At 43.5% G+C, this 108943-nt stretch overlaps 1 protein-coding gene across 1 annotated transcript; it reads right to left on the minus strand.

The window, feature by feature from the left end:
* Window positions 1–4500: 4500 nt before the first annotated feature.
* Window positions 4501–72790, minus strand: CIITA (class II major histocompatibility complex transactivator). Its single transcript, XM_065412448.1, has 21 exons — window positions 72490–72790; window positions 40283–40429; window positions 38563–38688; window positions 35780–35839; window positions 34601–34681; window positions 33440–33499; window positions 29686–29769; window positions 27173–27319; window positions 25887–26027; window positions 25687–25746; window positions 22429–22536; window positions 21728–21799; window positions 19690–21400; window positions 19412–19585; window positions 18007–18078; window positions 16246–16326; window positions 11947–12039; window positions 10460–10543; window positions 8841–8924; window positions 7667–7750; window positions 4501–4576 (listed from the first exon to the last, which is right to left on the minus strand). Exons 1-21 carry the CDS (start codon window positions 72788–72790, stop codon window positions 4501–4503), a joined length of 3846 nt encoding a protein of 1281 aa, XP_065268520.1.
* Window positions 72791–108943: the final 36153 nt, after the last annotated feature.

The raw sequence follows: 108943 nt of genomic DNA on the forward strand, positions 1-108943 counted from the left end.
ATTGGCTGAGGCGATGGAAGTCCTGAGCCTGACATTGCAACTGGGAACCAACAGATAATTGAGTAACTTTTAAACTGAACATTAAAACTATTTAGCAAATGAAATAGTTACTGTAAAAAGAATGTGCAATTTTATTAAATTTTAAAAAGTTTACAAACAAAATACACAAATAAATTGCATCTGAGTTTATACAAACTATACGTTATCTTTACATGACTCAGACTCATTAAAGAAACATACCAGTGCAGCTAAGAAACGTTTTATACAATCCAGTGTAAAAGCTCTGTAACATTCAGTTATCTCACTAACCGTTTAGTAAGATCTTTCCATAACTTGATGTGAGAAGGGGTTGCAAAATATGGCCCTAAAATAGTATCCATTGTCCCGTGCCACAACTTTGTTAAGAAAAGACAACTTATAGGGCTGCCACCAATGTGCACTCCAGAACATCTGCGGATATTGGTGGGAATTTAACATGCAGGAGTTGGCCCAAGACTATAAAACCATTCATGAAGATTAAATGGGGAAGGGCAGCAGGGACAGGTTGTTTTTTTTTTTTCTTCCAGAGAGTTTTTCCCCTGTCCTGCCAGGTGTTAAAATAAAGAAAATGGCTCCTTTTCCAACTACAAACATGATCACCTGGATTCCGTCTCCCCCCGCCCCCAGCCCTGTCTCCCTCCATTTAGCTGGTCTTCTCCCACCCTCCATCCCCTTTTTTTAAGCTGGTTCAATCCTCCCTTACCCCTTTTCTTTATTTGGTCCTCTCTTTGTCCCCTCTGAAGAGATTCTGGAAACAGAAAAATGTCAGCAGAAAGGCATAAGTTGTTGGAAAGAACTTGAAAGCTCATCTCAAGGTGGGTTGCCTTTAGACAAAGGAATGAGAACATATGAGTGTGTTTCAGAAGTCAGCAGAGACCAGAGTTCTGTGGCTGCTCCTGAGCAGATGACCGTCTCACTAACCTTTCAAGTTCAACAGGAAGATGCATTGCCTCAAGTGATTTGCACATGGCTGGTATCAGCCAACCAATGTGTGACAGTGTGGGAAAGCTATTCCAATGAGAAACATTAGCCCAGATGGGTAATTATGTGCAGCCACCGTGACCTGTCCTAGAATTTGGAGTCTGCAAAGGACTGGTCATCAGATTAAATAAGAGTAGCCTACACCTGGCTGCCTTTGACCTCCAGGGGCTGTTCCAGCAGCCAGGAATAGCTGGAATGCAGCTGTACTTTGGTCCCTACACCCAAGGGAGATGATGGAGTCTCTATGCCATTCTGGGTTTCCTCTTACCAAGGGGAAATGTTCAAGTAGCTGATTGAGCTAGTTTTCAGCAGCTGGTTGAGCTAGCTTTGAGCTACTTTGCAACACCAGAATGAGGTGCAAGAATCTAGCCTTACAATTTTTGGAGTATGTAAAGTCATCTCCAGCTTCTCCCATTTAATCTCATTTTTCCCATTTCCAGTCCTTTGCATGGGAAATCATTATGCTTGTTCTGACACTTGTCTCTAGAAAACCATAAAATCCCTCCAATATCATAGGGGCAAACTGAAATAAACGGGAAATCAACGTCTCGCCACTCAATTCAGTAGGATCCGAATTTGGATCATTATATACAGAGGGTAGCAGCTAAATGTGCTGATATACTGAAATTGGCTTGTCTAGCATGCCTTGTTCTTTGAAACTCTGTAAATGTGGTCTATGAAACAATGTGAAGTTGTGATTTCATGTTGAAGTTGTGATTGTTGAACAGTCTGTGTCAACTATCATGTTGGGAAGGGTAAGTGAGAGATCGCAGAACCCTGAATCCAGTTCCTGAACATGAATAGGAGAGAGAATACATATTCATTTTCAAAATCAAAACTTTCAATTTCAAATCTTTTGCTTCACAAAAGCATTGTGTGTAATTTGACATGTATTTTGTGTTAATGGCCCTCAGGTTCTTCTATAACTTCCCCACAGTCAGCTCAAACAAACTTTCCATTCATTCAGATACGTCAGTTTTCAGATCTCATTTAAGACCAGTTAAAAATCTGATTGCATATTTCCACAGTCATTTTTCAGGATTTCTGTGCAGCAGATTGAACCCTTTTAAATGTATGTGGATTTCTGTGAAGCTCTTTTGTTAAAAACCATTCACATTTTCTATCTTTAATTTCACCTTTCCCTGTAATTTTTTCCTTTGTCAGCTTATTTAAAGGGCTCTACATCAACAATAAGTGAACAACAGATTTGGGTGAAACACCATAAGAAAGCAACATTATCACTGCAGATGTGATTAGTGTAACATTTGACAAAAACGCTGATAAGTACCACCTGTAAATTCATAGGATTGGGTAAATATGCCGGGATTTTCATGCCCCTATGTCAGTATGCTCCCAGCTTTAGGCTGAGCAATCTTGCTAATGTTCTAAACCCTAGTGCATACAATGGAGATTTGCATGTGAAAAACTCCACAAGACTTTGATAGTTCAAACTCACCAAGCCATTTGCAGTTTCAGATACAGTGGGCATCACAAAAAGAATCACCTTATCCACAGCTATATGCCACCGTTCCCATAGACTTAATTTCTTCACGCTGTGTGGGAAGTGTGGTTATTATACAGTTTTATATAATGGAAGCACCCCCTGTTTATTTTTAATGGTGACCTCTGTAGCGTGATCTTCTTTATACCTGTGAAGCTTCATCCTACAAAACTCTTAATGGCTTGTTCAAGGGGAGCAGAATCGATCCATTTGAATAGCATTTGAATGGACCTGCTTAACTACAGTACGAGCATTTGGACTTCTGCTGGTTTCAACTGTCCTCAGAAGCTCCAATGTAATTTTCCATTCTGTAGCTCTCAGGAAAGCTAGTGTAGTTGCTAGGTTTTTTCCTCATTCATAAAGCAGCAAACAAGATGGGAACATTCAGTAATAATTTCACCTCTTCTTAACATTACCTGTGAAAATGATGAAAGCACAATATTAGTTCTGTGCCCTTCAGCTTCATCACCAAGGTTCATCTCCATGAAATCAAAAGTATCTTGCTCACACTGGTGTTAGTGACACTGACATCAGTAGGGTTGTAATTCTGATTTAATTCAGTGTATGCGAGATCAGAATCAGGCTCTAAAATGGCTTGCAAATTTATTGCCAGGGAACTGGGCAAACAAACTGTGGAATCAGAGTCTGCAAACTGCTTACACTTCAGAGTCTTGATTTACAGTCTCTGAAAAAACTAAAAGACACAGTGTCTAATAATAGCATGCAGTGGAGAGCAAAGAGGGTCATTCAATGACCAGAATGCATAAAGATTTTGTGCTCTGAGCAGGTCTGGGAACTCAGGAGGATGCGTGGAAGATGCTGAATATACCATGCTTGGCTAAAAGCATATATGCTTCCTGCAGCATAATGTCGAGTAAAGCGTTAACTGTATGGAATAGTAGTAGCACAGTATCAGAGATGCCGGCTGGATACTTTCATAGAAACCACCTAGGATTAAGATTTACAGCCTGAATCCACATTGCCTCCCAGCCACAAACTAGATTGAGAAGGGAAAAAGGGACTGACTAGATATGATCAAGTCGTCTCTTGTCAAATCACTCCCCCCTCACTTTCCAAACCACTGTGCCTTCCCACTCCAGATCCTCTGCTTTTTATCCAAGCACAAAAGGAAACAGTAGAAAATACTGTGAACGTTTTTTCTAAACATGTTTGTAGAACTGGAAAATGTAGGCTGTCAATCGGTGGCGAAGCTCCCACTTTGTAAGGCAACATTTTGAAAGAATACAAACTACACAGTGGGCCTAATCCTGAAATTCTCACCTCAAACCAAATGGGAGGAATCAGTGACGACATTGCCTAAGAAGCAACTTTGCCTGTGTAAGGATTTTGGGAATACCCGTTCTGTTTCTGGAGCAATCCTGGGAGCATGTGGGTTGGTGAAAACCTCTGGGTGGATCAGAGCAGCGGGACAGTGCATGTGTTGCATGGTGTTCAGAAGATCTTCCAGAATCTCTAACTAGACACCAACATGGAGGAGGGGTTTGGCAACCATGTGAGTGCTGATTTCAAATGCAGACAAGTTTTTTCCAAGGCATAACAGGAAATAGCTCAAATCTTTACATGTTGACAGACTCTTCTCTCAAACTTTGTATGTTCCATAGTGACTACCAGCCACTTACTGGCTTTCCTATCATATGTTCTTTGTTTTTTTCCCCCACAGCAGGGCTTCCCTTCGGTTCACTGGGGAGAACAAGGATCTTGGCAATAAAGCGGATCCCTTTCTCCATATCTCTAGGACTCCATGAAAACCAACAGTACTCCCTTAAAACATTGCCTTTCTCCACCCTCATCAAAAAGGACTCTTGCCTCTCAGGGCACTAATTGTTGCAACCCTGCTCCACCAATGTCCCTATCCCAACCCTATGAGCCTCTTAATAACCAACTCCTCAGACAAAGTGTCCAGATTACAGGGTTAAAAGAATAAAATAGTTCAGCTACCTTCATAGGATCAGCTGATTCTACAGCAAACTGATTCTAGAATCTAGCTGTTGAAGGTGCTCAAGAACTCCATAGGGAATAGTAGGGTTCCACATCCTAAGAGACAGTGAATTGAAAAGGAAAACAAAAGATTAGCAGAATTTTTAACTTGCAAACTTCCATCACTATTTCTCTGCAACAGCTGCCTTTCGTTTTCAAATATATTTAAAGTTGTTACATTTCGTCCCGCCCTCCTTTTACTCTAAGGACCACAGACCTATATTCTTTTCAGTGGAAGAAAGAGAGGAAGGGAAAACCATTCAATCAGAGAGTCCTCTGTGGCTCAGGTCATAGAATGAGTTACGTTCACCTCTTTGGGAGCAGTGTTGAGTTCCCACCAAAAACCCTGACCCTGAGTGTTTGTCAGAACTGACAGCTCCACTCCCCCAGAGCATTGGCCACCAATCAAAAGGGTTGTCCATCTGCCTGCCTTTCAGAACTGGCAGCCTCACATGCCACAAAAAATTGATGTAATGTGAAGTATTAACATATGCAAAGTCAGCTAGAACACAATGCAATGGGCAAGCTGCAGCCGGCTTACTCTCTAATTCCGCCCCTTAGTTAACAGCCCCCCCTATTGTTACGGGAGAGGTGGGGGGCCGCAGTTAGTGAGAAGGAGCATACAGCGTGCCATAAAAGCACAGAAGAAGGTGAAAGGAAAGGGCTAGAGTACATCTGAAAATGGTAACTTTTCAATTGTTTGTTTGGAGTGTCCTGTTTATAGAATTGACTGGACAACTACATCCCTGCTATAGAATTCTACTGAATGGTTTAGCGGAAAGTGCTTTCTATATTTGTAAAGGATTTTAGCACAATTTCTATAGAATCCCACTGATTTCATCCCAAGTAAGAATTTTATAAATCCCCATTACATTCAATAGCACTGGTCCAGAGAAGTTAATTGCTCCCTGTTCTGGTGAGCCGGTGGAGATCCTGAGCGGAGATAGGACATAGGGAGGAGGACACTAGAAACCCATCATAAAAAGGGCAGTGACAAGGCTACCGGGTCTTATAATTAACAGTCTTGAGAGTTGTCCTATATTGTAGCTCTTACATTAGAAAGCATGTATTTTTAGTGTGAACAAACCTTAGCTTGAATGCTGTTATCAGAAATGGACCTGAGCCGCAAAGTTTGGTTTCAGATATGCATTTCCCCAGATAGGAGTGTTTGGATCCAGGTTAATATCCCTTCTCTAGCTATTATAAGGGCAGATTTGTTTAAGATTCCAGTTCCAGTAAGTCCATTTGTTAGTGCTGTAGCAAAGGCCAGTTTAAAGATAGTTATGTGGCTACAATCCCTGATGTAAGAGCTGCCCTTCAGGATAGCTGCCCAGGTAAGTTAATGCCATTGTCCAACACCCTTGGCAGTGCCTTTTAAAATGCAGGCTTCGACTAGGCATTTCAGCATCAGACATTGCACTTTTAAAAAAAGTTTCATTGCTTTGTTTTGTTGGCAGCTCCTAGATTAGGGGCGGGCAAACTTTTTGGCCTGAGGGCTGCATCAGGTTTTGGAAATTGTATGGAGGGCTGGTTAGGGGAGGGGGTCGTGGCCTGCCCTCCCCCCGCTATCCCCCCTTCCCCGGGATTCCTGCCCCATCCAACCCCCCCCCCCCCCCGTGTTCCCTGATCTCCCCCCCCCCCCCCGGGACCCCTGCCCCATCCACCCCCCCGCTCCCTGTCCCCTGACTGCCCCCCGCCACGCCATCCAACCCCTCCTCTCATTCCTGACGGCCCTCCCGGGACCTCTGCCCCATCCAACCACCCCTTCCTCCCTGTCCCCTGACTGCCCACGGAACCCCTGCCCCTGACTGCCCTCCACCGGCCCATCTAACCCCTCCTCTCATTCCTGACTGCCCCCCCAGGACTCCTGCCCCCATTCAACCCCCCTGTTCCCCGCCCTCTGACCGCCCAGACTCCTATCCACACCCCTGCCCCCTGACCACCACCCCAAACTCCCCTGCCCTCTATCCACCACCACCCCCCCCCCGCTCCCCACCCCCTTACCACGCTGCCTGGAGCACCGGTGGCTGGCGGCGCTACAGCCGCGCTGCCTGGCTGGAGCCAGCCATGCCATCACCCCTGCGCAGCACAGAGCACCGGGTCAGGCCAGGTCCTGCAGCTGCGCTGCCCCAGACGCTCGCAGCCCCGCCGCCCAGAGCATTGCGCCAGTGGCAGGGCGAGCTGAGGCTGCAGGGGAGGGGGGACAGCAGGGGAGGGGCTGGGAGCTAGCCTCCCGGGCCAGGAGCTCAGGGGCTGGGCAGGAGGGTCCCGCGGGCCATATGTGGCCTGTGGGCTGTAATTTGCCCACCTCTGTCCTAGATGAAGCCTGTGTCAGACTGGCATTAGCACAGTTTTCTTGGGGCCTGTGAACTAAATGCTATTTGCAATGTTTTTTAAGCCTGGTATTTAAGCTCTGGAAGCGAGTATAGAAATGTAAATCCAGTCAGTGCCACATGAAGGAAAATGAAGCTAAATGCCATTGTCTGACTTAACAGCAGAGTTCAAATAAAACATTTTAATAGTGATGATTTCATATGAAGTGTAACAGGCTGTCGAGGGGAAGTCTGTGAGGACAGTAAACCTTTACTTTCCAACACCAGTGGCATGCAATTCCCAAATGGAAGAGTAAAGGTTTACAGTCCTCACACACTTCCCCTTGACAGCCTGTTACACTTCATATGAAATCATCAGATTATAGAGCTTATGCTCCCTGTTGGCTTTTTGAGGTACGTTCTCAAGTACAGACACTTGGGGCCAGGCTGTGACTGTGGAACATCTGCCTCCCCTTGTGTCTCTTTGGTTGGGAAGAACCCTAGAATGCAAAGTGGCCCTGTTAGGCAGGAGGTAGGGTCACAGCTCCCCCATCCCAGCCCACAGAGCAGGTCAGGTACATTGTGGGGAGCAAGCTGCATGGTGGGAAGCTCTATGCAGGCTATGTAAATGGCACAGACTAGCCCTTGTTGTCACAGAAGGGGTTAGAACCAACAGAGTGCAGTGACAGACATTTCTGTCAAGTCAGTTGCTACTTTTGGACTAGTGATATTTTTGGTTCCTGTTGCAAATCTGGCGAATCCATTGATCAGCATCAGAACAAATCCCAACCCAGTTTATAGATCTAAGCTATAACGACATAGTCCAGAGACTTACGCCACACTCTTGATGTGGGGGCATTTTCTGAGGCTATCAGTCAGCTTCTGGGCTCCGGCATCAGTTATCTTGTTACACTGAACACTGAAGGCAAAAACACATTTGCTGGCTGTTAGTCCAGGACACACTAACCATCACAGTAATCAAAAATCATCCTTGAGATAAAAGGAGATATGGGGATTAATTTAAAAAAACAAAAACAATTAGTCCTCAAAGGAAAACCCAGGTTGCCATCTGGTCCTTGATTAAGACAGTCAATCTCCTGAGCCATCATCCCTTCAATCCACACAAGTTCTCCATCCTCCTAATGTTCCACCATCTCCTACCACTTTTCTCCCATCCCAAACTCAATCTTCTACTCTGCTAAATGTTCTCCCATCCAAAGTTGGCTTGTGGGGCCTGGAATGTCCCACCCCCAACCCCAACCCACCAGCTTCCTTTCCTCCTGATTTTAGGAATCTAGTACTGGCAGGACTAATTGTGACATACTACACGATTAATTATAAAGCATCTGAAGTGCTATGAAGTGCTAGAAGTCACCGCAAATCCCTTCAGACTGTTTGTGGTTTAGTGGCTCCTGGACATACAGTTATATCTGGAACGGTCCCTTAAATCTTTCTAATTGTTGGTAACTACATCTGGACCCAGCACACACACATTTCTCCTGTCCAAGGAAACTGGGGAAGGTATATAGCTTTCCTGCTCTTTTTTTTTAAATGAAACAAATGAGTCAGATAAGCCTGTAGTGCCCTTAAGAATCTCCCTGGCCTTCTCAAAATCCTGTGGCTATCACTGTTTGTAGTGGGTAAGAATTGTTTATGTTTTGAAAGGGGGAGCAGAATTGTCTTTCAGGCTTAACCATAAATATTAATGCTTTATTAGGCTCCATCTTGTAACCAACCCCCAAGCTTATGTCCTATTCATTGCCCCCTGGGTTTCCTCTTCCTATCCCAACCTGCCACCACAAAGCTTTCCCAGTTATTCCCCCTCAATTCTCTCCTTCCCCTCTTCTCTCCGTTCCCATGAACACAGGGGTGCAAATACCCAGTTTCCAAGCATTTGAAACTCCTCAGCTGATGGTAACAGCAATAAAATATTAATCTGCAAGATCAGAATTTATAGTATCTAAGCAAGCTTTTTTCCCCTTTAGCCTCTCTGAAGATTTGATACTTACTGTAGCACCCTTAAAGATGCCATTGCAGGAAGTATTTTTGCAATATTTTCCGCTCCAGCATCACAAATGTAGTTATTGTACAAACTGCAGAAAACACAGACAGCAGGATCACCATTAAATAAAGCAAAATGTTCACTAGTAAGTTAAAGAAAAGAATTCCAGACATGGCTGGTACATATTAGGGTATGATTAATTCTTATTAATTTGCAACCATTCTGTAGATTATGGTTTCAAGATATTTTAAATATGAAATTACAGTCCTGTTGAGAGCCAGGTATTCCCCTTGTTCAGTTTACAAACATAAATCAAAAATAGGATTAGACATTTAAACAGGTAATGAGAACATCTTTGGTTATATTAGATATGATTTAAAAACCTGCAGAGGCTAAAACAGAATGCTTCAGGGCACAAGGGTTAGGAAGAAGCTTCCCTTAGGCAAATTATTCCATAATTGAACTGTAGGGTTTATTGTGCCTTCCTCTGAAGCACAGGTGGGCAAACTATGGCCTGTGGGCCACATCCCGCGTGCTCTGTGCTGACCCGGTGCTCTGTGCTGCGCGGTGGCGACGGCATGGCTGGCTCCAGCGGGGCAGCGCGGCTGTAGCACCACCAGGCACCAGTGCTCCAGGCAGCGCGGTAAGGGGGCAGGGAGCAGGGGGAGTTGGATAGAGGGGAGGGGAGTTTGGGGGGGTGGGCAGGGGGCGGGGGTGTGGATAGGGGTTGGGGCGGTCAGAGGGCGGGGAACAGGGGGGGTTGAATGGGGGCAGGGGTCCCGGGGAGGCAGTCAGGAAGGAGGGGGGGGGGCTGGATGGGCCAGCAGGGGGCAGTCAGGGGCAGGGTTTCCCGGGGCAGTCAGGGGACAGGGAGCGGGGTGTGTGTGGATGGGGCAGGGGTCCCGGGGGGGGCCATCAGGGAACGGGGGGGTTGGACGGGGCAGAAGTCCCGGGGTGTGTGTGTGTGTGTGTGTGTGTGTGTGTGTGTGGCTAGGAGGATGGGGGCCGAGCCACGACCCCCTCCCCTAACCAGCCCTCCATACAATTTCTGAAACCCGATGCGGCCCTCAGGCCAAAAAATTTGCCCACCCCTGCTTTGAAGCATTTAATTCTGGCCCACGTCAGGCAGGATACTGGGCTAGATGAACCACATACCCTGAGTCAAGTCCCAGCCTGTTGGGTGTAGTTTAGTGATCTAGACCTTGATTCTGCTGAGTAGACCCCTGCAAAGCTTGTCACAGGATTGGAGCCCTGGATAGCAGTTCCATGTGTGGAACTATTGATCAGTGGGGAGCTCTGTGTACAGTTTAAAAGCAATGTAGCTCTTGGTACATATTGCTAAGTTATGGACTTGTATTTCCATATCAGATTAAATTTTACATTTATCTTCTCCCAAATAAATAAGATCCGGTGCTGCTGGTGTATAGGAACTATCAAGACAGAGGCCTCAATCCTGGAGCCCTTGCTCAAAGGAGCAGTCCCACCATTTTCAGTGGGACTAACCATATGAATAAGGCCTGAAGCACCAAGCCCATAGTGAACTCATTCCAAGTATAGTCATTATCTTCTGAACTAAGGCACAGGGACACTTTATACAAAGCAATAGAATAGAATACAAACACTCACCTAAGTGTCTTTAATGAGGATAAGGAAGGAAGAGCAGTAGCTAGTTGCTCTGCACCCAAATCTGTTATCTTGTTCTGTGATAAGCTATTACAAATAAGATGTTCTTGTTAATAGAGCTTAATTAAACCAGGTTATCACAATGTTGGGTAATTTTTTTCCATGTTGCTCTAAAAATTTGACACTGAGATGTAACATGAGAATGTAACCCTATAACCACCAATACTCTGACATTTTCCCATCCCAGAATCATTTAAGATGGTGTTGTCCTTCCAGATTATCTCAGAGAAGACTGGGTCAATGTGGAGCAGTTCTGAGGGCCGTAACCAATATTTTTTTTTGGAAAGCAGATAAACCAGATAGAGGATTTAACCCTAAATGAGTTAGTGAGAAGGAGCATACAGCGTGCCATAAAAGCACAGAAGAAGGTGAAAGGAAAAGGCTAGAGTACATCTGAAAATGGTAACTTTTCAATTGTTTGTTTGGAGTGTCCTGTTTATAGAATTGACTGGACAACTACATCCCTGCTATAGAATTCTACTGAATGGTTTAGCGGAAAGTGCTTTCTATATTTGTACAGGATTTTAGCACAATTTCTATAGAATCCCACTGATTTCATCCCAAGTAAGAATTTTATAAATCCCCATTACATTCAATAGCACTGGTCCAGAGAAGTTAATTGCTCCCTGTTCTGGTGAGCCGGTGGAGATCCTGAGCGGAGATAGGACATAGGGAGGAGGACACTAGAAACCCATCATAAAAAGGGCAGTGACAAGGCTAGCGGGTCTTATAATTAACAGTCTTGAGAGTTGTCCTATATTGTAGGACATTTAACCCTATTTGAAAAACTTAGGGTACGTCTATACTTACTTCCTGGTCCGGATGTAAGCGATCGATCTTCTGGGATCGATTTATCGCGTCTTGTCTAGATGCGATAAATCGATCCCGGAAGTGCTTGCCGTCGACGCCGGTACTCCAGCTCAGCGAGACGGGGAGCCTGCCTGCAGCGTCTGGACCCGTGGTAAGTTCGAACTAAGGTACTTCGACGTAGCTGAATTTGCGTACCTTAGTTCGAAGTGGGGGGTTAGTGTGGACCAGGCCAAAAGCCTGAAATCTCCTCTTGGTGATTTTCAGTGTCTAATGTATCTAAATGAACAAACTATATATTTTGCTAATTAGGCCAGACCCTGCCATCCATCCACACTCAAAGTCACCACTGCCTCCAATGGGTATTTCACACCTGGAGCAATGGCAGGAACAGACATTAAGAAATTTCTCTTAATATTTACTGTGCATTTTATATATTTCTCTGTAGTTCTTGTAAAATAATTGATGTACTATGAATAAGGCAAACTTGGGAAAAATTAACTGCTTGCCTTGAAGCGGAATTAGGAAGCCTCAAAGCACAATCCCAACTCTGAGTGCCATAGGATTAACCTATTTCTCTTTCCTGGCTCCCAGAAGTTGGCACTGTTAACCTTGCAACTTACTTCAGCGTTTCCAGTGATGTCAGCTCCGACAATACTTCACAGAGACTTTTTGTTCCTTCATCTCCTATTTCATTTTCACTCAGAGCATCCAAGCTGCAGGACCACAAAGCAAGCCGTTACTAGGTTTCCTTTTAACTATTTTCTGTCCATTGACCATCTAAGATATCTGCTCATAAATTTGAGAGGCTACTGCACTTACCAGGCAATCAGGTAAGTGCAGGGCTTAAATTCAGCCGGAGCTGTCTGGAATGGAGGCCTGGTAAATATTTTCAAACCCTCTGGAGTTTTTATAGCATGTTGGGGGGTGAGGGGGGCATGCTACGGGAAATACTCTATAAGAATTTAAGCCCTGGGTAAGAGCAATCTTGCATATTCGAGCTCTTCTAATAAGCAGCTCTCGTTGCTTTCCAAACTCAGAGCCTAAGAAGATTTTAAAGAAGAATAGAACTATATGACCCACTTCCTTTGATATGCAAATGGTAGCACTTAATGCCCCACTTACACTACAAAATGAACATTGTTAAAACAGTTATGAAATAGTTGTGTCCCAACTGCATTTCCTCCCTACATGTACAGAAAAAGAACGATGCTATAACAATCATCTTCACTGCTTCCTCTCCTGGATTAGGGAGGAGAAAAACGGAACATCTTCTCACTGCACTTCCCTCTGGTGGAAGGGATTTTAGATAGGGGACCATATGGCCTGTTTTGGCTGGGACAGTCCCTTTTTTAAGTCCTGTCCCGGCCGTCCCGACTTTTTTTGGCAAATGGGACAAATGCAAAGTTCTGCCAAAAAAGTGGGGTACGACTCCTAGCGGAATTTGGAGGAACTTGGGGGGGGGGGGGGTGAGCGACAATGCTAGGCCAGCCCCACACAGAAGGGAGGGCTCAAGAGCAGCTCTGGCCTGGCCAGCCCCACATAGGTGGGTAGCAGGGGGTATTGGGTTGGCCCCATGCACCAGGGCGGAGAAGGGGGCCTTGGGCTGGCCCCACACGGGTGGGTGGCAGGGTAGCCTCAAGCTGGCCCCGCGTGCCAGGGGATGGGGGGGACCTTGGGCTGGCCCTATGTGGGTGGGAAGCTCAGGGAGGGCTCAGACTGACCCCATGAGTGGAGGGGAGCCGCGGGCTGGCCCCGTGCAGGTAGACAGCTGGGGGGCTCAGACCACCCCATATGCAGGGAGGAGAGGGGGGCCTTGGGCTGGCCCTGTGGGGTGTCCCATTTTCCCTTTGGGAAAATATGGCCACCCTAATTTTAGGAGTCTGGATTTGAGGCCATACCCCCCCCTCCTAATCTTATAGACCACACTGGGAGCCATGGAGCAGGAACCCATTTGAATTGTGCTTGCCTTTCCTGAAACATCAGAGAATGGTCACTGATAAAGCAGGATCTGGGTCATAATGGGATAATGAGCTGAGCCAGTAAGGCAGGATCCTGTGGGCTATTATGTTGCCATCCATCATCTCATGGAATGCCCCATAAAAAGCAGTGGACAGTTCAGGGTGGTAATCTATGGTAGAATATTGCCCTTTGTCTCTATGTTATTTTGTTTCCTGTTCAAAGGAACTTAAATATCTGGAGATAGTTGACTTGACCTCAATGTGAGAGGGAACTATTGAAGGTTCAGTTATAAACAGCTATTTTTTTGTTCATGATAAAGGAATGGGTAAAAACACAGGGCAAAAATGTGTTGTCATAGTATAATTAAGAAATAGCTAACAGTATATACCCATACATAGATCATCTCTTCCAGAAAAGGAAAAGAAAAGCATTACCAGTGGCTTCAGCACAAAGCATGTAATTGCTCCCTTAATGCTAAAGCAGTCATGATCCTCTCCCAAGCAGAACTTAAAACTAAAAGAAATTATGGAGATCACAGCCATCAATCTGAAAGCAGCTTAAGAGGCTCTTGGTACCAACAATGAGGAGGTTTTGTCAGGGCTCCTCTACAAGGCAGAGATTCAACAGCAAAGTTAGCTGTGGCCACAAAACAAAACAAAAAACACCCTACCAACCTGAAGCCCCAGTCCTGCTTCTGCTGCCGAATGGCTAGAACTACAGTATTTCCAAGAGTCATTACAGTGATCAGCCACGCTCTTCGCTACAATGGTGCAACCCCACTGATTTAATTGGAACGGCATGTGATTAATAATCATTCCCACAAGCAGTGTTTACAGGCTCAGGCTCAGAGTGATTTTCCTCAAACCCACAGAGAAAGTCAGCGTCAGAGCTGGGATTAGAATGAGAGCTGGGCAGAACATGCAGTTCTTTTGCAATCTAAACACTTCATGAAATCGGGTTGTGTCATAAACAGATAGTTAAGGGTTAATGCCTCTTTTACCTGTAAAGGGTTAAGAAGTTCGCCTAGCTTAGCTGACACCTGACCAGAGGAACAAATGGGGGGACAAAATGTTTCAAAAGGAAGGAGGGAAGTTCCCTTTGTCTGGGTCAGTTTTCAGTTTTGACTGGAGTGGGAAAGCTCCAAAAATCAGCCTCTTATCAAGTAGTGAGTATTAGTGAAGGGAATAAATAGGTTTATGTTTATTTTCTTTGTAACTTGTCTTGGGCATTAGGGAATAATCAAATTGGGTAATTTTTGTGTAACTAAGGGCAGGTCTTCACTACGGGGGGGTGTCGATTTAAGATACGCAAATTCAGCTACGCGAATAGCATAGCTGAATTCGACGTATCGCAGCCGACTTACCCCACTGTAAGGACGGTGGCAAAATCGACCTCCGCGGCTTCCCGTCGACGGCGCTTACTCCCACCTCTGCTGGTGGAGTAAGAGCGTCGATTCGGGGATCGATTGTCGCGTCCCGACGAGACGCGATAATTCGATCCCCGAGAGGTCAATTTCTACCCGCCGATTCAGGCGGGTAGTGTAGACCTAGCCTAAGTTTTTGCCCAGGGGAACATCCTCTGTGTTTTGAATCTGTTGTCTGGAGATCAGCTTGTATGCTATCGCCCAGAGGGTTTTCTTTTACCTTTCTTTTCTTTAATTAAAAGTCTTATTTTTAAGAACCTGATTGATTTTTCCTTGTTTTTAGATCCAAGGGGATTGGATCTGGACTCACCAGGGATTGGTGGGGGGGGAAAAAAGAGGGGGGGGGGAAATGAGTAATTCTTCCTTGTTTTAAGATCCAAGGGGTTTGGATTGGTGTTCACCAGGGAATTGGTGGAGGAGTCTCTCAAGGCTACCCAGGGAGGGAAAGGTTTTGGGGGGAAGACAGAGTTTCCCAAATGACTCAAACTATTTGGGTGGTGGCAGCCAGACCAGATCTAAGCTGATAATTGAGCTTAGAGGTTCACATGCAGGTCCCCATATCTGTACTCTAAAGTCCAGAATTTGGGTGAAACCTATGACAGGTTGATTTTTCCAGAATTTTGTTTTAGAAGAAAACCAGAAAAATTTCGAAGAATGTCAAAATATCCCATTTTAATATTTTTGGAATGAAACCTTTCAATTTTTCATTTTAAAATGACTGTTTCAAATAGTTTTATTTTTAATTGAATTATATAACAACATAATATACTGCACAAAAGTCTAAATTTAGACATCTGGATTTTGTCAAAATGAAATGTTTCAATTGACTCAAAATAATTTTTTTTCTGCATTTTCTTTCAGAGAACTTTGAAATCCTTAGTTTTCATTATGATTTGTAACAAAGCCAAATTTTGAAATCTCAAAATCCTTCGCTGAATGGAATTTCATCCTCTGTACTGCTTTAGTTAGAATGAAAGGGTTCCTGATTCTGTTTGGAACTCAGTATATGGTCACTTAGGCAGTGTAGTCTGTTATTATTTTTACATTTTAAGATAATATTTTGCTGTTTTTCAGATACGCTAAAATGGTGGCAATACAGGATGTTTTTATGTTTCTTTAATAATAATTTATTTGGATCTGGTAATCATTCAATACACACAAATTCTTATTAATTTACAATTTATATAGCATTTTCAACCAAGGATCTCATTCAGTGTATGCATGGTAATTAATTACACCTCACAACCACCCAGCAAGATAGGTAGATTATATCCACTTTGCAGAGAGGAACACTGAGGGTCAGATAGGTTATGGGATCTGTCCAAAGACACAGTGGATCTGTTTGGCAGTGCCAGTAGGAGAACTGAGAAGCCTTGATGTCCAGGCTGCTACTCTATCCAAACAAACCATACCTCAGTTTGTAAGGTTACCTATTTTAGAGCGGAAAAAAACCCACAATGTTTTGCCTGGAGGCTGTTTACAGTTAAGTTCCACCCACCACTATCCATGGACAGTTGGAGAAAAAAATATCACTCACTCTAAGTGCTGAAGAGATGGAAATGCTGCAAGAATTTCAACAAGCTTTAAGAATCCCTGAAGGCCGCAGGCTGGACCCAGCCTGCAAGGAAAAAAACTATGGTCATTTCACAGTACACAAACAGCACAACACGTGGTTTTGGTTTTGTTACCAGCATTCATTTTTCCATACCACAGATAAGATTATGCCATTCATATTTAAGCAAAACTCTTTACTGCCTCATTAACTCTGCTTAAGAGTTAATGCACAATATGGCCCTACAACATTAGATCAAATATAGCAGAGGTTCACACAGGCGAAGTGTTGGACACATTTTCCTCTCCCTCGTTTTTCTTTGCAACTCACTTTTCATTCATATCTGATCTCACCTTACTGTGTATTTCTTGCTATTTCAGATTTCATTTTCAGTATTTTAAATCTGATCAAGGTTATTTTTGTCTCCCCTCTTCTTAAAAGAAAATTCTACCACTGGCTGCACGCAACTTCCATTTCAATCAATGGGTCACATTCCGGTTCATATTACACCAGTGTAAACTGAGTAAATCCATTGACTTTAAATGTTCTTACTCCAGATTTACACCAGCTTAACAACAGAATTGACCCTTGGTTTTTAATCAGTCCTTGTTCACACCAAACTCATTGATTTCAGTGGGAATTCAGCCTGAGTAAAGAGATTTGGATTTGGACCCAGAATACAGACAAGTTTGGGGAAAGCAAAGGAGAGGAAATGGGGAGAGAAAATACTGAGAATTCAGAGGTGGGGCCAAGCAAACGGAAAACTGCTAGACTTAACTTTAAATTGTATGTAGGCAGCAGGGAGTGGAGAAGGGGGGGTCACATGTTCTCCATTACACTGGTACAACTCCCACTGAAGTAGCTTTTCTGAACTGGAGGCTATATTAACTAGTACAGTAGTGTCACACTGGTGCAACTGAGAGGAGAAATCGGCCCCCAACAACATTAAAAACATTTAAGCGCCAACTGCATTTGGCAGCTGCATGGAGCGAATGCCACAAGAGTGATTCCCACTGGATGTTTAAGTGTACATAAGTTAATCATTCCTTCCAATTCAACATTATTTCTTCCTATTCCTTTCTCAGAAAGAGGGAAGCAAATAGTTTTTAGTCAGCAGATATACACTGACACGCACCCAGTATTTGCTGTCACCATGACCTACATGACATAATCAGCTATAACAGAGGGCTTAGCACAGACACACATTCATGTCAAGAGACTTAGATGGGAAAGTAGAGCAGTTTTGTGCAGGAATCTTTTCCCAAGTGGTTGGATCATGGCCAAAACATGGTACAACACTAACGTAGACACTGAGTAATGATGCACCTCAGCTGGCTTAACATGAATGGAAAGTGACCTCATTTGTTTGTCAGTCATTGGATTACATCATCAAAATTTAGCATGAATGAGAAATGGAAAATGACATTGCTAATAATGAGGGAAATAGCTTCAGTGTATTTTACAGCTGAAGGAACAAGATCCTCAACTGGTGTATAACAGCATAGCTCTGTTAAAGTCAATGGAGATATGTTGATTTACAGCAGTTGAGGATATGGCACTAGAGTTTCTGTTTTTTGCCCATAAATTAATAATCCTAGTTTAGATCAGCAAAATACAGATAAAATGGGGTTTACTTCATATTTTTACCATAAACTTACTGTAACAAACTGTAGATAACAAATGATTATTTTAACAGTCTTAAAAACTTCAGAAGTATTTCAGCAAATGGAGAGGGGTGTTACTTACGCAAATTCTAGTTTTCTGAGGTTTTTGATAGCAGGAATTTCATTAATATTGCAGCCAAATGCCTCTTCCATGCTAAATAAACCATAATAGAATAATTGTAGCTATTAGAAACAGTTTTTAATAGCTGTAAAAAACCCCATTGTTTCACAAAGAATACTAATTTGTGCACAGCCAGGTTATTTGCTCTAAAGGTTTATTAGAAATAACATTTTCAAAACAAAGTATTGTTTGATCTTAACAGGGGAAGAAAGTATAATATACCAGAAAAAGTATTTTTAAAACTACAGTATAGACAGTCTACATGCATAAAGGCTTAGATAGGCCTATCTTACCCCAGACTGCATTGCTGCTAGGGTCTGGGGCAGGGCCGGCTCCAGGGTTTTAAAAAAAAAGCCGCGATCACAATCGCGATCTGCAGCGGCAATTCGGCGGGAGGTCCTTCGCTCCAAGGCGGAGTGAGGGACCGTCCGCCAAATAGCTGGACGTGCCGCCCCTCTCCGGAGCGGCCGCCCCAAGCACCTGCTTGACAAGCTGGTGCCTGGAGCCGGCCCTGGACTGGGGGCCCAGTGTGCTCTGCAGCAGTCTCTGCCTCACTCTCTCCTGTCCTGTCTTTTTTGTCCACCCAAAGTTCTTAGTTCCAGTTTTTCTCACTTGGATCACTCTGGGGTTACAAAATAGGACACCAATCCCCCCCACTCCTCCAGGGCCAAGCCAGATGGTTGAGCTCAGCACAGCCAGAGGTAAAACTTCAAAGTGAATCACATCTGCCAGTGCCAGTAAGTTGGGGGCTATCTGGAGCTAATGTCCTCTTTCCTGCCTACGTGCAATAATCTCTGCTTGAATTAATCCCTGTAATCATATAACAAACAACAAACAGATGGAACATACAACATTCACAGAATACAAGATCAGAACAGTGACTTCCAGTAACTGCTTTGATTGTGCATGCTTGAAATTGTAATTAGCCCTCTGGCTGGATCGTCGGTAGGAGATCCAGCCTTTATTGCCGGAGATAAAAGACTGGCTCTCTTAGCTCACAGCCAATAGCCGACTCTAGCCACTACAGGGCAGAGCCGCATTGACAATGTGGGATATATAATTGAAAGGGATTAGAAAATAAGGGATTTAAAAATTATAGGTAAAAGGCCTGAACTAAAAAAAAAACCAAGCTGCCAATTGTCTTCTTTGTGGGCATTTCACTACAGAGATTGAGTGGGACCCTCACACTCCCCAAAATTATCACTACGTATTACAGCAGAAAAACATGGGTGGGACAACAGAGCATTTTCTGCATTTACTTGCTCTGTGGACAAACGGAGAACTTCACTCTCCTGGACTGTTACTAAACCAGGGCCTTTCAAAGCACTGAAGTGTAAATAGGTCATTAATTCTGACAGGATCTTACCAGTGGATCATTTTCTCTTGTATCCGTACAAGGTCAGAAAGGTCACGGATGTCCTTCATAGTTTCTGCCTTAAAGGGATCAATATCAAATTTCTCAACTGAAATCTTCAGCAGCTCATATTCCTTTGTTTGCTCTAAGGACTCCCACAGCCTGACTGTATCACTAAGGGAGGCCCTGTAAAGTGTCAAAACACAAGTTTATTGAGTCCCTGCCCTTGCATGAAAAGGTCTGTCCCACTATAATGCTCATGATACAATTACCAACAAGAAATAACTAACCTGAATGATGTCACATTCTTTAGTCCAACCAGGTGTTTCAGCCCTTGTAGGTTAATGCCGCTGTTCCGCAAATCCAAGGAAAACTCCTTTGGGGATCTTTTTAAAATAAAATGCAGCACATAGACATCAGGGGGTGTAAGAAGAGTGCCCAGAAAAGAAAGTTCAGCCTTCAGCCTTAAAGCCACGTGCTGCAAAAGATAGCTGTCCTGTGTTTCATAAACACAGTGGAGCAGCTCAAGCAGTTTTTCTGGATAGAGATCACTTATCTGTATTTTTTTAATATATTTTAAGAGCGTTTTCTGCTTCTTGGTTATGATTTTCATTACATGCTCATCTGAAAGAGAGCAGAGGTACGGATCATGCTGGAGGTACAATAACCCAGGCAAGAATCGAGGCACCAGGTCTAACCAATTATGAGGCTTTTTCTTCCTGGCTGGTAGGGAAAGATACTTTGTGAGGCTTTTATCCTTGATGTCTTCTGCGAGCAACAGATGAAGTGCACTCAAAAAATTTTGGATAACGAAGTCTGAGAACGCACTCCCAAATTCTTCCTCCCCATTTCCCGAATGTTTTGGGAACGTAAATGGCAGTACTAAGCCATATTTCAGAGCAAACTCCTTAACTTCTTTAGAGGGAAAAAGACTGCTCTTCAGGGCATTTTGATTCTTTTCTCCAAGATACCAGGCTAGCTCAGCTAGCCTGGTAATGTGCTGTTGATTTCCTACGGCTGTTGCATCTGTTTGTGTAGGTATCAGCTTTTGCTGAAGGTATTTTACAAAGAGGCTGGTAAGTGTTGGAGGCAGGTCTTTGTCTCCCATTTCAAACATCATTTCACAGAGAAAACAAATGAATCTACACATGACAGGGCTGTAGCAGTGACTGAACAGATATTGACAATCTGTGATTAATTTCACTGCGTCATCACTGTATGGTAGCCCTTCAAAATATCTGGCTATGTATAATTCTACCTGCTGTGGAGAGAACCCTATCATTTCGATAATCTTGTCCACTTTGGATAAATACTGATTAAATTTGTCCTTGGGTCTTGCTGTTAGCAATACAGTACAGCCACTGAGTATCTTCTTCTGGAAGAGCCCTGCAAATAGCTCCCTGATGCTGTACAGCTCCTTGTAAGACTGGCAGTCTGAGTAATGTGTAAAGCCATCATGATCCTGCAACTCTTCGAAACCATCGAAGATGAGGAGGACTTTATTGGGATTTTGCAGTATGTACTCGAAGACTTTGTCGCTTCCCTCTCGAGGTTTGACAAACAGCTCAAGAAGCAGGTCCTTCAAGCTGTATTGCTTCTCAGGCAGGCTCAGTCGTCTACACTCAAACCAAAAGACAAATTCAAACTGAGAAAACTTTCCATTGGACCAGTCTTGGCAGATCTTTTGAACAAGAATGCTTTTACCCATTCCTGCCTTTCCCAACACCACAATGACTTTGGTCTCTAGTTCTTTCCCTCCTAGGACTTGAAATATTTGGCTTCTTTCTATAGCTGCTTTTTCCTTCTCTTCTAAATTGTTTATTACCAGCTCCTTCTCCATCACCTTGATGACATTTTTCCCACTCTTTGTTTCAGTTTGACCTTGCATGAGAGCCCCATCAATGTAAAAGTGATCAAGGGTTACTTCACGGTCCATGGCCATGAACTTGCACACATCTTGGAAATAATCCTTAAGTGACGTGCAGAAAGCTTCCACTGGCTCTAGAAAAACAAAAGCACAAGTGAGCTAAAGAATCAAGTATTTGAAAGGAAATATGGACTCAACATAGCTTTTAGATGTTTTAAATATGTAAGTTATAATGCTCTTTAAATGCACCAACATTCTGGCCCCTGGCAGTTTTCAGAAAACATTTAGTTTCTAAAATATAGCAATGACTGAATTCCACTCAGAAAGTTTTGAACAGCTCCACAACTGTTGTACAAGACATTTTCCCCACAACAGACAACTTATTCGAGAGCAAAAACTGATGTTTTGGTTTTCCACAGAGTTTGCAAAGCAATTTAAGGTTAAAGGGGATTGAAACTCACTTGGTCTTTTGAGAATTTGTTCAGAAGGAACAACAGGAATTTGTGATATCTCATTGGACATTTCTTCTTCATCTGAAGGAAAACAAGTAATCAATTTGAGAAACAGACTCTTAAACATTCACTGATTTAACTTTTCCAATTTCAGCAATGTGACTAGTTAAATGGGGTAGAACCCTGCTACATAACAATTGATGTCCTAACTTAAGGTGGAAATATTTGTCTATTTCAGTGATAAAAATGCACGCAAATCATGTTAAGGTATGACAGACAAAAGACAAGGAAATCCTGCAGATAAAGCAGACACTTCAGTCAGTATTCATCATTTGGTGAGGTTAATTATTGTAGCTATTACAATGTTACAGAAGAGCATGACTGTTCTACTACCCTACATGGAGCAAGGCCGTGGAGAAACATTACAGCTCTGTTCATGAGACCCATCACCATCCCTTTCAAATATCAGCATTTTGGCTGGATTCATGTTCACACTTAAGACTTATTTATGTAATCAAAAGGAATAGTTTCAGAGTAATCACACAATTGTAGTTAGAATTGAGTAGGTAGGTATTTAGGGTGAGCATTATATACAGGTAACATCCTTGTGAAAATTCAGTTGGGGGATTCACTCTGCATTATGTCATACATACAAAGTATTATAATAATAAAGTAGGGATATAGGGGTTTTTAAATAGGGTAGTATCTACCTGTAAGATCAGTCACAGCTGCAGTCTCTGGCATATAAGCAAATGGGCCAATGGAGGTGTTTTTGTCAGGAGACCCCAAAATGCTTTGGACAGCCAAGTCCACTTGAGCTGAAATAATGCATTTGACAAATTATTTATACAGTTAATGAAATTGTTATCAGTATCATCTCTAAATGAAAGCAAAGAGTTAGCTGACAAAATACTAAGGAGGACTCTATGTCCACAGTATAGTTTTAGTTAAGTCAAAAATTCTGAGAAAGTTTTTCAACATGATCAAACAAACTATCCATTCAGGGAGTCAAATGCCTCTAAAGGCACACTGGAGCCTCCATTAAAACAGATGGAAATTCCAGGAGTACATCCAAGAACCCCAATACTTTCTTACAGTGTTTTCTGAGTTGTGATGTCACATTGAACACAGCTGAGTGGGACAGAAATTCCTGTCAAATGAGTCAATGCCTAGAAATAGCTTACATTTGTGAAAAGACAATCCCTAATAAAGACACGTAAAGGGTACATTTTAAAATGATTTAAGAATATTCTGTATTTTCCTGTTAGATTGGACAGCTAGAGGGACCTTTTCCCACTGATCCCTTTTCAGTAGAGGTGTTATACAATATTGTAAGAAACATCTTCTCTGGAATACACATTAACCATGGGCTTTGGTAAAGGCTCAGAAGGCCTTTTAATCTCAGGGTATGTCTACACTACCCGCTGGATCGGCGGGCAGTGATCGATCCAGCGGGGATTGATTTATCGCATCTAGTCTAGACGCGATAAATCGACCCCCGAGCGCTCTCCCGTTGACTCCTGTACTCCAGCTCAGCAAGAGGCGCAAGCAGAGTCGACGGGGGAGCAGCAGCAGTTGACTCACCACAGTGAAGACACCGTGGTAAGTCGATCTAAGTACGTTGACTTCAGCTACAGTTGCGTAACTTAGATCGATTTCCCCCTCGCCCCCAGTGTAGACCAGGCCTCAGTGTCAGAAGTTCTACCCAGAGGTCATGAATAGACACCTAGGACAAACTCAGACCCAACGGGAAGTGGTGTCTTCCTACAGGAGCCAACAGAGCTGTACCCCTCATATCAGTCTGAGTTTGCCAGTTACCAACTCAACTGCCAGATTCTTTCCTTTGACATCACCTGTAGGGCTTGTCTACACAAACATGTAGTTTGTTGCATACTGGGGTATGACTCTAACCTGCAGAAGCCTGCTGTGCACTAACTATCTGTTTGGGCCCTGCTGACATGCACAAACAGTTCGTTAATGTGAGTCATGTTAGTAATGTTAGTGTGAGTCCTACCATCGCTTCAGAGGGGTAACTTCAATCTAATTACCTTAACAAAGAGACAGATAAGGGGTTATTTGATCACAGTCTATAAGTACCTTCATGGAGAGCAGACATTTCATAACAGAGGGTTCTTCAATGTGGCAGACAAAGGTATAAAAAGACCCAATGGCTGGCAATTGAAGCTAGACAAATTCAGACTTGAAATAAGGCACAAATTAACAGTGAAGGTAATTAACCATTGGAACCACTTCTCTGTCACTGGCCATTTAAAAATTGAAACTGGATGTTTTTCTAAAAGATCTGCCCCAGTTCAAACAGGAATTAATTTAGGGAAGTCCTCTGGCCTGTATTATACAAGATGTCAGACTAAATGACCACAATGGTCACTTCTGGCCCTATCATCTATCAGTCTATGGAAAACTATACGAGGCTGCAGATCTTCTGTTGGGAGGCAGGAACTCTAGCTGCATCATCTGGACAGTGGGGTAAACTAGCGACTGCTCCTTGGGACTCTACAGAGTAGAAAGCCCACCAGCACTTCCTGGTGTAGCCTATTAATGGGCTTTGCTTTCCAGGAGACAAGGAACTATGACAGCAGCACAAGGAAACACCTTAACTGAGAACCAACCTCAGTTAGCTCAATTTTCTGCAAGGGAATGGAGTTCACTGTTGAAGGGAGGTGTGGTGGCTGACTAGGAAAGGGTAAAGCAGAAGATTAGGTAGTGAGTAGGAACTGAATGCAGGAATGGTTTAAACACAATTATGGGGAAGGTTGGAAGGAAACAGTGAGTGAATGGGAGGGGTTAAAGGACTGATCAGGAGCAAATAAATAAAAATAAGAGAATGGAAAACCTAAGGGAGTCTATAGCCAGGCATATAGAGAAGCATTAAGTAGTAATAAGGCAAATAAGGCAAAAGTTAATAGCAAAATTGAGGGAAAGCAAATAAATAGTTGTCATGCTGCCTCCTTCTCTGCTCCTGGGTCAGCATGTTTTCCAGTTGGACTGTAAGCTCAAGGCAAGGACTCATCTTAGGATGGAAAATGCCTGATTTATTTTGATGTGCTGCGTAAATTAACAAAAATGAGTGGGTGCAATTGGTGAGCCCACAAAAATTTGTGTGTAACCTTTACAATTACTCCACAGAAACCTGAAGGTATTTATGGATCCATCCACTGGGTCACCTTCAAAAATTTCACCTTCCTCTTAGGTGCTTTTAGCTGTATAAACAGCCACTAGGGGGCAACCACACCTACTGTAACTAAGCAGCAATAGCAGCAGTCAACAATGGAGATACCCTCTAGGCACCAAAGCCTGGAAGTAAACACACAACCAAAAACTTACAGCAGAGCTCCCTGGACTAACTCACAATGAGGGGAAAAGTTTCTGAGAGCAGACTGCTACTGCAGCTGGGAACTATTTACAGACTTTCTTTTGTTTATTATGAACCAATTTCTGTATCTGTTGTTTGACTTTTCAATCAGACTTTGGAGAAAAACCTTTTAGTAAAAGAGGGCTGGCTTTTCTGTGTTGTTGCTGTTGTTTTTGTTGGACCATACAGTTAACATACAGCCCAGTAAAGCAGTTAGTGTATAAAGCACCAACACAGTTTCTGATCTTGATGGTGATGGGATACGCATTAAAGCATGATTCTATAACCATTTTGGAAAGGTTAAAGTGCAGGACTTCGGGGGGTAATGCAAAGGATATGGCCACTTCCGGACACACACGACTCCATAGCTCTAACGCTTGACTAAACAGACAGTTCTGCCTAGTGCCCTGGATTAGACTGAGCTGTTAGGGAAAGGACTGTCAGCAACATTAGCAAATGCAGGTAATTTGTTATAAGAAAAACGTGAGCAAAGTGTGCAGGAAAAACTGGTGTCTGTGTACAGAGAAACAATCTACTGTCTATGTTGTTACCCTTTCAGAGATACTGGACAGAAGAAAAGCCATCCTGCACTTACCAGCCAGGGTTGTGGGGAAAACTGGTGATATCTGTAATGTTTCAGTGGGGGAGGAGGACACTAGAAATAAAAAAAGCAAGTTAATAGCTTTCTCTGTACAGCTACAAACAAATGTGATGAAGATCTATGGTGCTTTATTGGTAGAAATGATTTTACTTTCTGTCTCTGAAAAATGGCTGAAACACTACTGCATAACTCACCTGGATATATTATAATATTGGATGCACCATTCCCTACAGGCAAATTAATTATCTGCTGAGGAAGAACTGCAAAGCTGGATATCACTTGGATCCCTTTAGCACCAACAAGCAGACAGTCTGGGTTGGAATTTCCAGAAGACACTGGAATTAAGAGTAATAGAGTTACTCAATTTTTAAGCACCTCGATTCCTAATAGTGGGCTACAGCCCTTCCTGCTCTCAGTGGTGTTCTTTATGCACATTCTCAGCTAGAGCATTCAGAATGGCAAAAACCTATTGAAAATTCATAGGGTACTATAAAGATTAAAGAGTTCATTGCCAAAGGCCTCCCATAGAGAGACAGACTATTTACAGTTTACATAAAATATTAAGGCTGATGGCGCTCTTGGTGTGGTTTGTAGCACTGCAGGTTAATGTGCATGAGGCTACTGTATGTAAATGAATACATTATGGAGTCTGAGACGCTGTGTTGCCCTCAAAGTGATTAGGAGACTCATGCATTATCACAGCCTTTCCATGTGATTACGCTCACACTGTTGCATGCAGCGGCAGCCAGGAAGCATTATTCCTCCAGACAGAATCATCCCAAGAGTGTGTTCTGTTGATGCACTGCTTGTAACTTGATCACCTGTCACAGCTCTGCAGCAGGTAGGGCTTCTGTAGAGCTGGTGCTGTGTTAACTAATATCAGCTACCTAAAGTCAGGTTCTCAGTTGCCTCCAGACTCAAAGCTGTAACTCCAAACATTCCCTGGCTCATTAGATTTTGACAAATACAGCAGTTGTACAAATCACAGCAAAACTAACTGAGTCTACAAAGCCTTTCCCAGGGACGCTGGCAGAAAAACCAAAGTCAAAATGAATGATAGAAACCTGTTGAAGCACTGCTCGTACAGTGACCTTTAATTTTACTGACCACCATGGAATGAATTAACCAACCAGTTTCGGAGTGCTGCATTCAAGGGGATTTTCACACTCACTTTCCCTTTGACTGAGCAGAGGAAGAGTAGTTTCTAACTGAGGAGGAGGGTAAGGAGGAATCCCTGCCTCTCCATCCTGTGGCACATACTATCAGCAAGGAATGAAGAGGAGCCAGTTTTACTGCCCCACACTGAGAGGAAACAGCCTCCCAGCAGCCCCTTGCAACTGTATGGGGTACAGAGAAGCCCCACCACCATGTCCTGATGTGAAGGAGATGGATGCATGCTACAGTGAAGGGTTTGGGTGAAGAGTTTCACGCGTTCTCTCTATTGTGTAGGGGTAGAAAGCTGTAGCTATACTGTACATACCGGGCATCACAACATTTTTTCCAGTCGGATGTATACTGGTAACAGAAAACTGCATGTGCAGGTGAGACAAAGAGGTGGAGTTAGCTGGAGAGCTGTTCAGAGGCACCGCTACAAAACTGCCATTCACTGTAGACCCGGGGGACTCCACTTTAAAAAGCAAACAGCGTTAAAGGATGTTAGTTTCTTACAAAAGTCAGACAGATCACAGAAGATCTTGCAGCATAAGACACAAGTCATCTGGTGTCATCAAATCAGCAAAGTGTTTTGAGCTGCCAAAAAACTGGTATCCAAACTCTGAAGTGTACCGACGTGTTTAGCAGAACTTCCTGTAGCAGCCAGCTACTATGGCCGTAGGAATACAGTGTGTGTGTCGAAGATTCTGCAGCATCTTCACTAGTTTAAAAGAACACGTTCAGTGTTCCTGGCCTGTCCTCCTCCTAAATAGCTTCAGGCATGTAAATATTCAGACTCAGTGTAAATTATTACCAAATATGAGGTAATGAGCCAATACGAGAGCTTGTTGTGCTCAGTTTCCCAGACATGGTCCACTGCCTTATACGGTGCAGTACAAGACTGAGGAAGCTGCATACAATAAGGCCCCTCATCTTGGGTCTCTGCCTAGGTCTTACTGGGGAAGTAAGGATGGCCGAACTTCCTTAGAAAAGTTTCACATAAACAATGACAAACTTTCTTTAGACAAATGAAACCACCTCTTATGCCTGCCTGATTATACAAACTTGATAACTTATAAGGGTTTGAAAAGGTGCTCTGTCCTGCATGCAGTATTTGGATCAGGACCTTTCTGTGCATGGTACATAGTAAACAGTTTGATAGTCTGTATTGCTATGTGCACCACTGACTCATTAAAGCAATCAGAGAAAGAGTTTTAAATGTAAGAAATATTTGTCCTTGTTTATTTTGAAATAATCTGCTAATGATACAGATACAATACAATAACTCCTCACTTAAAATCGTCAGGATTAAGGTTGTTTCGTTGTTACATTGCTGGGAACATGCTCATTTAAGGTTATGCAATGCTCCCTTAACATTGTTTGGCAGCCGCCTGCTTTGTCCACTGCTTACAGGAAGAGCAGCCCCTTGGAGCTAGCTGGGGGGAGGGAGGGCTTGGAACCAGGGTGGACCGGCAGCCCCCCCACCCAGCTCCTCGCTCCCCTAAGTTCCCTGTGCGGCAGCCGCCAAGCAGGCTATCATTTGCCGGGCAGTTCAGCTGTCCCTCCCCTCACTGCCATGTGCTGCTCCTGCCTTCTGCATTGGAGCTGCTCCTGGGAGCCTTCTGCTTGCTGAGCGGGAGGGGGAGGGGGGGCGAGATGGGGGCTAATGTCAGGGTGTCCCCCTCCCCCCTGCTCCTGCCCCCCGCTTACCCCATCCATAGAGCAGGGGGAGAGACAACAGAGCTTAGGAGGGAGAGAGCTTGCTGGCCGCAGCTGCTCTCTCAACTTCCTGATATATTTAAAAAGGCAATGTACTCAAAGTGGGGTCAGCGTACTTAAAGGGACAATGCATCTCTCTCTCTCTCTCTCTCTCTCTCTCTCTCTCTCTCTCTCTCTCTCACACACACACACACAGGGTGTGTGTCTCTGTCTCTGTCTGCCATGCTGTCTCCCCTCCGTGCTGCCTTGTAGAGTGTGAGGCTTCATTAACAATGTGTTAACCCTTGAGGGCTCAGCTGAGTGCTAGTTCATTATTTAGCAGTAAGGCATTCCCTGGGAAATATCCCTCCCTCTTCGAACTCTGACTCCACCACCTCAACCAAGCTTCACAATCATCATTGATGCATACAGTATTAAATTGTTTGTTTAAAACATATACTGTGTCTATATAAAAATAAAACATAGTTTTTTGTCTGGTGAAAAAAATTTCCCTGGAACCTAACTCCCCCTATTTACATTAATTCTTATGAGAAAATTAGATTCACTTAACATTATTTCGCTTAAAGTTGCATTTTTCAGGAACATAACTACAACGTTAAGCGAGCAGTTACTGTACTGTACATTTTGGTTTTGCTGATCCCAACACTTCCAGTATGTTTGGGCAAGTCTTTAGTTCATGGTGAGGGTACCAATACAGTAGGATTTCCTTTGTAGTAATCTCAGCTGTAAATACACCTCTACCTCAATAAAACGCTGTCCTCGGGAGCCAAAAAATCTTACTGTGTTATAGGTGAAACCGCGTTATATCGAACTTGCTTTGATCCGCTGGAGTGCGCAGCCCCCCCTCCCCCGGAGCACTACTTTACCGCGTTATATCAGAATTCGTGTTATATCGGGTCGCGTTATATCGGGGTAGAGGTGTAATAAATATATAAATAATAAGTTATAGCAATAGGTGTTCCTATTTTATTTAGAACTTGGGTAAATATAACCCTCTCGTTCATTGCTGGCATATATATTGAATTTTCAAAGGACTGGTATGTTTGGCTTTCCAGGGTTACTCAGTTGCTCTCACTTTATCAAATGCAAAATGAAGTTACGAGGCATTTTCAAAGTGCTCACCTCTTTTCTGGCAACTAGCTCTTACATCCCCAACAGCTCTGCTGCCTTCTGAACATACTCGTTCCTTCACCCTCGTTGCTGCATCTGTTAAGATGGAGACAGTGACACTATCTGAGCAACCTCCATAAATGCCATAAAACTATGTCCTACTTTGCAAAATGTAAGTATTAGCTCTACAACTGTGCCTCAGATTGCACACTACTGCACAGGCTGTGAGCTCTCTGGACCCAGGGCCATCTTTTCATTATGTGCATCTATAACGTTTAGCACCCCCATCCTCGACGGAGATTGATTGTGAGCATTACTGAAATACAAATACATCCTTAGAAATGCATGATATAAAAAAGAAATTGCGTGGGTGGTTTAAAGTCAATACTGTGGGTTAATCCGCAGGCAATTTTAACATGATCTTGGAGCTTCAGTACAGATAGGGAATGTGCTACCTGAATAAACCACAAATAGCAGGTAGCAAGTCACCAAGGGCTTTATTTAGTTTTTCAAGTCTATCAAGTGCATTTTCCACATTAGGGGTGGCACAATACCCTAGCTTTGTTCACAAAACTCCAATTGACACTGTGATGGGCTACCTTGTGTGTGGCTGGCCCTTCTGAGACCCTTTCCCAGTCTGAGTGCACCCCTTTCAAGTGACAGAGGGGTAGCCGTGTTAGTCTGAATCTGTAAAAAGCAACAGAGGGTCCTGTGGCACCTTTAAGACTAACAGAAGTATTGGGAGCATAAGCGTTCGTGGGTAAGAACCTCACTTCTTCAGATGCAAGTCTGAAGAAGTGAGGTTCTTACCCACGAACGCTTATGCTCCCAATACTTCTGTTAGTCTTAAAGGTGCCACAGGACCCTCTGTTGCCTTTCAAGTGACAGGCCCATGCTTCCTGGGGTGGGGATCCTGCAATCCTACCACTCTCTGACTGGGCTTCTGGGTTGCACCCCCATGCCTGCTGTGATATTTAGCAAACCCTGGAGGCTTGGTACCTGCAAGAGTTTCCCTTTGGGAGTCTGTGGGCATTGACAGTTTGCAGTGACACAGAAGCAGCTTCTTCAAAACAAGGTATAGTTTATTTGCAAAAGGGCTCACAGCAATGGATTTTAAACCAAGTGACTTACCTACACCTGGCCATCCACACAAGCTCCCAGATAGACAGGTCTTAGCCTTGGTGTCTCCCATTCTCTTGGGGACCAAGTTACAACCTGCTTTCTGTAGATCCTGCCTTGGATCAGTCTGTGTTAGCCTAAAGCAACCAGTAACTCCACCCACCACTCCACAGCTGCAGGGCTGATCTTTTAAGTAATCTGTGTCTTCTGACCTCCAGGTTCTCTGCCTTGGCAGAAGAGCTGAGTAACCAGGATTGAGTGAGGAGTTGCCTCTTCGCAGCTAATAACCTGACTATTTTTGTGTTTGTTAGGATGTTCCTTATCTGAATGGCCCTTTCTGCTTGGTTCCTCCCCTTCTGATCCAAGTCCAGAACAAGTAATACATCAAACACACATATGCACAATACTCATAAGAAATAACACAGATATTTCACAGTTTTCCACAGTACCACAGTACTTCCCTCTGCTAGATGGAATCAGAAATGCTTGACTGTGCCTCGTAGGCTTTCTATTGCTAATTGCTAATGGAGTTGTCCTTTCACTCAAACAGTGGAGGCCTGTGCTTTTGGAACAGCAGGATCCAAGTTTTGCCCTGCCATGAGGCATTTCCAAGGTGTGCAGTATTATGACCACTGATATATCTAGGTGGCCATAGGTTTGTTACAATAACAATTAGATTTGGGTGTATGGATTAAGGGCAGAATATGACCATAACCCAACCTGTGCTATTCTTTAGCATTAAGCCAGAGAAACCCACTGTAATGATATGTCACCTTATTAGTGTATCCAACCTTTCCCAAGTATGCAGGAGTTACAGTACTTTTGTTTAATACCTCAATAGTGTTATAGACTCATAGACTTTAAGGTCAGAAGGGACCATTATGATCATCTAGTCTGACCTCCCGCATGATGCAGGCCACAAAAGCTGACCCACCCACTCCTGGAATAATTCTCTCCCTTGACTCAGCTGTTGAAGTCCCCAAATCGTGATTTAAAGACTTCAAGTCGCAGAGAATCCTCCAGCAAGCGACCCCTGCCCCATGCTGCGGAGGAAGGCGAAAAACCTCCAAGGCCTCTGCCAATCTACCCTGGAGGAAAATTCCTTCCCGACCCCAAATATGGCGATTAGCTGAACTCCGAGCATGCGGGCAAGATTCTCCAGCCAGACCCTCTGGAAAAAGTTCTCTGTAGTAACTTTTAATATCCCATCATTGACCATTGTTACTAATGACCAGCGATGGTACGTTATTGACCTATTGACTAAAATCACGTTATCCCATCAAACCATCCCCTCCATAAACTTATCAAGCTTAATCTTAAAGCCAGAGAGGTCTTTCGCCCCCACTGTTTCCCTCGGAAGGCTGTTCCAGAACTTCACCCCTCTGATGGTTAGAAACCTTCGTCTAATTTCAAGCCTAAACTTCCCGACGGCCAGTTTATATCCATTTGTTCTCGTGTCCACATTAGTACTGAGCTGAAATAGTTCCTCTCCCTCCCTGGTATTTATCCCTCTGATATACTTAAAGAGAGCAATCATATCACCCCTCAGCCTTCTTTTGGTTAAGGTAAACAAACCGAGCTCCTCGAGTCTCCTTTCATACGACAGGTTTTCCATTCCTCGGATCATCCTAGTGGCCCTTCTCTGTACCCGTTCCAGTTTGAGTTCATCCTTTTTAAACATGGGAGACCAGAACTGCACGCAGTACTCCAAATGAGGTCTCACCAGTGCCTTGTACAATGGAACCAGCACCTCCTTATCCCTACTAGAAATACCTCGCCTAATGCATCCCAAGACCGCATTAGCTTTTTTCACGGCCACGTCACATTGCCGACTCATAGTCATCCTGCGATCAACCAGGACTCCGAAGTCCTTCTCCTCTTCCGTTACTTCCAACCGATGCGTCCCCAGCTTATAACTAAAATTCTTGTTAGTCATCCCTAAATGCATAACCTTACACTTCTCACTATTAAATTTCATCCTATTACTATTACTCCAGTTTACAAGGTCATCCAAATCTCCCTGCAGGATATCTCGATCCTTTTCCGAATTGGCAACTTTATGTCATCCTCCCAACTTTATGTCATCCGCAAACTTTATCAGCCCACTCTTACATTTGGTTCCGAGGTCAGTGACAAATAGATTAAATAAAATCGGACCCAAAACCGAACCTTGAGGAACTCCACTGGTAACCCCCCTCCAACCTGACAGTTCACCTTTCAGTACGACCCGCTGCAGTCTCCCCTTTAACCAGTTCTTTATCCACCTCTGGATTTTCATATCGATCCCCATCTTTTCCAATTTAACCAATAATTCCTCATGCGGTACTGTATCAAACGCTTTACTGAAATCGAGCTATATTAGATCCACCGCATTTCCTTTATCTAAAAAATCTGTTACTTTCTCAAAGAAGGAGATCAGGTTGGTTTGGCACGATCTACCTTTCGTAAAACCATGTTGTAATTTGTCCCAATTGCCATTGACCTCAAGGTCCTTAACTACTTTCTCCTTCAAATTTTTTTCCAAGACCTTGCATATTACAGATGTTAAACTAACAGGCCTGTAGTTAACCAGGTCACTTTTTTTCCCCTTCTTGAACATCAGAACAACAGAGAAGGTACACTCAAAATCCTTCAGCCAATAACTCACCCGTTCTCCTGCTTTTGGGCTTGGAAGCATCAGAGTAACTCTCTGCAGGGCTCACGAATGCTAAAAATAAGAAAGTTTATAGTCTGTGATGTAGGTTGAATCTAGTTTGATAATTCAAGGTTTCTGTTAGTGGAGCCTAATTTATGCATGTTAAATAAGATGGGAAGTTAGCAGAGGCATAACCAGAATTATGTGCATGCTATAGCCAACCACCTGTGGCAGACTAGAAATTCTGGTCCCTTAGAATATGGGCTATCTACTTACGCTTAACAATCTTTTCCACCTTGCATTTAGCTGGGATGCTCAGAGTACCTTCCCCAGACCTGAAGAGGAGGAGCTCTGTGTGGCTCGAACGCTTGTCTCTCTCACCAACAGAAGCTGATCCAATAAAAGATATTACCTCACTTGCCTTGTCTCCCTTGAAATTCTGAGGCAGCTTCAAATTACCTCAGAAGTGGAGGTTTTTAGCATATTAAATATGAAAGTGAGTAGCCTGGGTTATTTTACTCTGACCCTACATTTTTGAATAGGGCGCAGATTTTTGTATCAATAACCCTGAGTGATTGGTTGATTGGTTTGTTTGTTTTTTAGTAAAAAAGGAATAATGCAGTTGATACTTACTAAGCTAGAATTAATCGAAAGCAAAATTAAAACATTGCCACATTGCTGCAAAGCAAAGCTAGGGGTTATAAAAGCTAAAAACATGCTCACAGTGCCACGTTACATGCCAACAAATCATTGAAAATATCAGAGTAAAATAAGGAGCATCTTTTAATTGATTCTAATGCACATCAGAGGAAGACTGGACATAGGGTGACCAGACAGCAAGGGTGAAAAGTCGGGACAGGGGGTGGAGAGTAATAGGAGCCTATATAAGAAAAAGACCCAAAAACCGGGACAGTCCCTATAAAATCAGGACATCTGGTCACCCTAAGTGGACAAGTCACCACTGGTTTAAGTGGGCACGGCTCCACTGGATTCAGAAGAGTTGCAGCTACTTATGCTAATGAAGAATTTGGCATGAGAGGGGCACCAGTGTTCCTTTAAAAACAAATGTCCCTGACATGCAGGTAGTTTATGGTTGCATGGAAGGAGCTTTAAATCACTCCAGGTCCCTAGGTGAATTGCTCCTGGCAATGCCACAAATGCTGTTTCACTTACATCGTTTCTGACATTTTTGCTTCTTCATCTCTGTAAAACCCTCTGTAGTTTCATTGGACATTTCATCCAAAATGAGTTTTCCTGTTAAACAAAAACAACTTACTGCCAAATCTGAATTAATAGGATCCCAAAGGATACTGCAAAGTTAAAAACTAATTTCAAGCACCAAATGCATAGTGTCCTGAAATCAGGATAAATTCTGTAAATAAGAGATTGGGAGTGTATGTGTACAGTAAAGCGTACTCCAAATCTGCAAAGGATGCAACATCCACAGAAATCGGATTTGGTCACCTTGGTGAACTTCCACAGTGCAGAAGATCATCACACACCAAGGAATCTAGTTGTTAAATTTAAGTGCTTCAGAATGGTCTAGTGACTAACAGAGGAGACTAGAAATCACAACTATTGGGTTCTCCCTTCAGCTGAACCACAGACTTGCCATGTGACCATAGGCCAGTCATTTAATCTGTGCCTCAGTTTTATATCCCAAAGAATTAGTTCCATTTTAAAACACATCAAGGAGTCATAAAGATCTTTTCAGTGAAATCATTTGTGTTATCAGAACTGACATGTTGCCAGGTTCATTCTTTAATTTAAACTACAAATACTTCAGTCCAACCATTGGCCCAATCTTGTTTCCACCGATGTCAACAAGAATTTTGCCATTAACTAATAAGAGCAAAATCCAAGCCAAAAATGCACCAAAGCGGGATAAAAATAAGTCATGCAACTTTTTAAAAGTGTTAATAGGAAGCAAGTAAATATTGTCCCAATCATTTGGCTGCTGCTCCACACTACCATGGATGGACCAAAAGTCTGATAACCAGGATTCTACTCTTGGCTCTGCCACTGATTTAGACTCATAGACTTAACGACCAGAAGGGACTATCATAATCATCTCATGATACCTCCATAAACTTATCAAGCTCAATCTTGAAGCCAGATAGGTTTTTTGCCCCCACTGCTCCACTTGGAAGGCTGTTCTATAACTTTACTCCTCTGATGGTTAGAAATCTTTGTCTAATTTCAAGCCGAAACTTATTGATGGCCAGTTTATATCCATTTGTTCTGTGTCAACATTGGCACTTAACTTAAATAACTCTCCCTCCGTGGTATCTCTCTGATGTATTTATAGACAGCAATCATACCTAAACTTTGCCCCATGTGTTAAAACCTTACCAAAAATGTCTTCCATCTGTCTCTCCTGCTGATCTTTGAGCACATATTCTGCTAATCCAGCTAACAAGGGAAAAAAAGAGCACAATGGTATGGTAAATGACACAATTAAGAACAAATTATTGTAGATTATTCTCATGTACAAAAGTCCAAGGTCTGAAAGGAGAGTAAGAAATGTACATTAGTTTTATTTATTAAATAAATGTAGTGTTTGGGAAGTGCAGGGCGCTAGAAATAGGAAGTTAACACAGGAAGTGTTGATCAGGAAAGTATCATGAATGGAGTTTTTTTTCCTCCTTGCCAACCAAAACATATCCAGCAGTTAAGGGTGACCATTTCACTCATGAGATGTACAAACTGATTAAAATAACACTAGCTAGTATATTGTGTGTGCGCATGTGTGTGGGGTGTATAGACACCTCTTTTATTTCATAGAAGGACTGTTATTTAGTGTTGCTTAAAGCAATTTTCACTCCTGTGATTGGGAAGAAGTCACCTAAGAGTCAAGCAAAAGGATTTCACATGTACGTGTTAATAAAACTCAAACTGGAAAGACCCATTACTACTTTAGAAAAGCAGTAAGTTAGGGTTCCCAGCCATACACTCTATGGGTCTGGTCCTACAGCTCTTATTCATACCAGTAAGCTTCACTCATATGAGTGACTACTCACTTCAGTGGTTCAGGTCCTATGGGATCAATTCTGCTCTTAGCAAGTCAATGGAAAACTCTTATTGCTTTCATTGAGAGCAGGAAATGGTCCTAATTACTTATATTTATTGAGACAGTTAATAATCATACATATATTCACATTACAATATATGTATCTAGCATCATTAATTCAAAAAGCATGGGACACAGAATTGCCACTTTGATGTGGCACATCTTATGAACAGTGACGGTTAAACTAATTTATACTTTTTATATTTAAGAAATATAGCAATTTTAGGTGACCTAGGTGTTTTGAATATTTTTAGGGGGGTATCAGGGTGGGCTTTATTGAAAAACATTAGATCTTAATCATGTAATTGTTAAAATACTAACTATATTGGACAAAATGAGATTGAAGTTAGGCATTACTAATTTACTGTGATCAAATTATAACTTGTAAGGAACCAGTATAGAGAGCAAGGAAAAAGTAACAGTATTCATAGCTGATGTGCCACTTCCCCCCTATGATAATCAGGGTCCAGACACCCCAAACACAGAACAGAAAGTTTAACTCCCCCCCCACCCCAAAAGAGAGGTTAAATCAATGGATTGCATGCTGTATTATTGTACTATATACATATATTAAGTAAAGTCTTTTGTGAAAACTTGTAATGTTCTGAATTTGATGGTCAAGATATGTATACAGACTGTGGTTATGAATCTGCTCAACCTCACCTCACAGCAGGTTGGTGAAGCAGTCAAGCAGGGTCACCTTCCAAGCCAGTTGTTTACAATGAAACCAGCTTCAAGTACTCACCCCATTTTCCAGCCCAAGAAAAGACTGTGGTGGACCATTAAAGTTAATGGGAAGACAATGAGACTTCCCAGCTATCAAGTGAAGAGGGAATTGCTCCCTTTCTGAATGATCATTACTCACCATGCTAGGGGATGGGGGGAGGAAAAGAAGCCATTTAAAAAGGAGGCTTGAAACTGAATTTTTCACCTGGAATCTGAGGGGGAGTCTCTAAGCAGGAAACTGTCTGCAAAATGCTGGATCCCTGCTTAGCTAGGGGGTTTGCTAGGAAACTGTTCAAAGTCAGGGTGGCTTGTCAGCCTAGGCAAGTGAGGCACAGCCAATCAAGAATTCCCACAAGCTACAGAATACATTTTGTATAGTCTTTTTTATTTAATAAATAAATAAATAAATAAATATATACAGATTTAAGGATAAATTGTGGCTGATTTAAACCTCAAAATTCCCTCTCTCTGGTAGTGAAGCCAGAGAGTTTGCAGAACATGGTGCTGCGTGAGGCTCAAATCCTGGTATAGCTAATTGTGCCTCATTAAACTGACTTGTTGCTGGGGCAATTTACCACGCTCAGGTGTTACTTTATAAGGGTGTTGCTGTGGAAACTACTGCTTGGTGAGGCCACAGCAAGATTCTAGCAGCTAAATCCTGGCTGCAGGGGTTTTGCAGGGAGCAGAGATGGGACCTGCACCCTGTGCCTCCCAGCCCTCTCCCATATGGGGCAGGCCCTATACGTGTGCACAAGGAGCCAACAGGGACAGCCCCAGCTCCATCTGCTGCTCCTTCACTGTAAATAAGATAAGCTGATTTAATGGCAATAGGGTAACTGGTATTAGAAAAGGGATTTTTATCTAATATGGAAGTGTAAAGCCTGAGGTTGCGTCTTTGTGTTTATTTTCTGTGGCCTATATGCATTCGCTCTCTCTTACTAGCTCATCTTTGAGTCTGTGGTTTTTCTATTAAATAAACTGCCTGTTTATTTTTACCCCAAGCAGATCTCTGTTGCTCAACCCGTGTGGAGCATGGGTGCCAGAGTGAGCTGATCACTGGGGGGGTGGGGGTGGGGCTGGTTTCATGTGTCTGGTAGGTAAGAACTTAGGAAGGATGGATTTGGGGTGACTTGGGACTGGAAGGGCTGTTGGTGTCCCCCTGCAAGGAGTAACTAGGCTGACGGAAACCAAGATTTTTTGCTTATGGCCAGGTTGCTGGTGTCAGGGGTCTGAAATAAAGTGGCACAGCATAAAGGCACTCAAGATTCTACAGGGCAGAACCCCTTACTGGACTAATTATCTCCAAAACAACCCACACACCCCCAAAAAAATCTCATACCTATTCTAGAATAAGCTTCCCCTGTATTTGAAAAGAGAGATTCTTCCACACTTTCATTGCTTTCCATTGTATAAAAGACATCCAAATTGCTGAACTGATCATGGTTGATAGTATCAATTTCAGGGTCTAGAATAAAAAAAAGTTATAATTAGGTCAGTGAATGCCTTGGCCAGGATAAAGAAACTCAGGGGGCAGGACAAGTCAAAAAGTCAGAATGATTAATTCTCTCTCAAGCATTCATTCTGTGGTGGTTGTGTGATAGATGCTGGTTCACTAGGAACTGACTCAAGGCCAACTCCTTGCACAGGAACGGAAACCACCTCGGGCTAACAAATCTAAGTAAATTGCTTAAAATTTGGGCCTGATTTTCTGCTCACACTGGTGACAATCAGGAGTAAAGTAATTGATCAAGTCAGTGATGCTGATCAAGACAACCAAATCTTTAACTCATCCTGCTTTCAGACTTTGCTTGCATAAGCAAGGCCCCATCTGCACAGACAAATTCCTGCAGGTGTCAGTCATAGTTGGGAGTTCAGAGGGCAAATGTGGGCCCCTGATCTCAGACCAGCAATAATTAAGCATGAGATGACTCAGATTCTGAAGTCTGATTCTCCACTGCTTTGTACCATTCTGACTTGGTAACATGCTACACTCACATAAAGTGACTACAAAGGTGAAGGCAGGGTAGAATCATGCTCCCCTCTGCTAAGAGCTGGGACTTTCTGTCCATTTTTTAAAAAGCTATTTAGCTACTGTCTAAGTACAAGGCACTGAATCAATTTATAGTAAATGGTGTTTAAAAGAACACCCATGGGGTCTGAAGGCCTTTGTCCGGTCTCAACATTCAACATACATTGGGTCTCATAAAAATACTAAGACACCAAATTAACAGAGCTACAGATGATCCGATCCCCTCCCCTCGCAGAGAAACCCAGAGGAGGAGTACAGTGAGGGCAGGAAACTACATGAGGTCAACAAGTATGTAGCCCACCAGCCTACAACTGCAGATTTACCACTGCAATCACAATGACATCCGCAGGTAGGATTGGGTTTGAGGGAATGGACAGGAAACAGCCTCCAACCCAGTTGTCCTGGGAATTGGGAAGGGAACCCCCAGATGCATAGAGAGATGGCCTCCTCCCAACCTTGTTTAAGAAATCATGCTGCAACTGGCCAAATCCCCCACAGCTGCTAGTACATTGGTCATCTACCTCAAGATTTAAGGTCAAATCCTGGATCACCAGAGGAAATTAATTTGCTGGTTTCGTTTGTGGCGGTCTGTCCTCACTCAGTCTGGCTCAGCTAAAGTCTCTGTTTAGTAAAGACACCAGCCTGAAATTGCAGAGGGGTTGCCAGTTGCCAGCTTGACCAGGACAGGGCATAGGGAAGCTTTTACTTAACATTTAATTATGCTGTATGAGATGAATGCCAAAGGTATTAGGTGCTCATTATGAGCAACATGTAAAGAAGTGTGTTATAAACTACAAGGTGAACAGACAGAGTTGTAACTCAGGTACACAAATTTAACCCAGGATAGTATCTGGAACCAACTACTGTATCTGGATGTGGATACCCCATTATTTAGAGTCATCACATCAGAATTCCATATCTACATTTAGATTAGCTCCATCACAATAAAGTGCCCTTGTCAAGTAATGGCATCTTCTACTTTCATCCAACGACCTGGCTAACCAGCAGGACAATTCATTGCATTACTAACCTGTTGAAAGTTCACTTTCTTCATCTTCATCAGATAACCTTGTATCCAAGAGGCTGTACAGATGCAATGGATCAATATTGCTGTGCAGCAAATCAAGAAAGCTATTTTCAGTCAAAACTGCTGAATCCATGGTTTGTCTTTTGCTAGCTGTAATCAAAGCACAAAATGATGAACAGAATAAAGTAAAGGATGTTTATCAATAGTTTATAACTTTTATAATTTGTCATGGCATCTACCATCAAATCTACTCTAAAGCAGGCAGTGCTGAAATCTGTCAAACAGAATGCTGCTTATTCAAACAAGGATATTGTAGCAGTCTGTTTATATTTCACTTTCAAAAGCCAAATCCTAAAGGCACTGAACGTCTGCTACTTCTTCTGACTTCAAACATTGAGATATTAAGATGGAAGGCACTATAGAACTGCTGCTCTGCTCCAGCCATGTGGGTATTGTGGGACTACAGGTTAACTCTTCAAGAGCATACGATAGGTGTAACACATAAAACACATTAAGATAGATTTTGCACAGGGTTCTAAAACACCATTGCTTTTTCTTTAAAAGAACGAGAAATGCAGACCTCTGCAACAACAATAAACCCAGCACAAATTTCTCTGCCTCAGATTACCACCACTCTGGAGCATTCTTTGGGCTGGAGTCTGGGTCCTGTGGGGGTGTTGTCCGGGATGTTTCTGCTGCAGCTCATGACTTGACTTCTGAAACATGGAGCTTCTCCTCCTTCTCCTCCTCTAAGTCAGCTTATTTTCTCTGACCCTGGATGGTCTTCTAGCTAAATCCCTGCTACAAAACTATGCCCGACTGTCCCCCTCTCCTTCTATCCAAAGCTTCCTGAGTTTCTCTGTGAGGCCCTGGAGTTCATACATCCCACCACCACCACCTAGTTCCTTTGTGCTGCTGCTGCTAATTTTCCCACTCTCCAAACCCAAGAAGCTAGAAATGGCTTCTCCCAGCTCCAGCCAATCTCCTTAGCATATCTATTGACTGGTCAGAGTACAGTTGTTAAGGTTAACTAGTCTCCATGGCCGCTAGTCAGACAGAGACCAGCTTACAGGCTTGTCAGCAATAATGGATACACAGAGGCATTCCATGACACAGCAGATTTCCTAAGAATAACTTCCCAAATACCAACAAGAATTCATATGCTGTACAGACATAGTCCCCAAATTGTCATAGTAGGACGTCCACCACCATTGTGCCCGTCCATCCTCCTATGGACTGAAAGCGCTGTGTAGACTGCTATGTCCTCAGGTCTGCCATGTTGCCCTCTATGCATATGTTACAGGCAGCGGGTACAGAGCACTGACCAGAGAAAACAGGTGTATAAGTTTTATTAGCAGTGCTCACACATCTTTGATTTAAATGACTGCATGGCGGGACAGACCACACTGCCGCTGAGAAGGGAGGAGTTTGGGTGAGAGGAAAGAACAGAGGTCATGAGTAAGAAGGGAACAGAGTAGGGAATACACAGAAAAGACCTAGAGGTTCAGTGATGAGGGACACAGTTGTGGAAGGAAGTTCACTTCATATGACAGTGTCACATTTCAGAGAACCCGTGTTTCCCCAATGCAGCATGAGGGGGCTAAGACAATGATGAGAGATCTGGTATTTGAGTATCGGGGAGGTTGGAGGGAGGAGTAGGGACTTCTCTAAGCACAGGATCTGCCTGGGTGGCTGGTTTTCAAGTAGGAGGTTTGAAGTGTCGGGAGGTAGGAGCGGAGAGAAATTCTGTGCACCCTCCTGTCTCACTAAAACCTATGCACAGGCCAATCACAAGTGTTAAGTATAAAAATTTCTTTGCAAAACTGCTCTAAAATGTAGGATTTGCTGTTCAGCAACTTTAAATCCAAACATTAAGTGCTAGTCTCATCACTACATTTTTTCTTTGAAAAAGAATCAACTGGAAACCTTAATTGCCATAAAAAAAGTAATCCCAATTTACTTCACAGGCTAGCGTAAAATAGAGGAATTGGGTAGTATCCCTTTAAATCATTTGGGAGCCCACTAGTTAGCCTGCCTGCCTTGTATTGCAGAAGCCAACAAAACCTAACAGAGCAGCAGTGTATATATATAGCTAGGCTTTGTGTGTTTATAAACACATAGTTAGCAAATGTGGTCTTCTGGGGCCCAACTGCAGCTGCAAGGTTCTTGCATCCTTAATGTTGTAGAGAGATCAAACACAGATAGTGATGAATGTGGCTCTTTAGACACTGTACAGACCTTTGAAACCAGTGCCTGACCTAACAAAGTGAAAGCAGAGCAGTTAACTCAATTTTCATTGAAAACAAGAATGAAGTTAAGAAAATAAAATGTAGATTATAATTTGTTGTGACAGTAAAACAAAAAAAAGAGAGCGAGAGGAAAACAAAAGAAGATGCATGCTATACAATTTCCTTTACTGAATTCATCTAGTGCTAAACACACTCTCCTGGAACCTCGTAAGGGGATGTGGTAGAACAGGTCGCATCAAAGAAAGGTGAAACATTCTCCTCTGCATTAGAGAGAGTGGATTGCACCCAAGAAAAAGGATATAAAGGGTGCATGTTTGATTCCCAGGATCACATGGCCAGATTGTGATTCTACACAGAGACACACACCAAGGGACCAGGAAACTTTTGTGAGAAGGAGGTTGCCTCACGGAAGGGACCGGGACTCTAGCCTACAAAAGGCAGCTTCCCCTTCCTTCAAATCCACGTGGATTCACAGAGTGTGAAGAACATGGAAGATAGCTGTATTTTGTTTTATGACTATTGTGTACCTCTATTTGAGTGTTACACTGTTTGGTAGACGGTTCAAAGGATTAATTCCTGCACAAGATTGCTGCAGGTCTGTAGGAAGGCAGACTAGTGGCTTTATATAACCCAGTCACTGGAACTTAACTGACAATACAGGTGCCAACGCTTTTGAACTATTCCCTTTGACCAATCTGCCTCAAACTCCCTGACTGGGGTAGGAGGGACCTGCACATCTGAAACAAAGAATTCTAGATAAAAATCCAGAGTCTGGGGGAGAGACTAGGTTGTTAGGAAACTGTTCAAGGAGAACTGACTGACACATGGAAACAGACTCTGCAGAATGGGTCTTAAAGAGCTGGGCCTCCCGAGGCTCTGAGGGAAATGCTAAGCTTTAGGTAAGCCATTTGCATGTAGGCCTTTTGTTGTTCGAACTCTATTCTCTGAATGCTATAAATAAATAATAAATACTTTTTTTTTGAAGAAGCTGCTCTGGGTCACTGCATTTATCTACTGGTGACAGCTTCTGAAGGGAAGTCTCTTAACACATGCCAAACCCAGCTGGAGCTGCTGAGGAATCACGGTTGATGAACAAGGATGTTTATAGCTCAGGGACCTGGGTCTGTGAGGGGGAGAATCGAGGGCTTCCACACTGAGAAGAGTTAAGGCTTAGGCCCCAGCACTTAAAGGGGTGCACTTGAGAGAGACCAGAAGAGGGGTCACAGGTGCAGTTAATGCTGTAACCATGACACAGAGCAATTAATGTGAGGTCCTGTGCCTTTACAACTCTGGGGCCCTCTGCATCTCTACCTCTGCTTGCTGACAGTACAGTCTCACTGGGACCGCATTGCAAAGAATGCTCTAGCTGGCACCTGTCTGTCCTATGGGGTTTCCCAACATGGAGAGGACTCTCCAGCAAAGATAATGCAGCCTCTCTTAACTTTCCTCAGGTATAACTGCTGGTATGGAGGGGAGGTGTGTTGGGTGTAGGGGAAACAAATGTTTATTCAGTTTAGACCCACACCTGCTTGTCTTTACACATCACCTCTGAATTTAGCTCCAAGTTGAAGGTAGTATAACACACTGAGGGTCCAGAAAAAGGAAGGCAGCAATGCACACAGGAGGAATAGGTTACACCTTGTCAGGTAGCTGAAAATGTGAGGTAATGTAGCACATATCGGGGGGCTGGAAGAAGGTGTTACTGCTGGTTTATGTCATATTGTGACCCAAGGACCTGTTGGTGCCAACTGGCAGAGGACATGGGGTGCATAATGGTTACAGGGTGCAGGCCTTGCTGGAGCTCTAGGCATAACTAACAGTGTGAACCAAAGGCTGTGAACCACAGTAGGCCTGGTCTTGGCAAAATAACAACACACTAAGTATTGACTAACCAAGTAAGCACATTCCTGACAGGAGAGGATGGTACAAGAACATCAAGAGTTCTCAAGTAACTGCATAAACCGATTCTTAACAGATGATACAGGAACTCACTGACCCCTTGTAAGATAAGCTGGTTTGACAGAATAATGAATAGGGATGTTTTGTCTGAGACATCAGGAGCAGGATACAAGGGGAAGTAACAAACAGATATCAGGAAACACATAATGTGGTATGTAGGTTGTTTATCCCAGTTGCTTGTCTCAGTCTATAAATGGTGGGGTACCTCGCCTTAACCCTCTGTGTGGCTGAGGGACAGCAAAGATTCCTGCTGCTGACGGAACTGCTCCTTGCCACGGGACAATCGTGTTAATGTACTTGTGCAAGTTGTGCGAGTCATTAGGACTGTGCCTTAAGGGCATTAAACCGGGCCGAATGCCTTTGTCGCTGAACTATACCTGTGGTCTATCATTATGAGTAACATCGAGGTTTGCTGAATTAGCAGACTGCTCTCTCTGCTCGTGCAACTAACATCGGAACTCCAAGCAGGGCCGGCTCCAGGCACCAGCCTACCAAGCATGTGCTTGGGGCGGCACCTGGAGGGGGGCGGCGCTCAGGCCCGAGAGTGGGGCCGCAACTGGGCTTGCCGCCCTCCCCCGGCGCTCCGGCCGGTCGGGGAGAGCGGGGCCCTGGCCGGGCTCGCCACCCTCCCTGCAGCGCTCCCCGCCGGGGGGCGGCGGGAGGCTTTTTTGCCTGGGGCAGCAAAAAAGCCAGAGCCGGCCCTGACTCCAAGAATGGAAGCACTGAGCAGCTGCAATATCTTAGCAGCACTGACAATGCTGCAGCAACAACATTCCTCAGCACTTAACAACACAGGGATCCTCTCAGTCTGGTATTTACATCACCAAAGAGTGTCATGTAAGGTTTTTTCTGAAAGCCTGTGTCACACTGGGCATCGCAATCTTTGCAAATGTATGAGCGGATAATATGTAAGAAGATGTGTGTGTGTGTGTATCCATCTATCTATTGGAAAAATATGTTCTTAAGGCCTTGTAGTTAAAAGGTAGGCCATTCAGAGGTAGCTAGCATGCCTTGAGACAAACTTTTCTAGACAGAGGATGGGAGACACTTATCTCCCTAGCTGACCATTATGTAGTCTATTAGCACACTGAGTCAAATGCTAATGAGGAGCTTGCAAGGACTTCAGAAGGAAATTAACAGGAAGAGGTAAACAGGGGAGGGGGAGAGGACCCTGTTTTCAGATCAGGGTGGATAAAAATCAATTATTTTTTTTAAAAAAAATCAAAATCGGATTTTTTTCATTTAAATCGGATTTTTTTTGATAAAATGCTTTTTGAGGAAAAAACCTATTTAAAGATAGTTTTAATTAAGATCCATTATAGCTCAAAGATATCTCACCATGGAATAGGGATTATAAATTCTAATTCTATAGTACGAGACAATATAGTCATGTAATGTTTAAGAAAAGTTTTGTAAATGAGTTCCAATTGTTCATGGATTAGGGACCCAATCTTATGGGGTTCAAGGGACTTCTGTATAGATTATTTAGGTTACGCTTTCTATCTACCCAATGGGACTCAGTACTCAGTCTAGAAGATACCATCAGAGATGCTTAGTTTTGCAGTTCTCAAACTGTGAATTTGTGTCTCCAGAGATAACATACTTGTTAACAGCAAAAATGGTTTTAAATAAATAAATAATATATAGAGGTGAGAAATAACAGACCTCAACCCTATTGTCCCTCTGCAAATTTGTGTACACAGAGTCAATCCCTTACCTCTCTCTAAAAGTGCAAAGTTTCAAAAAGTTCAATGAATAGAAGATTCTTGGGGGTGGAATAGATCTGGACAAGGAGGAGAAATCTGGAGATGAATGTGAGAAGGGAGGGACAGGCAGTAGAAACAAAAGTGAAACTGTTTGAGCAGCATATTCCAGAAGTCTTGAGGTCTTTCTGAATGTAGCCTTCATTGATTTGAGATCTACCATACCATTCTCTCACTAGAAGGGAAAACCTATAATGGCAGCAGGCCATAAAAGAGACCCAATTTGGGAATATTTTAATGAAGTTCCTCTACCTGTGGGTAAGACAGACATGCGTGCAAAATGGAAACAGTGCAACAAAGAAATGCAAAGCCTGGTTGTCCGAATGAAATAACATCATGAGAAGTGTTCCTTCTCAGGAGGAAGCTGTGTTGAAGATGATGAAAGGAACATGTCTGAACATGCAGGATCTTCAGGTTGGTAAACTTTTTCATTTCATACTTCTTTCTTAAGGACTGCCTGTCTTCCTTCTAGACTATTCTTGAATTCTCATGTTTGAGCAAAAGATATAGTTGTTACTCTATGGTACTATCATTTTAGATGCAGTTGTGATAAAAAATAAATAGCTGAAATAGGCAGATCTTCCTTTTACAATTTCACCTTTAAAGTAGTACTGAGTGTCAGTGAATGAAATGAGTAATATTAAATGAGCAGTATGATAATAATAATTAAATAACTACATTGACTTATTTTGTTTAGGAGAATCCATCCTCAACATACAGGATTCTGAAGACTATCCACCTTCAAGATCACCATCGTCTTCTATAGTTTCAGAGTTATCTGCCAATGATAGTGTTTCAGTCACATCATGTATGTCACATAGCCACAGTATATCACCTGTAGCAAAAAGAAAAGAAAAAATCTCCATCATCCAGAAACAACCATAGATAAGTTTGTGATGAGAACCAGCAGATTACAAAAAGAGGTAATTGATGAAAAAATTGCCCGGTTTGTTTATGCAACAAACTCTCCTTTCCCTATGATTTAGAACCCACACTTCATTAACATGGTTCAGTCATTAAGACCAGGATACAGTCCACCCAACATAGCAGATGTCGCAGGCAAATTGCTGGATAAAGGGTATGAAAGAGAAATTGAGCAGTGTGCAAAAGGTCTAGAGGGTAAAATTGTTAATCTGAGTCTTGATGGGTGGAGCAATGTCCACAATGATCCTGTTGTATGTGCTTATGTGACAACAGAAGAAGGGAATGTCTTCCTTACAGAAACAATCGATACATCAGGAAATGCACACACAGCAGAATACTTACAAGAAGTAACAATAAAAGCTATAACAAACTGTGAAAAAAAATTCAAATGTCTAGTACACAGCTTGGTCACAGACAATGCTGCAAATGTATCCAAGATGAGACGAAATTTAGAAGAGAGTGAAGAGAGCCCCAAGCTAATAACATACGGCTGCAGTGCTCATTTGATGCACCTCCTAGCCAAAGACTTCAGTGTTCCAGAAATAAAGGCTAATGTTGTTGACATTGCAAAATACTTCTGTAACAACCACTTTGCAGCAGCTGGTCTGAAAAAAGTGGGAGGAAACAAGCTAACTTCCACAAGACATGTGATGGAACTCAGTAGTGGACTGTTTTGAGCACTATATCAAGAACTGGCCTAATCTGATGACAGTGTGTGAACAAAATTGTGAAAAAAATAGATGGCATGGTCACAGCCAAAGTTCTCAACATTGGGCTTAAGAGAAATGTTGAACACATGCTGAATACCCTGAAGCCTATTTCTGCAGCGTTGAACAAAATGCAGGGAGATAGCTGTTTTATTGCTGACGCTGTTGAAATTTGGAAGGAACTGAGTGAGATCTTAAAAACAGAAATATGCAATGACAGAGTTAAATTACAAGCATTAAAGAAACTAATGGGACAAGCACTATCTCCAGCTCATTTTCTTGCAGATATTCTCAATACTCGGTACCAGGGTCAAAACTTAACTGCTGAAGAAGACGAGTTGGCTATGACATGGACATCCAGCAATCATTCCTCCATAATGCCAACTATAATAAATTTCAGAGTTAAGGTTGAACCATTCAAGAAATATATGTTTGCTGATGATGTTTTAAAGAAAGTCACACCAGTGAACAGGTGGAAGTCACTTAAGCACTTGGCTTCAGAGACTGTTGAAGTGATAATCTCACTTTTAACAGCAGTAGCTTCTTCTGCGGTGTAAAAAGAATATTTTCTTCCTTTGAACTAATTCATTCCAAACTGAGAAATCGTTTGGGACCTGAAAAGGCAGGAAAGCTTGTTTTTCTTTTCCAGACTATGAACAAACAGGAAAATGAAGGTGAAGACGACTGAGTTAGCTGCAGAAGCCAATATTTTAAGTTTCTCATGTTGACCTGGCTGACATAGTCGAGTTAATTTACCTCCCAATGACTTCTGCTTCAGTTACCTTTGGTAAATGAAATAACCAAACAATCATTCGTTTTCTGATATAGCTGTAAAACTAATCTGAAAAGTTTTCAAAATAAATCACTTAAAAATGTTTAATGTGTACCTTCTAAAATTGAAACCTACATCTAACTCTGAGTTGTGAAGAATATGTATTAAGGTTATAACAACCAACAAGAATGCACTTTTATGTAGAAATCCATGATTAAATTGAGTCTTCCTGACTAGTGATTTAAATCAAATCCAAATGAAGATGAAGATCAAAGGTCTGATATATTTGGGGGGTACAGAAAGACACCCTGCCATCCTTCATCAAGGGGAGACAAGTTGCCAGTGGGTTGGGGCTCATGAAAGAAGGGTCTCATTCAGCCTGGTTGAAAAATGCTGTGAGAAGGCCTTTGGGTAAGCAATACCATATCAGTAAGGTTAGGGTTCTGTCACGGGTATCTTTAGTAAAAGTCAGGTACAAGCCCTGGACAATAACAATTCACGGAAGCATGCAACCTGGCCCTAACTTTTACTACAAATACTCGGGTGATGGAGGAAGGGAATGAACAGTGGGAGCACTGCCGGGGGAGGGGGCATTGCTCCAGCCGCTGTTCCAGCGGCCCAGGGACCACTGCTCCGGCGGCCCCGGGGCGGACCGCCGGTCAGCTGCTCTGGCAGCACCAGTGGGTCGCTGCTCTGCCAGCCCTAGGACTGACAGCTACTCCAGCCCTGCTGCTGCAGAAGTCATGGAGGTCCCAGAAAGTCACTGACTCTGTGACCTGTGTGACAGAATCACACCCTTACTTATCAGACTGGAAGGCATCTTGTGAGTTGAGTTCAGGCTCTAGAATATGTGGCAGGATTTATTTTATATGTAACTGTTTGTTTCCAGTATTTCTGTTTGCTGTCCCATGAATCTCTATTCTTTGTTAAATAAATGTATACTTGCTTTCTCTAAAAACAAATCTACGTGCTGGGTTAAGTGGAGCGGTCTTCTGATGCATAACTAGTAAGCTGTGTGAACAGCAGGCCTGGTAATGCTGTAAGGGTCCAGTGGCAAAGGGGCTAGACACTGCAGGGGGACGCTTGGAGAACTCGGGGTTGGAGTGTGTCTATCCCTAACCTGCACGAGGGAGAGCAGAGCCTGTGTGGGCTGAGGGGAGTGTTTGTGGTGCCTGTGGCTGGGAGAGTCAGGGAGCTGAGCCCTGGCAGGTTCAGACAAGGCTCCACTAAGGGTAGGTGGTAGCAAGGTGCCTCTGGGTACCCTTGGAAAGTGTAGAAGGGACTGTGACATTCCCCTCTGGTGTTATCTGGACCGGTGATCTGCTAGGTCACTCCAATTCTTGACTCTGGGAGCCAGCCTTACCCTGCTCTGCTGTGAGAACCCCCACTCCTGGGCTGTTCACGCACAGCCTCTGGCATGTAAGCTGATCCTTGGACTGTGCAACCGAATGACACTAGCCAATATCTCTGGTCCCAGACACAACCCTAGGAACCTCAGTCTTGCAGTGTCCAGTTATGCCCATGGGACGCTGCAAGCTTATACGAGTTCGTCAATTTAACAAAGAAATTGATATGTACCAGGCTTGTTATCCCAAGGGGAGTTTCTGACACGCTTCAAACCAAACACACTGCTTCAGGTAGAATAAACAAACAGATTTATTAACTCCAACGATAGATTTTAAGTGATTATAAGTCAAAGCATAACAAGTCGGATTTGGTCAAATGAAATAAAAACAGGTTTCAGAGTAACAGCCGTGTTAGTCTGTATCTGCAAAAAGAACAGGAGTACTTGTGGCACCTTAGAGACTAACAAATTTATTTGGGAATAAGCTATTGCGGGTTAGAGCCCACTTCATCGGATCATCTTAATTAATTAGCCTCTTAGAGTTGGTAGGACAACTCCCACCTTTTCATGTTCTCTGTATGTATATATATCTCCTCACTATATGTTCCATTCTATACATCCGATGAAGTAGGCTGTAGCCCATGAAAGCTTATGCTCAAATAAATTTGTTAGTCTCTAAGGTGCCACAAGTACTCCTATTCTTTTTTTGAAATAAAAACAAAATGCATTCTAAGCTGATCTTAACACTTTCAGTGCCCTTACAAACTTAGATGCTTCTCACCACAGGCTGGCTGGTTGCTCTTCAGCCAGGCTCTCCCCTTTGATCAGCGCTTCAGTTGCATGGTGGTGATGTCTGCAGATGGAGGTGGAAGAGAGAGGAAGAGCATGCCAAACGTCTCTTCCTTTTATCATGTCCTTTCCTCCCTCTTGGCTGTGCCCCCCCACCTTCAGAGTCAGGTGAGCATTACTGAGTCTCTCCAAGCAAGGTTGAGCAATTCCCCTGGTGTGGCCTCATGCAGGTGAGTCATTGCATTGTAGCTCCCTTGCTGGACAATGGCTGTTGATGGATTGTTTGACACCCCGCCCCGGCGTTGGTTACTTTCCTTGCTGTTGCCTCTGGGGAGCTAATATCTGACTGATTCCCCTAACTTACAGCATGTTTAGTGACAACCATACTACACAATTCTCATTACTTCATATGCATTAATGATATACATATATGGATAGAGAAATGACTTTCAGCAGATCAGGACCTTTCCCTTGATACCTTACAAGGCATGCTTTATACGCAAGATCATGATTACATGAAAATGAGGAATATGGGGGTTACAGCATGCTCCCCCAAGGTATAGAATGTCACAGGGACTATCAGGATCATCTAGTCTGACCTCCTGCATATTGCAGGCTACAGAACCTCACCCACTCACTACCCTGGCTGAGTTACTGAAGTCCGCAAATCAAGTTACAGAGACTCCACCATTTACACTAGTTTAAAGCTGCAAGTGACCCATGCTCCATGCTGCAAAGGAAGGCGTAAAGCCCCCAGCATCTCTGCCAATCTTACTAGGAGGAAAATTCCTTCCTGATCCCACATATGGTGACCAGTTAGACCCTGATCAAATGGGCAAGACACACAAGCCAGACACCGGGGAAAGATTTATCTGTAGTAACTCAGAGCCCTCCCTATCTAGTGTCCCATCACCGGCCACTGGAGATATTTGCTGCTATCAGCTGCAGATCGCTTGCCATTGTGGGCAACATGATCATATCATCCCCTCCATAAACTTATCAAGATCAGACTTGAAGCCAGTTTTTGCCCCCACTCCTTCCTTTGGAAGGCTGTTCCAGAGCTTCACTCCTCTGATGGTTAGAAACCTTTGCCTAATTTCAAGCCTAAACTTGTTGATGGCCAGTTTATAGCCATTTGTTCTTGTGTCCACATTGGTGCATAACTCCTCTCCTGCCCTGGTATTCAGGGGCAGCTCCAGGCACCAGTGCAGCAAGCACGTGCCTGGGGCGGCAAGCTGCGGGGGGTGGCCTGCCGGTCCCTGTGAGGGCAGCAGTCAGGCTGCCTTTGGCGGCATGCCTGCGGGAGGTCCGCCGGTCCTGCGAATTCGGTGGCAATTCGGCGGCGGGTACGCGGAAGCTGCGGGACTGGCGTGACCAGCGGACCGCCCGCAGGCGTGCCGCCGAAAGCTGCCTGACTGCCGTGCTTGGGGAGGCAAAACACATAGAGGCGCCCCTGCTGGTATTTATCCCTGTGATGCATTTATAGAGAGCAATCATATCTCCCCTCAGCCTTCTTTTGTTAGGCTAAACAAGCCAAGCCCTTTTAGTCTCCTCTCATACGGTAGGTTTCCATCTCTTGGATCATTCTAATAGCCCTTCTCTGCACCTGTTGCAATCTGAATTAATCTTTCTTAAACAAGGAAGACCAGTATTGCACATAGTATTCCAGATGAAGTCTACCCAGTGCCTTGTATAATGGTATTAACACTTCCCTGTCTCTACTGGAAATATCTCACTTAATGCATCCTAGGACTGGATTAGCCTTTTTCACAGCCACATCACATTGGCAGGTCATAGTCATCCTGTGATCAACCAATACACTCAGGTCTTCTCCTCTGTCTCTTCCAACTGTTAAATCCACAGTTTACAGCAAAAATTCTTGTTGTTAGTCCATAAGGTCATCCCATTCATAGGCACCGACTCAGTGGGTGCTCCAGTAGCCAGCTTCCCCCATCCCCAGCGCTTCCCACCTGTCATGGATCAGCTGCTCCCTGGCGTGCAGGAGGCGCTGTGAGAGGGAGGAGCGGGGATGGGGCACGCTCAGGGGAGGGGTGGAACTGGGCAGCAAGAGGCAGGGTGGGGGGTGGAGCAGGGTCGAGAAAAAGCAGGGCATGGGCTTGGGGGAAGGGGTCGGGTGGGGTTGGGGCCTGGGATGAAGCAGGGGGTTGAGGAAGCCAGCACCTGTGCTCCCATTTCTATTACTCCAGTTTTCAAGGTCATCCCGATCTTCTTGTATGATATTCCAGTCCTGCTCTGTATTGGCAATACCTCCCAACTTTATCTCATCCGCAAATTTTATTATCAGACTCCCACTTTTTGTGCCAAGGTCATTAATAAAATTGTTAAATAAGATTGGTTCCAAGACGGATCCCTGAGGAACTCCACTAGTAACTTCCCTCCAGCCTTTCAGCATGACCCATTGTAGTCTCCCCTTTAACCAGCTCCTTATCATCTTTCAATTCTCATATTAATCCCCATCTTCTCCAACTGAACTAATAATTTCCCACGTGGAACTGTATCCAATGCCTTACTGAAATCCAAGTAGATTAGATCTACTGCATTTCCTTTGTCTAAAAAATCAGTTATCTTCTCAAGAAGATCAGGTGGGCCTGGCACAGTCTACCTTTTGTAAAACCATGTTGTATTTTATCCCAATTACCGTTTACCTCTATGTCCTTAACTATTTTCTCTTTCAAAATTTGTTCCAAGACCTTGCATACAATTGGGGTCAAACTACCAGGCCTGTAGTTTCTTGGATTACTTCCCCCCACTGTTCTTAAAAATAGGTCCTATATTAGCAATTCTACAGTCAAAAGATACAACCCCTGAGTTTACAGATTCATTAAAATTCCTTGCTATTGAGCTTAAATAAATAGAGATATCCTATCTCCTAGAACTGGAAGGGAAAGGTCATTGAGTCCAGCCCTCTGCCTTTACTAGCAGGACCAAGTACTGATTTTGCCCCAGATCCCTAAGTGGCCCCCTCAAGGATTGAACTCACAACCCTGGGTTTAGCAGGCCAATGCTCAAACCACTGAGCTATCCTTCCCCTGATGCAGTTCATGTGCCAGTTCCATTAATATTCTTGGATGGAGATTACCCAGGGCCCCCCAATTTAGTCCCATTAAACTTTTTGAGTTTGACTTCCACCTTGGATGTGGTAATGTCTACTTCCATATCCTCATTCCCATTAGCCACTCTGCCACTACCTCTAAGCTCTTTATTAGTCTTATTAGAAACTGAGGCAAAGTATTTGTTAAAGTGTTGGGCCATGCCTAGATTATCTTTAATCTCCACTGCAAAAGACTGCAAAAAAGTAAGTGTAAAGCCTAATGCACTAGTTTTCATTGATTATATTCCTAAAGCTCATGCTTCAGACAGTCTCGTGGAATGGTCAGGAAGGGGTTTTACCCCCACCCCCTCAAAAGTATTTTGGGGTATTTTTAGTCTCCTTCCTCTGTAGTATCAGTGATGGATAGGGTTGGAGATGGGTAGGAGCTCAAATATAGCCAAGGAAAGGGTAGACCCAGTGTTGGGTCTCCAACATAAAATTCACAATGGTGCCTGCATATATAATATTGGAATCATCCCTTTAAAGCTGCTATTAATTAGTAAAGCCAAGTATTTGCAAGATATAAGCAATAAGGTACAGTAATATAGATTAACAGATCAAAATACCTGGCTGGTGCTAGGACATTAAAGCCAGAGGTAAAGATGAGTTTATGGAATATGTCCTATCCAAAATGCTGAATATATTTGATTACTTCCAGAAATAAGCTGACATGCTAGAAGTCTTGTAGATGTTAACATTTAAAATGCATGAACTCTCACTAAAGTAAAAGACTGCAAAAAAGTAAATGTAAAGGCTAGTCCACTATTTTCATTGAGTTAAAAATCTGAGGTTTAAGTTTGGACAATGATCAATTTTTCTAGAGAGTAGTATTTTCAAAAGTATATGATTACCCTATGGTTGTGCCAGAGAGTTACACTCAAATGGCGCTACGGTGTGCAATGTTAATTTCCATATCGAATCATTTTATATTTTTTTTCCCTATCAGCCCAGCAAACTTGCCATGGAATCTGAAAACTAAGCTTTTCTGGCTCATTAATCCGCACCAGTCAAAGTCCTGTAGTCAAAACATAGTTAATAATTGTTTATGATGTGCTAGCCAGAATAGAATACTTCATTCCTCCAGAACCAACTGGCAATGCAGTGTTCACAGAAGAGGTAAACTCACTTTATTAAAAAAAGCAAGAATGACTCAGGGAGCAAATCAAGGTAAACAGATGAGTTGATATTTAATCACTCTTCTGTTCGTACCCACACTAACCTGAAACTTTCCAAAAACCATCCTCTGGTTTACAACTAAGCATATGAAATTTTAGATTAAAGCTTTTTTTTTTTATTATTTTATTTTTACTTCCTCTGAGCAGTTTCTGTGTAAAAAGACTTGATTATATTGGAAATTGTCAAAACTGTTATTGCAGATTTGTAATGTGTGTCAACTTCACTCCAGTAGGACTAATGAGGAATGAACATTTCACACTTCCTGATTTTAACAGCAATTTAATATGGGGAAATGTAGGGCGTTTGAGCTATATAATCACTGCCAGGATTATCTGGGAAGACCTGTGACATTAATTAAATGGACCGGAAAGGCAAGTGACTGTTACTCTCTGCTGTGGTAAGAAGCAAGGAGAGGTCTGTGGTAAGTAGCAAGCAGAGCCTCACATACAATGTGCATTGTGCTGATAAAGATTAGTGATGGAGCAAAACCAGGCAGACAAGTGGGGGGTAAGGGCTGCCAGAATAGACCAGTTTATGAAATGTATTAGCTGTACTAATGTTGAGGGACATTAGAGTGTTAATAATGCTACCAGACTTAGATAGGTGTTCACTGGAAGAAGCATCCTTTGAGGCAGCAGGGATGACCACGGCTGGAGATCGGACAGGGAGGGACAGGGCTCTAAGGTGACATCAGGCATTCTCTCTCTCAGGTGCTTTGCTGGCTGGTTCTTGCTCACATGCTCAGAGTCTAACTGATCACCATATGTGGGATTGGGAAGGAATTTTCCTGCAGGTCAGACTGGCAGTGACCGTGGGGGATTTTTGCCTTTCTTTGCAGCCTATGGGTACGGGTTACTTGCCAGGATTATCTGGGTATATATCACAATCATTCCCCTGCCACCGTGGAGGCCTCGAGCAGTGGGGCACATAGCAAGAGAGCACTTTAACAGAACGTTCCCAAGCGGATAAGAGTTATATAAGAGTTCCTTCTGACCTGCAACTCTATGACTCTATCCTGACTCATGCCCCTTGCCTTAATCCCTTTGACCACAATCCCTTCTTGACCGCAATTTAGAACATCTACAGGAGTTATAAAACAATTGTTTGGTGGAAGAGAGCAACATCGGACACCAGTAATGCCGCCTGACTGCCCCTTTTGTCTACTTCTCCCACTGTCTTTGCACTTTCTTCCATGCCATTCTGCACACATGTACTCCCCGTCCTGAGCTGAGCCACAAGGCCACTACCCTCAACCTCATAACACTTTTCAAAGTCTTCCAGAGTTAGCTAAATAAATTATAGCATTTTTTAAAAAGAAACAACAGCTTCTCCACACCAGACTGTGATATGATGAGTTAGGGCACTAGCTTATTAACATTACCGGGTCCTCACCCTTTCTTGTTAGGTCAAGTCTGACACTAGTTGGGGGGCTCTGCAAGGGAGGGATTGTGTTTTACCTGTATTGGAAAGTGCCTAGCATCAGTAGAAAAGAATACTACTACTAATGGATGACTTGATCAGTTATTCAGTCCAAAAAAAGGACCACAGTTTCAGGAATTCAAAAATCTGACCACCATCCTTTTCACTTCACCAGTCTGAAATGCCCTCACCCTGCTTTGCTACATAGATACAAAACCCACTGATGGCTGCCTTTCCATTGACTTCATTGGGCATTGGATTAAGCGTATCATTTCTTTTATAACTGAACCAAGAACTTGTTTGCAGGACCCCTGTTCTGTGGGACATTATGGACAACACTCCATATACAGGAGGATACAGGATGGCAATAGGGGGACTATAAGGGAAAATAGAGACAGACAGGAGTTACGGCCACAGGGAACAGGGGATAGATTGGTAGATTGCGCTGCCCCCAGGCAAAGGCAGGTTTATGTGATTGGGGACTCCTTACTGAGGAGGTTAGACAGGCCTGTGACCAGGGCGGACCCAGAAAACAGAAGGGTGTGCTGTTTGCCGGGCGCTAAGATACGGGATGTGGACCTGCGGTTGAAAAGGATCCTAAAAGGAGCAGGTAAGAACCCCTTGATTGTCCTTCACGTAGGAACAAATGACACGGCTAGGTTCTCGCTAGAGAGAATCAAGGGAGATTATGCCAGGCTGGGGAAGACGCTTAAGGAAGTCGAGGCTCAGATTATCTTCAGTGGGATTCTGCCTGTTCCTAGAGAAGGACAGCAAAGGGCAGACAGGATTGTGAGGATAAATAGCTGGCTAAGGGAGTGGTGCTATAAGGAGGGCTTTGGGATGTATGGCCACTGGGAGGCTTTCGGGGACAGACAGCTGTTCTCGCGGGATGGACTTCACCTGAGTAGGGAAGGAAATAGACTTCTGGGAGGAAGGCTGGCTCATCTCATCAAAAGGGCTTTAAACTAGGAACTTGGGGGAGACGGTTGGGAGATGTCCAGTTGATCTCCACGCCAGATTCCAACACTGAAAAAGAGGGCGAGGAGATAAGCACAGATATAGGTAGGGGTAGGGAATTGGACATAAGAAGGAGGGGGCAGATGGACACTACGGGGTCCGTACCAAAGTGCATAACTAATGGGAGAAAGGATAGACAGCATACGGTAAGATGTTTATACACAAATGCGAGAAGCCTAGGTAACAAAATGGAGGAATTGGAGCTCCTGGTCCAAGAAATGAAACCTGATATCGTAGGAATAACAGAAACGTGGTGGAATGGTAGTCATGACTGGAGTACAGGTATGGAAGGGTATGTGCTGTTTAGGAATGACCGGAAAAAAGGTAAAGGTGGGGGTGTGGCGTTGTATGTCAATAATGAGCTAAAATGTAAAGAAATAATAAGTGATGGAATGGATAAGACGGAGTCTGTCTGGGCAATAATTACACTGGGTAAAAGAACTACTAGAGCCTCCCCTGAGATACTGCTTGGGGTGTGCTATAGACCTCCGGGATCTAGCCTGGATGCGGACAGAGAACTATTTAATGTTTTTAAGGAAGTAAAAACTAATAAGAGCTGTGTGATCATGGGGGACTTTAACTTCCCAGACATAGATTGGGGAACAAATGCTAGTAACAATAATAGGGCTCAGATGTTTCTAGACGTGCTAGCAGATGAATTCCTTCATCAAGTAGTAGCGGAACCGACGAGGGGGGATGCCATTTTAGATTTGGTGCTGGTGAGTAGTGAGGACCTCGTTGAGGAAATGGTTGTAGGGGACAACCTTGGCTCGAGTGACCATGAGCTAATTCGGTTTAAACTAAATGGAAGGATTAACAGAAATAAAACTGTGACTAAGGTTTACGATTTCAAAAAGGCCAACTTTAATAAATTAAGGCAACTACTTAGGGAAGTGGATTGGGCTAACATACTTAGAGAGCTAAAGGCAGATGAGGCCTGGGATTATTTCAAGTTGAAGTTGCACGAGCTGTCCGAGGCCTGTATCCCGAGAAAGGGGAAACGGTCAGTAGGCAGGAGAATTAGACCCAGCTGGATGAGCGGGCGTCTCAAAGGGGCGATTAAGAAAAAACAGAAAGCGTACAAAGAATGGAAGAGAGGAGAGATCGGCAAAGAAACCTACCTTATTGAGGTCAGAGCATGTAGGGATGCGGTGAGAAAGGCCAAAAGCCGTGTAGAGTTGGACCTCGCGAGGGGAATTAAATCCAATAGTAAGAGGTTTTATAGCCATATAAATAGGAAGAAAACAAAGAAAGAGGAAGTGGGGCCACTGAAGCTTGCAGATAGAGTGGAGATTAAGGACAATCTAAGCATGGCACAATATCTAAATGAATATTTTGCATCGGTCTTTAATAAGGCTAATGAAGGGCTTAGGAATAGAGGGAGCGGGACAGAGGGGAATAAAGGAGTGGCAATTGACATTAAAGTATCAGAGGTGGAAGCCAAACTTGACCAGCTAAATGGGACTAAATCGGGCGGACCGGATGATCTTCATCCTAGAATATTGAAGGAGCTGGCGCGAGAAATTGCAAGCCCCTTGGCGATAATTTTTAATAAATCTGTAAATTCGGGGGTGGTACCGATGGACTGGAAAATAGCTAATGTGATTCCTATTTTCAAGAAGGGGATAAAAAGTGACCCGGGTAACTACAGGCCTGTTAGTTTAACTTCTGTAGTATGCAAGGTCTTGGAAAACATTTTGAAGGGAAAAGTAGTTAAGGACCTTGAGGTGAATGGCAATTGGGACAAATTACAACATGGGTTTACGAAAGGAAGATCGTGCCAAACCAACTTGATCTCCTTCTTTGAGAAAGTAACAGACCTTCTTGATAAAGGAAATGCGGTGGATCTAATTTACCTAGATTTTAGTAAAGCGTTTGATACTGTGCCGCACGAGGAATTATTGGTTAAATTAGAAAAGATGGGGATCGATATGAAAATCCAGAGGTGGATAAAGAACTGGTTAAAGGGGAGACTGCAGCGGGTAGTACTGAAAGGAGAACTGTCGGGTTGGAGGGAGGTCACCAGTGGGGTTCCTCAAGGTTCGGTTTTGGGTCCGATTTTATTTAATCTATTCGTTACTGACCTCGGAACCGAATGTAGGAGTGGGCTGATAAAGTTTGCGGATGACACAAAGTTGGGAGGTATTGCCAATTCGGAGAAGGATCGGGATATTCTGCAGGGAGACTTGGATGACCTTGTAAATTGGAGAAACAATAATAGGCTCATTCACCTGCACGTCCACCAATGTTATATATGCCACCATGTGCCAGCAATGCCCCTCTGCTATGTACATTGGCCAAACTGGACAGTCACTACGCAAGAGGATAAATGGACACAAGTCAGATATCAGGAATGGCAATATACAAAAACCTGTAGGAGAACACTTTAACCTCCCTGGCCACACAATAGCAGATGTTAAGGTAGCCATCTTACAGCAAAAAAACTTCAGGACCAGACTCCAAAGAGAAACTGCTGAGCTCCAGTTCATTTGCAAATTTGACACCATCAGATCAGGATTAAACAAAGACTGTGAATGGCTATCCAACTACAGAAGCAGTTTCTCCTCCCTTGGTGTTCACACGTCTACTGCTAGCAGAGCACCTCACCCTCCCTGATTGAACTAACCTCGTTATCTCCACACTGATTTATACCTGCCTCTGGAGATTTCCATTACTTGCATCTGAAGAAGTGAGGTTCTTACCCACGAAAGCTTATGCTCCCAATACTTCTGTTAGTCTTAAAGGTGCCACAGGACCCTCTGTTGCTTTTTACAGATTCAGACTAACACGGCTACCCCTCTAATAATAGGATGAGATTTAATAGTGAGAAGTGTAAGGTGATGCATTTAGGGATGACTAACAAGAATTTTAGTTATAAGTTAGGGACGCATAGGTTGGAAGTGACGGAGGAGGAGAAGGACCTCGGAGTCCTGGTTGATCGCAGGATGACTATGAGTCGGCAATGTGACGTGGCTGTGAAAAAAGCTAATGCGATCTTGGGATGCGTTAGGCGAGGTATTTCTAGTAGGGACAGGGAGGTGCTGGTTCCGTTATACAAGGCGCTGGTGAGACCTCATTTGGAGTACTGTGTGCAGTTCTGGTCTCCTATGTTTAAAAAGGATGAACTCAAACTGGAACGGGTACAGAGAAGGGCCACTAGGATGATCCGAGGAATGGAAAACCTTTCCTATGAAAGGAGACTCGAGGAGCTCGGTTTGTTTAGCCTAACCAAAAGAAGGCTGAGGGGGGATATGATTGCTCTCTTTAAATATATCAAAGGGATTAATACCAAGGAGGGAGAGGAATTATTTCAGCTTAGTAGTAATGTGGACACGAGAACGAATGGATATAAACTGGCCGTGGGGAAGTTTAGGCTTGAAATTAGACGAAGGTTTCTAACCGTCAGAGGGGTGAAATTTTGGAACAGCCTTCCGAGGGATACGGTGGGGGCGAAGGACCTCTCTGGCTTCAAGATTAGGCTTGATAAGTTTATGGAGGGAATGGTTTGATGGGATAACGTGATTTTAGTCAATTAGGCATTAACGTGCCATCGCGGGTAAAATGAGGGTCCGGCTGTAGAATCTTGCCTGTATGCTCGGGGTTCTGCTGATCGCCATATTTGGGGTCGGGAAGGAATTTTCCTCCAGGGTAGATTGGCAGAGGCCCTGGAGGTTTTTCGCCTTCCTCCGCAGCATAGGGCAGGGGTCGCAGGCTGGAAGATTCTGTTGTGGGTGGGTCAGCTTTTGTGGCCTGCATCATGCGGGAGGTCAGACTAGATGACCATATTGGTCCCTTCTGACCTTAAAGTCTATGAGTCTATGAGTCTATCTTGTCAGGATGGATGATAAAAGAAAGGGTTAAAAAAAGGGCCATTTAATTTCAGAAAGGAAAATCAGCAAAAAACCACAGGTAAAAGTTTTTCATGCCACAAGCAGAAATTATTGGTCAGAGACTCTGAAGGTTGGGATTGGATTTTGTTGAGTGGATTTATGTGACAGTCTGAAAATGAAAACAGAAGCTGCTAATTAAAGATATTCCCAGAACAACACAGGCCAAGTGTATTTAGAGGGGCAGGTTGGCTTCTCCCCACCTGCTCCCATAGTTTTAGCTAATTTGGGTGCCTAATTCAATCTAGCAGACTCAGCAGGAATTACATGCAGTCACACAAAGCCAGCAGTCACAGATGTGCTCAGTGTTGGCGCTGTGCCCCCCTGTGGTTTCATGCAACATTTTGATTTAGTTGATCCAATCTCCATGCCTTGGGGTGTTCATTGCAGAGTGCTAAAAGGTGCCAGTGGAAGTTACACAATGGCTCAAAATGCTACAGCTCACAAGCCTAGGTGAGTGGTCTGGGTGAGGTGGATGGACCACACATGGCACTTGGAACGCCAAGGGTTAAAGTCTGCCTCGGACAGTGTCAAAATCTGTCAAAATAAAGCCAGAGTGCAGCATAAACACAGCTGGGAGTTAGTATGTTGGGAGACCGAGGCGGATGCTCTTCCTTGTGTGCGCACATAAATTGCAGGAAGTTCAATTATTCATTATTTTGACACTGTCTGAGGCAGACTTACATAGGCGTTTTCTGCCGCCTCCTCACACCTAACTGCAGCCAGGATTTACACACTCAGGGTATGTCTACACTGCGGCCGGTGGGGGAGGGGGAAGAGGGAAGGGATCATTTCTGGCTCAGGTAGATGTACCCGCACAAACTTTAATCCTACACTGCTATTTTTAGCTCACTAACTCAATCAAAGCTAGAGAAGGCATGTCTGCCTGAGCCAGAAATTACACCCCTGGCTGCAGTGTAGACGTAATCTCAGACGGGAGTCTTTTTAACAACACTGGAGACAAAGGCAGTTTGCGCAATTCCTATTTCCTCCCACACAAACCTCCTAGGCAACCACAACCGTGGAGTCAAGATGCCTCTGAGTAGTCAAACAACGGCTCGTAAGGAACTGGAAAATTGGCTCGTTTCCGATTTAAAAGATTTGCATAAATTTAAATTAAAGAAGGCTCAAGGGGATTTCCTTGCAGCTGCAGTGCATCCTACTGTACAGCAGAAAACTTGGGGTCGGGGGGGGAGGGGAGCTTGATACTTCATCCCAGTAGCACTATAATAGCATGGCAGCAACAAGCCCCCCACCAAATAAGTTCTCTGCTTGGGTGATGGTGGGGAGCTCCGCCAGAGCAGAGGATTCAGAGTTAAAATGAACGGGGAAAGTTAATGTTTGACTGTATCTGCAGACAGTCTGTCTGGGACACTGATTACTACATCCTCAAGATCAAGCTTTTTCTAGTCCCCACAGCAACAAAAAGAGTTCACTCAAATGAAAGCTGGGATTTTGATCTCTTTGTGCTCCAGAAGCTGGGTCCCTAGGCAGGTGCTCTAGGCCCACATCCCCGTCTATGACCTAAGGTTTCCTTGCACCCAATCCTTCATGCCCTGCCTCCAAGCACCCTCTCCATTTGCCTCTGCCCGAGCCCAACTTCATGCCCCCCATCTGTGTCCTGCCCCTTACAATGCTATAACCCCCCAAGAATACACCACTTTAGACTCCTGTTCTGCCACATTTCCCTTCAGTTTCCTGCCTCCCAATCCCTGCCCCCAGTGCATGGCTCAGTCTAGTACCTGCTGCAGCAAAGCCTGAAGTCAGAATGAGATCATTTTATTTTACATAGAAGTTTCTTATTTCAATTACACAGAGCAACACTGACAACTGAACAGGCCTGACAGAGTGCTGGGTAACAGCAACCCTACCAGCTCTCCAAGAAGAACTGGGTAATGATCCTTGCAACTGATTTTAATCATCATGCTAGAGAGACATTAACAGGACTAGTGCTAAAAAAAGAGCTACCAGAAAAGGACAATAAAGCCACCTAAAGAACCACTGGCAAGACTGGGGAAAAAAGATAAATTCATTAATTGAACAAGTTAAAAGTTTTAAGAGTCTGAGTGAACCCATTTAATATATTGTTAGACTAATCAAGAAGATTGGACCTTCGCAAATTTCAAGGTCAGAAGGGGGCATTATGATGATCTAGTGTTACCTCCTAGATAACACAGGCCATCTAAATGTCAACCAGTGCATTGAACCCAATAACTTGTGGCTGAACGATACCCTATGTTTTAGAAAGACATTCAGTCTTGATTCAAAGACTCCAAGTGATGGAGGATTTACCACGTTCCTTACTAATCTGTCATTTGATGTTAATAAAATGAGAGGGCATGATTACATAGAGGGGACAAGGCAGTGTTCTCTTCAAAAAGTAGGTCGATGCTCCTCAGAAGACCTGCTAAGAGTTTGCTTTCCCCATGCACTGGAAGCAGACTGGAGTCAGTAGGTGAAGGAAAGTGCTTCCATGGCAGATGAGACAAGTCAGTAAAATGAAAGAAAAGGGTGAAGCCATTTTGAGGACAGAGGAAAAGACCTGGACTTTCAGCTGTCACAGACTAGTTGATGAAATGTGATGACCATGCAACAATTCTTAGTAAACAAGTACTGATGCAATGAACAAAACTGCTCTCCTAGAACTTGAGGTTAATAGCCACTATCCTTCCCTGTGCTTGTTACAGACATGCTGCTGCCTGTCATTATGACCATCTATGTTAAACAGAAGAGACATTGCACACCATTTAGAGGATTAGGATTGCTGCCAGCATGACACTTACAAAACATAGACAGAGACTGGTAATGAGTAATTGTGATATCTTATGCCATTAATCGGCAAACAAGAACCTTAGCCCTCCATGCAGGACAGGATCAAAAAAGGGATATGAAAACATCAAAAGAGCAGCAAAGGAAATTGCCTGAAAAAGAGATTGGCACAAATTCAAACTAAAACTTCAACTTCAACTTTAAGTGTTGCCTTGCTATAAGCCATTAACATTCAGTGGAAGTCAATGCTAAAGCTGGATAAGCTATTTGTTAACAGTTTATCTAATGCACTGATTTTTTTCTAAACAAATTTTGGGCAATCAGATCATGATTTTTACCTTTCCTATTGAAAACCTAATAGTTTAATATATTTGAGCCACAGATTATTTGCAAATTGTTCAGGGAAATTATTCATCATTTGGAATTTGCCATTCAAACTTTGACTGATCACTTCAATTGTATGAATTGTGCTTTTAGCTGATGCTTGCATGAAGCAGGCTTTGTTTGTAGAAATGTTTGATACTCAAACAATGCAGGGTGAGAAGGTGATCCAAGTCAAAGCAAGATTCATAGACATGTGTAGGAATGCCATATACAATACTGACCAGGCTCCAATACAGATGTTAACTGCACTTGCTGATCCCCAGTCTGGCTGCACTGTACCTAGAATGTTTCTGAGCCATCAACACTCAGAAGTCATATATTGAACACTTAAGACATCAAGAAGTCTCTTTCTGTCATCTTCTTTCTGTTGTAGGTCATGTAGGTTTTGAGATGAGATTGCTTAGCTAGCAACCCATAACAAAGAGAGCACTGAAGGGAGGCAGATTCCCATCTCATTCTGATGGCCTGCTGCAACCTATGCATTATTAGATGGCTTTTGTAACTCCAGAGGAAGTGGACTTGGTGTGGCTGAGGCGGAGGACTGCTGTGTATCCTGTCACATTCTCCGTTAGACATGTCCATGGGGATGTAATTTACACTTCGTGCTTCTTTAGGAACTCCATGCAAGGAACTTTGTGCTTTACGATGAGGTTAGTATCACTACCACCAATACTGTGAGGTAGGAAATGCTACTAGCTTCATCTTGGTTAAACTCAGTCACAGACATGAAGTTATTCCTCCCCCCCCCGCCACCCCCAATGTGTTAGTTAGAGTCCCTGTATCATCTGGGAATAGAATTCTGACTCCTCTACATCACTGTTGTTCAAAGTTTTCTTGTTGCCAGGAGATTAATACAGCAATACCATGAAGTTCATTTAGCAGGGGCAGTAAAAGACACCTCATACCACTGAGAAAGCCCAGCCTCTTGGCAGCAGCCTGCATTGGCCCTTGCAGACAGAGCCTGGGAGAAACACAGTCCTCCAGTCACACCTACCAAAAACACAATTCCCACAAGCCACACCCTTAGTAATTGCCCATAAAGAAACCTTCCTGGAACTGTTACTTTTACTTTCGAAATGAATTTTTCCCGAAAATTCCATGAGATTTCCTAGTGCCCCCTTATGCACCCCAAAAATTACAAGACGTGTTCTAACAAGCTTTCCATCCAGCAAAAATCACTAACCACAAAGCCAGAGGCATGATTAAATAGCCAGGAGCTCCCCATAGGCAAATGCAGCTTCACCTGCTGCTCTCTACCAATTTTTCAAGCAATATGCACAAGGATACATAGAGCCAAGGGTCTAGCCTTTCCACAAAACCTAGATGCACCACCCTCTGTCACGGCAACAGCATTGAACTCAGGAGTCAAGGAGAAACTGACCTGCAGAAACCGTCCAGTTCCTGTTCGCTCACTCTGTGCTTCTTTCCCAGGGGCAGAATCCAGAGTTGCTACCATTAGCTAGTGCTTGTGCAGAATGAAAGTAAGTGGAAAGGGAAGAATCTTTCTGGGCAAATAAATAATAGCAGAAAGTAACGAGGCTGGAGTTAAATCAATGTGGGGAATCCCAGAAAGAAAAGCAAGAGGAAGTCACTTCCTTCTAGCACAGATCACAGCATGAAAACTTGTTACCAACACCCGCTATATATTCTTTCCTCCCTTATTCTCTTCCATTCCTCTCTCTACAAAAAAAGAAAGGGGGGGGGGAGAAGCCTGTAACATATCAATCAATTTTACAAACACTGATATATAAGTTACAGTGGGAGGAAGTGACCCCTGATGGGCCAAAGAAACTTTTCTTAACCAGTTTCCCAAGAAGTTAGAGCCCAGTTACAATCCTGTTCAATTCAACTCTGTCCCAAAGTTGCATTGTTTCAAATAGTGCATCAATAAGAATAAATTAAGCAGAATGGGGAGCCTCCTTACCTTGTGTCTCACCAAATGGTCACAACAACGTCTAGCAAAAGTGAAAGTATTTTAAAAATCAGGCACTATGCCAGACCATTTTTAGATTCACTCCCCAGCCCAAGCGTCTCCTGCTAACAGTCAAAGAACATGTACAAGTATTATATCATGTATGAATCATGCATGCTATGTGATATCTGTAGTATTTAGAATTTGTGTTAACTGAACAGCCACCTGTTGGAATATGATGCAATTACGTCAAGTGCTACTTGTATCTACTGGATTTCAGGCTCATCACAGCCACTGGAAGGGCAAAAATACACAACAATCAGGTTTGAGGGACACAGTCTTGAAATCTAATCAATGTAAAGAGTTAAAGGTGGTTTCAGGACCTCCAACAGCCCCATGGTACCTCTGTGATGCTGCGTGATTTTTGCAATCATGTTTTCCTATTTCCTTAATTTTTTCATTTCCTGTTCTGCTGTGTGAAAGACCCACCCAGATGGAAAACTGATAATCCTTAAAAGTACCAGTGCATACATATTTTCTCCACCTAATGTTACAATACTAGAATAGAATCTGTAACATGTAAATTTTCAGGGAGTAATGTCATTTTTAAGATGACTATGTCCCTTTATTGATTTGAATGTATGCTTCCAAACTGGCAAGTAGAGTGAAGTTTAGATTCCCACGGGAGGGCAACTAGATACACCAGGGAGGAAGGCTTACTGCACCACACAGAATATTAAAAGCAGAGAGATGGGGCCAGCCTTGGATCTGCAGCACCAGTTCCCCTGCCCTCAGCATCTCCTTTGCCATCCTCCCAGCTGCGGGATCTGACACCCTTTCCTTCACTTGACCAGTCAGCTGCCCCTTTCAAGCATCCAACCCTAGCAGCTCCCCCACTTGAAACTAAAGCCAGCCCAGAGGAGCTTTCAGGGTAGCCATGACTCTTACTTCCTGCGAGTCCCAGCCCCAGGGCAGTTTGGTGAGCCCATGTTGTATTTGCCCTATAACAGTTGTGTCAGCTGCTGTGGACCTCAACCAGATGCCTAGAAGTATCTCCCACTTTCCAATCAAACTAAGCTCTTTTTTCAGGCTCTCTGAGCACAGATGTGTTAGACACAGATGTAATAGGATGGTCTGGCCCTTTAAGGGCCTGGGGCAGCCATGTCTGAGTATCAGACTTGCCCCTTCTCAGATGGGTGTTTTCTATACAGGGCTGAGAAACCTCAGTTGTAGAGAAGCCACAGGAAGCAAGTGGACTCCTGTGGGAGTCCCTGGAGCAGGGGGAAAGGCTCCTGGGGGTCCCTGCAGCCTACTTTGGTTGCCAGTTTTGTATTCAAATTAATAAACCAGGCCCTGAGGCAAGGGCTTGAAAAACTCTGGGTGCAGTGTGACAGGCCTGGTCTACACTATGACTTTAATTCGGATTTAGCTGCTTTAATTCGAATTAACGCTTGACCCGTCCACACAATGAAGCCATTTAATTCGAATTAAAGAGCCCTTTAATTCGATTTCTGTACTCCTCCTCGACGAGAGGAGTAGCGTCAAAATCGGTATTGTTAATCCGAATTAAGGTTAGTGTGGCCGCAATTCGATGTTATTGGCAATTAGATGTTATTGGCTACCCACAATGCAACGCTCTGGAAATCGATGCTACTATGGTAGCTTGGACACACACCACCGAATTAATGGTGCCTAGTGTGGGCGAATACATTCGAATTTATAAAATCGGTTTCCTAAATTCGAATTATATAAATTCGGATTAATCCTGTAGTGTAGACATACCCACAGGCTAGGGACAGGGGACAGGCCAGCAGCTTCCTACATGCTTCTGCTCTACCCAGTTTTGGAAGGAGATAAACAACCCAGTGCAACCACACCCTGCTGCTGTTACAACTTCCTTAAATACAGCTATTTCATATTTTATAGCTATGCCTGTGTGGATGGGTGATAAAGAGAGAAGTCCCTTACACAGGAAACCACAGAAAAGGGAACTGATAGGCAGATTGGAAATTGAGAGAAAAACATTACAAGGACTAACTGAGAACAAAAGTGTTTAATAATCAAATGGCATGGCAGTGAACTGCTCAAGCTAATGGTAATTGATTGCTGTTTGCAAGCCCTATGCCCTATTTTGATACAAAGCAATATGCACTGAGAAATGCAGAAGGGAGTTGCTGAAGTCAGATTAATGGTCTACCAGTCTGGGGATGGTTTTATGATTAAGGCACTGAACTGGGAATCAGGAGATTGTGACAGAGTTGGGAACTGAATTCCAAACTTCCCAAGTAACCGTAGGCAAGTTGCTCATCATCTGTGCCTCAATTCCCCCATCTGTAAAATGGGGATAATGCTACCATACCTCACAGGTGGGGAAGAGGATAAATCTGTTAGCACTTGAGGTGCTCGGATTCAATGGTGATGGGTATTACCAGGATCTAGAAAGATCCTATCTCCAACAACGGCCAGCACCAGGCACTTCAGAGGAAGGAGTCAGACCTCCATAGTGGTCAGTTACGTGATGACATGTCCATGGGGAAGTCTGTTCTGCAAACAGTGTTTGTGCGGGGGGTGGGCAGGTGGACAAGGGTCGACTTACATCCTGAAAAAGAAAGGGTACTCCCCCTTATAAGTTTATCCTGACAAGTGTAAATGCAGATATTTTTCTCCATAAGAAATTATATTTTCTTTAAATCCTACTAAGCTCTTTCCCCTAATGTCTGGTCAGTGAATTCCAGAGGGTAATATTTATATTAAAAAAATCCCTTTTATCAATCTGAAATTTGTTACCTTTCAGTTTCAATAAGTGTCCCCTTTTACTTTCATTATGAAATAAACATGGATTGCCCAATAGAAGAATGTCAAAAACAATATAGTGTCAGTTATGTCAACTCCTATTCATCTCCTGTTTAACAGTCCTAATCTTTTAAATCTGGCAAGGAATTCCTTCCATGTCTAATAATCCCCCCCCCCTTCTCTTCTGTGCCCTTATCCTCTTTGATTGCTCCTTTTACTCCACTGGTAAATTAGTGGGCCCATAACTTTCTATTTCAGAAATACTCCTAAAACACTTCTCTAACTAGGTTTTGTGAATTCTGCTCTTAACTCTCCTAGTCTCTTTTACATCTTATCTGCCATCGTTTACACACTTATTCTATTGGCTTTGCTTGTGCTGGCTGCCCACTTTGGAAATTATTATTATTTTGGCTTAAATAGACTAGCATCTTGCTTTTATAACCAAAACTAGGATACAGATCTTCACTCCAATTTTGGTAAAATAGTGACAGTAACTAATGTTGTAACTGTACCTCACGGGTTGAATTGGAGCTCTGGAAGGCAGAGCTAAGGCTACAAACAAGACCACTCAGCTATCAAAAGATTCTTTTTTCAGCCCAAAAGGATTGGATGTCAAGATTCAGATCCCCCGTGAGAACTGCTGTAGTTGCTGCTGCCTCTGGCTAGAAGTCAGAACTCCTTGATTTGGAGGATGTGGAGTATGGATTTAGAACATAAAAGCTGAGATTTATTTGAAATATTAGCTAATGCATCTAGAGGTTTACTTGGTCCTGCCTCAGCGAAGGGGGCCGGACATGAGGATTTCTTGAGGTCCCTTCCAACCCTACATTTCTATGATTCTATACAGAAAATTGAAACTTTTTCTCTGGAGGCCATATGGAACAGACATTAAACTAATTGTTCTAGAACATTTATACACCGGCTATGATAGTACACTCATTCAGGAAAAAGAAAGTTGTGAAATTCTATCGATGAGGTTGTCAATAAAGCAAGAGTCAGAACTAAACATGGGGAGATTGCCCGACATTTTCAGAAGTGGAGAAGCTGCAAAGTTTTCTTGTCCAGCAGCTTTAAGTGCCATTATTTCAGAAGGAGAAGTGGGGACCAGTTATAGGATCTTTGCTAGAAAATTGTTTGGGGAATGAAGTGTGCAGATCCATTAATTAAAGTGCTAAAAACCAGAAACCCGAATGGTTAACCTTAATATCTCTTTTCCTTACATTTATTGTAGGTATTCTACATTTCAAGTGTGAATCCTCTGCATTCAGTCTGATTGTGTGTATAAGTATATATTTAAGAATTTCCTATTAGGAACCTAATATTTCCTTTCTCACAAACAATCTGTAAAATAATACTTCTGTCAGAGTAAAGGGATTGGCTCTTTCTTCTTGAGGACTGCAGCTTCTCCTGGTAATTTGTTCTTAGCTGGTACTTTTATCCCTCAGAAATGGTATCCAAAACGATGCCCTGCGGGGGCAATGATTTACCCAGCTATACCCCATGGATGAAGGTGCTTTCAGCAGTGGTAGTATTGATTCCATCAAATGCTGTTTTTGTTCCTTTTATGTTCACTCAGAGTTGATATTTCTACTCCAAACTGAATTTGTCTTTCCCCTTTGGATACATTTGAAGTTTGCCAGGATGCTGTCATTCTATTATTCCTTATGCCAGGCTTATCTAGCTTTAGTATAGTAGGGGCCATGGTGAGGAGAATGAACATCTGAGCAACTTCCATCTACCATCCTACAGCACACCATCCCTGTGATGGGTCAACCTTGAACGTCAAATTAGTTAACCTACCCAACTCCACTCGGTCTCTTTGTTTTGTCTCCCCCTGCTGCTCACTGACTATGGCTTTGTCTACTCTACTGCTTTTGTTGGTAAAACATTTGTCGGTCAGGGGTGTGGAAAAAAACCACACCCCAACCGACATAAATTTCTCCAGCAAAAGTGCTGGTGTGGAAAGTGCTATGTCGGCAGGAGAGGCTCACCTGCTGACATAGCTAACGCTGCTCGTTTCGGGTGGTTTAATTATGCCAGCAGGAGAGCTCTCTCGCACTGGCAAAGAGCAGTTACATAGGAGACCTAACAGTGGCACAGCTGTAGCAGTACAGTTGTGCCGCTGTAAGGTCCATAGTGTAGACATAGCCTAATTGATGAAGCTTTTGGCTCTAGTCCCATGGGTACTTATGCACTCCTCTCCTCCCCCACTTTTGGTTGCATCCAGGGCCGGTTCCAGGCACCAGCTGAGCAAGCTGGTGCTTGGGGCGGCAGCTTGTAGGAGGCAGCATTCTGCCCAATCCTAGGGCGGCACGGCCACTTTTTTTTTTTTTTTTTTTGGTGGTGGTCCGCTCCGGCCGCCCTGTAGGGGGCGGCGGTGCGGAGGACGAGAGTGCCCTGCTGCAAGTCCGGCAGGGCAGCCCGCGTCCTTCCCTCCCAGTTGACCGGAGCAGCGCAGAGCCCTCCCGGCAGGCGGCGGGACCGCGTGGGAGCGCCCCGCTGAAGCCCTGGCCGCCCCCCTTCTCTCTCTCTCTCCCCCCCACTCCCTCCCCTTCCCCCCACTAGTTGGGGCACATCTGCAGCGCAGGGAGTCCCCCTGCACCCTGGCTCCGCCGCACCGCTGGGTGTTTTTTTTTTTTTTTTGCTTTGCCATTCTGGCCGCCCCGTTTTTTTGTTTTTTGTTTTGCTTGGGGCGGCCAAAAAGCCAGAGCCGGCCCTGGTTGCATCAGTCCCTGGAGAAGGCTATTAGGTTTGCCCCTAACGGGCATCCTGGTTCTGCAGTAAAGCACGTACAAACTTACAGGAGATGAAGCTTGCACCATGTGACCAAGTCACCATGGACCAGCACAGTAAAATGCTCCTGAATCTGTGTACCAGTTTGAGAAGCACTGCCCTAATCATAGTCTCTAATATCTTCTTTCTACTCCCATTGCACACTGTCTCTGATCCTGCAAAGGGGCACAAATGAGAAGTTTTCAATAGGTCTTGATTATAAAAATTGTTATCTACTTAGCTACCCTAGGGAGGGTTTATTTTAAAAACTCAAATTATTGTCACATGGCATTTTGGTCTCTCTCCCTCATCCTACATCTATTATGTTACTATGCACATCTACACCACTGTACCAAATCAAACAGCCATACAACAAAGGGAAGAAATTAAAGGGAAGAATTTAAAGGGAAGAAATTTTGAAAAGCGTTGTTTAATAAATGTAAAATAAAAAGCAAACTTACCAGCTATACCCCTGTTCAGAGATGACTCATTATCTGTGATGTCTTGTGGCATCTTAGTGTACAGTTTTAAACAATGGAGAGGAACTAACGTGTTCAAACACAAGTCCCATTTTTCCACAAGTGTTAGAGATATCTTCCTTGCTAGGTCTTCTCTGTCTTTTTCATGGAGTAAGGTCTGATGGTATTCCTTGGATATAACATCTTTCTCCAACATGCAACTGAGCAATGCATGGACATCAGAAGTTGTGGCACTGGAGAGAATTTCCCTGACTCCAGGAAGGATCTCTTTGAAAAGATTCATAACAGCAGCCTAAAGAGTTTTAAAGAGATTTCAGCCAAAATCTCAACTGGTTAAATAAAAAAAATCCACTCAGTCAGCATCAAAAAAAGATGAAGTGAAATTTTTTTTAACACAATACTCTGGTTTGTGTCATTTGTTGAGGTGTTTCCTCATTCGATGAAAGTTATGATTCAAGTTTCGAACAACTTCTTGATGCGGTCACACAAAATTCATTGCAACAGTTGTTTCCAAAACACTTTCCAAAACAGGCAGTTTTAAAGGCAACATTATGTTCAATAATTAAGGAGAGGTATTAACATGGGACTACCTGACAATAAGGGAGATGGATCCTTTGCCCAACTAGAAACTGTGCTACAACTGGCTATAGGCATATGTTGTGCTCATTAGTGATGCACTCCAAGACTGTTTCTCAGCCTAACCTTCCTTTCAAAGCAGAACAAATGTAGAGCTTTGGGAGAGTTGGCTCCACCTAGGAGAGGTCTGAAATTTGGGCATACGCTGACTCCAGTGTAACTCACTTCAGTCTCATGCTCAGCCAGGGTGACAGGGTATTTGGGACAGCATTCAGGAGCACTGAAGAGTTATAACGTTATAGAGAGTTAGAGTTATAAAGCATTTATTTTTACTTCCGTAACAATATGCTCACCTTAGAACAGAGTTACCAGACACCAAAGCTTGAGAGATCAAACAGCAATCTAAGCATTTTGGAAGCCATTACCTTTCTATCAGTATCCTCTTTAGCCCAGCTCCATCTTCTAACTTACCCATAGGTACAAGTTAGAACATTTTGATGTGTGGTCTGTTCTTAGGCAATTATATCTAATAGGAGAAATCAGCTAAGGGAAATCCTGACCCTATTAAAGTCAGTGACAAAACTCTCATTAACTTCAATGGGGACAGGATTTCACCCTGTGTTACTTCAAGAAAACATGTTGGCAAATTAGCACAGATAGGCATCTAGGTGGATTAAGGTATTGTGCAGGCTACATCTCTAATACATGGAGGGGAAAGTAAGGTAATTACTCATCTTAAATAAGGGGGTAGAATCAGGCCCTGTATTTGCCAGGAGAATACAAAAATAAAAACCATGCCCCAAGTCAGACATAAAAAAGTTACCTATAAATTCAAGAGGAGCCAAAATTATAACTTAAAACCAAACTCCTTTTCCTCCCCCTCAAAGTTAAAGAAGCTGATTTGGACTCTCCAATCCAAAACATTCTCCAACAGTGTCAATTCTTTTCAATACTCTAGTTCAAACAGGAATTATTTCAAGGCAGTTCTGTGGTCTGTGTTATACAGATGGTCAGACTAGGTGATCTTGGAATCTACAGATGAAATATTCCCAGCTGGTAGAAATATTTAAAGAGCTATCTTTGAGATTTTAGAACCATCAAATTTGAACCTGAGATCTAGCTCCAAATGAGACTAAAACCTGAGCTCTAGAAACTTCAGCCTAATAAGGATTCACTTTTAGTACTGCCTTCTTGGCTTAGCTCCAGGAGATTACAGCACGGAATGATTTGCAGAAATTATATGGTATTTTCTTCAAAAGTTCAGAATTTCTCATGTATACTGGAATGCATCACTGTAAGCACGCATTTAGGCGCCTGAGGCAAACAAGCATATTTGCGCCCCCTACCTTTCCCCCCCTCATTTTTCCACCCCCACAGCTTTGCTCCCACGACTTTGTGCTGTGGGCGGCTGCCCTGCTTGCCCCACCCTGGTAATGGCCCTGGTGAAAAGGAATAGACTGGCAACACTTAAAGACACATGTAAACACAATCAACAAAGTTTTACCTTTGTCCTTACAAATATCTAGTATGTTGTAAACAATATCTATGAAAAAATTACACATGTACTTTCACCCTGGATATCTAAAAACAATCAATACAATCCTTTCAATTATCTTCTAACTAGTGTCTATCGATAAAAAACCCGAACATGTACTTTCAGCTTGGACACCTTTAATTTCAGAAAGAAAGAAAGAGCAAGTCTGCATGAGAGCATAATGTGAGATACTCACCAAGAGCCAGATTAAAGCGTCCCAAATTGAATGCTTCTACAGGTGGAGTAAGGAACTCTAATATTAAGAGTGTAGCTATAGATTTATACTTTACATACGTAAATGTACCCTTTACATGCACTGCACAGAATAAATACTTTTACATTCTCCCTTTGGTGAATGCTTTGTGACTGATACTAGAATATCTATTAAGTGTTTCAGACTAGTGCCTCTCAACCAAATATTAGCCTATATCTTGCAATAATTTAAAAAAATAAGGCAACAGTATTTTAAATTTATATGCCAATTCGTATGATTTAACCAAACCAGTTTACTACACATATTGTTCTACTTCTAGTAGTAACTACATTTGTCAGTGATGACTTAAAGGTTCAAAGTAAATTAACAATTTTAGTGAAATATTGAAATGCTGTAATTGATAACTTGTATAATTTATACAAATATTTATAAAACATGTATTTTATTTATATACATATATTTTACCCTTTATGATCTTTGAAGGTGAAAATCACCGTATCAGGCACAGATTTACAAAAAGAGGTGCCTAAAGCTAAATATGGACTGACGACACCCATTTTTTGAAAAAGCTTGGCTTATTTTCCATTCAGTCCCTCACCCTGCTCAACCTTAGAACTTCCAGTTTATTGATCTCTGTGGTTTCATAGGGTTTTGCTAAGTGCTGCAGTGCTATAGAATAAAACTGGTGGCATTTAAGAAAAAGCAATAAAAACGAACCAAATTTTTTTCCAGCTACTTAGAGTCCAATTCTGCATACAAGTACTGCTGGGCTTAGTGTTTGGTATTATGAGTATTCCCATTGATTTCAAATATGACTACTCATAGTAGTAAGTGTCTGTAGACTCAGTTTGCTGCTACTAGTATATCAAGAGGAATTTCCATCACATCTTATAAGTGGATTTGATATGCTGATGGCAAATTTCCATTAATAATGTACTTTGTACTTTGAAGAAATGGTAAACATTTATTGTTAGGGTGTTGGTAGAACACATAATTTACCAGAAATGAATTCATAATATAGGAAAGTTGCATAATCAAGAGATTACTAGCTAGCAGCGTTAATGCTAACTGCACTGGCATTAGATAATATGTTTCAGTGAAGGTATTTAACTTGGCAACTGGGGAAAATATGCAGTTAATTTGTTTTACTTTTCCTTATAAACATTCAGGGGTTTTCCCACTGGCTCTCTTGTTGATTCCCTGTTGTATACAGCCAGTAGTATAAAATTAAGTGCAGGTGTAGCTGGGCTCAAAGTACGGGGGGAGGGTAAGAAGTCAGGACAGTTTGGTATTTGTTCTGTGAAACTTCGGTATCACAATCTCAACTTGTAGTTTGGAGGGGAGCAAGAAGGCAGATGTGTAGCCAGGCCGGCCCTAGACCAAATAGCACCCCAGGCAAGGAGCATCTTCAGTGCTCCCCACCTCCATTTATTCAGCTTTTGAATACTTTATTTTTTATTGCATTTGTAGCCCATTTCACAACTTTGATGCACAATTTGCATGCACGATTTATCCTTGTCATATAAGACAATAAATTTGCACTCTAGGATCTGTACATCTGTATTTATTCATGCCATATATATGCAAATAAAAATAATTAGTTTCCTCTAAGCTTTATAGAAATTTTTAATTTTAAGAATAACTGAAATGTACTAACATTAAGAAATGGAACTGTGCACCAATACTGTGTGGAGCAGAATTAAATAGTGTTACAGGAGGTGATAGCCTTAGAATGTTAACCCTAGTCCTTTAGTTCAAAAAATCACTTTTCTCAATTTTGCTGGGCTCTCACTTCACTTCAGTTGGTTCTTATATCTTACAGACTGACTGGTGATGCCCCGCCCCTTATATACCCACGAGGTCATGGCTGACAACGTTCTAGGAGGTTCAAGGAAATGTAATTCTCAGAATGTCTGGAAGGTTCCACAAGATTCTACAAAGGTTCAGAACATTCTAGGAGGTTAGTGAAAAATGAATCCAAACACAGAATACATGAAACGTGTTAATTCAAACAGTCTATTTTACCTTTTGTCTCTAACAACAAAAACTGCACCCCGAGCCCAGTGCCCCCCAAAGTCTGGCAGGTGGTCACCTGGGTCTCCTGCTCCTAAATCCAGCCCTGTGTGTACCTATGGAGTGTGGGTTTCACCTGACTTAGAAAGGGTGACATTGTGTTCCAAGCTTATTTGGTCTCAGTGGGTATGTCTGCCCAGCAAAAACAAATGAAAAAACCCTGGAGCAGCGAGTCTGAAAGCCCGAGTCAACTAACTTGGGCTTGCACTACAGGGCAAAAAATAGCAGTGTAGACGTTCCTGCTCGGTCTGAAGCCTGGGCTCTGAAGCCCGGCAAGAGGGGAGGGCCTCCGAGCCTGGGCTCCAGCCCAAGTGAGAACATCTACACTGCTATTTTTAGCCCCCTAGTGAAAGCCCTGCAAGCCCAAGTCAGTTGACCCAGGCTCTGAGATTCACTGCTGCAGGATTTCTTTGCAGTCTAGACCGAGCAATACCAGATCAAGCCTGCTCATCTTCCAAGCTCGTTTGTTCTAAACTGCCAGCCCTGCAAACTCAAGAGCCTGAAGGCTGCTAGAGTCAAACTAGCTCTTTGTTTCTCAAACATCATTCACCACTAAAAATCCACAGGCCAAGTTTGGCTTAATTACCTGTATGCAATCCCACTGTCTTCAATGTGGCTGCCCAGAGATAAGGGAGGACCGAATTTGGCCCTACGTTTGATGCTTGGGTGGCAATCCTGCTGATGCATGAGCAGGAATAGACTTCAGCTCATTCTCTCATGGCCATACCATCTCTTCAGTGTTAAGGGGAGTAAAAACTTTCCTCTGCTTTTGTCATGGAAGTAAGCAGATGAGGCTGAATGTACACAAGCTATTGAGTAAGCTGAGCCCACTTTTACATCGTCACATTTCAGAGTAAGCCACGCAGTAAGGTCAGTCATAGGTTTCCTCCAAATTCTTCAAACAAAGGGACTGGCAGGGAGAGAAAAAGAGCAAGGGACTGCCACGCCAGAAGCTCTGCTTTGGGATAACTACAGCTTCATGCTCAGGGCCGGCGCAACCCATTAGGCGTCCTAGGCAGTCGCCTAGGGCGCTACAATTTGGGGGGCGGCGACCACGGCAGTATTTCGGCGGCGGGACCTTCCGCCGCCTCTGTGGGGGGCGGCATTTTGGGGCGGGACCTTCCGCCGCCTAGGGCGGCAGAAAAGCTGGTGGCGCTCCTGTTTAGGCTGCATTACATTCTGAATAGATTCACCACAGGTTTGGGAGAAGGTGTAAGACTTCATCTCAAGTTCTTCTCTGCTGAATTTGTGTCCTTGTACGGTATCCTACATACCATGTGGAGTCCTTGCCACTTCTGCCAGGGAGCCCTTCAGAAACCCCTTTTAAAGAGAATGCAGTGAAAGTCAGGACACAGCTGGGCAGCAGCTTAGAGAACTCCTCCTGACTAACTGACAGTCTTTCCCGGGGCGTTGGGGGTGGTGGTGTCCTCAATCTTCCAGTCTGTTGAGACTATTAAAACTGAGCTGCCTTTTCTAAAGCTGTCATCTCAGTCTCTACCCTTAAGATGTAGTTCATTGATCAGTGAACATCACTTCCTTTACACTGGGATCTAGAGAGACCTGTCTGGTGGAGATACTGTTCTGTGGTGGTGGCTAAACTCTTCCTTTCCACACAGGCAGAGAAAAATGCCGAAGTGGAGAGTCCCCTCCATATGCAGAAGGGCAGGTGAACGAGTGGTTACAGAATAGTTAGTCATGTACTATTCAGGCACGAAAAGAGCTCACTTTTCAGTAGATGTCTCATCAGCCAACACCTTGAGCAGTTTCTAAATGCAGTGTGTCCAGGGGAAATCCAACATCCAGATAAACTTTTGGGTGGTTTACCAAAAGGCTTTGAACAGCAAAAAAAGTTTTGCTTCCTTTGTCAGACCTAGATCTGAGAACATTAGATTAAAAGCACGTCTTGCTATTAAAGTAAGCACTGTACACTGTAAATACATATACATAAAATATTAAGGTTAATTTTTGAATCACAATCTTTCCAAGGTTGTTTTTAAGGCTACTTTTACAAGGCTTTTCCAGAAAGCTCTGCAGGACAGTCTATCTATCTTGACCATACAACATAGTATTCACTATAGAGTAAACATGGATTTGGGGGTGGGGTGGGGTGGAGAGTATAGTCCAGTGGGTAGGGCACTGAACTGGGACTCTCGAGACTATGGTCCCTTCCCAGCTCTACCACAGTCTTCCTATGTGACCTTGAAAAAGTTACCTCATCTATCCTGTGCCTCAGTTCCCCATCTGTGAAATGGGGATAACAGCTTCCTTACAATCATGATGTTGAGGATAAACTCCATGATTGTGATGTGCAGACACAACAGGGATTAGTGACATATAATACCTAGATGGACATAAACTTGCATGCATCATTTTCCTCTGAAGAATAAAATGGACTGCTTTGACTTTAACAAGATTATCTAAAGTCCTGCTGTAATTTCAAGACTATTTTAAAAATGTTAACATCAGATTTATGTAGAACCGGCACTTCCTCTGAATACAGAGAATTAAAAAACACAAGTTCTCCTTTTCCAATAACTGCATTTTTTTTAAACAAGGGATAGCATGGCAAAAACAAAGCGTGTGAAAAAGGGAACTAAAGTCTTTTCTACATAGTGCAGGTAAAGCACACCAGCGGGGTGTGATTTGTAAGCGCTTTAACGTGCTGTACTCTAACTGCCCCATGTAGACCCTGCTATGCTCTAAAAGGTATCGAATTTGTGTTAACATAGTCCTGTTTCAACACACTAATGTAAAGTAGGTACCTTTTAGACTGGGCTAGCAGAGTCTATGGGGGCAGTTAGAGAGCAGCATGTAAGTGACTTTTACAAATCATACCCCTCTAGCTCGCTTTGCCATGTAGACAAGTCCTAAATCTGATTTTTGCTTCTCACTATTCATTGCATTCCTCTCACCTAAATCAGTGCATTTTTAAAAGGGTTTATTCTGTGCCTGAGGTGGAGCGCTATGTCCCTCAGTTTCTGACTTTGAGAGCAAACATAGTGCATGCTATGGGAACTAGGGAAATGCAACCTAGATGGCGCTACTATAAGGTTGGTGCAAAACTGGTTGGGAAACCATTCCCAGAGCGTAGTTATCAGTGGTTCACAGTCATGCTGGAAGGGCATAACGAGCAGGGTACCGCAGGGATCAGTTCTGGGTCCGGTTCTGTTCAATATCTTCATCAATGATTTAGATAATGGCATAGAGAGTACACTTATAAAGTTTCCAGACAATACCAGCTGGAAGCTGGGAGGGGTTGCAAGTGCTTTGGAGGATAGGATTAAAATTCAAAATGTTCTGGACAAACTGGAGAAATGGTCTGAGGTAAATAGGATGAAATTTAATAAGGACAAATGCAAAATACTCCACTTAGGAAGGAACAATCAGTTGCACACATACAAAGTGGGAAATGACTGCCTCGGAAGGAGTACTGTGGAAAGGGATCTGGGGTCATAGTGGAGGGTCATAAGCTAAATATGAGTCAACAGTGTAACACTGTTGCAAAAAAAGCGAACATTATTCTGGAATGTATTAGCAGGAGTGTTGTAAGCAAGACACGAGAAGTAATTTTTCGCTCTACTCCGCGTTGATTAGGCCTCAAGTGGAGTATTGTGTCCAGTTCTGGGTGCCACATTTCAGGAAAGATGTAGACAAATTGGAGAAAGCCCAGAGAAGAGCAACAAAAATGATTAACGATCTAGAAAACATGACGTATGAGGGAAGATAGAAAAAATTGGTTTTGTTTAGTCTGGAAAAGAGAAGACAGAGGGGACATGATAACATTTTTCAAGTACATAAAAGGTTGTTACAAGGAGGAGGGAGAAAAATTGTTCTTCTTAACCTCTGAGGATAGGACAAGAAGCAATGGGCTTAAATTGCAGCAAGGGAGGTTTAGGTTCGACATTAGGAAAAATGTCCTAGCTGTCAGGGTGGTTAAGCACTGGAATAAATTGCCTAGGAGAGTTGTGGAATCTCCATCATTGGAGATTTTTAAGAGCAGGTTAGACAAACACCTGTCAGGGATGGTCTAGATAATACTTAGTCCTGCCATGAGTGCATGGGACTGGACTAGATGACCTCTCAAGATCCCTTCTAGTCCCATGATTCTATGCATCACACAAAAGGCATCAAGCTGTGCAGTAGCTTATATTAACACAAAGGTCATTCTCAAGGAATGAGTGCTCATTCATGGCCTGAGCCAATGTCCACTGAAGACAATAGAGAAAAAAATCCCGCTGATTTCCCTGGGCACTGGAAGATGCCTTTGCAGTAATCCAAATCACAGGTCTAGTTAAGGCTCTATTAGCACTACCACTGTAAATTGTATATGAATTTACTCTGGGTGAAACTTGGCATATTTACCACTACCACCACCCTGCCAGCTGATTACAGCAATAAGCCATAGCAGGGCAAGCATTAGTGTTTGACACATGCTTCTGGGGGCATTGCAAAGCACATGGCCAAGAAGTATTTCCAGCACCACCATGCCATGATTTGCTGCTGTTAGTGAATGGTTCCTTAATTAAAAACCTTATGGGGATGGACAGTGATACACCAGAACAATCCACTATGAAATACAGTTTCCAGTTAAAAGGCAAGATACTTTCCCTATTGTATCTTAAACCTAGTGAACCTACTCTTTAGAATATATTTATTTTCCCCTCAACTCTTCTCTTCAAGGCTCCCTGGACTATTACTTCTCTCCGCTTCCTTCCCTCAGATGCCCAGCTGCCTTTCCAGCAACAGATTGTAGCACAGCCACTTTTGTCTCATTCCCCCTCACCACCATTGCCCATGTTGCTTATGGTGGCATCTAGAAGACAACTAGTAAAATGAAAGCACTGATCACTTAGGTCAATTCAACATCCCATGGAACTTTCTGAAAAAGCAGAGGTGTTTTCATGACCAGCCCCCAAGTGGTTGACAGAGACAGTCTCAACAGGCAGTCTTAAGGTAAACTGCTGATCAGATGACTAACCAGTCTATCAAAAATAACAGGAGTACTTGTGGCACCTTAGAGACTAACAAATTTATTAGAGCATAAGCTTTCGTGGGCTACAACCCACTTCCGAAGAAGTGGGTTGTAGCCCACGAAAGCTTATGCTCTAATAAATTTGTTAGTCTCTAAGGTGCCACAAGTACTCCTGTTATTTTTGAGGATACAGACTAACACGGCTGCTACTCTGTAACCAGTCTATTGATGCCTGGGGTCAGAGTCCTCCAGTCAGAGGCATTGCTGTGATTCTGAGCCCTAAGACATTTGCTTTGTATGCAACATAAAGAATATTAATAAAATCCCAGAAGTTAAGCCTCTGTCTGGGTTTGCAAACCAAAACCTCCCAGCTGGGTTTGCATGGGCGAAATGATAAGTCAGGTGACTGAGAGAGTAATAATAGAACTAATTTGTAATCAGGAAGTTCTGTTTTCTTGTGACTTCTACTTCAGAACAATACCCACAGGCGTGGGCTGCGTTTGGGATAAGCTTAGGCTCCAAAGGGATGGGCATGAGTAAAAAGGGGGGAATATGACCACATATGCAGGGTTTTATTTCCAACATGTATTTAAATTGTACCTCTAACTGAAAATCAAACCTGAGAATAAGAAATAGAGCTGAAGAGGGCACTGCAATCTTTAATTATTGTCTTTCCCTTTTCGGGTGGCAAGCTTCCCTTCCTCACCCATCCCCTGGAGCTACAACATGGGTTATTTAATAGCAGCTTCTGGGTTTAGTTTTGTAGATGCTGCAGAACTAAAATGAAAACCCTCCTATCTAAGTAGTTACCATCCTAAAAAAGCCTAGCGTCAAATCCTGCCCTTGGGTGGCTGTGCATGCAGCTCTCAGTTGAAAGCAGTGGGAGCTCAACATGCCTCAGGAGGTTGAATATGGCCCTTTCATCCATCAGCTTATAAAACAGGTTGCATATCGGGGCATTGCAAAATGACGATAGTGTTTAAGTTTAAAGGTGATCTGGCAAAGCTTGGTTTCTTTTTTTAAGTGTGTTAGGTAGGGGTTTTCAAAGGAGTTTAAGGGAGCTAGGTGCCTAACTCATTGAAGTTCTGTGGGATTTAGGCACCCAACTTTCATGTGCCTTTCAAAATCCCAGCCTTACTGCAAGTTGAATAACTCAGAGAAAAGGAAGTGCAAACAGGCTGGCCTGCTCTGCACTTTGTAGACTCAGCACCATGCTGTGATGTTACAGCTACCAGAAGTCCTCTGTGGAGAATGGATCCAATTTCAGAGGGCACAGATAGGCAGTCATTTAAACCTGGCAAGGTATACAGTGTTTTTCTGAAAATATCATGCTACTGGAATACACACACTTCAAAGAGCATAAAGTCATCCAGCCTGCCACTTACTCACACACCTGGAATCCATTCCTTTCGCTAGCATCAGCATCCTGGTAGCACTATGGTACACACTGGGATGTCACAGTAAAGTGGGAGCTGCCGGGAATAACTGAAGGGGATCTAAACAGAAAATAGAACAGAGCTTGTATGCCAAATGCTCCTTAGTCTCATACTTTGGGGCTGATGTCCCAAAGAGCAAGGGTAACTCACTTATAAATATTCAATACTTTTATTTATGCCAGGTCCCCCTCATCTAACTTCCAATGGATTCTCTCCCCCCCGCCCCCCAGTGGATCTGTGCTATGTGGCAGGAGTGAGGGAAGGACAGCCCACTAAGCAATCTGCACAGTAGCCCTGTAATTTCTCATTGCCTTCCCTAGCCCAGTCCTCTCACACTTCTGGGCAACATAGCCCTTTGCTTTCCCTAGACTAGTGACTGGGGAACGTGGAGCAGGTGCAGCAGAGGCAATAATCATGCCATAAAGAGTCACCAGACCCATCTAACTCCATCTGCAATCTGCTCTCAACTTACTGGCAAAGTGCTCAGAAGTTTTGTGTAGGAAGGGTGTATAATGCCCTGGAGACATACCCTTTCTAAATCCCCCTTCTGCTTATGGCAGTGGAAAATGCTTTATGAGTTATGACCTCCAGTTTTTAACACTTACATGCAGGGACTAGTTCTCTTTTACAGCACCAAACACATTTAGTTAGAGCCATCCAGATATAGCCTCACTGGAAAGAAGAATCAAGACCCGTGGGCGCTCAGACAGTATAAAGGAGATTTTAGCCTCTCTTCTAGTTCCTGGAGAAAGCGATGGTCTTATATTGCATCACATACCTTCTGGTCAGTGAGAGTGGATGTATACAAAGCAGATTGGGCCAGACTGCAATCTTGAATGAAGCTAGTTTGTCCTTAGCTAACACATTTCTAGAGTGACTTTAGTTCTTGTGAAAGCCACCTGACAGTCATCCCTGGAGGAGATGACTATTTCATTCACAAGATGGGCAGGAACAACAAGAGCTTCCTGACTCTGACCTGCCAACCTGTCCCTACTCTGAGAAGTCTGGTGTAAACTCAGGTGTTTTTACTGAAGATGATATGAGACAAGAATTGCTTTTTTTTTTTTTTAAAGGAGGTAACTTCTAGGACTACATGCCTCTGCCCCAGCTCTCCACCCCAGACCCCACCCTTTGTGGGTTTCATTGCAGCGGGTTAAGGGAAGGACCATGGTAGGCCCCAGTAGCAGAGGGGATGGTGTCACTCATTGAGGCAGTTCCTCACAGTGTGAAAGGCATCAGGCAGATGGGAAGATACCAATGCATATGTAGGTGAGGATGCTCCCAATGGGGACCCACCCCTGAAGGAGAGTGAACACTTTAAACACGATCAACTGCAATAGAGGTGAACTGGAGGAAGCATGCACACAGCACTGGAGGCAGCAGCGCTCCCCGCTCCAGCAGACGTCTGCTGGATACCGAGACCTGCAACAGCAGGCTCCCAATCCTCATGAACTGCTCTCCTGCCCACAAAGCCAAGGTCATGTGAGACTTTAAAATGGGGGGAGAGACACTGAGGGAGATGAGACAATTCTCTTGATTTGACCATAAACTTCACAATAAAAAAAAAAAATAAAAAAATAATTAATGGAGATATCCCATCTCCTAGAACTGGAAGGGACCTTGAAAGGTCATCGAGTCCAGCTCCCTGCCTTCACTAGCAGGACCAAGTACTGATTTTGCCCCAGATCCCCAAGTGGCCCCCTCAAGGATTGAACTCACAACCCTGGGTTTAGCAGGCCAATGCTCAAACCACTGAGCTATCCCTCCCCCCAATATTTAATGTTTTTTTTAAAAGCCCAGCACAGCTCCTCCAGTCAAGTTAATCTCAGCTTCCATTTAAATAGAATACATTTCTAGTCCTCATGGTTGCTGAGCAAAGCTGAAAAGCATGACCTGAGTGTTCCCCAAGGGCTCGGAAACTAGAAGGTCAATAAAAACCCAAAATGCTTGTTCGGAGTTTTTTGGTCTCATGATTTTGGGGTCCTGATCATAATTTTTCAATGCTGGGGGTTGGCCCTACTAGGGAAACGTGAAAGTCATAAGAGGTGACACATTAGACAGGTGGGCTGTTCTCAGGAGATGGTGAGTTAAGTTCTCATAAAAGTCAATATTTTTACTTCCTTATTAAAACACCAACAAGGGTCGTATCTAATGTAGCAACTTCTGCACAAATTCATTTTGTGTAAATCATCTCACTACAGATCTAGGCTGTACATAAATCAATAGCAAGTGATAAAAGTCTCTTACCACCATACTCTGAGTGAACCAATGAAGATATTCTGGTTAACAAGACAAACAGACTCATTTCTCTGACATATGAGTTACCTAACTTAAGACAAAATGCTTTAAAATAGACACTTGAATAACTGCTGGTATTAGGAAAAAGGCCAGAGAAATTAATAAAGATTCTTTGACCAATAGAGTATAAATAGTGTAAGTATAGTCAATTGCAAATTGTCACATAAACTGGAGATTACTATCATACTGAAGTCAGACAAAACCAGAGAGGGAAATGCAGTGAAAAGGCCAAACTGAAATAACCAAAGAAAGGGACGTGCAGAACCACAGTGCTGCGTTGAGTTTCAGAATGACACAGACTAAGCAGAAGCCCTGAAAGGGGCACAAATTGTGTAATGGATAACAAAAATGAGAAACATGCTTGGAAACCCCCTGAAATATGTACTAGACACAAAAGAGACTGGGGCCTTCACACTTGTACTGTTTTAGAGGTGTAAATATTTCACATAACGTACTATACTTTGGCTTAGCAAGCTCCATTCACTGTAGTAGAAAAGATGCAGCCCTTGCTGCTTTCATTCTAGATTGGAAAGTGCCAGAGAGCATGGTTTCATACTAGTTTGTAAAAAAGCATGCACCATTCTCGTCAGACTTTGTATTGAGCAGGAGGGTTGTTTCCAAATACGTTTCTGAATATTTGCTGTAATAAGAAAAGGGAATTTCCTTCACCTGTATTTGGCACAACAGATTTTGAACGCCAGCGTGAATTAGCTGATTCTAAGGGTATGTCTACCTTGCAGCTGGGAGGTGTAATTCCCAGTGGGGGAAGACATACATATGCTAGCTCTGCTCAAGCTAGTGCCTAAAAATGGAAGTGTGGCTGTAGTGGCGGCAGCGGATCAGGCTAGTTGCCCATGTACAAGTCCATCAGACCATGTGGGTATGTACCCAGGTGACTATCCTGAGCTGCTGTGTCCACATTGCTATTTTTAGCACACTAGCAGAAACAGAGCTAGGGCTTGTATGTCTACCCATGCTGGGAATTACACGTCACAGCTGCTGTGTAGACATAGCCTAAAAGACACTTACCCTGCATGTAGAAGCATGCCAGATGATGGGTGTGCCCACTCAAAACAGCTTAGATTTCAAATCTAATAACATTTACAACAAACTGCTTGTGACATATCTACAGAACAACAATCATATGAAGAAGCTACTGAGCAAACAGCTTTGGACATTTACACTGGGAAAATCTTAAGCAGTTCACAGAAAATAGACGTAATCTCTTTGTTTGCACAGGTTATTCTTCCAGCTCCAGTACTGACACAACTCATAATGCAAATGGTTTAGTTAGAAATGGACCAACACAGATATTGTTTACCCAAACCTGCCCATCCAGAGAACTTTGGTGGTTCACAAGATGGACCCCAGATCCAAACCAGCCCTAACTCTGGTTTTATTTCTACAAAAATGGAACCTGTACACACATGAAAGCCAAATCTTTGCAACTTCAGACCACTTCCAGTTTTAATACAGAATTTAGGAGATTTAAAAATTAGGAAGGTGTTGTTCTCTAGTTTCCCACATACATTTAAATATAAAAAAATATTCTAATACATTAAGAGTCTCTCCCCTGATGGGGAAGTTTTCCCTCATCCACATCTCTTTGGTCAGAAAGGCTAGACACAAGCTATTAAATCTAGTAAGAACGATCTTGGCTGAAAGCAGCATGAGGTTCCCTCTTCCTTCCTTCAGTTGACTTAATTTCTTCTGCAGCACTCCGAGCGATTGCCATCTGGAACCAGAGACCAAAACCTACCACCCCCCCAGGGTACCTTCTGTTGTTGTACTGGGAAATAGCCTTCCTCTTCTAACACATTTTGCAGCTCACAGTTTCTTGGCTTTAGTATTTTTAGCCTTAAAACTACCCTCTAAAATCTAATAACTAAAATTTCTATACAATACTATCTTTTCTCTAGAAGTCACTGTGACCCTCAGAGCTCCCCAGTGTCACCTGCACACTGTTGTCATGATAAATGCCCAAATGTTGGCATGTAATATATCACTGCAAAACTAATAACTCACTAATCATTAATGTTCTTGTGTGACGTATGTATGGTAAACCCACAAAGGACTTCATAGACATGTACTGCAAACGTGTTCTTAACATTTAGGAAGCAGTGCCTAAGCCATGCCTGTTTCAGACAAAGGAACTTGGTTCTACCAGATTGAGTGTGTCTCTCATGTAAATTGGGCAAGGTATGACCAAAGACAAAGAAAACACATTTGCATGCACGTAAACAAAGCCATCAGGAGTGCAAGTGTGGAAAAATGAATACTTAATAATCTTGACCGGGAATGGAGTCTTTACCCCCAGAAAGCCTTGTGCTTCTTGAAGCAGAGTCAATGAACTTTGGGAAGACAGCATGGCATCTACAGCAGAGAGAGAGAAGCTTTGGCTGGGCTTACTTTTCAAAAAATACATTTCAAAGGTTTACTGGACTCTAAAAAGAGAGGGGAGAAAACCCCATAGTTATTCATTACTGGGCACATACAAGAGGCCCGAGTGGGGGTTGCAATCTCTGGAAACTGAATATAAGTGAGAAACCTGCTCAGGCAAAAAATATAACTTGCTGAAGGGGAGTTCTAATCTTAGAAGCATATTTTTATGTTTGTTTGTTCATAACCCTTTCTATCTTTACTCCTTGTACTTGGTATCACTTAAACCTCAGACACTTTGTTTACTTGTTTGATTTGTACCATAAACCAGTTCAGTGCAACCCCAATTAAGCTAACAGGCTGCAGTGTATTGAGTCAGGGCTCACTATCTGTTACCTGCAAGGCAAGGTTTGAACTGGCAGAGTCCTGAAGAGTTTGCTGGCAGGGCAGACAAGCTGGTGTGTCAGGGAGTTGTCACCCAGCTTAACAGTAGCAAAACTCTCACTTGCTGAGGCTGAGAGGGGTGACCAAGTAACTCACAATTCTGGAAACCCCAGCAGATTGTCACAGCCATCTAATGTATTTTATTGCTTGTCCATAGTGGGGCAATTCATTCATCACTGAAATGCAGCCATCACTGGACACAGAAACAGTCTGTAGCAATACCCCAGACAAAAGTATTCCAAGGATGTGGCTGGAGCAAGGGTGGGCCTGAATGGTGAGAAGAGTCTAAACAGAAGCATCAGCGTTTCATACAAATAGCCTCTCTGAGGTTTTGGATTCACTTCAGCAGTTCTAGTTTAAGCAAACAAGGCAAAAAGTCATCGGCATTGCATTATGTCAATGGAATGTCACACCCAGAAAGCTTCAAAACCAAAACCCAAGCAGAACAGGTCTTTTTGGTTCCCCTGGCTTCTAATTCCGTAGATATCTTTCGATTTCTGTAGATGCGCCCTAGCCAGGGCCAGATTAAGGTTATGAGGGGCGGGAGTGGGGCAGCTGCCCCACTCCCGCAGAAAAGGGGTTAAAAACAGCCCTGAAGAGAGCTGCAGCAGGGAAAGGGATTAAGAACAGCTGGGGGAAGCTGACTGGGTATCTGACCACAGCTGTGGCCAGTTCAATCAGGGCCCAGCTGGCCCTTATAAGAGGGCTGTAGCCCAGAAGGAGACACAGTCTCTCTCTAGCTTCTTGAGAGAGGAGGACCTGGATGCCTGGGAGAGAAGGGTACCTGAGGTGGAGCAGTGCTGGGGAAGGGAAGAGGGATCTGGGGAGCTCCAGCCTAGAAAACCCCCAGACTGCAGGCCTTGAAAAGGGCCTATGAAAGGGTACTGGGGCTGCAGAGGGGCAGCCCAGAGATAGAAAAAGGCAGCAGGTCCTAACCCCCCTTGCAGATGATGAGTGGTTTACAGACTGCAGTCTGCCCCAGGGAGCGGGGGCTAGATGGTGACTGGCAGTAGTCACTGAGGCAAGGTGGGGATAGAGGGTTGGGGGTTCCCGTGGGTGGGGAGACCCAGATTGTGGGTTACTGCTGGGGCAGAACCCTGACGTAGAGGGGCACCAGGGGCCAGGAGGGACACGGAGGCCAGGGGCAGGCGAGACACCAGCCTGCAGAGGGCGCTCCACGCTGAAAGAGCTGATTCCCTAGACGACCAGCAGGAGGCGCTGCGCCAGTGAGTCATCACCCCACCACAGGGGCCTAAGGCTAATGAGAGGGAAGGGCCTAAGTATGAATTACAGATTGCAAAAAAATTATGAAGTCCATCAAACATTTATCTACATACATATTTACATATTATTTATGTGTTTATTCTACTCTCTTTACACTCTTCAAACATTTTTTTCCCCTAGCATTAGCTGTGGCAAAGTCATGAATGATGTCATCGTAATTCAAAGACCTGACAATTTCATTCTCAGTGCTCAAGAGGGACAAAGCCCTGAGATGCTCTTGAGTCATGGTGAATCGGATGACATTTTTGACCCTTGTTAGAAGAGAGAAGGAATGTTCTCCACTACAGTTAGTGATCATTAGTGACAAATACAGCTGTAATGCAGTTTCAACATTTGGGAAACATTCTATCACACTGGATTCAGTGATAACTCGGTACATCCAAATAGATTTGCTTTTGTGATCTTTTCTCTCTATATTTGAGAGTGATGTGAATTCAACAAATTGAAGACATTCTTTAGTGAAATCTACAAGGATATCATCTGGGTACTTCTGACATAGACATTTGATACCCTCACTGACTTCAAAACTTGAAATGTTAGGTGAAAAATTTGTCAGTACACTAAAGGTTTTGTCAATATCTTTGTAAGCCTCGATCCAGTGTTCCAATGAACTCTTCAGTTTGTCAATGATTGTGATGAAGGTATTAACTCTGAAGGCCTCCTTGTCACTGAATGAGTGGGAAGTTGCATCGTCGCATGTCTTCTGTTTTTTGCAGTGTTTGGCTGACTTATACTCATGGTTAGAAGTCCTTGCAGCCCCCTGAATTTCATACTCATCAAAACTATCCTGCATTTATTGAAGAGCAGTTCCAAGACTCCTCATTAGGTTTAAAGCAGTGCAAAGGTCAATCTGAGCACTTTGCAAGCTTAGACTGCACCCGTTGAATGGCTGACATATATCAATCCAGACCTCACACAAAATACCATTTTCCAAAGTGCGCATTGCATCACTCAGGATTTTCGCATCTTTTCTTGTTGCTGATTTTTGAGATTCATCATCCTTGATGTTCTCTGGTGCTTCAAGGATGTTGGGGTATCCCAGAACAACTGCATTCACAGCTTCAGCGTTGGCACTCCAACGTGCCCCTGAGAGTGATTTGGGCACTGGGCATCCCTTTGGTAGTGAATCTCTTACAAATCATCCGACGACTGGTTGATGCAGAGAAAAAAAATTGTACAATTCTTGGACAAATCCAAAGAAAGAAACTACTTCAACACAACCATCCACGGCAGACTGGCCAACGAGGTTGAGTGAGTGTGCAGCACATGCTAATCAGGTAATCAACCAAAGCATTGCACTCTTTTATCTTTGCCAGTATCCCTGAATATTTGCCACTCATATTACTTGCATTGTCATAGCTTTGGCCATGACAAAGGCTGATGCCGATCCCATTTTTGGTTAGGAAATTGAGTAGGTACAAGGCAAGTTTCTCCCCTGTGTGGCTGGTGATGTTTATGAAGATCATCAAATGCTCAACTAGGCTGCTGGGTAGTACATAACACAAGATGACAGTCAGCTGATCTACATGTGACACATCTGGTGTTGAGTCGATGGACACTAAAAATATCCCACATCTTTGATCTCCTCTACAATGGCTGATATCATCTTCTTTGCCAGCAGTTCAATGAATTCATCACAAATAATCTTTGATAGATATGATGTATGGCCTTTTCCATGATTTTCATGTTCATTGATGTGCTGAGCTAAGAAAGGGTCGAACTTAGCGATTAGCTCTAGAACGCCAAGGTACTTCCCATTGTGTTTCGATCCAACAGTCTCATCTGAGCCATGGAATGGCAGACCATGCTCAGCAAGAAAAACTATGGTTTCAACTATGTGTCTGAGAACGTTCTTCAAATAAGCATGAGCTTCATATCAATTCTGCCACTAACTTTCTTTCAGGCATGGTAGCTGCTAACTGACAATGCATGCTGCTCACTCATTGCATGATTGGTAATGTATGCAGTATTCTTCCAATCATTGAAGCCTTCGCAGAACATTCCCCACTTTTTGGTATTAGAAAAGAGGCGGCAATAAAAACAGTACACTTTCTTCTTAGAAGGCAAATTGATTAGCCATTCTCGCTTGCCTATCTGTTTGTTAGGATTCACATATTTAAACTTTGATTTGGTCAGATAATGATTCTGATTGGTGTACTCTCACTTTGTCAGTGAAAAGTCAGCATCTAGATTCTGGCATTTCTGTGGGCCCTTCTCAGTCCAATATGCAATGAGATCTTGAGAAGTTATGTCCCACTCGCCTGGATCATTGGAGAAGGATATTTTTGTATTACTATCACTGGGAGAGTCTTCAGAGGAGTGGGGCAAGGCTGCAGCTAGAGAAGTCACAGGAGGCTGCTCCTTTTCATCAGGTGCAGGCGCAGCAGGTTCACTTGGGCTGGTATTCTCCTGGACTTCCTCACCACCAGACTTAGTAGGAGGAAAAAATGTTAGGAGAGAAGGAGTACCTTTCATCACTACATCTCGCCTTTGCTGTCTTTCTTTGGCCTCCTTCGATTTCTGCCATCCTCCTTTCTTTGATATGGTTTCTATTGTCCAATGTAAGCCTACTGTGTACAAAGTTCAATATTGCTTGGGCCCACAAACACTTACTTAGCCCACAAAGAGAAAATCACAACCACCATAAATTGAATTCACAGTCTTGATGGATTCATTTGTGCAAAGCAATATGTAATAAGACAAAAAAATTCCGATGGCCCCGCTACCGTCGCTCAGCTGTTACTTCAATATGAATAGAGGGCCTACAGTAGGGCCTAAAAATAGGAGGACCTAAGGCTATAGCCTTATTAGCCTATGGGTTAATCTGGCCCTGACCTCAGCCTCTCTTTAAGAGAGAAGTTTAAGTGGTTTCTGCTGCTTGTAATTAGGTTTCAGATGGCTGTGCCTCCCTGAGCTGACTAAATCTTGGCTGGGTTTTAACCCCCAAAATGCCTGCTCACTGTGTTGGTCCTTCAGGAGGAGGTCCTGCTGAACAACTGGGGTGCAGCCAGGCAACTGAGTCTCCACCCATGGCAGCAGTAGACCTGTGCATCCTATCCCAGGGTGCAATGACAATTAGCTTTCACAAGTTAAACTATGAGGAAATGTAGAACCTACATCTAAAGGGTTAATCACCAAGTGATTAGCAGGCTGTGTTATTGGTGGAGGAGTCAGCATTGTTTGAACCAGTTAGTTAAGTTAGCACATCTCTCACAAGAGGTGATACTCCCCTGTTACCATGTTTTATGGTGTGCAGAAAGGGCTAAATCTTTCCTTGACTTAACACTAGAATGAGGACTTGGCCTTCACTATACTTGTTTAGTTACTCAAGTACAGACTAGACTCAATGCCCATGTTATTATACAGATAAACTACCCTGTTCTAGAGGCGTCCTTACCCTCACTTACACAATCACAAAGGTATTTTCCTGAAGTTACATAATTACCCTTGCTGCAAATCCTACCTCGACGCCTCAATGTGGCGCAGCGGTGACCCTGGCTGTTCGACAGCGATGGTAGCGGAGTGTATTCTCCAGCAGGTCTAACCATGTTATCAAGGTGTCGGACTGTCAGCCCAGCGAGAGGGTTGCTTCCTTTGCAGTGGGGCGTATAATCCCTCTTTCTGAGGCGGTAAGCTAGCTAAATTGAGGAGGTAAACGCGCCACTGACAGCCCAGCCAGTGGGTGGCTTAAAATAACGGCTAAAACAACACGGAAAACCAAGTCTCAGTTCTCTGCACGTCCCTCGATCCCCACTCCGGAGGCAGTGAGGCATTTGATCGACGAGAGGCTGAAAAGAATCTCAGGTACCAGGTTGCCAAAAGGAAACTGGACAACTCTCTCAGTGTGCACTTATAACTGCAGAACGCTGATGAGGGAGGAATCGATAAACCATCTCATGGAGGAAAAGGCAAAAACAGCCTGCGATGTGCTGGGTGTTTGCGAAACACAATGAAAGAAGGAGATGGAGGTCAGCTGGAGGGATGGAAGCACGGTCATTCTAGGGAAAGGAGAAGGCAAGAGGACAGTTGGAGGAGTCAGATTCATCATAAACAAGGAATGGTCTTTGAAAATCGTCTCATGCCATTTGAAGTCATCGTGTATCAGGGTGCTTTATCTCCAATTGAACCGAAACAGCACCCTCAAAATCATCCAGATCTACGCTCCCAGAAGTGCATGTGAAGATGATGATGTGGAAGGATTCTATCAGGAGCTGGAGGAAATCCTCACTCAGAGTTCCACATATACGATTGCAATGGGAGATTTTAACGCCAAGGTTGGAAGAGGGAGAGAAGGCGAAAAGTTCATAGAAAGGTACGGTATCGGAGAACGAAACGCGCGAGGAGAATGACTAGCTATATTGGCAGAGACAAGGAGAATGTTCTTTGGTAACACCTGGTTCTGAAAGAAGGCCAACAGGATATGGACTTGGATCGCACCGAACATGAAGACAAAGAATGAAATCGATTACTTTCTGATTGATAGACGATGCATTGTGCAGGATATTTCAGTAGTGCCATCATTTAACATCGGTAGTGATCATCGCCTACTGAGAGCCAGACTCACGTTCACTGTGAAGGTGGAGAAAAAGACGCTGTGTATGGTGAACAGAAGGCACCAACCAGTAACTTTTGATGAGGAAATCCTGAAGGAAAACATTTCCAGGGAAGACTGGAGCCTCCTGGATGACTGCGACGACGATTATGAGAACTTCAGCAAGAGACTGGAACAGTGCGTGAAATCAGCTGAGCGTGAAAGACCAAAAAGAGCTAGTGGAAGAATCTCGGAGAATACAATGACCTTATTGGAGAAGAGGAGGAAAATGAAAAGAAATGGCAGTGACAGGCTTGAGTACTCCCTTCTCTGCACGCTCATACAAATGAAGCTGAAGGAAGACTTCGAGAAATTTCGAACCGAAAAGTTCCTAAAGGCTGCTGAAGATCGTAAAAGTCTCCAAAAATGCAAACGGGAACTGGCGTTGTATAGGTCATCATTATCGGCTTTGAAGAACAAGGATGTAGAATCAGTAACCGATCGAACAGAGATGGAGGCAATCTGCAGGGATTTCTATACCCAGCTCTTTGCATCCCATATAGACGTCCCAATGCCATCACTTCAACAAACCGATGAACACATACTCCCAGTTCTCAGCAGTGAAGTCCGTCATGCAGTCCATCAAATGAAAGAGGGGAAGGCCCCAGGCAAGGACGGTCTGACAGCAGAAGTGCTTAAGGCAGGAGGTCAGGAACTCTGGAAAGCTCTCGCCCAAAGGTTCAGCTGTTACCTGGAAATCCAGAAGATACAGTCCAGTTGGAAAGATTCCAATACCATCTTGCTGCATAAGAAAGGCGATCGAGAAAATCTAAAGAACTATCGCCTGATCTGCCTGCTTTCGCATGTCTATAAGTTGTTTGCCAAAATAATAACAAAGCGACTGTCGCAAAACCTGGATGAACAGCAACCTAGAGAGAAGGCCGATTTTTGAAGAAATTACAGCACGATAGACCACATCTTCACTCTAAACCAACTATTAGAGCGTTCAAGGGAATACAAGTTCCCTTTGTGCATTGCCTTCGTGGACTACGAGAAGGTGTTTGATAGCGTGGAGACTAACGCCGTTCTTGAAGCTCTTTCAGAACAGGGCATCAGCGCAAAATATATCACATTATTAAAGGAAGCAAACTCTGGCTGCAGCATGGATATATCGCTGTTTGATACTCCCCTCCAAATCCCCATCGAGAAAGGTGTGAAACAAGGAGATACAGTTTCACCAAAATTATTCACAGCCTGTCTTTAATTGGTCTTTCGAAGAGCAGACCTGAAAGGCGGGATTAATATCAACGGCGAGTGGCTAAACCATCTCAGGTTCACAGATGATATAGTGCGGATAGCTGAAAATACAGTCCATCTTGAGAGAATGCTTAAAGAACTGAACGCGAAAAGTAGTCAAGTCGGATAAAAAATGAACCAGTCCTAACAAGGAGATATGGACAAGCATGGCGAAGGATGGCCAGAGCGAGAGAAGATTGGAAGATGTGTTGTGATCAGCTCAGTCTTAACTGATGAAGGACCAACAGTCTACTCAGTCTACATAATTACCCAGAGGTCCCTGAAATTTTAGGATTAAGTCTTCATTTTGTACGTAAATAACAGTCAGCCTGATCTTTCAGCCCCATTTTTTCTACTTCACGTTAGAACTTTAGTCAGTGAGACAAGTCAGGCAAGAGTGAAAGGGTGAAAGAAATGACCCTGATATTTTGTGTTTTGTGTTCAGAGGCCTCGTCCAAATGGCAGATAAGGTTTTGCACTTCTACAGGGCCTTTAATGACTGAAAGTCTTGCAGCCGCCCCCCTGCACCTCCCCCGAGTGTCCCCCAGCCTCCACCTGCTGCCCCCGCACATCTCCCCGGGGCCTGGACCGTCCCTGCCTCTCCCCGGCAGCTCCTCGCTGACTCCGCTTTTCTGGCTCCCCGCATCAACTGCGGCTGCAGGTCCTAGTACCCCCCACCTACTAATGCCAGGGCAGGCTGTCCTGCCTCTGCCCTTCTGCCTCGGAGGTCCCTTCCTTTTTCTGGCGGGACCCTCCACCAGCACGGGGGGGCCCCCGCCCGCAGTCACCGCTCCTGCCCCACGCTGGGCAAGGGGCAGCCCCATCCCCCACCCCCAGTGAGGCTACAGTGAGGGACAGCAGCAGGGGAGGAGGTGCACATGTGATGGCAGCCCCCCCCCGGCACCCACCAGAGGGGAGGTGAGGGGGCTTCCTGGACCCGAGAGGGGCCCTAGGAGCACATGCAGTGACAGTGGTGCAAAGTGAATGTGCTGCTGGGGGAAAGAGGGGGGCCCCTCCCCCAGAGCTCACTGCTGCCAGCGAGGAGAGGGCTGAGGGGAGTCCTCTTCTCTGGACCCAGCCCTGGGGCAGCCTGCCTGCACCCCAAACTCATCCCCAGCCAGAGTCCTCACCCCCTGCACCCCAACCCTCTGCCCTAGCCCTGAGCCCCTCCCACACCCTTCATCCCCAGCCACACCCCACAGCCCTCACCCCTGCACCCCCTCCCATCCCCAAACTCCCTCCCAGAGCCTGCACCGCCTCCCTCCGCACCCCCTCCATCCCCAAACTCCATCCCAGAGCCTGCACGCCTCACCCCCTCCTGCACACACACACACACACACACACACACACACACACCTCACCCCAGCCCGGAGCCTGCACCCCTACCCCTTCTCACACACCCTTTTCTGCCCCCAAACTCCCTCCCACAGCCTGCACCCCTCACTCCCTCCTGCACTCCCTCCCAGAGCCTGCACTCCCATACCTTGCCCCAGCCCAGAGCCTACACCGAAACTCAGTCCTAGAGCCTGCACCCCTCACCCCCTCCTGCACCCCCACCTGCTGCCCCAGCTTGGAGCCTGCACCCAGCACCCAAACTCCATCCCAGAGCCTGCACCCCAGACCCCCTCCCAGAGCCCAACCTCTCACCCCTTCTGCACCCAAACTCCCTCCCAGAGCCTGCACCCCTCCTGCACCCCAATCCCCTGCCCCAGCCCAGGGCCTGCACCCCAGACCTCCTTCCCCCACCTAAACTCCCTCCCAGAGCCTTAGGCATGTGGGGGGCGGAGTTTGGGGAGGCAGGTTCTGGGTACCACCAAAATTTCTACAAACCTGCCACCCCTGCTACTACCCCCCTTTACAGCATGGAATCCCCCTCTGTGGTTTAACAGCTCACAGCAACACTCCATAACAGTTACAGGGCAGGAAATGAACAATACCAGATCAGACTGAAAGTGCAAGATGATTTTAGGGAGATAGAATGTAAGTTACTTGAGTTGGAGTTTGGCTGGGAGACCAAGATGAACATACCACTGTTATAAAAACTGCAATAGGATCTTGAACAATCGCAAGCACTAGCGAAAACAAAGAAATGGGAACTCGGGCCACTTTAGTGGAGAGATAGTTGGCAGGTATGTTTGCACTGCAATCACAAGGTATGGACATACCTAAGCTAACTTTAAGCTAGCTAGTTCAGGTACTGGTCTGGTAGCACTGAAATTGCATCAGTGCATGCAGCATTCCTAGGTGGGCTTGTTTAGCCTGCTCTGAAGTGCATCCTGCCGCGTCTTCACTGCTGTAGTATCCACATTAGCTAGATCAAAGCTAAATTGGGCAAATCTACACAAACTGAAGTCACACCCAATGAGAGCAGTGCAGAGATACCCTTACCGAGATGGTACCAATAGGGCACTTGGAACACTGGGCAGAAATACACAACAGAGAGACAAAGAAAAAGGAATACCCTGGAAACCAAAAATGAGTTTTAACCAGTCATATGGTCAGATGTTGTGGCAATGAAGAGGCAGGAACATGCTCTCATGGAACCGTAGCTGGTCTAGAAATACAAAGGTTGCATGTGTGTGCACACACCAACCCACCCAGGTGTCATGGTAATCTATTGCTACGTCATTTGAACTAGATGTAGAAAGGGTACCCCTGTATGGGAAGTGCTGTGATCTTCTGAATGCCCCCATGAGCAAATAGTGATCTCTACTGTTAATCAACAGATAATCCCAGAATAAAGGATTTTTTGGTTTTGACTCCACAATTAAGCTCGTGAAAATTAGAAATGTGATTTAAAAAAGAAGACTAGTGAAGGAAGAAGGTGTATCTTCACATAAATATTGTAAATTGCTTCTAAACTAAGGCCCCAGTCCTGTGACAAGTTATGCACATGAATAATTTGATTAAAGTTAAGCACATGCATAACTATATGCAGGACCAGGGTCTGTGTTCTGACCAGTATGCTATACAACACAGATACAAAAGTTTAAAAAAATTACAGCCCCTCCCATTTCAAGTTGTCTTTGGCTGAATACCAGGAATCACTGGGCTTGTAGAGCACCATGTTGGTAATATCAACAGAATAGCATACCTATTTGTCTAGGCATGGGTATGGGACCAGATACCACAGTGTTTAGGCACACAAGAATGTTGCTTACATAAGGACTACAAGATGAGACAGATGACAAAGATTACAGATGCAGGCATAAATATACTGACACATGAAGAGAAGGGAGTGGATGTGGTGAACTTGACACCTCCTCATCAATTGGGAGTGGACCACGTCCACCCTGACTGAATTGGCCTCTCTCCACTTGTAAGGTAACGCCTTTCTCTTCATGTTTCAGTATATTTATGCCTGCATCTGTAATTTTCACTCCATGCATCTGAGGAAGTGGGGTTTTTTACCCATGAAAGTTTATTATGCCCAAATAAATCTGTTAGTCTTTAAGGTGCCACCGGCCTCCTCATTGTTTTAATTTTTAGCTAAGTCATATTGCATCCACTATTTCAGAGATTTGTTACATGGTACTGTATGATCTTCATGGCCCTACGCTACCCAAGAGAAAAACAGTCTTACTATGGCAGAGTGTTTCCTATATTCTACACGGTTATCCATATCAAGCATAACAAACCTCATAGTAACACATATATATCCTGCTACAGTAGATAGACTGTCAGATTTTAAAAAGGCAGGCAGGCATTTTATTCACATAAATAACTTAAAACCAACTGATACTTCATTTCCTTTGGAGCATAGTACAGTGTAAGTTGTACTGGCATAGTTTCTAAGGCTCAGCATTCTTTTATGCTGCATGGGCGACATTTCAAATGAGCACTCATGAATTTTGGAAAGAAAGAAGTAGGACATGATCCAACGCGTAGGACTGAAATATGACAGTCGTTCTGAGAATTTACTCTGAAGACAATGAGAAGTCAGTGTTCCTTGAGTGGGATTTTTCCCTAATTAAGCACCAGTGTGCAACCAGTTTCTACCTTCACAGGAATAAGTATAGGCAGAATTTGTCATCAGTGCATTTTCTATAATCCACTCATGAAGAAATTATGTAGGAAGGGTGATATAGGGCTGGAAAGACTGTAGGGAAGGGGACATCCTTCCAAAAGTGTTAATTGCCTTTGATAACGAAGTACCACCTTGTAACAGGTGGACTCACCGCTGCGGCGCCTCCTACTGTCGTCCTGGGAATTAGCTCTTTCACAGTCTTGGAGCGCCCTCTGCAGGCCCCTGTCTCGCCTTGCCGGGCCCCCGTGTCCCTCCCAAACCCTGGTGCCCCTTTTCACTGGGGTTCTGCCCCTTGCAGTACCCCCACAGTCTCAGTGGGTCTCTCCTCCCTGGGGAGACCCCCCACCCCCCTATCCCCACCTTGCCTCAGTCTTGGCTACTGCCAGTCCCCATCTAGCCCCCGCTCACTGGGGCAGACTGCAGTATGATTGCCACTCATCACTGGCAAGGAGGGTTTGGGCCTGCTGCCTCTGCCTACCTGCGGGCTGCCCTCTGCAACCCCAGTACCTTTTGGCCTTGCACTAGACCAGCAGCCTGGGGGGGGTTTCCAGGCTGGAGCTCCCCAGCACCTCTTGCCTTTCCCCAGCCCTGCTCCACCTTAGGTACCCAGGTACACTCCCCAGCAGCCAGGCTCTTCTCCCTCTAAAGGCAGAGAGAGAGAGAGAGAGAGAGAGGGCAGGTCTTCACTACCCGCTGGATCAGTGGGTAGAGATCGATCTATCGGGGATTGATTTATTGCGTCTTGTCTAGACGCAGCTAAATCGATCCCCGAACGCGCTCCCCGTCGACTCCGGAACTCCAGCTTGTGAGAGGCGGAAGTGGAGTCGATGAGGGAGCGGCAGCGGTCGACTCACTGCCATCCTCATGGCCAGGTAAGTCGACCTAAGATACGCCGACTTGAAGTTGCGTATCTTAGGTTGACCCCGCCCCTAGTGTAGACCAGGGCTCAGAGCACCTGGCTCATAGCCCTTTTATAAGGGCCAGCTGTGTTCTGTTTGGGGTGTGGCCCCAGCTGAGGCTGCTTCCCCAATCACAGCCCTCTCCTGGGCTGTTCTAAGCCCTTTAAGGTGGGAGCGGGGCGACCATCCCGCTACACACCTCATCAGTATTGTATAGGTATTCTTATAACAAGTATTAGAAGATATTGCTATCACTCCAGTAGCTTCTACCTGTTAGAAGACAAACTGATACCGTTTTAAGGGTGTTAGCTCTAAAAGTGTGCCAACATTAAGGAGCCTGGCCAAATTAAGGTAACTATTTTCGATAAATTAGTTGTCTAGCACTGACTAGGGTGACTATGGAGAACTGCCAAATCCAACAATTCAAGTGCACATAACTGGGAAATCCCATATACTGTCTACAGTCTTTGGACAAAAGCAGGAGAGTTACACAGTAAAGTAGCTGAACTAAAAAACACTTGTTTGTAGAGTATCAAAAGCTAAAATTGGGTACAGCTGACACTTCAAAGCCATTGTCAAAAAAAACCCTTATGCTAACTGAGATAATGTATTTGTTCTGATAATGCTAAATTACAAATCAGAAAACTCTGCTACTGGAAACTGGTTGCTAATCCAGGAACTATTACCCACACAAGTAGCTCTCTTGACTTCAAAGGAAAAATGCTCCCACTTGCAGTAGGGTAGAATTTCAACAATAGATGCTGTGTGTTTCATGTTTTAGGACCTCTACAGTAACTCTGTGCTGGCCAGTTTCTTTTTTATTACAGTGAAAGTCCAGTATTTTGGAATACTTTGGCCTGTAGACAATGTTAGTGAGAGAAGACTCAACATTTTTTAATTATAATGATTTTATTGAATAACTTTTTTGAACCTTTGGATGCAGCATAACAATACATGTTATGAAATCAGAAAGTCACAATCTCATTCCCAGCCCCTCCCACCAGCTACAACTCTTCCTACTGGAGTTTATCTGGAGGCAGGAAAGAACAGGAAAGGAATCTAGAGCAGTGGTTCCCAAACTGGGGTTTGTGAACTCCTGGGAGTTCGAGAAATGTTACAGGGGGTTCTCATGAAAAAATTTCCTAATGGCGGACTGAGCTGTCCCTAGGGACCGGGACAACTCGGGGCCAGCAGCCCAGAGCCTCTGGACTTCCAAGAGCTAAGCAGATCAAAGCAAGCATATCTATCACGCTGAGGAGATTTAAACTTCAAGACTCCTTATAAGAAATGGAAAGGAAGGTGGATATTTTTTGCTGTTTTTAAAATTAAATAGACAGCTAGTACTGTTTTTAAAATTACTATGAAGAACAAGTTTAAGCTTTGTTGTAACGTGCCTTGTTTGCCTGGACTGCTCAAGACCTGAATGCTTGTGTAGGAGGAACTCTTTGAGTTGGCGTCTTAAATACCTTCATGCTGTTTCACATTTGATACTCCTTGATGAAACCTAGGAGCCTTGTCTTATAAGAGGCTTATTCAAAATGATACAAGCTACGAAAGTGAGATCTTGGAAGAGTGTTGCCATTTTCATAATGTAATAAAAATACTGTAATGATTAATAGTAATAATAATAGTGTGTAATAAGCTTGTCATAAAAAAATTATATTTCCAAGATCACTGCTTTTATAATTTATACTCAGGTAAAGGAGAAAATCCCTGGAAATATTCATTTTTAGGAGGGGGTTCACGAGACTTGACATTTTAGTGAAAGGGATTCACAGGTTGTTAAAGTTTGGGAACCACTGATCTAGAGTATTGGACATACTGGGCCTGTTAAAAAAATTCTTGGATATGGGAGGGTCTGAAATGTATATCAGGTTGAAGCAGATTTAATTCTGGACCTCAGAAAGCACAATGTGGCCCTAAATACACAAGGGTATTTTTGTTATTGTTGCCTTTACATCTTTAAGGTCCTATTGACTCTTCCATGGGTGTTTGTGCCATTGATGCCAACTGGCAAAAGGTTCGCTGTTCTTTATGAGCGACTCCTCTCTAAAACCTGACAAACTCACTACAAATAATCCACCACTAGCATGATATTTATCCATAAAGGGTAACGTGGGAGGCCTCTACTGAAAGCTTGTAATTTTTAAAAGCTCAGAATCATTGTGGGATTATGTCTGAGTAATATTTAAGCAATAATGTAACTATATTGAAAATTATACCCTTACTGTCTTCGAGTAAAAGTGAGTCACCAGGGAATATGTCTCAGAGATGGCCTATACAAGTGTGAGGGAGTTGTCACCTCCCGCCTCTGCCCAGGCTACTCAATAACATAATGTATTGCTCAATTGTCCACCTTTGCACCAACCTAGAAAAGTCAATGAAAACCATCAAAGACAAACCATAAATGTCAAAACCACTTTGAAGTTGAAAGGAACAATATGACAACAATGTCATATTGTGATAAAGCCAAGAGACTGATTCAGTATATCACAGGGTGGAGAAAGACACTCTGCATCAATTCACTGAGGAAGTAGTTGGAGGAGTGGGGGTTTCCATGAAGGACTGGGTCCTATCTCCTTAGGGCTAGCAAGTGCTGCAAGAGACTGAACGTTGGGGTGAGAATCTACTTTATTAGACAGGAAAGGAAACTCTCACTAAGGATAGGTCCTAGTTCTTGGTTTATGATTTTGTTTTGTATGTAACCAGCTATTTCCCTCACACTTGTTTCTAAGAAAGAATAGAGATTTGAATAAATACATTTCCTTTTGTCTTACTATAATTGACCCTAGCTGTGTGTTATAAAGGAGTGGTGGGCTAAGGTGAAACTGGGGTACACTGCTCCTTTTGGAGTAGAGGATCTGGGATTTATGTGGGAATCCAGTGATATTGGGCTGGCTATGAAGCAGGGACATTTTGAAGGGACTTTGGGGTTGGGATGCATCTATTGTCAACCTCCAGGGCGGGTGTAGCCCAGAGGAGAGTGCTTGAGTGGCTGACAGGTTGATTGTGTTATGGAGTTAACACCCAGCCACAACTCCCTCATGCTGGAGGAAGAGGTGCTGGAACAATTTGTATAAGGGGGGGGGGGAGGCTGAGAGTCATTGAACCAAACTGTAACCCCTGTATATGATGGAAACCACTACAAGCCCAGGGGTATGGCACCATCCCCAGTTCCAGCACCTATGGCGGGAGGCAGGTGGCAACAAAGTGACCCTCAGTTTGGATGCCCCAAGAAGTGTCACAGCATTGTAGAAAAAGGATGAAGAGATGTTAAACATAACTGTTCAAGAGTAGCATAAAGAAAGCTATACTCTAACATCCTGTAATAACCCAATGTGTTTCTAATGCAAACAGAAGTAGGGGTGGCTTTTGGGGAGCAGAATACATCAAATAAAAAAAAAACAATAATGTATAGATGACTGCCCTCATTGAGGACAGGATGGATTGTACTCACAATATTCACTTTATCCTCTATTTAATGAGTGTTCTGAGGCTTATTTGACCATACACCATCCAAATCTTGCACTGAATATAATTTTGATTATTTTCTCTACATGTTTTTATAGTGCATTTTATAGTGCATAGAATTGGTGTCAAGTATCAGAGGGGTATCCGTGTTAGTCTGGATCTGTAAAAAGCAACAGAGAGTCCTGTGGCACCTTTAAGACTAACAAAAGTATTGGAGCATAAGCTTTTGTGGGTGAATACCCACTTCGTCAGACACAACATGCTCCAATACATCTGTTAGTCTTAAAGGTGCCACAGGACTCTCCATAGAATCGGTGTGGTTCACAAACCTCAATACATTTTTCTGACAATACTCTTGTAAGGGGAGTGCTATTATCCCAGTATGGAAAATGGAGGCACAGAAAGATCAAGGCCAAAGTTACTGTGCCCACTGTTGTCACAGTTTCAAGGATAACTGCACCTTCACCTCTCCCCCCCCTTTTTTGTGGTCAGCTCCAGGAACACCCCTCAGGTCTCCAGCCATCACCTGTCTGCAGGCAGGGACCTATGTCCAGCTCCTTTCTGACCATGGATTTTAAGACTGCACAGCTCCCTGCCATACACTGTGATATCCCCAGTTAGCCAGACTGCCTAACAGCCAGCTCCTATACTTTGTTCATAGCCCTTGGAGTGAAAGCAGTGTATGCCAATAGTTACAAGTTACCACACAGCTCTTCAAAAGCAGAGAACATTTAAAACCATCAGAGAGAACATATAAAAAACAATATAGAGTCCTATATACTTAATAAACCTACTGTAAGTCAACTATCAGACCTATGGGGCCCTGGTAGGCTAAAGTTCTTTCACCTCTTCCCTCCAGGATTGGGGTCCCCTAGCACCAAAAGGTTCTGTCCATTTTCTGAATCAAAAGGAAAGTCTGTTTCAGTTCAAGGTCAACTTCTTACACCACAAGCCCTTTTGAATCTCGGAAAAACCCAGTTTCAATCAGTAGCTACTTCAGTGGGTGGTACCTCTCAGGCATTGTTTACAGTCTCAGTGACTCACAAACAACAGCCAATATTTTTAGTTCCTGGAGGACTAAAATACTGCCTAGGGAAGCAATATTTGTCACATATAACTCCAGATTTTTAATTGGACTTAGCATTATATAACAGTTTTGAGTTTTGAGTGCTTAGAACTACTATAAATCAGTTGGGCACCCAGAAAGTGAGGAACCACCCTTAGTGGCCAGGAGTAAAAATTTATTTTAATTTAAATTTAGCATTACCTAGGAACTCTGTGGCAGAAGCAGGGATAAGAATTCCTCTCTTTAGTGTGGCAGAGAACTGGCCTTAATCAGGAGACGCTCCGTTCCCTTCTAGGAAAGTCTTCCAGGCTCATGACAGGTACACAACTTCTGATATACATGAAGCAGGGGTCCCACAGACAACAGCCTCCTTCACTATACAACCCTCTTTCATCTCCACAGCAGGTCCAGTCTACACATTAAATAAAGGAGCGGCTCTGTTGTAAAAATAGTCTGTATCGTAACACATAGGCACAGAGGAGCCAGATTATGGTTGCATAGGAAATATTAATTTAGACATTTCCTAATATTTTGAGTGCTTCACTTTACAGTATTGTTAGATGACAACTACTGTGTGTGTATCTGCATAATATTTGCTAAGAGGTGGAAGTCACAATGAACCTGAAAAGAGATTTATTATATTTGAACTGGGAGGGGAAACTCAGTTCCTTGTTTAAAAATATTGTAGGATTAGAGAAGCGATGTCTTGATAGTGGATTTTGAAATAACTGTTCAAGTTGTTTGGATATGGTTGGGAGTTGGGTGGTTTATTCTCTTAGAGAAAAACAAATTATGGGCTCAGTTTTGCCTTCTGATATGTGCATACAACACTTAGTGTGCCAGGTAATGTGCAGATCTGCCAAACCTTGGCCATTTTGGATTAAAGACGTAAAAAAAGTATCTTGCTTTTGTGATGAAGGGATTTGCAATCTTACAATGAAGTTTAAAATTTGGAAACAGCACAAGCCCAACAAATAAATGTGACATTGTATGTTCAAAAGGAACAATCACTAAAAATGAGGGTAGAAATAACTCCAACTGAGTTCACTTAAATATAGGCTACATAGAAAAGAATCTTGCTAAACCATGCTCTTCAGTTTGCACAGAAAATTGACTCTCTTTCCCTAATTCTCAGCAATAATTTAATAGGTGATGCAGTAATGAGTTTAATATGACTAAGAATTATTTTCACTTCACGTGGGCCCAGTCTGAAAACATGATCAAAAGTAATCCTTGGTACCATGAGCACTCATGCTGAAGTAAATTGGACTGTCTACAAGTAATAGCTACTAAGCTTTTAGCATCCAGACCCTGTATTACAGTAAGATTATTGATTCATAGATTCATAGATTCTAGGACTGGCAGGGACCTCGAGAGGTCATCGAGTCCAGTCCCCTGCCCTCATGGCAGGGCCAAATACTGTCTAGCCCATCCCTGATAGACATTTATCTAACCTACTCTTAAATATCTCCAGAGATGGAGATTCCACAACCTCCCTAGGCAATTTATTCCAATGTTTAACCACCCTGACAGTTAGGAACTTTTTCCTAATGTCCAACCTAAACCTCCCTTGCTGCAGTTTAAGCCCATTGCTTCTTGTCCTATCCTTAGAGGCTAAGATAAACAAGTTTTCTCCCTCCTCCTTATGACACCCTTTTAGATACCTGAAAACTGCTATCATGTCCCCTCTCAGTCTTCTCTTTTCCAAACTAAACAAACCCAATTCTTTCAGCCTTCCTTCATAGGTCATGTCCTCAAGACCTTTAATCATTCTTGTTGCTCTTCTCTGGACCCTCTCCAATTTCTCCACATCTTTCTTGAAATGCGGTGCCCAGAACTGGACACAATACTCCAGTTGAGGCCTAACCAGCGCAGAGTAGAGCGGAAGAATGACTTCTCCTGTCTTGCTTTTTTTGCAACAGCATCACACTGTTGACTCCTATTTAGCTTGTGGTCCACTATAACCCCTAGATCCCTTTCTGCCGTACTCCTTCCTAGACAGTCTCTTCCCATTCTGTATGTGTGAAACTGATTGTTCCTTCCTAAGTGGAGCACTTTGCATTTGTCTTTGTTAAACTTCATCCTGTTTACCTCAGACCATTTCTCCAATTTGTCCAGATCATTTTGAATTATGACCCTGTCCTCCAAAGCAGTTGCAATCCCTCCCAGTTTGGTATCATCTGCAAACTTAATAAGCGTACTTTCTATGCCAATATCTAAGTCGTTAATGAAGATATTGAACAGAGCCGGTCCCAAAACAGACCCCTGCGGAACCCCACTTGTTATGCCTTTCCAGCAGGATTGGGAAGCATTAATAACAAGTCTCTGTGAGTATGGTTATCCAGCCAGTTATGCACCCACCTTATAGTAGCCCCATCTAAATTGTATTTGCCTAGTTTATCGATAAGAATATCATGCGAGACCGTATCAAATGCCTTACTAAAGTCTAGGTATACCACATCCACCGCTTCTCCCTTATCCACAAGACTCGTTATCCTATCAAAGAAAGCTATCAGATTGGTTTGACATGATTTGTTCTTTACAAATCCATGCTGGCTATTCCCTATCACCTTACCACCTTCCAAGTGTTTGCAGATGATTTCCTTAATTACTTGCTCCATTATCTTCCCTGGCACAGAAGTTAAACTAACTGGTCTGTAGTTTCCTGGGTTGTTTTTATTTCCCTTTTTATAGATGGGCACTATATTTGCCCTTTTCCAGTCTTCTGGAATCTCTCCCGTCTCCCATGATTTTCCAAAGATAATAGCTAGAGGCTCAGATACCTCCTCTATTAGCTCCTTGAGTATTCTAGGATGCATTTCATCAGGCTCTGGTGACTTGCAGGCATCTAACTTTTCTAAGTGATTTTTAACTTGTTCTTTTTTTATTTTATCTTCTAAACCTACCCCCTTCCCATTAGCATTCACTATGTTAGGCATTCCTTCAGACTTCTCAGTGAAGACCAAAACAAAGAAGTCATTAAGCATCTCTGCCATTTCCAAGTTTCCTGTTACTGTTTCTCCCTCTTCACTGAGAAGTGGGCCTACCCTGTCTTTGGTCTTCCTCTTGCTTCTAATGTATTGATAAAAAGTCTTCTTGTTTCCCTTTATTCCTGTAGCTAGTTTGAGCTCATTTTGTGCCTTGCCTTTCTAATCTTGCCCCTGCATTCCTGTGTTGTTTGCCTATATTCATCCTTTGTAATCTGTCCTAGTTTCCATTTTTTATATGACTCCTTTTTATTTTTTAGATCATGCAAGATCTCGTGGTTAAGTCAAGGTGGTCTTTTGCCACATTTTCTATCTTTCCTAACCAGCAGAATAGCTTGCTTTTGGGCCCTTAATAGTGTCCCTCTGAAAAACTGCCAACTCTCCTCAGTTGTTTTTCCCCTCAGTCTTGATTTCCATGGGACCTTACCTATCAGCTCTCTGAGCTTACCAAAATCTGCCTTCCTGAAATCCATTGTCTCTATTTTGCTGTACTCCCTTCTACCCTTCCTTAGAATTGCAAACTCTATGATTTCATGATCACTTTCAACCAAGCTGCCTTCTACTTTCAAATTCTCAATGAGTTCCTCCCTATTTGTTAAAATCAAGTCTAGAACAGCTTCCCCCCAGTAGCTTTTTCAACCTTCTGAAATAAAAAGTTGTCTGCAATGCAGTCCAAGAATTTGTTGGATAAACCAAGCTATTATTGTCAAAGTAATAAAACACATCTTATCAGTAATCTTTGCTTTCCAATTGTTTGTGTATTTATTTGCCTATTTGCAAAATTCAGTTGACAATGGGTGAAAGCTTGCACTGTATTATGTATTTACTTGCTGTATTAATAGCTGATTAAAGCTAGGTCCTGTGCAACATTTTGGAGGTGTACTTTCTTGGTAATTTCTTCATTTAATCCAGCTTTTTCTGTATTATTATTTCAGTTAGATGTTTTAGT

This window comes from Emys orbicularis, chromosome 10 (assembly GCF_028017835.1).
Source record: "Emys orbicularis isolate rEmyOrb1 chromosome 10, rEmyOrb1.hap1, whole genome shotgun sequence".
NCBI lineage: Eukaryota > Metazoa > Chordata > Testudines > Emydidae > Emys > Emys orbicularis.

Bases quoted from the DNA above. Each gene is read 5' to 3' on its own strand.
- CIITA (XM_065412448.1), bottom strand. From the start codon at position 72,790: ATGAATCTTTTCAAAGAGATCCTTCCTGGAGTCAGGGAAATTCTCTCC. The intron at 18,079-19,411 runs GTAAGATCCTGT...TGGTTTATTTAG, and splicing joins CAAGAGAAAATGATCCACTG to CATGGAAGAGGCATTTGGCT. The intron at 4,577-7,666 runs GTAAGTCTCTGG...ACTGTCTCTTAG, and splicing joins CCCCACATCAAGAGTGTGGC to GATGTGGAACCCTACTATTC.